This window comes from Strongylocentrotus purpuratus, unplaced genomic scaffold (assembly GCF_000002235.5).
Source record: "Strongylocentrotus purpuratus isolate Spur 01 unplaced genomic scaffold, Spur_5.0 spur5_scaffold_3, whole genome shotgun sequence".
In the NCBI taxonomy this organism is placed as follows: domain Eukaryota; kingdom Metazoa; phylum Echinodermata; class Echinoidea; order Camarodonta; family Strongylocentrotidae; genus Strongylocentrotus; species Strongylocentrotus purpuratus.
In genome coordinates this window covers 11,448,924-11,593,102 of record NW_022145609.1, presented here as the reverse complement: position 1 = coordinate 11,593,102, position 144,179 = coordinate 11,448,924, and the positions used below count along the sequence as shown (strand labels likewise).

General features: G+C 37.4%; 5 protein-coding genes and 1 non-coding gene across 6 annotated transcripts; 5 read left to right on the top strand and 1 right to left on the bottom strand.

The window, feature by feature from the left end:
- The first annotated feature begins 6,408 nt into the window (after nucleotides 1-6,408).
- On the top strand, nucleotides 6,409-10,996 carry LOC100890213. The gene is made up of 3 exons (XM_003725833.3): nucleotides 6,409-6,620; nucleotides 8,795-8,961; nucleotides 10,348-10,996. The coding sequence occupies exons 1-3, from the start codon at nucleotides 6,480-6,482 to the stop codon at nucleotides 10,994-10,996; spliced, it is 957 nt and encodes a 318-aa protein (XP_003725881.1). The 5' UTR covers nucleotides 6,409-6,479.
- Nucleotides 10,997-13,510: 2,514 nt separating this feature from the next.
- On the top strand, nucleotides 13,511-13,582 carry TRNAC-GCA. The gene has a single exon. It is a non-coding gene; the product is annotated as a tRNA-Cys (tRNA).
- A 1,348-nt stretch (nucleotides 13,583-14,930) lies between these two features.
- Nucleotides 14,931-40,991, bottom strand: LOC586819 (monocarboxylate transporter 14). The gene is made up of 6 exons (XM_030996202.1): nucleotides 40,493-40,991; nucleotides 32,443-32,628; nucleotides 28,434-29,161; nucleotides 27,547-27,751; nucleotides 19,299-19,463; nucleotides 14,931-15,754 (listed from the first exon to the last, which is right to left on the bottom strand). The coding sequence occupies exons 1-6, from the start codon at nucleotides 40,749-40,751 to the stop codon at nucleotides 15,570-15,572; spliced, it is 1,728 nt and encodes a 575-aa protein (XP_030852062.1). The 5' UTR covers nucleotides 40,752-40,991; the 3' UTR covers nucleotides 14,931-15,569.
- Nucleotides 40,992-47,603: 6,612 nt separating this feature from the next.
- Nucleotides 47,604-94,027, top strand: LOC105440233. Its single transcript, XM_030995719.1, has 45 exons — nucleotides 47,604-47,712; nucleotides 53,425-53,637; nucleotides 54,389-54,589; nucleotides 56,863-57,015; nucleotides 57,794-57,931; nucleotides 58,842-59,048; nucleotides 59,582-59,782; nucleotides 60,350-60,508; nucleotides 61,800-61,937; nucleotides 62,719-62,925; nucleotides 65,139-65,327; nucleotides 66,491-66,646; nucleotides 67,214-67,351; nucleotides 67,843-68,049; nucleotides 68,752-68,949; nucleotides 69,774-69,929; nucleotides 70,340-70,477; nucleotides 71,583-71,795; nucleotides 72,437-72,640; nucleotides 73,123-73,278; nucleotides 74,122-74,256; nucleotides 75,685-75,891; nucleotides 76,497-76,694; nucleotides 77,186-77,344; nucleotides 77,630-77,767; nucleotides 78,349-78,555; nucleotides 79,308-79,505; nucleotides 80,028-80,186; nucleotides 80,801-80,938; nucleotides 81,459-81,665; nucleotides 82,542-82,739; nucleotides 83,260-83,415; nucleotides 83,806-83,943; nucleotides 84,445-84,651; nucleotides 85,367-85,564; nucleotides 86,069-86,221; nucleotides 87,297-87,431; nucleotides 88,036-88,129; nucleotides 88,768-88,892; nucleotides 89,538-89,741; nucleotides 90,408-90,566; nucleotides 90,695-90,835; nucleotides 91,451-91,657; nucleotides 93,238-93,438; nucleotides 94,020-94,027. The coding sequence occupies exons 1-45, from the start codon at nucleotides 47,649-47,651 to the stop codon at nucleotides 94,025-94,027; spliced, it is 7,506 nt and encodes a 2,501-aa protein (XP_030851579.1). The 5' UTR covers nucleotides 47,604-47,648.
- Nucleotides 94,028-94,376: 349 nt separating this feature from the next.
- On the top strand, nucleotides 94,377-112,095 carry LOC579360 (cubilin). The gene is made up of 14 exons (XM_030996358.1): nucleotides 94,377-94,519; nucleotides 95,232-95,387; nucleotides 96,345-96,472; nucleotides 96,989-97,223; nucleotides 97,754-97,845; nucleotides 101,112-101,373; nucleotides 101,879-102,041; nucleotides 102,724-102,908; nucleotides 104,390-104,460; nucleotides 105,756-105,898; nucleotides 107,126-107,464; nucleotides 107,959-108,028; nucleotides 110,851-110,923; nucleotides 111,394-112,095. The coding sequence occupies exons 1-12, from the start codon at nucleotides 94,387-94,389 to the stop codon at nucleotides 107,999-108,001; spliced, it is 1,950 nt and encodes a 649-aa protein (XP_030852218.1). The 5' UTR covers nucleotides 94,377-94,386; the 3' UTR covers nucleotides 108,002-108,028; nucleotides 110,851-110,923; nucleotides 111,394-112,095.
- Nucleotides 112,096-116,268: 4,173 nt separating this feature from the next.
- Nucleotides 116,269-131,003, top strand: LOC115917892. The gene is made up of 5 exons (XM_030996775.1): nucleotides 116,269-116,564; nucleotides 126,085-126,291; nucleotides 127,112-128,506; nucleotides 129,111-129,298; nucleotides 130,721-131,003. The coding sequence occupies exons 3-5, from the start codon at nucleotides 127,112-127,114 to the stop codon at nucleotides 130,929-130,931; spliced, it is 1,794 nt and encodes a 597-aa protein (XP_030852635.1). The 5' UTR covers nucleotides 116,269-116,564; nucleotides 126,085-126,291; the 3' UTR covers nucleotides 130,932-131,003.
- The last annotated feature ends 13,176 nt before the right edge of the window (nucleotides 131,004-144,179 follow it).

Below are 144,179 nucleotides of genomic sequence, written 5' to 3'. Positions count from 1 at the left end.
GCAGAGGGGGTGATCAAAAACCACAGAGGTTTATCGGGGATCATCCCCTGCTTAAAATTACAATATCAAAATACAATAGTTTTTTTTAATGAAACAATAACACATACATGTACAAAAACATATATAGATATTACATGCAAATCTATGCGTGGGGTGAGTAGTAGTGGGTTGGTGGTACCAAGAAATACAATATAAAGAGGAAATGAATGATATACAGGAAAGAAATATTGAGAACAATAGAAAGAAACACCGTACAAACTATATCTTAAGAGTTGGATACGAGATCGAATATTGTTTCAACTTTGACTTGAAAGAATAAAGTGATGAGCAGCTGACAATATCATTGGGAAGTAAATTCCATAGTGATGGTCCTCTAAAATAAATGTTCCTTTGAAGAAAAGTTGTTTTAACAGAGGGCAAATGAAATTTATTTGAACTTCTTGTTTCATAAGAGTGAATTTCAGCATTAACAATGAACATCTCATTAAAATACATGCTTATGCTTTACAAGTATATATCATGAAAGGATATAACATTCTTACTTATTACCTTTTCCTCTGAACTCATTTAACATTACCCAACCTCCGATGTAGACGCATAAACGCATAAAAGCATAAACATATTACAATTGAACCTGAAACATTGTTTACATTTGCACAAGCACGACGACAGTAATGTCATGATTTGTGTTTGAGCAAACATGAACAATGGTTCAGGGTCACTGCTCTTTCAAGCTAAAACTTAAAAAAAGCATAACGTTATTACCAGTGTATGTCCATACCCTTCTGATCGTGCAAAAATGTTGCTCAGAATGAGAAAAAAATAGACTGATTTGAGAAAATGGTGATAAAGGTGAAGGTAATTCTTTAGGCTTCATTTCAGTTACCAGGTGTAAAAATGTCGGTGGGAGGGAGGGAGAGAGAGCGAGAGAAAGAGAGAGAGAGAGAGAGAGAGAGAGAGAGGAAGAGAAATAGAGAAAGAGAAAGAAAGAGAAAGAGAGAAAAAGAGGGAATGAGAGGAAGAGAGAGAGAGAAAGAGAGAGAGAGAGAGAGATAGTAAGAGAGACAAAAGGAGAGACATGGAAAGAGAGGAAGAGAAATAGAGAAAGAGATAGAAAGGGAGAGAGAGAGGGATGGAGAGAGAAAGAAAGAAGGAGAGGAAGAGAAAGAGAGAGAGATTGAGAGAGAGAGAGATAGAGAGAGAGAGAGAGATTGAGAGAGAGAGAGAGAGAGAGAGAGAGAGGGAGAGAGAGAGAGAGAGAGAGAGAGAGAGAGAGAGAGAGTGGGGGCAAATACAGACAGGAAAAGATAAACACTATACAAAAACCCAGATAGACAGACGGCAGACTAGACAGACAGGTGGGGGGGGGGGGGGGGGGTGTGGTGGGTAACACAGGCTTATCAAAGGTAGAAATATTTCAGAATCTTCTCTTGGAAGGCAGTGTCAATTGTCTTGTTCGCACATACCACGTACATGTCACAGCAATACATCCAAGCAACATGTTATATTAAAGGAAACCAAAACCTTCATACTAAGTTACTTTTATTGTAAAGTTTAAAAGATTTGAATAAAATCAGTGAAAATTTGAACAAAATCGGGCAAGGAATAAGAAAGTGAGAGCTTTTTGAAATGACTATTCACTAGAGGGCGGTATGCAATTTGATGACATCATCTGTGAACAACTCTCTCTGCCTTTTGTACATAAAATTTCACATTTTTTTTGTTTTCTTCGTATTTATTTGTATTCTTGATCTGACTTCATATCATGTGAAGAAGAATATCATTTTGCATTCTATATCTTGCTTCCAGGGGAGTACATTATCTCAATCACAAGAAAGAAGGAAAAACATGAAATTTGATGTACAAAAGGCATGGAGAGTTGTCCACAGATGATGTCATCAAATTGAATACCGCCCTCTAGTGACTAGTAATTTAAGAAAGCTCTTACTTCCTTATTCCTTGCCCGATTTTGTTCAAATTTTCACTGATATTTTTAAAATATCTTAAACTTTACAATAAAAGTAACTTAGTATGAAGGTTTTGGTTTCCTTTAAATTCAGACCTGACCTAGCTGGTTATGCTATTTCCTTTATTGCATAAGGGCCGATCGCAACCCTATAGGAAAAATCTAACCTTAACAGCAAATTGCTCTGGAAGAAAGCAGGAACATTAAAGAACCAGAATGAACAAAATCGGACAATAAGAAAGTTATGATTTTCTTTTAAAAGTTGTTATCACCATACGCGTAAATGAATTTTAAATTGGTCCTTTTGGTAATATTACTGTGATGTTATGGCGGACAACACTCCCATTTGTTCAAATACACAAAATTTACTAGTACAGTGTATGTCAATTTTTCCCCAAATGTATGACTCGGGAGAGTCTGTTCTATTTGGAGGACTTATAATAATATGCTATCCATGATAATGTTTTGGTAGTACCCCAAGGAAGAAGGTGCTTGGCGCACAATAAAAATCAATCATTTGTTTGTACTCAGCACAGAAGATGTATTGAGTTTATATTTCAAACACAGCTTTCTCATTATTGGTCCGATTTATCAAAATTTTTCACCATTTTGTTCACTTATCTTTCTGCTTTCATAGATCTACAAATAAACTCATTATACAGTGCGTATCAAAAGTATCTAACTTTGGTAGCTTCTAATTAAAAATGTATAACCTTTATGACCTTGGACTATATTTCAAGGTAACGTGTAACTAAAACCCTGTCTAATGATACCATATTTATAATTTTGCTGCTACGAAAAATTCCTCTGTAGGGCCATGCATTATGGTTCAAGGCATGCCCACATAGAAGATTCGTTTATGTTGGGGGTCGGGGCAAAATGCAATGAATTATTGAAAATTTATTGCATTTTCTTTGTTTTTTTTTGTTTTTGTGGGGGCGTCGACGTACCCTAGCGCCCGCTGCGTACAGTCATGATTCATTGGCTAAGCAATGGCCTCGCAATACTGTGAGCCCCCAGGATCAAATCCGTGTCGATGTGCTATATTAGTGCCCTTTTATGAGGTATTTATTCCCATTACTGTCAGTTATGACTAAGGACGTAGGCAGGCGCGGATCCACGTAGCGATTTCTCCGGCCCGGCCCCCCTCCCCCAGCCCCCCAAAACGGTTTAAAAAATAGGATAACAACGGTAAGTTTAACCTTTTTTTAAAACCAAAAACAATAGCGGGCTCCCCCACTTTCTTTAAAATACCATTGGTTCCATCAAGTTTATATCGTTAAGCCATTAAAATACTTGTTTAGGGCCTATTGTGTTTGGTCTTCAGGTGTCTATCTACTTACTAAATTTAAAGAATATTTAAAGAGTCCATACCCTCTAAAAATGTATACCCCGGAAATAAATTCTCATTATTACAGGAGGCGTTCTATCAAAATGTTTAAATGGCTGTTTTGGGGGAACCCCCTCCCAATTAGATATGTCGTTCGAATGCAAGGAATATTTGTTGAATCACAGTTCTCTTACAATAGAACAGAAATCCCCTTTGGCAGATGCCTTTATAACGAAATTTCCATCAGATTATTAGATTTGTATGATCATTGGGAAAACTAGATGGCAGCATTCCAAGAGTTATCGCGTAAATTATTGATTTGTCGGTAGTCTGTGTATTGTAGGAGTGTAGTTTTAACTTATTCAGGGGCGGCAGAGCGTCTTGCAAAGTGAGGGCACTAATGCACAAGGGCAATTTATGGAGAAAAAAGGGGCCACCTACAAAGCGAAAAATATATAATTTCCAAACATTGGTATATACATTGTGATTACTTTATCAGGGATAATTTCAATATTTGTTTCTTTCTGTACATGGTCCAAGGTACAAGGTGTGATGGTCTGTATATTCAATTGAGAGCGAGCGAGCAAAATTTTAACATTCATGAGGTCGCAGTGCGAAAAATTACATCTATTAAAGAAGAAAAAATACGAGCCTAATGGAGTTTTAAGCACAATTTAATCAGGAAAGAATAAAAAGACCTTTTAAAAGAAACACAAATTAAATCAACTTTAAATGCAAGCGAGCGCAGTGAGTGAGCTTTGGGTGAAATTAAAGAAAAAATTTGCTTCGAATAAGGAGTACATTTATAGTCAAAGGAAAGGGGGCATACAAAGGAAAAGAGGTACTTGTCAAAATATAAGGGGTACCTCTCATATTTGAAAAGAGGCAATTATAAAAGGTAAATTAGGGGCACTCATCGGAGGTGATAAGAGGCACTTCATGTATCTGAAAAGGGGCACTTGTGAGAACGGAAAGGGGCACTGATTACAAAGGTAAATGGGCACTTGTCAAAGGAAAGGAGCACCTACAGTATCAGATTTTAATAGAGGCATTTTATCAGAGATGTGGGAAGGAGTGGATTTATTAAAAGGCTGCTGTAATGAAGGAGAATTCGAGGAATAATTATCTACCTTTATAATCAGATCATAATTTCTCATGGTTGGGAGGGGTTGGGAGGGGAACCCCTACCCATGAACCCTACATGATATATCTTGAGGAAATACCTGTGGTTGTGATATCATCCAAACATTTTTTCAAAATGACTGAAATTATCTTCCATGGCCAATGTTACAGTTGTCTCCTCTTCCTCTACCACTTCTACTTTCCCACCTCCTTTCTTCATCTCACCATTATCCTTACTTCTCAATCCTCTTCTCCCTCTTTCTCCTTTTGCTTTTGATTCTTATAATGGTTCTCCTTTGTTATAATCTGGTTGAAATGTTATAACCTTTTCCTTAGAGTAGCTATTACCTAGAGTAATTTTTTTTTAATTCGTACAATTTTTCATATAAGTATTTATTTTCTTCATAACTTCGCCTATATCATAAGTAGTTTGTATAATGTGCTTGAATATTGATATCGATACATTATGATAGTGTTACCATTCGCACTGTCTGTCTATCATCTTACTATCCCTACTTGAATCTTCTTCTTCTTCTTCTTCTTCCTCATTCTCCTCTACTTTTCTCTTCTCCTTCCTCTTCATCCTCTTCTTAATCTTACCATCCTATTTTCTTTGCTTTCTTTACTCTACACCACCATCATGTTCTTTTTCACTTCTCTTTACCTCCTTTATATATATAAAATGAGTTAGGGAGATCAAATAATAAGAAATAAGCTTTTTAAAGTTATTTGTATTTTTTTAACAATCTACCATTCAAGTTTAGTTCATTAATTTGAGGTTATTTGATATGAATGTTTTTATATACTGTATTTTACATTTGTAAAACATTGCCCAATTCGGCCTTGTAGGCCGCGATGCATTGTCGTTCTTTTATTCTCAATAAAACCATTATCTATCTATCTTTCTATCTATCAATATAAAGAATAATTCTGTGCGTCACTGAATTATCAAAGGGGTTCAAATTCCAAAATTAACATCCCCACATATCCTTATTAAAGTATCCGATCCATCTAGCAATGAAAAACGTAAAAACACACTGTAAACATACCTTTCGATTCATTGTTTGCTGATAATACACATGTTTAAAGACGTTGAGTTTTGGTAATGTGACTAGTTGCAATGTGAAAAAAACTATTATATTTATTAAAAAATTACATCATAATAATTATGTACTTTAGGGATTTAAAGTTATCAAAATTATCAAGATATTGATTCAATTTTGATTAATATCACATACAGTGAACAGCACCGCTCATATAAGTAGATATGTGGGACCACACACTCATGTGGCGTTAATGTTTGGTCCCAACTTTTAACGTTTTCTTATAATAATATTTGAAGAGCGATCATTTCCCAGTGGCATTTTCAGCAATGAGATTCCCAAAACGAGAGAGGAACTTCATAAAAAGAGTTTTCGCCTTTACCAGACTCATCCTCTTTAAACATTTTCGAGTTAAATTTTTTTTCGAGTCAAATCAAGACGTAAAATACAATTATGACTTGTGGACTATGAGACGATTCGAAGGGTTTGTTTTGTGTGACCTTATCATGAATGCAAATATGAGTAATGTTAAATATGAGTCGTTTCGCAAATGGCGTCATTAGCAAGAAAAGCGATGGGAGAGAAAAGGGGGTGTTTATGTGTGCGTGTATGCGTGTGTGTGTGTGCGTGTGAGAGAGAGAGAGAGAGAGAGAGAGAGAGAGAGAGAGAGAGAAGGGAAGGGAAAATGGAGAGAGAGAGTATAGAGAAGGAGTGAGGGTTTGAGAGAAAGAGGGTGAGGAAAGAGGGAGAATAGGAGGAAGAAGGGAAAAAGAGATTTATAACCAAAAAAAAAAGGACAAGGGGGAGGGTTCGGCAGCCCCCTTCCACTCTATTACATTTTAGCCTGATGCCCTTTGTAGTTACTTTTTGTAAAAACATCTTCATGAAATATCTTCATGATAACTACCAGATCACTTTGAACGTGCATTGTACTTAACACAGTCATAGTTGAAGACCGAAGAAAGTTGCTTGAAATACAGTTTAGAGACCAAACGGGTCGTGAGTAGTTGAAGAGATCATGGCCGATGTCAATGACGTCAGAAAGGATGATGATTCGGTGGATGATGAGGAGAAGCGGGTCAAGGTCTTTCTCTGGTGTAGCCCTCGCACAGTGTCGACAGCGTTCACGAAATGCATGAGTTTCATCGAGGGAATGGAGGTATGCATCGCGGCGTCGCAAGACTTATTTTCGATGTCAATTATGATAGCGTTTATAATGTTGATCGTTATTGGTTTGTGTTTGCGAATCTGATGGTGGCTACAGCTGTATTCATGTTGATGGTGATGGTGGTTGGTGTTAAAGATGTGGTGCGGTGGTGGTGATGATGGTGGTGGTAGTGGTGATGGTGGTAATGGTGGTGATGGTAATGGTGGAGATGATGATGATGATGATGATGATGATGATGATGATGATGATGCTGACGATGAAGATGATGTGATGGTTCTAATGATGGTGGTGGTGGTGGTGATGATGGTAGTGATGATGATGATGATGATGATGATGATGATGAAGATGTGATGGCTAATGATGGTGGTTGGTGGAAGTGAAGGCTTGGGCCCTGTTTCATAAAACTTGTTATCAATAACAATTTACAATAACTGTTACAAGCTACTGAAATCATGGCATCTGATTGGCTGAGAGAAAATTTGTCATAGAAAGTTAGCATTCGTTTATATTGATAACAAGTTTTTATGTAACAGGGCCTTGGTGGTGACATGAACGAGCGATGCGACATATTTTCGATATCAATGTTAATTCCGAAAACACTTTAGTGTAAGCTATTCTTGGGGTGTTTCACAAAGACTAAGATTGACTTTAATTTGGACTTAACTATGGCCGGCCGTTGATGCCACTGTTTTCGCTCACCATTTACTGGCATTGTTCTTTCAAGGGACGTACAAATCATGGTCACATATCTACAGAATTTACATTTTTTGATGGTTCATTATTGAAGGAAAAAAATATTATCTAAAGATCGTAATTTGAGACCAATGGTGAAAGCAACCAGTGGCATGAATGGCTGCCGTAGTAAAGTCCAACTTAAAGTCGATCTTAGTCTTTGTGAAACACCCCTCAGTTCATATTCTCTGAGATCAGGATTTAAAGTTTGTGACACTCTCAAATTGCTAAATCATTTTCACTACAACCACATGCGCACAAATATGATTTTATAAGTCACATGATTTGAAGAGATGACTTGGCTATAAAATATCGAGTCATATAAATATTAGAATACTTGACTTACATTCGCACTAGTTGGCAATGATAAAGGTCATAATTATATATCATGATAACACGCAGGCGCGTACGCAGGGGGGGGGGGGGGTTGAACTCCCCCTTTACCTTTTTTTTTGTGTTTTAAAAAAAATTGTCGTAATGGGTGACCAAAAAAGCTGACCTTACCCCTCCCCCCCCCCCCCCCCCCAACGAAACGAAATATCGATCGGCCAAATTTTCAATACTGTCCTCTTAACTCTTAACCCCCGCTTATTCAGTGGCTGGCTGAGGCGTTGCGAAATTTTCGGCCCGATTGAAAAATTGAAAAATGTTTTGAAAAAACCCTTGAAAAAAACCTGCGTACGCCACTGACGTGCATCATGTGCAACACGTGCATCATGAGTGAACCCTTCAACTTAGAGAGGTGGTTTCGTAACTGGGAGGACACGGGTTCAAAACAAGGTTAATGAGATAGAAGTGCACTTTGTTAAGGTTAATAACTAAATGATATAAATGATACATCATCAAAGTAAAGAACTTACAGAGTAACATTTACATGAAGTAATTATGAGGAAGGATTGCCACATAGGCTAAGCTTGAAGGCGTGGCAGTCCTTTATTAACCTTAATAATTACTATGTAAATAAATATAATTGCTGTTATTTTCATTGTTGTTGTTATTGTTGGAGTTATTCCTGTCATTAATAACTGTACAGTAGTAGTAGTAGTAGTAGTAGTATTAGTGTAAATAGTAGTAGTAGGGTGAAGAGGAGGAGGATGAGGAGTAGTAGTACATGTAGTAATAATAGATGTGGCGGTAATAGTAGTCGTAGGAGTAGTAAAAGTAGTAGTAGTAGTAGTAGTAGTAGTAGTAGTAGTAGTAGAAACAGAAGAAAAAGAAGAAGAAGTGGTAGCAGTAAAAGTATAAAAAACTATATTAGTACGTTAGGAGTAGTAGAAGAAGTAGTAGTAGAAAACGAAGGAGAAGAAGCGGTGGTAGTAGTAGTAGTAGTAGTAGTAGTAGTAGTAGTAGTAGTAGTAGGTAGTAGTGATGTAATAGTAGTACTGTTATCATTACTATATACATCAATATTATTATATCGATCTTTAACTCAGGTCTGGTCAGAGCCATTTGTCTATTGTTATTTGTCGACCAAGGAAGCAAAGGCTCGTCTCAACGTCGACCTCCCTCTCACTCTCGAAGGAAACGAAGAGGTTTTCGCGAAGACCACGGAGCTGATGCATAAATTTACAGGATCTAACGTCATCACCGAACGAATCGTGTACGAATGCATTTGTTTATTTAACAGTCATATAGAATAGATATTCCACTTATAATGCGCCATCGAGCTGGCACTCTATTTTATTTCTGGGATGTCGAGAATCAGAGTAATATTGCTAATCTGATTCTCGACATCGGTTTGTTTACAAAAACAGATTTTTTTAAAATAAATTTTTGATCATTATTGTCAGTAGTACTATAATATTAATAATGAATTTATAGAGCACAGAAACAATGCAAATAATATTTGCATAGTTGCTGTACTTTATGATTTATAATACATATTACATCTACACCTACTGCGCACCTATCGAGCTCCTGATGTGCTTTAAAAAAAAATTATTTAAAGGGACATATTATTAAAAAGCCCCTTCCCAAATAATAAGTGCAGGTATGCAATGCTGAAAGATGATATGTATTCTCGCCATTTGATGTACAAAATTCCTTACGAAAGTAAAAGTAAAGGCATAATGACATGACATGAGCGCAGCCATTTTCCTAATAATGTGACGTATACCAGGCGAAATTCTACATGTATCGACCATGCTTTAATATTGAAAGACTTTTTGATTCAGTTAGAAAACCTTTACTTTTCATAGCTTAGAAGGTATATTTGACGAAAAAATATATAACAGGGGAGCAATTTTAACTCATTTATTTGAAAATACTAAAATGTATCAGTTGATATATTTATTTAATGTATGTAAAACCTTCACCCCAGAAGAACACCAACTTATTTATGCAATTTGTTTTCTGACAATAATTGTAGTACGAATAGCAGGTGAATGAAATCACCGCACACACCTGGGAAGGAAGCATCCATAAATTTGAATAATACTTGATAAACGACTTCGCATAGTGCGTCACAAAAATGGGCATGCTCATGCCGTGCTGAGAAACACTACATTATGCTGATAATATCTTGCTTTAAACATCTCTCCAATACTTTGGTGGAGAATGTTGTAGATTAGTGGACAAGAATACATAAATCTCTCAGAATAACTTTGGGTGAATTTTCCTTTAAACTACTACAGAAAGTGAAATGAAAATATGTGCTTTAAATTTCTGGTGATTTCATATTTTCTAACCCACAGTTTTGTCGTTGCACATGTAAATTTGTAATCAACTAATATTTTTGTTTTATGTGACGAGGTTTGCAATAGCAGAGGACCTTGCAATTGGGAGCTGCGCAGGTAAGGGATATGTTTGCGAGATTTGGGTTTTAACCATTCTTGAATACCTAGGGGCTTGACCTATTATCGCTTTACAGTAACGTACATTGCTAGTGATGCAAGCATGAAAAATCGTTCTTGTACAGTTCTGACCTAAAAACGTCCAAATACATCTAAAGTAACGCGTATTATTATAATATCTTGGACTTAAACAGGTACGATAACATCAAACCCAGACTAGAGGGCGCAAGAGGGCGCCACGTTTTCGTCAAAGACATGTGCCTCGGCATCGGCGAGAAAACGTACCACTGCCTTCCCAGGGGCTTCAGGCATACCTTCCTCATTCGCACGCCAGAGAGAGCGATATATTCCTTCAGAAACTCCTACTTCAAGCACATGAAGTCCCAAGGCCTCCTGGAAGGTGAGGCAGCCGAGGCCGCGACCTTTGACCTCAAGCGTGATGACAAACACGGGGACGGTGGCTACTACATCCAGGCCGTCTATGACTTCTGGAAGTACGTACGCGCGGAGCTCGAAGCGGACCCGATCGTCATTGACGCGGACGACCTCTTGACGCACCCTAAAGAGATAATTGCGAAGTACTGCGAGCTGGTAGGCCTGCCCTTCAGCGAGTCGCTTCTCCAGTGGGACCCGTCCTTGGATACCTTCAAGACGTGGAAGCAATGCGGGGACGACCAGCTGATGCAGATGGTGGATTTCTACGGCAGGGCGATGCACAGCTCGTGTTTCATGCCACCGAGCACGCCTGTGTCACGTGATAAAATGACCCCTGACGTCATCAAAGGAATCGATATGACGATGGCGGGGTACCTTGAAATGTACGAACATCGAATCAAAATTTAGAGGCATTCTTAAGTTCGTCTAATGACAAAGATGATATAGCTATAGAATTTGAGAAGTGTTGAAAATATAAAAAAAAATGAGTCATGCCAAATAATAATATTTGTATCATCAATACACGATCACTACTGAATCCGCAGAGCTTTTAGAAAGTTTCGGAATTACTTTTTTTTTTATATCAGCTCCAAGGAATTAATTTTATTTTTTTGTTAATGCAAAAGAATTGACTATCACTGTGTGCACTGTTGCACTGGTTAGAAGTTGGTCTGCAATTATAAGTAAATGGACCATTTCTTCTCTCTCTAATTCTCTCTTTTACCCCCTTCCGGCCCAGTTTCTTCTCTTTTTCAGTCTCACCTCATCCTTCCTTTGTATCGTTGTTGTGTGTTTGTGGGTGTGTGCATATATGAGATGGACACCTGCTGTAGTTATTAGTCGTTGGCGTAGTAAGATATATTGTTTAAAGACTCAATTAAATATTGTGTGTAAAATGCCCCATTTACAACCACATTTTACCCGTAAAGGATCCTGGTCTTTTATGTATTTTGTATTTATGATTTTCTTTTTTTAATGAATTAAATTGAATTTAATTATTTACTCATCATTAAACCAATCATAACTCGCTAAAGGTGCATTGACTAAATAGCCCAGACATAGTTTTGCATTTGTCAGACCGCTTGTTATACTTAGTATCTTTTGTTTGCTATTTCTGATCTTTCAATTTCTAAATAGTCCTTTAGATATCACTTATTTGTTCTTTTCATCATTAAGTGCGAATTTTATTTTATTACTATACAAGAATCATCCGCCATTGCCAGAAGATTAAATGGCCTTAGCTCGAATAGTATCCCTGGGAACATTTAATTTCTCGAGGAGTATATTCACATATGGAATTTAATTTCTTTAATAATAATAATACTTTTAATGCTATATATATATTACTCATTGCGGATGTAGTATCGAAAATAATATCGCTAGATACACTTCTTTTACCCCAATTTATGGAATTATTTTAAAAATAATTTAAAAATAATAGATCTAGATAATAGTATATATTCTCAGATTTTATTGAATAGGAATTTGACAATGTGTGTTTTGCGTGACTGCTAAAGCATGTGTATGCTACTATGCTTATCAACTAGGGGACCTACGCCCTTCAGTCAAATTTCCCCAAAACTTTGTAATACCTTTAAAGAGTTTGCCATTCTAATGTTTCATAGTTATCGTAATGATGTTATAGCTTTAACAATAAGCAAAACATTCATAAATGACCAGATAAAGCGAAAGAAGATAAAGCCAAATAAAAAAAAAAACGTGAAAATGTATACTCAAGTGTTATCTTGTATCTTTTGTGTCTTACAACCCGATGAAACTTCATTTCATGTCAATTTAAATATCCTATACTATTTCTCATGACAGAGCATTGCTCTCCAAATGCCCTCACATTCGAAATTATATGACAAGAAATAGCTGAAGTGTTTGGAATATTATTTCATTCCACATGTTCGTGTAGTCCTAGTATAGCTGCGACTTCCACCAAGACTGAATCAATATCTTATCACTCTAACAATTCCAAAACCTCACAGTATATACACAAATCGCTTCTAGACAGTTTCTTTTCATCAGGGACCCGTTTCACAATGCCTTTTCTCAATAACAAATGAAGAAAAAAACAGTGAGAAATCTGCTGATAACCAATCAGAAGCAAGGATTTCACTAGCTTATAACAAACACTGTCATTTTGTCACTGATGACACGTTTTGTGAAATGTGGCGCCCAGGACTCAACTTTAACTTTAAGACGCGAAGAGTTGCACGATATGAATGAAGACAACAAGTAGGCAAGTAAGTCCATTTGGAAATTGAAAATTTATAATAATAAATTGCAATATAGTATCGAGTGTAACATTTGTTAATATATGAATTATACGAACAAAAATATATTATCATAATATATTTTTGTTCGTATATTTTTTGTTCATCATTCCAAATCCCTTTTGGTATAAGCTAACTTTTATTAGAAGCTTAATCCTACTGTTCCGTACAAAAACACACCACAAACTATGAAATGACGTAGCCTGCTATAGAACTTCCATTTTATACTCGTCTAAGACCTGCAAAAATATGACAGGGGGCATACCACTATGACAGGGGGCATGCTCTACCACTGAGCTATACCCCCATTTACATACTTATATATATATTGTATCATAATGAAATAAAACTGCAAAGTTTTCTACATATTTTGTTTTACTGTCAAAGTAATTTTTACGTATTTCATTATTGCAATACATTATACAGGTTGTATATCCACTGCATACCTACAGGGGTCTTTTGGAACCTAATTTTGTAAATGACGGTATAGAATTATGATATAGAATTAATCTGTGTTTCACTCCATAACTTGTATGAATTCTGGCTAAAAGCAGACAAATTTACATATATAATCATAGCATGATACTTTTTTGATATGTAATAATATGCCATTATGATACAATATATATATAAGTATGTAAATGGGGGTATAGCTCAGTGGTAGAGCATTCGACTGCAGATCGAGAGGTCCCTGGTTCAAATCCGGGTGCCCCCTGTCATATTTTTGCAGGTCTTAGACGAGTATAAAATGGAAGTTCTATAGCAGGCTACGTCATTTCATAGTTTGTGGTGTGTTTTTGTACGGAACAGTAGGATTAAGCTTCTAATAAAAGTTAGCTTATACCAAAAGGGATTTGGAATGATGAGATTTGTGTTTAAGTGAAATTGGTGTTATATAGGAAAACATAATAACAATATCCATATTTCTCTTAACATACTCAAATTTATGGAAAAGATTTAAAGTTAAGTAAAAGAAATATAGATAAAAGACACCTCTAAATAGTATACAAAAGTTCAAAGCGGTTTAAAATGCAATATACGTAACTTTGAAATCCGAGAAGAAATTTAATTCCTATATATCTTTTCTTCACTTAAACACAATGGTAATTTGCATGCAATCAAAAAAAATATATATACTTTAACTGTGCTTTATCACATATATATATATATATAATATAGAAAGGCTACACCAATTTATTCCTAAAATCTAGTTCCAAAAACAACTTCTGTCAATAGGAACATTATTTTTAATACTATGTATCATTTTTTTTTCTTCGTTTACAATATATAACATATTTAAACATTAGCTCAAGAAAAAAAATACAAATTATGAAAATGTACAAATAGAATACACAAGGTCTGTAACTTTTTCAAATAATATAGAATTTATTCTCTCATTACAAGTATATTTGAGTAATTTCCATCCATTGTGGATCATAACTTTACTATACAAACAAACTCTTAGGATGCTTAGGGTGTGTTCCTTTCATTTTTAGTAAAATATAGTAAGTGTCACACACTGTTTTGTATCATACTTTTGTGAGGTAGAGTAATGTCTGCTCTACGATGAGAGAGAGAGCAGATATACCAGATTAAATTTTGATACATTTCCACGCGAGATTTACACAAATTAAAATACACGTAGTAATCTTTCCTCACAGGATATAATAAAGCTATACAAAAGTTTAGAAAACTATGACAAAAACAAACAGTCTATAAATTAATAGCTACTGTATTACACCCAAAAGCGTTTAGAAGCTGATGCTTATATACATATTATCTGATATATCACCCAGATTCAAGTAGTCTGCATACACACACTTTTATTTAATGTAAAGACATTCATGACTATAGAAATGGAATGATCAGTACTTTGAGCACCATTGTCATTTGAGACGAGGCTCGTCACTATAAGACTAAATCAGTTACAATTTCTCAAAAAGGCAACATTGAAATACATGCAAGACACTTTAACAAAAGCTTACAAAAGCTTATCAAGTCCTTCCATCATTTAACTCAAGATTAAATGAGTGAACTTTCACACACAATACGTCAAAAATGATCGATAAAATAATGCAGTGCTTAAGGCTTAACTCATTGCATGCCACATGAAATATTCTTCAATATATTCCACGTGTAGAGTCTGTACAAAATTTCAGCAATTGCAAAATAAAATAAGGGATAATAACGGAGTTGGTAATATACATACAAGTATACAGTTCCTATTCTAGAAACGTGCTGGTAATAAGACACAGACCAAAAAACCTACAGGTATATAGCACCAAGTTGAACTATTCGAGACTTTGATGGGCTGCCCGACTGATGAAGATGAAATGTTAAGATAATGCCCCTTCTATGACTACTCGGCGATTAACATTGCTACTATTACTATAATACTGTCTCCTCCTTTTTGTATCATTCGATACGTAGTTGACCTAACTCTTAAAGGATTGTCATCTGTAGGCTTCCTGGTTTCCAGTGGCACATTATTGGTCATATTTGTGATTTTCTTTAAAATACTACTTTACCTGAATATCCAACAATTATTGGTCAGTTTGGGGATAACGTTAAGAAAACATTTCATGACAAAAAGGGAAGAGATGAATAATATTGGATTGGTAATTGAAATCATAACCGGTTTGATGTCTTTTTCTTTTATAAAGAAATAAGGAAATAAGGAAATGATGAGAGCGATAAACAGTTTATACTTTTGGGACAAATTCGTCGCCTAAGTACGGGTCGTTATCTTCGATCGGAGTGTGAGCATGTTTCTTTCCTGGCTTGATGGTGCAGCTCAAAGGGAGGTGCGCCACCACCGACGAGAAACAGGCAGCTGCGGCCATGAAGAAAGCTCCCAGGTAATTTCCCTGGAGATCGCGACACAGACCTGGAAGTGAGAGAGAGAGAGAGAGAGAGAGAGAGAGGGAGAGAGAGAGAGAGAGAGAGAGAGATAAGAGAAAGAGAGAGAGAGAGAGAGAGAGAGAGAGAGAGAGAGAGAGAGAGAATGAGTCAGAGAGGTTACATTGTGAAAAAAGGAGAAAAGGAGAAAGGATAGTAATTGATAATCATGACAATAATATATAAATCTTAGCGTTGAAATGTTTTTTACGGAAGCGTTAAAGTGCCATTCTACTTGACGACATGACAAGATATTTCATCTTGTCAAGTCGACTTAATATCCATATCATGTCGACATGTAAAGATATTCAACCTACCATGTCGACTTATCAACTTTTATTAGTCGACATGGCGAAATAAATTATCTTGCCAAGTCGACTTCACAAAAAGTTCATGTCGTCATGGCGACATAAGTTATCTTACCAAGTCGACTTCTAAAAAAAATACATGTCGTCATGGCGACATATATTATCTTACCAAGTCGACTACCCAAAAAGTAGTGTCGACATGGCGAAATAAATTATCTTGCCAAGTCGACTTCACAAAAAGTTCATGTCGTCATGGCGACATAAGTTATCTTGCATGCACCATCAATGGTGATCGTGAGGCGATCGAGGGACCGGGATCAGGACTAAAGTCACCCGGGAAAGTCACTAGACCTAGACTAGTCGACTGTGAATGAACTACACGTACGCGCGCTGCATGAAATAGTCGTCACACTATATATCTCGCCATGACGACATATACTTTTGGGGAAGTCGACTTGGTGAGATAATTTATGTCGCTATTACGAGATGAACTTTTTTGTGAAGTCGACTTGGCAAGATAATACATGTCGCCATGACGACATGAACTTTTTGTGAAGTCGACTTGGCAAGATAATTTATTTCGCCATGTCGACATTACTTTTTGGGTAGTCGACTTGGTAAGATAATATATGTCGCCATGACGACATGTATTTTTTTAGAAGTCGACTTGGTAAGATAACTTATGTCGCCATGACGACATGAACTTTTTGTGAAGTCGACTTGGCAAGATAATTTATTTCGCCATGTCGACTAATAAAAGTCGATAAGTCGACATGGTAGGTTAAATATCTTTACATGTCGACATGATATGGACATTAAGTCGACTTGACAAGATGAAATATCTCGTCATGTCGTCAAGTAGAATGGCACTTTAACGCTTCCGTAGTTTTTAGTAGAATTTTGGAATATCAATTTGAACGATCGTATTTGTTATTTACGTTATAGAATTTGATGAAAACTCTACAAAATTAAAACTAGGCATTGTGGCATCCAGCTAACAATGGAAGTTACATGTACAAACTGATTTGGCCGAGGACGCAGGTTCAAAACTGTGTCACGACTTTCGGATAGTGACGTTTAAAGGTTGGTCCCCAGACGTAATTAATCATATCTGATTGATACACGTCTGTAAAAACCCAATACACACTCGCACAATTATACGGGAGGTGTACCCGTACGTGCAATATTTCGAGTGGTGATGACTATATTACATCGGCTGCACTTAGCGTGTGCTCAGCTGTGTTCGTTGAACTGGTTCTTAATTGGTTATTTATTCAAGTACTTCATACATATCACGTCATGTACATGTACCTCAGTCACACCGCTGGAGCGACTTCACTCCGACTCCAGACCGACTGATTGTTGGCCCTTGAGTGTAATGTAAACTTTTGTCTTGGTCTGTTGTCGGTCTGGAGTCAATCTTTGTAGACAGGTAAGGGGTACAAGTTGCCCCCCCCCCCCCCGACATATTTTTAACCATGACCAAGAAATGAAAGCTGACTTATCAATCATTATGAAGAAGTTATTTCAATTAATTATTATCTTTACTTCTAATAATATGATAGAACATAAGATAAGGTCCTTTAACATGTTGAATCCGATGATATATGCCTTCTGAAATACTATGCTTCCGATGAACGTTGTGTCTACACATAAGGTCATATTAAAGAAGTTGATGATATATTCACGTGTCAGAATGTTTAACACTCGATGACGTATGTCTATCTGCTTAAACTTATATCTGGTAACTGGCCCTGATATTCCCCCTTCCTATTTCACCTCTATACGTGTCTCCTCCCATGTCTCTATATCTGCCATGTCTGTCTCTATGTCTCTCTCTCTCTCTCTCTCTCTCTGCCTGTCTGTCTGTCTGTCTGTCTATCTCTGTCTGTCTGTCTATCTCTCTCTGTCTGTCTCTCTCTCTCTCTTCCTTCATATTTCTGTCTACCTTGCCCCCCCCCCCCCACATTGTATCTCTAACTTTCTCTATCTATCTAAGCCGCTCCCTTCCCGTCTATCACTCCAATTGTCAACACCTTTTTCTTCCCCCTCTCTACCATTCTCCACATTTATCTCTGCCTCTCTCCCCCACATTATTTATCGAACACTTCTCTCTCTCTCTCTCTCTCTCTCTCTCTCTCTCTCTCTCTCACGCTCCCGCTATCCATCTCAACTGCGCTATGATAGGGCTGTTGGAACACCTACGGGCCTGACATGACACTAGACATTCCATCTCCCATAGCTAGCCAGTTGTATAATTATTATAGATCTGATAAGATATGTTTCTCATCTCTGCAATATATCTCTTTCTTCATCCCTTTCCCTCTTCAATCCTCTCTGATTCTTTCTCTAAACTTTTCGCTTCCTCTCCCTCTCCTTTACCCTCACATCCGCGTCTTTATTTTGCCTAATCTCCCATAGACTGTCGTCGTCATCTTTCTTTTACACCCTTCCTCCCAGTTTCTCACTCTCTCCCATTCCATGTTTTACCTTCTCCTTTATAAATGAATAATGCACCTGCTTGGAATTAAGGAAGAAGTCAGAAATCAGGTTCCCCTTCTATCTCTCTCTCTCTCTGTCTCTCTCTCCCTCTTCTCCTTCTCCTCTTTCCCCTGTCCCTCCCCTCTCTCCCCTCTTCCCCCCCTCTCTCTCTCTCTCTCTCTGTCTCTCTCTCCCTCTTCTCCTTCTCCTCTTTCCCCTGTCCCTCCCCTCTCTCCCCTCTCCCCCCTCTCTCTCTCTCTCTCTCTCTCTCTGTCTCTCTGTCTCTCTTCCCCCTCTCCTCTTCTTGTCACTCTCGCATCTCTCTGATATGAATTCTATACCTGCTATAGGTGGACTGGTGAGCATAGCGATCCCCACAGCTAGAATGACACCAGGGTTTGCCTATCTCTTCTTCCCCATGTCCCTCTCCCCCTCCTCTCTCTCTCTCTCCCCTCTTTCCCCTCCCCTCTTCCCCCTCCCCTCTCCCTCCCTCTCCTTTCCTCTTCCCCCTGTCACTCTCTCCGCATCTCTCTGATATGAATGATATACCTGCTATGGGTGGACTGGTGAGCATAGCTATCCCCACAGCTAGAATGACTCCAGGGTATGCCCCTCTCTTCTTTTCCATGTCCCTCTCCCTCCCCTCTCCCTCCCATCTTCCCCCTCCCCTCTCCCTCCCTCCCTCTCCCCCTATCCTCTTCCCCCTGTCACCCCTCACGCATCTCTCTGATATGAATGATATACCTGCTATGGGTGGACTGGTGAGCATAGCGATCCCCACAGCTAGAATGACACCGGGGTATGCATACTTCATCTGACCCGGTCCGAAGAGTGATACACACATCACAGTTTGAAGTGTGGCACAGGCTCCTGTCGTATAGCCTGCCAAGGCACAAAACACTACCTGAGCTGTGGAGACACGAATAGAAAATAGAAATATAAATAGAGAGATAAATAGATAAAGGAATATGTAAATATGTAAGAAAATAATTAAGTACTTAAGTAAGTAATGAAGTAAGCAAGTAGCTAAGTATAAGTAAGTACTCAAGTAAATTAGTATGAATAAATAAGTAAAGAAATAAATACATGAATGAATCAATAAGTAAATGAATAGATAAATGGATGGAAATATAAATTAATAAAAAAGGAATAACCAATAACAAGATTCACTTGAGGAGCATTTAAAGGATATGATTATTTATTCATTAATTTATGTTTTCATCTAATTGTTCATTTATTTATCCATTATATTATTCAATTATTTATTCATTTACTTACTTCCTTAATGATTTATTGATTGATGCATTCATCTTTTAATTAATTAGTTTATTAAGTAACTTATGAATTTATCAACTAATCATTTTATTCATTTATTCATTTGCTCACTCATATATATATATATATATATAGTTTTTTTTTTTTGGGGGGGGGAGGGGGAGGAACTTTCCAATCCACAGGCCTCAATGACGATACCCTTACAGCAACAGAATCATGTGCATTATGGTATAATCTCGGTCTATAAATATATTTTTGTCATTAGCTGAAAGCTTCCCCACGCACATCACGATGATAAAAAACGTAGTTGATTAATATTATTTGCCTTGAAACATCGAAATACGGAGATTTTGTGCTTCAGTCGGATTTTTAAATTAGGTTTACTACGCGATGGCCGCATTGAAAGTCATTCACCTCTACACAACACCTAAGGAATATTACCCACTTGCCCAAATATGCCCATGAATACAAGCTAGATTTAAGAAACTCTCTTATAATGGTCGGTACGCAAAAATATTCCAACAAAATATCATACTCCGTCCATAACCTCCGTAACCTATGTCACCGTCTATTGCAAAAAGAACGGAACGGGCTTAAAACATACGTAGCAGATAACACCCACACCCACACACACTCACACACATAACCATCATCACACACGCGCGCACACGCACCCACCGATCCCACACACACACACACAAACACGCACACACACACCCATGCACACGCACGCACGCACATACTTTTCAAAGTTTTTTTGTGAGAAAAGATATCAGAGAGTTCTTTTCACGCCAAATTTATTATAAATAAAACTGTTAAGCCTAGACACATAAAACACCCAATGTCAACATTATATAACATGTCACTAAGAGGTTAAACAAAAACATTTCAACTTTATTAGAGGTTGTCCTCGACAAATCGTTTTAGATTTTGATTTTTGACTACCCCTTCCACATTTTCTGATTTTTGTTTCTTTTTAAAACATACATTGCTCCATATATATGCTGTACATGTTCTATTATTGTATTGTATGTATGTATTCTATTTTATGTATTTTCCTATGTTCGACATTTGTTGAGAAATAAATTGAATTGAATTGAATTGAATTGGTTGCCGCTGACACACACCAATAGTTGCATGACCTTCTATTCACCCAATCGCTGAGTAACCATCGAGTCATTTGTAAGCTCACGGCGACAGTGTGATCCAAAGGTTTTATTTGAATTTGATTATTAATTCAAATAGATTTTTCCCTTGTCTTCAAAGGATAACGTGTTTGCATTTAAACAATACCATGTGTGCTGCCTGGTACCATTCGATGTACTTGTTATTAATTTTGCCGATTCCTTCTTCACGATTTTTATTCTTTCATTTTCCTCGGTCTTCCATCCTACACCAGTACTGTACATAGCGTTTACGCTCTTACTTCAACATTGATCATAAATGAATACTATAACATATTCTTTGCCACTTACTCTTGTTCCCCATTACATTTTCCTTGTAAATTTCATTTTAATTTTCTTTCTTTTTCACTTCACTTTATCTTCTTCACGAAATTTGTTATTTTTGTCTCCTCCATGCGTGCATTAGATTCAATTGACTGCCAATCCTAGCTTTCACTCTTAAGAAAGAAACTATAGCGTGTTTCACTATTTAATTATAGTGGAGAAAAAGCAAGAGGAAGAACGAAGAAGAAAAAGAAGAAGAAGAAGAAGAAAAAGAAGAAGAAAGAGAAGAAGTAGAAGAAAAAGTATAAGAAGTATAAGAAGAAGGGGTAGAAGAAGTAGAAGAAGGAGAGGAAGAGGAAAAAGAAGAGGAGGAGAAAGAAGAAAGAGGCGGGAACATCAATAAAAACATTTGGATCAGGAAACACAAGAAGAAAAAACAACATCAACAATATGTGACCAAATGGGTTGCTTGAATTCAGGGCGACTCTTGCACCAGACTCAGAACTAATTATTCATAAACATACTCTTTGCTCTCGTTGTCACCTCAACAAACTAAAGCAGTGGCCCATTTATCAGACTGATTGACAATTTAATTGGACCGCGAACTTAATGATCGGGATAAAGGGCAAATTTGCACTCCATTAGGACAAATGAATATTCCATTTATCTTTGGAAAATCAAAGGGCAATAATCGGGCAAAAATCAAGGAAAGTGCAGACACTTTTATCTGTGTATCATAAATATAGATCAGCGTGGTAGATCATGTGTTTTCGAATTGGGATCAAATTCTAAATCTCGTGTCAATACCCGCGATAATTACGAAGCTACTCTAGATCATTCTGTGCTTTCATTTAATGCAACGTATAGCAAAACACTAATATGCTATGATAAAATATACGTGTAGGGCTTAACATTAGTATTTATATTCTACATTGTACATTAAATATATTAGTAACAAAATAATAATGATGATGATGATGATGATAATAATAACAGTAATTGTGATGATGATGACCATATAATACTACTTCTACTACTAATAATAATAATATTAACAATAATGATAAATAAAATGCTGATAATTATCAATATCATAATAGTCACAATAGTTGAGGTTCTATATCGCTCATGTCTGTCATACATATTTACATACATTTTTGCATGAAATCAAAACCCACACATGATTTGAAAGGGGGATTCAAGATGATTTATAAACAAAAATTACAATAAAAAGAAAAAAATTCAAGCAAAATATACGTGTAAATTTTATTTAGCTTTTTTTTTCTGGTGATTTTTTTTACAAAGCTTGATCTCTACATATGATTTAAAGTGCCTTGAACTTATTCATATGTGACAAAATATAGTTTAATGATGACACGAACACCGCCCCTCAAATATTGATCAGACGGCACGTGGTGCGAAGAGCTCTGCTCTGTGGTAAACGTGTGACAGTAGTCAAATTCCTAATTCAATCCTGAACTCAACACTACGCCTATGAAATCTACCTGTTTCATCTTTGTAAAAGTAGAGCCCAAAGACAATGTCAGATCTAGTCAGAATCAACAATGTAGTGTGAACACATTGCATATTTATATTAATAATCAAAAATTACTTTTGTTAACGTCCCTAAAACTCCTAACCCAAAGACAATGCAACCACTAGGCCTACCCTCAAAATTAATGAAGCTTGAACCAGAATAAAAAAAACTCTCGTTATATATAAGTTTAAAGCCAGAATTTTTCGCGCGCAGCAAACATTTTTCATGTCGCGACATAACGGAATCATTTTTTTGCAATTCACGAAAGTTTTCTTGCCGTGAAAATCGCTCTCAATAGTAAATCGTGAGATTCTCTCAACTCTCTGGTTTTATAGTAACCAGACCCTGCTTCAGCCATCAACGTCCGGTACGTGTAATACAGGATTTCCCTATATGCCTTTTAACTGCCATTAGAATGCAATCACAACAGGCATAGTAGAATTTGAGTAGAATAAAAAATAAAGTATAATCTTGTCTGTAAAATCTGGAAGAATGGCAGGAAGTCAGCCGATCAACCCATAGCTGGATAGTTTCGATCGGGATAGTTCAAATAGCTGGATATTTTGCAATCTCGAGATAGTGAGGGAAACAATATCTCGCCTATTTTCCCGAATATCTCGTATTTCGTATGAAAGTGTAAACAAGCTAAATAAATAAGCGTGTAGGGTCATCACACTAAACCACGGTTTGCCAATAGGATTGGCCAAAGCATGCAGATGCGACAGCTCACAACCGACACATTTATCATATTTAGTGCTTTTGTGCATTGTTTTACTCTGTTTTCCTTTGTTTTGCTTTTTTTTAAAATTCATGTCACTATCATGTCAAGGTCATATTAATAAATGATGAAATAGACCCCCCCCCCCCTACCCCGATAACTTAACTATAACCAATATTCGGGAATATGTATGGACGCTCGTAATGTCGAAGTTAGTGTATGACTTTAACATATCGGTGTATGATGCGGGGGGAGGGGCTGCAGCCTCTCCAGCCCCACCCCCTCGAGATTTTTCAATAACCAATATTCGGCGGTCTGGTAATATAGCTCGACGGCCATAATGTGGATGTTGGCACATGAATCGTGTTGTGTTATTTTCGAACAGAGCTTCCATGTCCAGTTTACAAGTTCACTCTCATTCCACGTGTAAGTGTACTTAACCTTAGCCTCAATCACTTTCACACGCTTAGAGAGGAGGAAAATTAAAAAAGAGGGCAATGTTCTTCCGTTTCCCTCTTCTATTTTGTCAATCCTTTTTTAAAAGGCCCTTTATGTGCTCCAATTTTAATAAGACTCAGATCTGTTCACAACATGCCGTTACATGAAACAAATAAAGAAGAGGTATTGAGATTGAGATGAAATGGGAACTGAATGTAAAGGTCCTGGGTTCGAGCCCCCACACAGCCCGAACGTCCAAACACTGGATATTAACCTACATTTGCAACTCTTTACCCAGGTGTTGGCCTTTGTTTTGTTGGTATGGCTTAGTCTGTGGCTACGAATCCCCAGTGTAGTCTATAGTGTAGTCTATAGAGTAGGCCTATGTGTTTCGTTGTGGTTTGTATTATAATGAGTAAATATGCTCTTTAGTACGTATTCTACTTAAATCCACGCCCGATACTGGGTGTGCCGGGGCTTTTGTTCGAAATCTGGGTTAACGAAGGAAGTTCGTCTGATACGTCTCAAGTTTGTTTTCGTTAAACGAGATTTTAGATCTAAGATTGTCGAGTTTAAATAAATTATTATAATTCTTGGACCGAATCCACTTACTCTCATTCCTCAAGGGCATATTTTTGGGGTATAATTATGTCATAGATTTGATTTTCTACATTTTCCGCCTTGTCCTCGCCTTGTCCCCTTTTATAGTCGATTTCTTATAATGGTAGTATCTCATCTCTGTTTCAGTCGATTATAGGTCTATCATTGTATTCCCTTTACTACCGACTTTTGTAAGCCCTCAGAAATGTAGAAATTTGAAGGGCAACTTAACAATGTTGCGAAAAATTCCAACAGACGGACAAGGACTAGGCCTGAAGTCGTCAAGCCCACTTGATCCCCCAAAACAAATCCAATATTTATTTTGTTCTGGTAATCTGGTGGGAAAAGTTAAATTCCAGTCCGTAAGTTACATATCAAACAGGATAACCTGTATTAGATGTATCGATATATCGGTCACACTAGACTTTAAACACAGGTGCAGGAAATAGGCTTTAATAACAGAAACGACAAATTCTATTGATACAATTAACTTCTCACAGTACAATGCACGTGACAAAAACAAGAGTTTACGATTCAGAATATTGATCTAATACTCTCTGTTTTCTGTCAAATAGAGGTTATACTTGTTTAAAGCCTGATCTATAGAAAAATGTTGGGATTATACAGTTTCACTTCTTTTATAGCCATATAAACTTTTGTTGGGGATGATTGCTATTTTGTCAACACCGTTTTGGGGAGACCTATAAAACTGTTAATAAAATATTGCACATTCTTGTTTCAAAACAAAAATCAATAATTGGCAAGCTTTGATTTTTCAATTTTGCCGGGATATTTTAAATAAGGTCAACTTATTTTATATGACAAAGTACTTTTTTATAGTAAGAGAGAGGTTTTATCGGGTTTTCAGGTTAAGAGATAAAGTTCGTTGAAAACGGTCTGACACTGACCTGAATTATACCGGTACTAGGACTGCGTTATAGTTACAACTATCGGTGATGAAGCAAATCTTATTAAAGTTCACTGTTATGCCGAGTTGAGATGGGAGGGGATAATTAGAGAAGAGAGGGGCCATGCAAATTCATTTCATTCCATCTATTTCCCATAATCACATCATCATAATATTTATTCTACATAACTTTATTTGTAACAGGTCACTATCTCCTTTATTATATAACTCTTATCCAGCTAGCTTCTGACGAATTCAAATAATCATTTATAGCTATCAGGTGATAAATTGTTCGGTTTACGTAATACTGATTGTAATGTTTCGGACAAGGCTATTGCTATGGCCATGTGTTGATTTCAGACACATCCACGCTAACTTTGTGATGACAAAAGCGTATTGCGTGTGGAAAGACTTATCTATTTTGTTTAAGTTTAGCTTTAAATGTTACCAGGGTTTGGCTATAGCTACACGTATTAAAAATTAAAAATCGTGTTCACTGTTCTTTCAATGCTTTTGCTAAAGATGTAATAAGTTACCCCAAATAATACAAACCATGCAATGAGTTACACCAATCGCACGGACTAATGAATATATATCCCTCGAGAACATGTCACCATCTTCGGCCTAACCAGCTCAGGGGGACGTTTCACAAAACTTGTCATCAGTGACAAATGAGAGTTTTTGTTATAAGCTACTGAAATCCTTGCTTCTAATTGGTTATCAGCAGATTTATCACTGGTTTTTGTCATTGTCATTGAAAAAAGGCTCAGTGAAACGGGTCCATGGTGTAGTGGGCGCAGGATTGTCTGATAGATAAGTCTCAGACCCTGGACCACATGCAGGAAACAGAGTTCGAATTCCTGCCGGAGTACTAACCTCATTTAATAAGACATTGAGCTACATTTGCCACACTCAACCCAGGTGAAGTAAGTAGGATTTATTCCTTGAATGCACTGAGCCCTATGGTAGCCTGAGCTAGAGCCTGGGTTATAGAAAGTCCTTTTGGAAGCCCTCGATCAGAGACGTTATATCATTATATTATATCCGCTATTATATACCTCACTTAAGTAATCCAGCCATCTGATTGGTCGAAATTGCATTCATAAACTTCAACTGTTCCTGTAAAATTCCCGGTAACCATGCTTAAAACATTTAATATTTTTAATAACCATGGTTATTAAAAAAATAGGTCAGTCTCCATGGTTACCCCATAGGTTTACATGTTAAAAAATGGTTTGAGCGATGGAGGATACCGTATGTGTGCGAATAATTGGTCGGTAATTTCAATACAATTGAATCTCGATCGATCTTACCGACAATTTTATCTTGCATTGTTGACATGAAGACGAAAATAAACTTCCAAAAAAAAAAACAACATCTGCCGATAGATCTTGATCTAAGTTCGTGCAAATATGCATTGCAAAAGTAAAATAAGAGTCCGTATATGGAGCTTTTGCGAAGCATTCATCACACGCAAAGCCGGTTTCAATCCATTTTAATGTATATATAGTACAAAACTGCCAAGCATGTTAATAACGCGCGATGGCCGAGAGGTCTGAGGCGCTGACTTTAGATACATCACCTTTTGTACGCAAGAGTTCGAATCTCATCTTGGACCAAAAAAAAAGGTATTTTTTATTTTTTATTTTTTAGTCTATTTTTTTTCGGCATATAAAAGTATTAATGACTGCTTTAATATTCGAGAAATAGTTGTTTTTATACGCTCTCGGGAAGGTTACCATTGGGCTATTCCCCTCGGCACGCCTCGGGTAATAGCACAATTCTAACCTTCCCTTGAGCGTATAAAAACAACTATTTCTCTCAAAGCAGTCATTAATACTATACTATAATACAAGTCTAAGAACAGAATTAAAACTATTAAATCCTGTCTACACTAATTTGGCCTGGGGGATTAGACCTCCCTGCAGGTAGTGATCTCATCAAATCAGCCTTCAATTAACATAAGAAAAAGGGGATCATGGGGGACCAACAGGGACCGATTAGGCATTGTTTGCAGAGGGGCTTTAATATTATGATTATGATGGTGAAGGTGTTGATGAAAAACCTACCTGAGAATGATTTGAGGTAGATACTAAAGATGATGGAGACCCCGCATAAGGCAGCCATGGACTGGTAGAGACGGAGAGGGTTAAGGCGACATCGGTCTACCAGAGGACCGGACACGATACGACCCACTGCTTGACTTAGACCTAACACTGCCACCAGCAATGTGCTGTACATGTCTTTTATACCATACTCAAGGGCCCGCTTCGCCTGTACATCACACAGACACAAGAAAATGAACAAAATTGTAGGTTTTTCTGGAAAACGGCCAGAGCATATTATAGTACTGATCGAAACGTCGAGAACAAAAGAGTACATCAGCCCTTTTCAGGGCTCTTATTCCTTTGACATAATTACATGGTGTAACCTTACAAACTGATGTGTACCACTGTTAATAAAAAAATATATAAACAAAAATTGAAAGAGACGATGTACAAAGACAAAATATATTTGGATGGAAAGGGCACTGAATTATGTTTAAATGCATAAAACTGCAGTAAGCCAGTCAGTAGCCACTCCATCTAGAGTCAGATGAGCCCTTGCGTAGTTCTCTAATATTGATTTGCCACTTAAATTTCTAAACGATATACGAAAGAAAAGTGTCCACATCTCTATACAGGTCATTTGCCTGTTGTGGTCACCATTAATTATTGTCTTCCTCTATAAAGAAATGTGTGTTGTAGAACCTAGTTAGAAAGGTCTTCAGTAGCCAATCTCCAGTTTGTCTCGAGTCGCCTTGATAACGTAACTTGACATTATCTAACCCTAACGTAACTTGACATTATCTAACCCTAACGTAACTTGACATTATCTAACCCTAACGTAAATGACCAATAATGTAACGATTATATTTTTTGCCAAAGCGGGAAGTTTTCTTAAGCTACGATCTTACCACATGAGCAGAAACTACAGTCATCCCAAAGAATGATAGGTTGATGCCCATCAGAAAAGACAGGTACATAGGGTTCTTCCAAAGTACAAAACCGTACACGGAGTCCAGGAACGACACAATGTTGGACCATACCCTGCAACATGCAGAAGGCGATGTTTTACCATTTGCATCAGCCTCCTTTGCCTTCTTGTGAACTATTTCAATAGTCTCGAATGTTCCGTTTTGTGTGGATCCATTGTATTTAAGGTTTACATCCATCTTGACATATTTTGTAGTTAGTGAGTTGGAGTTTCTGTCCCCAACTACCAATGTGTTAGTCCTGAAAACAGCGCCCTCTGTTCCGTTAGGTTCATGTACAGGGTTAGCTGTGATGCTAATGCCTTTTGCCGCAGGGTCCTCCTGTGGCAATTCTTTGTAGGTGATGCCTCTTACTTCTTTGGTCTTTGCTTTTAGTTTATCCTCCTCTGCGGGGGTCATGCGTCGCAAACCCAGTTTGACCGGACGCATCACCGCTGCGGCCACGCATAGGTGGGCGTTGATGGCACTCAAGATCATCATGGTCCCACGCCAGCCGAACTCATCGACCAGGTACTGAGTGACGATCGACATGAAGATGGTCCCGAGTCCTGTTCCAGACATCGCCAGTCCCGTAGCCGTGCCGATTTTGGTGTCGAAGTAGCGGCTGAGCATCACAATTGCAGGCATGTGACTCAGTCCAAATCCAATGCCTGGAATAAGAAAGTGACGGAAAACATGATAATGCTGAGACACAAATGACAGTAGGCCTATCTTTGGTGCAGTGGAGTGCTCGATTTGAATTAGTTAGATAATAATTATCATTAATGTCAGTTAATTGCACGGATGTTCCTTTTATCTGAATTGTATCATAAAATTGTACGGATAAAGCAATGAGCATATAAAAATAATCCAAAATCTGACATTTCTTGCACCATCCAAAACTTCCACCATTTTATGTAACCGCTGCAATCGGAACGGGGGGGGGGGGGTAGGTTACGTAAACCTGTTGGCACATTTGTAAATGTTATCTTTAAACTTCTTATGAGCCATTGGTACAGATATGTTTTTATTTTGTTGCATTTTGTTTTAATAACTGAAGAAGATAAATCATCGTGAATCTCGAAGCTGAATTCCACGATGGGGTTTCACATCACTTGAAAGAAACTACCCCCAAATATGCTGTAGCCATCATGCAGACGGCGGTAGCCTAATCACGGTGAAAAGAGTAAAAGGTCAACAATTTTTCTCTTACAGCAATCGAGCAAAATATAATCAGATAAAAAATGAAACGTGCTGCAATGCTTGGACATACGACATCATCAGGGATAATAATTAGACCGGTCAAGGACGTTAACTGTGTACTGTAAGCACTGGTGCTTTATCTGCGGGCAGCTGCTTGTAATGGTGTCCCGGGCGACATAATAAGCAATTGGATAATTATATCAATACAGCCTTAGAGTGCACACCAGAACATTTTCTAAATTGCAAACTGTTTTTTCGCTTCATTGGAAATCAAATTCAACCATTCAATTCAAGTATTTAGCGGCATGAAACTTTCATGAATCCGATTCAGTATAGCTCGCCTTAGTTTAAGGTTTAACATTACTACTTCTGTATTACATCTCGAATCGAGAAAGCGAGACGTATGCTATAACTGACGCCCACATGCTCATGTAAAGCCCGATGTACATGGTGCGTCATTCTGGTTTCTGATTGCGTTATTTCCTACGCTAATAGAGTCATTTAAAGGGCATGCGATGATCCTCATCGCTCATAATATGTAACTGATATGGGTGTGCAGGTGTTGTACCGTTCACGATGAGTTTTCATATCGTGCTCTTTAAATATCGCGGGACATAAATAATTGTCCTACCTATAAGGGACGGGTCGTCTTACTCATCAGAGACCTAATTACCTGCAGCGACTATGTCAGGAAATTCGGTGATCAATCAATCAAAAATATTGGTTGGTTATGTGAAAGAGGGCTTAACGATTTCAATGCTATTTACCAGTCCATAAACTTGCACAAATTATCTAGTTGTTAGTATCGGCTTTAATGACGGTGATCAAACGATCCTTGTTTACTGGGTTATTTCGTCGAAGATATTAATGAGGGATCGGGCTTTAGTTATGTTTAAAATACAGCGTTAGGTTTCGAAATGAGGGATTCGGTCAGTGCAAAGGTGACATCCGAGACAAACATTCTTTCGTTTACCTGTCGCATTAAAGGAAGTTCATGTTCACGCTCGCAGAGGATGAAATACAGACTTCTTCCAATAAAAAAAAAAGGCAACAGTCGTCGAGAAGTTCGAAAGGGCACCGTTTGGTTTACTTCACACGTGTTATCATGATGACGAATCCGGGCTCAGATTCCACTTATAGTATTGACATTGTCATCAAGTATTTATACACATAATGTATAATGACGATCAATAGTCATTATAAAACCATAAAAGTTTGATTAAACATTGAGAGGCATGCAATGGTTGCACTTGATATACGTGTTTGGGCTTTGTGTAGGATTATCATGACGTTATTGTCTTGTCCATGGGCCGGTGACAGACAAGAAAATAGGAGCGATATTTTTGGAAGTACGAACCGGTTTAAGGACAAATGATAATCCGTATTTCTCTCAAAACATAATCCGAATGGTCCTAATATCAAATTTGATTTCCATTAAGGATTACAAACACTAAAATGTCAATTACGGAGTTAGGAAAAGTAGTTAAAGTACTATATCACCCATTACAGGCGCGTACGCAGGGGGGGGGGGGGGAGGGTGTTTGGGGGGTTAATCCCCCCTTTAGTATTTTTATGTTTATAAACCCCCCTAATAAAAAAAAATTAAAAAAAACCCTTTGGGTTTTTTTTTTCTCTTTTTTTTTTTTTTTAATAATAATAATAATTAAAAAAAAATATTCCCATGGCTGACCTAAAAAAGGTGACCTTACCCCCCCCCCCAAGGGAGCAAAATGTCAAATTTTCAAATTTCAAAAAAAAAGAAAAAAGTGTCCTCTTACCACCCCCCCCCCCCCCAAGGGAGCAAAATGTCAAATTTTCAAATTTCAAAAAAAAAAAAAAGTGTCCTCTTACCCCCCCCCCCCCCCCCCCCCCCCCCCCCCTTGAAAAAATCCTGCGTACGCGCCTGACCCATTACGATCCAATTGTTCTATTGACATAAACATGGAAAATGGGCAGCGCACTGTCCGGCCTTACCCCTCGACCACTTGGGGGTATGGTTGTACGTAGGGCGGCGGGAGATAGGGATAGCGGATTCATAATGGTGATGATAACAATATTAAAACTAATATTGGACATATCCACCACCCAAGTTGCTCAAGGTGATCCAATATTACCCCCGATCTCAGTGATCACAGAATTCAATGAATTCCTTCCTGCCGGTGCCCATTTAGACCTATTTAAAACCTGGATGTAGATTAAAGATAAACTTTAGTACTGGTAATGCGATTGCGTTGTGAAAGAAAATGTGTGGAAAGGATCAGAAACAGTTGATCATGTAGCATGTAAGTATTGGTGTGCACTGCAAGGTTATGGAGTCATCAAAATCATAATAAATTTGACCGAGTCTTGGTAAAGTAGCAAGCACTGTACACAGAAAGCTATATATGGGACAACACACATGGTGTCGGGGCTAGTACTACCTTGATTTCCTCGTCTTTCTATGCTCATTACTCAGCCAGTATACATTTTCTTCCAAAATTGTTTGGCACATGTCATTTATTTGTAATCTTGAACATTCAGTGTAAGTTTCGTTTGATTCTGTGAGAATTCATTTTCTTTTTTTTTACCAGAACTGGAGTTTATCTTTAATGTCTTGACAAACACTAGTGCCGCGCCGCCTGGACTACTGAAGAATGTATGGAAAGACCGTTTATCACTTGTAATTGATAGCTTTTTTTGTGGAAAATTCAGTTCTCTTTTACAGAAATGGGTGTGTTTTATTATAAAATAGAGCCCATGTTTTACTGACCTCCCACCAAACCATACGTGATGGTGAGCATGGTGAAATCTGTCGCGAAAGAGCTTGCTAAGATTGCGAGCGACGAAATGACTCCACCCACGAAGATGACTTGACGATGACCGTACTTGTCGGCCAGGAGTCCGGCATAAGGGTTGGTTACCACCATCGTCATGAAGATGAGGGACCCCGGAACGGCTGAAGGGAGATAAAAAGAACAAAAAAAAAACGGATTTAATTGAAGACTTCCATCGTAAACATCATAGTGATGATCGTCATCGTCATTATCAGCATCATCATCGTTAGCATCATTATCGTCGTCATCAACAACATCATCGTCATCCATTAATTATTATTTAGTCGTCATCATAATTAACATTCTTTTTATTCATAAATGTCTTAATAAGTTCCTTCTTTATCTCCATTCGTATCCTCCTAAATCCAATTAATCATTACCATTATCGTCATCATAATGCGCATCATCATTATCATCATCAATTACCCTAGGATTTGATCCATATGCCTATCCCTCTCCTCACCACCACCACCGTCATCATCATCATCATCATCATCATCAACCTCATCATCATCATCCTCATCATCATCCTCATCATCATCCTCATCATCATCATCATCATCACCACCACCACCATCATCATCCTCATCATCATCATCATCATCATCATCATCATCGTTGTCATCATCATCATCACCACCATCATCATCATCATCATCATCGTTGTCATCATCATCATCATCATCATCATCATCATCGTTATCATAATTTCCTTCAATTTCACTCGGATATCCCTTATTTCACCGCACGTACAATACACATCTACAATGACAGACAACTCCATGGACAGATGAACTATATTCTTTACTAGATAAAAACAAAGTATCTATTGCATACTTTGGGAGTTACAAACGATAGGTATAACCAGTGGCGTACGCAGGATTTTTTCAAAGAGGGGGGGGGGGGGGGGGGGTTAACATTTTGAAATCGGGCCAAAAATTTCGCAACGACTCAGCCCGCCGCTGAATAAGCGGGGGAGGGGGGAGGGGGGTCTCGGGTTAAACCCCCCCCCCCCCCCTGCGTACGCGCCTGGGTATAACACCATCCAATACGTATCAGTTTCATCTTTCACATCCAGATATTTTATTACATGAATGTGCATATGGAGGTATAAAAGTGCATATGGAAGTATAAAAGTGAATACAAGCTACGTCGTGATATTATAAACACTTTATACAATCCGATTCATCAATATGGTCGTGTTCTCACCGTTGCTATATCATATCAGCTGGTAAAACTTTACACCATTTTTGCTAACAGCAATTCGATGGAAATCATTTAGACAAAATAATATGGAGAGTATGGGTATGATGTGTTTTTTTACAGCAGCTCCGACATCATGAACATTGTACTATTTTTAAATGACTTATTTAAGTAAAGAGCGTTGGAATTTCTACCCCTTTACATTCCAATCTTCACCAAAATCCAAAGGCACATTCGATGAATTTCTAGTCTAAGCAATCTGGTGTTTATAATCTTGGTTTAGTGTTATATAGGCTATTGTTGTGATGGCTGCACTGTAATCTGCTTCAATTTTTATTTTTGTCCCAGACAGAGGCGTATTCACGGCATGTTCGCACGCAGAGTTCGCAGGAAGCAGAGTCCGAGAGGGAGGGTGCCCCCCCCCCCCCCCCTCCGAAGATTGATCGACGCCAATAATATTGCTGTCGTCTAAATTTACATGGAGCCTTTGACATGGTGATCAATCCTACTCTTATGCAATAAATCGAGGATCCCGACCAGGCCGTGGACGGTTCTTCTTCTTCTTCTTCTTCTTCTTCTTCTTCGATTACATCCATTTCTTTTCTTCTTCTTCTTCTTCCTCTTCTTCTTCTTCTTCTTCTTTTCTTCTTTTCTTCTCCTTCTTCTATACTTCTTCTCCTTCTTCTTCTTCCGCGATTTATGCAAGGGTCACTCTGTGGCCTGGACCCACCCTCCTCAGAGGTCGCCAAATATCGACGTCGACTCGACGCCTAAGCCTGACCCTGACCTATTTGTTGTTGTAGTGAAGTCCTAACGTTCGTTTTTCTTCATTGGGTGAAGCTTTACTATACAAATTGATGAAATGTGTGAAGCTTTGACGAGTAATTTGTTTTTTCTGGTGATGTGACATCGAATCCAATCGGTCGCCTTGTTTGTTCAGGTGATGTGACATCGAAGCCACTACCGGTCGCGTCGAAAATATGTCGAAATCGTGCGTTTCAAAACAACTATTTAATGTTTATTCCGGTCACTCATGCACTCGCATGATTCATCAAAACCGTTTAGCATTTCTCGCTCCGGTTAACCGTTATTTGCATACATTTTGGAATGTGCTAATAGCCGATGATAAAGATAATCAAAGAAACCGCAGTGTAATATTACACCCTGGCCGCTGCGCGCTAGCTTTCTGGCAGCAGTTATCCCCATGAATGAATTTGTAAACAATAAAACAACCAGCCCCCTTCTCTCTTTTCTCACCCTCTTTATTCCCTTCTCTCTGCAATGTGTCCATCGCTCATGTACCTTTTCTTATTACTGCACTCTCAGCTCACAACTTTCTAAATGTTTACACATTCGATCGTCAGTTCCTCTCACATCCCTTCTCCCCCGAGTCTCTCTCTCTCTCTTTCAATATTAATATCCATCCCTTGCCGACTCGCCCCCTAAAATAATGTTCATATATAAATAAAATACAAAAATATTGATAACAATAATAATTGAAGTTTTAGAAATATCAATCAACAAAGTCTTGGATATTATTTGTGAGTAATTTAAGTTTTTGATCATTCTTCAATTCAGCCGATTAACACAGCCACCCTTTCTTACTTCGATCTTCACTCATGTCCCTGCCTCGTCCATGCTAGGGACATGCAGGGACATGCTAGCCCATATGCATGCTCTCTCAGTCACACACACATGTACACACAAACCTCCGGCGCCCAAATACACTGTACATACACACAGATGGAGAGCTCATGCTTGTCACATGCACACATGTGGGCGTGGCTTCTTGACCTCCCACTGAACTGGGTACGGTGAAAGCACGCGCGGTCACCAACCTGTAATTTATGCTGGTATCAAACTCCACCCACATAGCTAGAGAACCTTCCTGATTGGTCACTAACTTGGATCAGCTCATTGCAGGGTGTGTCTTGGGTGTGTGTGATACACACTTCCACATAATTTCATATGGCAATGATACATGCAGGGAGCTCTCTCCCTGACCATGTGCAAACATTGCATTGCAAAGGCATATATAAACACGTCACAGATCAGCTATCTTCACAGAGTAACTTTGCAAGGTTAATCATGATATCAAATTCAGATGAGGAATAATAAGACATGTTTTATCTTGTTTATTACTGGTCTCTGTTTATCAGGATGACCCAATTTGTGCCATAGTCCGGGGCTGGGAATGCTCAGCCCGACAGTCTGAAGACCAGCAGGGTTCCGAGCTACAGCACTATTAAAAATACTGTATTTTCACTTTTTCAGATTATTATTAAACGGTTAAACGAAACCGCCAGTATACTTTTAACGGTTAACCGTTTAGCACAAAAACCGTAATGACTCAGGCTTAGGTGAAACAGTGGTGAAGCTTGAACTATGCAAATGGCCAGTATGGTGAAACAGTGGTGAAGCTTCAGACCGGCCGAAAACTTACAAAAGTGAAGCCTCACCTATGGAAAACTGACACAAGTGAAGCCTCACCTATGTAAAACTGACAAAAGTGAAGCATCACCTATGCAAATAATTCAAAGGGTGAAGCCTGGACTAACACATTTGCTGATAAGAGTGATGCTTTGCCTTTGTTTTTTGTAAAGCACATGAAGTGATGGTGAAACCCTGAGGTTACAAATAATTGGCTCAGGTGAAGAAAGGTGATGACCTGAGGAGGGTGGGTCCAGGCCACAGAGTGACCCTTGCATTAATCCACACTTCCTTCCATTGTGAGTGTGTGTCTTGTCGGAGATATGGAAGGTGATTTTGTTGTTTGCATGAAAGAACAGCTTTGAGTAAATACTCACCGGAAAAGTGCACAAATAAAATACACCATCCGAAAGCACATACACGTAATACGTGGTCATTGGTCATTGTATACTATACAATGACCACGCAGAATATACTGCCCTGATTGGAGAGGGAAACATGCGTCCAAAATCTGAACACACAAGGAATATATATGCAATGGACCTAATTAATATGCAATCACGTCGAATTCTACGGGTCGGTTGGATACGATACATACTTTTCCTACCCTGCGATCAATATCCGAACACACTAACTGAATTCCTCACTTAATTAATCAACACTGGACTAAACAATGTATACCTATCCCTAACCCGAATCTAAATCTAATTTCAACCCTACAAACCATGACCTATACCTTTGGCAAAGTATGGTCTGGCGGGGTCAAACGTCAGTGCACAGACACTAATCAGTTTGGTAATAAAGCAGGGTGCGTCGATATCTTTTATTACTGTACATAACATGTAGTGGTATTTGCAGAGGTCTTAATTAAAAAGACAGTTGTGGTTTGAATAATTATCTCCGATAGAGCATAGACGTAATAGGATAGAGCGCTGGTATACTTGAAATTACATTCGCCGTTTTAGCATGATGACAGTACGTAGCTCTGACAACTGTGGTGTCAAAGTCTCAAACTGAGGTTGAAAGATACTAAACATGACTTATGTAGACCTATACATTGGGCTAGGAGCATGCCTTTGATACATCGTTTGTTTAAGAATTACACAACGTTGCCAAAAACGGATAAATATTATCAGCAAATTATTGAAGGGGACTTTAGAGAATTGAAGCAAACACAAAACGTTTGCTAAATATCAAAATATTGTATTTGCTCACAGAGTACAAAGTATAAGATTTTTCTTATAATTACAGCTTTTATTGAACTGAATTGTTAAGAAAAATGCTTTGTCGGCTTTGAAAGACCGTCAACACTACTGGGCCAGAAGGGATTAGACCACACAGCGAGGTCACTGACAGGTGGCTATCTCATTGACTCAACTCTCAACTAACATAAGAAAAAGGTTGGGGTAGTTTTCTATATAGAGGGAGCAAGTAGCTACAAGTAGGACAGTGGGGCTTTAAATGTCTAAAATAACTTGCCAAATGATAATAATGACGTGGTGGAATTCGAACCGCGAACCATGCATGTGATTCACGTCCAGCGACATATCTACTAGACCATAACATGCACCTATCTGGGTTAGGGCTTGGTTGAATATTTAGGAATTTCGTTATCCCTATACAAAATCATACGCCGCAGAGAAATTGTCGAAGGAGCGAGTACCGTTTACCATCGTTTTCATGTAAGGTAATAATTTGCGAGTCAAGAGCAGGAAATGTTCTTGCCAATAATGTATTGGGGTGGGGCGGGGGTCCTGGGGGAGGGGCTCATGTTTTTTCATGCATATTTTACATCATATTCTACATGTGCCACGCGATTTTATTTATTTATTTTTGGGGGGCGGGCGGGGGCGAAGAAAGGTGGCTAGAAGAAATTTTGGAGGAGCTTTGCGCCCCAACCCCCTCACCCCTAAAAGTACCACTGGTCTAGGATCATCCTAAATTTAACTACTGGCTTACTTGGGCCAAGGTACGAACTCTTTGGCCCGAATTCACAAAGGAGGTTTGTCGACAAACCGAGGTTTATGTACGTCATAATATTATGACGCGTTTTGACGCGTTTTTTACAAACCTGGTTTGTAAAAAACAAAAGGAGGTTTGTCGACAAACCTCCTTTGTGAATTCGGGCCTTTAGGTTCACCCGACGACCTTGAAATATAACTTTTCGCAAGAGAACAATAGACCTAACGAAAATTAAAGTTTTCTACTTTCGTGTTGAACGTGGCCCCAAATACAATTAGCCTACTTTTCTCTGGCACTTCACCCTAATTTCTGCAAACATAACAGTGAGGATTTCTTCATTAAACCCTTAAAGATACCCGAAGTACAGATCTGAGTTCCGATGTGAATTATTATTAGGAAGAGAAGACTTGTGCACCCTCCACTTGAACGAGTAAGATATTCTAAAAGTTCACGAAGGGCGGCACAAGGATATTTCCTTAGGGGAACAAAGGTCTCCAAAAAGCTGAAGAGATTAATTTGATTTTTCAAAACAGCTCGCCAGCCTATATTCTTACACTTTTATAAAATACAAACATTAAAGTTGAGGGATTTTGAATCACTTCTTCCATTATTCTCATCTGCATTCAAGCTATTCGAAATTTATTATTTATCTATAAAATGGTAAATCTCCTGTCGTTTTTTCTATTCGGATCAATCAAAATTGTGCGCTTCATATTGTTAAACATTGCACCAATAGTAGGACAAAACGTCTAATGTTCCTCATTAGAATTCTCCAGACAATATTGCAACGGATAATATATGAGCATACCCACAAATGTGCCCAATTTTTTTTCTAAGTGCGCTGGGGGGGGGGGGGGGGGGGGGGGGGTTGGGGGTTGAACGCCCCCCTTAACTTTTTGTATGTGTGTGTTTTTGGAGGAACCCCCCCCCCCCCCCTTTGTTTTTTTTTAAATGATAAAACAACCAATAACAACAATGGTGGTAATGGCCTTCCCCCCCCCCCCCCCCAACGAAACGAAATATCGATCGGCCAAATTTGCAAATTTTGGGACACAAACACACAAACAAATGTACTCTTACCCCCTCCCTCCCCCCTGCTTATTCAGCGGCTGGCTGAGTCGTTGCGAAATTTTCGGCGTGATTTTCAAATTTTAACCCCCCTCGAAAAAATACTGCATACGTGCCTGGTCAGGACTATATACCTCCAGTCCTCCAGTGCAAATTCGGTCGTATGCTCCACATGCAGGATGTAGCACAATCTTGCGTGTTGAGCGATTTCTTGAATTAGATCAATCTCCTGTCATAATCTTAGTACTTTAGTAGGAACTATTCTCTCCTGAGCTGGTTCTGACGTCGACGACTCAGCGAGTATCCAACTTCCTAATCAGGTTTAGTGATAGATAAACTAATCAGCTCTAGATACGATGAATGATAACCCTGTGTGAAAAGGCTGAATGTGCACCGTCGGAACATCTTCATGTATAGCAGTTCCCAAGATACTCTTTACTTTATACAAACACCAGAACATTAAACAAAACAGACAAATAATAGTAAATATAGGAAATCGAACATTTTCATGCGACGCTGAAAACTGTGAAATAACTAAATTAAGAAAGTACCATCTTGAAACTATTTTAATTTTGTTTTTCCTTGAACTGTTCATAGTAGTGTCAAACACATCAGCTTTTGCAGCAAAAAATATGTTTGCATGTAATTGTATGAACCACCTGAGCGTTGTAGATTTGTATTACTCTAAAGTTGATATTATCATCAATCACATAGACTATTTATGAATTTATCCCTTATCTAAAATTGAAATCGACAGATTAACAGTTTCCTTTATCTTGCCAAGGTCGATTATACTTCACGAATATAAGATCATATGAAATGAAATATCTGTTTTCATTTAGAATCACATTTTGTTATCAGGCGGAAGATAAGAACGACAAGGTCGAGAAGAGAATTGGACGTGCAAAGTCTAGGTACAGATACATGCTGGTTGAAAGTATAATGTGATATTTACGTCATGGAAGATAATCTAAAGAAAGAAAATTGTTAAGAACCGTCAATGCATGAACTTAGCCTTGGGAGTTGTATTAGGTCTATTGTGATGCAGTAAAACGTTACTAAGTCTTGGAATGCACAAGTACAGAACTCCTTGTCTCATAACACAAATACAATCAACAGCCACTGAGTCTCATTATTATACCCCGCTCTGCTGACAAGCAGACTTCAACCTTCCTGCTCCAACGTTACCCGTAAAATACAGTTACCAGCTACCAGCCACTGAGTCTCAGGTATCCCCGCGCTGCGCTCTTAGGTATAGCCATATACATGTACTTGACTTTATATCCTGCACGATTTTACAAGCAGTCTACATCGTATGCTTACCCGTAATGGCTTTACTCTGGTCGAAAGCATCCAGAAAGGCGATGTACAATATTCCGAACGCCCAGCTCGACCCCGTCGTGATGACGAAGACAAGGAAAGTACCAAAGGTGATCATCCAACCCCATCCTCCATCTGGCTTACAATCTCGGACATAGCGATGCCTCGACGTCGCAATCGAACCCTCTTCGTTGACGTCGGGCCCGCGGAGGCCTACCCCATCATTGGGGCTCGCCTCAACCCCAGGCGCCGCAGCCATCATCTCTACTCGGTACCTAACAGCTGACTGCTAGCTAACTCTGCGTGTCTGTCAGCTCCCACACCCGTATTTACCTAGATATTATGTAATCTTCCTCACGCGATAGTCTGTGAACAAGACATTACAGCCCCGTTGTAGTACTGTCTAGACCGACCTATATCCATGGCATTGTAGAGCAGAATTCTCTAGAATTATATTATCCCGGACAAAGTTCAAATTCGGATCAAGAAATCTTCATCAAATACTCATCAGGACGTATTTGATCAATGAGTTCAAACAAGTTGCGTAAACATCATTTCACCGTTTGTAAAGTATTTATTTATACGACAGATTTTTTTTTACCTTAACGTTACCTTTCTTTGTTATCCAGTTGAATGAGCACGTCCCATGAGAGAATTTTTTCCCTTTTCTTCACAGAATAAATGTTTTTGTTATTTAGACCACGAACGTTCCCCTCTATATTCAATCAAAATCGTCATGGTACCTTTTCTCTCCTTCCGTTTTTCGTTCGATCCTCTTATTTTCCATCGAATTTCTAAATTTATTCTCAATATTGTGTCCTGCTTTTTTATTTGGGATCTTTCCATATTGAATGATACATCCCTCTCCCCCTTTATCTATCTATCTATATAATTATATCGATCTATCTGTCTATCTATATAGTTTATATTTTTCTACAACTCTCCCTATCTCTCTCTCTCTCTCTCTCTCTCTCCCTTTCCCTTCTCACTCTTTATTTCTCTCCCTCTTTTTATTTATCTTTTCTCTCTCTCTCTATCTCTCTCTATCTCTCTCTCTCTCTCTTTCTCTCTCTCTCTCTCTCCTTAATAAATAAAAAACAATAAAATAGTAATAATAATTATAAATATATTTTTTTAAATAAAAAAAAATCTGGAGTTGCCATGTATTACATTCGTCTCCCTGACTCTTCCTTTCTTTTCTTCTCTATCCTCAGATTAGCTTAAAAATTGGCCTCTCCTTGAATAAATTACATGGTCAAGATTCCACTTTCGATTGTTCTTATTCCTAGCCTGTTTCCTGATAGTCACCCGGTATATCAACTCACTTCCTTGTCCTGTTTGTTCTTCTCCTTCATCAGGGGATTTATTTCACCTTCGAATCTTCCAAATCAATAGAACATTAATCATACATAAATAACACAAAGTGTAACTACAGCCTCACATTTAACTTACACACTCAAATTGTCATGAACGGCAACAATTCATTTGGTAATAAAGTTATCTTGTCGTCTGTTTGTATTCTTTCCTTTCTGCTACATTTCCTTTCTATTCTTTTTCTGCTTTGACTTTAAACACATTTTTCAATTCAGAATCTATTTTTATCTTTTCCAGTCTTGTCGCGTTCCAAATTACTTTACGTACATCCCAGAATGCTATATAAAAATAGAATTAGACTGTAATAACTTTCTTTTTTTCAGTAAGTGAAAAAAGCTAATCTTGGTCTTGGTTCTTCGTCATCCTCGTTGTTGCTTGAAATGAGAGTCTGATTTTAAATGTTTAATTATTATGCAAAAATATAATGATAATGATAATAACAAAACAATACAAATAACATTGTAGGAAGTCTTATAATACGAACACATAATACTCTTGATATAAAATGAACTATTTCAACATTCTTATATTCTGTTCCACTTATTAAAGTGAGTGTGATGGTGTTTGTTTAGTATATACCACTAATGAAAATATATTCCGTTTTGGCATTTTTAAATATTCGATATTTGAATCATCTACTTGTAGTACTTATATTCAAGGCCACATCAACATTCAAGCAGGGAAAGGGACATGGTGTATTTAAGCACTATTTTGAAAGATGTTGATTTATAATCCTTATCAATACAGTAAAGATAGAAAATTGTGCTAAATCAACCAGAATACCAACTCCTTTATAATAATTTGAAAGTGTACAACAGGTCTGCAACATCAGACTATCCGAGTGGATCAGCTGTGTTGACATGATTGTGCGGGTGCGGGCAGGCGAAAAAGATTGAAATTATTGCTTCGTCATTTTATTTTTTCACACTATTATAATGACTATGTATCCTTCATAACAAGACTGTGTCGACCTATGGGAATATCACTTTCTTGTTCATTGCGATGCAATTTGTAAACCGGTCGTGCTGATAAGTAGGCCTACATTTCATCACGATTACGTTTAGTTATTTGGATCACTGTGATCTAAATATAGAATATTGCAGTGTCAAATCAGGAAGTGCTTGGTCGAATCGACGGGCATGGAGTGGTTTTTGCTCAATGTTAGACCTATCTATATACCATTTCACCAATGTGTATTCATGTTTTTGAACGGCTCTACTCCTCAGAGCTTACCTGTACGAGTTATTATATGTCTGAAAACAGGCTGCATAATTATATCAGTTGTTTATACGAATTATTAGCAGACAAGCCTCTAAATATAGCAGGCTTCAGGGTCGCCTTTAGATTTGCGTTTAATAGAGCCATGCATAATATTTGAATTCACTTCTTTTGGCGAACTGGTCAAGTAGGCGATCGTTATTTACTGGGCGCGGCCAGCCGAAATTTCTTTACAAATTGGTCTATTTTTGTTTGCAACCTTGTGTGAAATCGAGCAAAACGAAAACTGAGACAAGAGTCCATGTTATGCCCTTTGGATTGTTGATTTAATAAGCGAAGCGAGGCCATCCCCTTGCATGGACAAAGAATTCTGACAATTAAGGAACAAAAGACGTAGGACAAGCACCATTAATTTTTTTTAGTCAGAGCTTATAGTTCAGTTTTAATTTGAAGCCGAGGAAGGCGAGTCGATCACTGTTTTCTGTTCTGAAAATGAAACGCAATCAATATAGTACTGTAAATACAGATGAATGTATTGCCGTCCGTACGAATCCATATGCAAAATCTAATGATTTTGTTCTCATTTTCATAATCGTGACATCTGCCATTTTTTACACAATCATTGTTCAGTAGGAGCGATAAATTAAGGACGTGTAATAAGTGTATTGAAAGAGGTACGTGCAAGCAAAGTAAGGAGAATGGATGGCACAGTGACTAGAGCAATGGCCTCGTAATCGGAAGGTCCTGGGTTCAAAACCAAGTCGAAGCGCCAGTGCCCTTTGGTAAAGCATTAATCCTCATTACCATGTCCCTCGGAGAGGACTTAAAGCCGTTGGTTCCCTGGTTGCTCGCTTACAAGCTTACACAGGCTCACAATCTACCAAACCATAATGTTTGTGTTTCTAGCACCTGTCTGGTATATAATACACCAGTATACACGGTTCACAATAATTCCGAATAAGATGCTTCTACCCAATGGCCTGAGAAGCGAAATATTGCATTCATCTCCTACCAGCTACAATGCATGACTATAATGTATTATATCTCTATAGAAAGAATGCAGCTTGTTGTTGCTGTGTCAGTTATTAAGTACATCATCATCAACACTTCGGAAGGGTCGATTTGTGTAATACAATGGCCTTGCAAATTACCTCTATCTGGTGTTGATTAGCTCCATGACAACCCCTTGACACCATTATTGATTAATCTTGCTCTTGAAACGGTTAAATAATCTTGAAGCACTCGATAAGGCTATAACATGACAAATTAATACACTACAAAACAGGAAGATCATATTTGTGTGACATGAAGAATTAAACTGATTGGCGCTTTTAAAATACTGAAACGGGTGCATGATTTATGCATTTAGTCATACCATTTGATATAGGCTATCCGCAGATGGGTAAAGCATTTAAACCTTCGTTGCTATTTGCTAATGGGAGAGAATGAATAGGCCGCGGAACGTGATTTCATGATAATGAGCCTAGGGGCGGAAGAATTCGATCAGCTATCAAATGTCGATCATGGATTTTGTTGTTTTTACATCTCTAAATATAGATGCAGATGATAAGTGTAAGTGGCGAAAGGAGTAATTTCTTGACTTTACCCCCACCCCCCCCCCCCCCCCCCCCTCTCCGGAGTAAATCTTAAACATACCTTATTTAAAAGGACTTTTTCTAAGTTTCTGAAAATGGGTCATTAATCTTGTAGCATCACCATGGAAAACAGCCTTGCATATAATTATAGACCAACCCCATTTTCATGACAAATCGCATAGACGTTACAAAGAAAATGTATGTTTATTTTCCATATGTTTTTATTTTGTTATCTTTTGTTACTGGATTTTTTTTTTTTGTATTACGCAATTAATTTGTACACCGTTTATTTTGATCCACAAACTCTCTGAAAATAGTTTAGAACGAAGCAAGTGACCGCGATTAGATAAATAAATAAAGTGAAATTTTCTGGTTAATTGAATTCATTTACATATTTTACTCTCCATTAAAATCATCTATGTTATAATATTGGTGTATGGTGGAAATGAACGCAGCATCGTATTGAATCTCTCTTTGCTATCGTTGCCATGTCATGGTAGTCAATAATGAGATATCTCCTTCCTCTTTTGCTTTATTTATTTTTCTCTTTCCTAACCCGTGTTTTTCTCCCAATATTCCGAGGCATTATACAAACGAATCTCCTTCCTCCATTTTTACAACAACATCTACCGTAATACTGGATACCTTTGTCTCCGGGGTATGTTCGTCAATCTCGTTCCATTCGCGCTTTCTCCGTTTCTATGGCAACCAGTTGACCGTTGCTATGGCAGCGCTCGTTTGGGTGTTAAATACGCTTCACTGGTGCATCTACTCGCTTTAATTTATGTCTCTATGTCCCCCACCCCCTCCTCTATCTCTTTCTCATTATCATGATTTTCCCTATTTACTTGACCATTTTCTCTTCTCCCGAAGCCAAATCCCTCACCCTCTCTCCTTGTCTCTGTATACTTTATATATGTCGATCAATCTCTGTCTCTAACTCTCTCTCTCTCTCTCTCTCTCTCTCTCTCTCTCTCTCTCTCTCTCTCTCTCTCTCTCCCCCACCTCTCTCTCTCTCTCTCTCTCTCTCTCTCTCTCTCTCTCTCCATCTCCCGATGTAACACTCGCGTAAAATCTTATTCAAGGGATAGTTGAGTTAAGTTACAGAGGGCGCTACACAGAATAACTTTTTCGTATGGTAATGATAAACCGAGTGTTAAATTCTAAATAACATACAATTTAGATAACAACATCATCTTTGTTTGATCAAAATCGTTTGAGAGACGGCTGAAATATCCATAAATCTAACGATTTCTAATATTTGGATGGTTATGGTGCCCCACAAATATTCGATAATTTGAACCAGCCGTTGAAAAAATATTCCAGCCAATGCCAATTTTGGTTTTTATTGACTATAGGGATGTCAGTCAGTCAGGGACAGACATACAAAGAGACAGAGAGACATGCATAGAATCAGAAAATGAGATTGACAGGTAGCCACACAGAGAAAGAGAGAGAGAGGGAGAGAGAGAGAGAGAGAGAGAGAGAGAGAGAGAGAGAGAGAGAGAGAGAGAGAGAGAGAGAGGGGGGATAAATGAGTGAGGTGAAAGTTAGAGGGGTGGAGTTTACGAATAATTTTATTTCAATAGTCAGAATGCGAAATGCATAGATCGATTGTTGCACGGTAGGACGAACATTATGGCGTACTCTAACTTACAACACGTAATGCATGCAATCGCATTTTGACTTTTGAAATAAAATTCATAACAGGTGAATGAATTTTATGAAACGAGACATTAAAAAAAAAATTGTCCATTAAATTTAATTTCATTACGAAAAAGGGTCTTTTGAGTTGATGCCTCTTTGTGCCCTTTCGTCGTAATCGAAAGAGCGCCATCTGATCACCTAACGCCAAAGTGGTCTGCGAACTGGACTGCGATCATCGAATGCATTTAGTTGGACCAATTTAGTTAGTCATTGCTCGCTTTATTGATCTTTAAGATGTGAGCATGTTTGCCCTATATTGGTTCACCCAGCGTTTCAAATTGTGTTTTTGAAATGTGAAAGAATACTTAAATTTGGAATCTAACTTTTTGCATCCTCTAGTGTTTTATACGATTGATAATTACAGTGACAGTTCATAATTGTCATTTACAATTTTAATCCAAAAATATTGGATTCTTAAAAAAAAAGGAGGCATAGCATTTGGACCTTCTAATAAATAGTAGTAGAATGATTTATCGGAACACGATTTAAAGCAAAATCTTAAATTGTATGTCTCTGGCGCCGACTCTGGTTAAAAACTTTGGTTTGTTAAAATAGTCTAGAGATAGAGATCTGCGTGTTAATGACAAGATTGGGATCAGTACAGCCTAAACGCCAATACACTGTTATTATCTTTAAAAAAAATGGACGTAAATAATTTAGATGAACATGCACATCATAATTGAGATGAAAATTTATTATTGAAATAAGTAACAATAATTCACATGCATTAACATTTACCAATTGAATTTCTATAATTCAATAAAAGATTAATGACGTATTACAAACCGAAATATTTGTAGAAAGAGAAATAAATGAAGTAATGTTTTTTGTTTTTATTCAAGCTGTTTCTATTGATGTGTTTATATAGTAAGGCTCCTCCTAATATGGGTTAATGATTTTTTTTAATTGTTTTATTTTGCCAATTTTTTTGCCAATGGCTGGGGTCTTTACCTTTAAACTAAGCATCATTAATCCCTAATGTCACCCGGAGTAATTAGGGTTGCTATCAGCAAAGTATATGTACAATCTACGATGACCTTTGAGCTCATATATACCTTCAAAGCATAAAATCTTGCTTTTCATTACCTAAATCAGACAAGTCATCGTTACAGGTGGATTGATTCATCATTCACCTTCCTTTGTATTTGATCTAGTGACACATACTCGCGGATAATTAGCCTGCAGACGTTTTCATTTTTAAGACATATGTTCATGTTTTTTCATGTATGTATAGTTTGAAATTTCCAATTGGATCATGAGACATCATGGATAGATTTGTTCAATTTGTATGCGTTTTATTTGTGAGCGTTTTGGCATTATCTCGAGGCGGTGAGTAAATATTTTGTTGTTATCAATTTCAATTCAAGTTTATTCCTCAAATTTTGGTTAATAACAAAGAAATAAAATCAACATTTATATATATATATATATATATATATATATATATATATATATATATATACATATATTCAAAAGAAACATGTACTACTCATAATGCGGAGGGAATAAAAAAAGGCCAACGGGCCTATCAAAGTAATTCCTAGACTAAATAAAATTACATAAAGTATTTGTTAATCTTGCTTATCATTGTATCATTCTTCAGTGGATCATGGTTTGGGCGTTTCAATATGTGAAATCATGTTGATTTTATCATGATTTTATTGGTATTAAGGAATTCCCTTGTATAGCCCTGAAGGTATCTAATTTATCAACAACAACAAACAAAATATGTACAAAAATCATAATAATAATAATAAACGCGTATTACTAATCTTCTCATTATACTAATAATGACACCACTACTACTACTACTACTACTACTACTACTACTACTACTACTACTACTAAACTACTACTACTACTACTACTACTACTACTGCTACTACTACTACTACTTCTACTACTACTACTACTACTACTACTACTACTAAACTACTACTACTACTACTACTACTACTACTACTTCTACTACTACTACTACTACTACTTCTACTACTGCTACTACTACTACTACTACTACTACTACTACTACAACTACTACTACTATTACTACTACTACTACTACTACAACTTTTACTAGTACTACTATTACTACCACTACTACTACTACTACTACTACTACTACTACTACTACTACTACTACTACTAGTAGTACTACTACTACTAATATTAATAATAATAATTATAATGATGGTAGTGATAAATGACAATAATATAACTAATACTAATAATTGCAGTAATGATAATGATAATAGTAATAACAATACAACTATATTAATAATATCACCAATAATCATAATAGTGAAAATTATCAAACAATATTAACTTACTTATTGCACTTACCAAATTGCAAAGGAAAAACTTTCCATTGATCTCGAACCGAAGCACATTGACCGGAGTCATCAGGCTGGCAGGCAAAGAGAACCCGCAAAATCAGCGGGACCTGTGCCACCGAGACCAATCATAGTTAAGTTGACGAGCTACAAATACCGACAGCTACTAATTAATATTCAACAGGAAATCCCTCAAGCATACCGGAATCGGAATTCAGGAAGATCTAACTGATTTCAATAGTAAACTGCTGGCTGATGCTAGACACCATGTGAAGGTAGATGCAGCATGGTCTTCCGATGACCGTATTTTTGTTATCCCGCGATCTAGCTCAGCGAAGAACCAGAAGAAGATTATAAGATGTAAGGAAGATCTTGACCTTCTTCTTTGATTTGATACGTATGTACTTTCTCTGCCTCACCATGAAAACTATTCCTCGAAATCTCTAGTATTTTTAGTGAAACACCAATCTTTTGTGCTTTGAAAGTATATATATTGAAATATAATTCATTATCTGTTATATATTATATCAAATAATTAATTCAAAATAGATCTATACCCGAATGTGTCTCTTTTTAATTTATCCCGTGTGTATGGGTGACAAGTAAAAAAGAAGAATCAACTTGTTTATCTCTTGTATGCAATTTATAAGTAATGTTATGAATATACTTTATGCTGTGACCCTGATTAGAGTGCAGAGTAAAAACAATATAGTTGTGAATTGAAAATAATGTTTTTTTCATGTTCACCAGTTTACGTCTATATTAAAAAATATTATCAGTGTCATCAATAATGGCATACTGCTCCATGTTTTCTGTTGTTCACAGATATCACAGTTTTGTTGATATTTGATGATGTACTTCTTCTGTTTTCAGATTTTCATAGTTCTGGTTGATACTATTATTATTGTTGTTGTTTTGACCTAAATACTTTAAGAATACATAGTTTTCACCATTTTTTCTGAATATGGTAATCCATCGTAACTTCTACTAGCTCATAACTTTCCATAAATACTATCCAAAAAAAGTATATATTTTATAACTTTGTTGGAAAGTGTGATATACTTGACTTCTCTCGATCATCCCAATCTTCCATCTTATCGCATATACATTTACAGGTGTGAATATACATTTTTTTTTAATTAAAAAAAAAAAAAATTGTTGTTGTTGTTGTTTCTTAAATTACATTTTGTTGTTGTTTTAATTTGTTTATATTGTAATATTGTATTACTGTTGTACTCATGGTACTGACGTGTGACCCATTAGAAGATGTCGATCCTGACTTGTATATATATATATAATTCTTCTGAGTCTTCATATTATCTACCTTCAAATTTTAATGCAAAATTCTCATATGATTCATCTTTAAGTCTTATCCACTTTAATGCCTGAAGTTTACCAAAGAATTTTGATCATATTTCTCAATTCATGTCAATGATTAATCATTCCTTTTCTTTTATAGCAATTTCTGAGACTTGGATAAACGAGACAACCTTAAATAATTTCAATCTAGATGATTATAATTTGTTGAATGTTAACCGGTTATATGGGCGTGGTGGTGGTGTTGCACTATTTGTGAAAAAAATATATAATGTATACTGTAAGGACAGACATTGTTTATAATCAAGAAACAAACTTAACATGTGAATATTTGTTTATTGATTTTTTAGATAAAAAATGTAAGAGGTCTACTGTTGGTGTCATTTATAGAAAGCCGGGATCGAATCATGAAATATTCCTTGAATTTTACAACAATGTTATTAACAAATTAAGTGAAGAACATAGGCATATTTATATAACTGGAGATTTTAATATTGACTTACTTAAAGATGATGATACTGTTAATGAATTCCTTCGGCTTAACTCTGTCCTTGGTATATTCCCGATTATAAAAACCCCAACTCGTATTACACCAAGCAGTGCTACGCTTATTGATAATGTATTCACCAATGTATTTGACTCAGATTTTGATTCAGGTAGTCTATGTTCAGATGTTAGTGACCACTTACCCATTTTTCTAGTCTCTAAAAGCTCTAATAATAATAATACTTATCAGCCTAGCTCATTTCGCTTTACTGGGAAATACTCAGATGATAATATAAGAAATTTTCAATATGATCTTTATCATGAAGATTGGACTAATCTCTATAATATGTCAAATGCTAATGATGCATATTCCTTTTTTATTAACCGTTTTACTCAATTGTTTGATAAGAATTTTCCTCGGTCAAAAACTAAACAAACTAAAAGACGCATGAAAAAACCTTGGATTACAAAGTATTTATTAAGATGCATAAAGAAGAAAAATCTTTATCATAAACACTTTCTGCAAAACAATATATTGGATAATGAAAGAAAATACAAAAAATATAGAAATAAATTGAATAATCTGTTAAAGCACGCAAAAAAAAATCATACTTTTCTAACAATTTAAAGTTATATAAAAAATAATACTAAACAGGCTTGGTCAGTTATAAAATCATTACTAAATAAGCCTTAAAAAATCTTTACCTGAATACTTTTTTAATGGAACTGAGAAAGTTTGTGATCCAAAACATATAGCAACTGAATTTAATCAACATTTTATAAACTGTTGTAGACAGATAACCACATCAATGGTCAGTTCTTCTAACAATACTTCTTTTAAGGATCATCTGACTGGTTCTATCAACAATTCTATTTTTTTAAATCCTATAACAGAAAATGAAGTTCTACATATTAGTAAATCACTACAAAACAGTAATTCAGTTGGATTTGATAATCTTAGTACTAACTTAATGAAAAAAATTATATTTTACATTGTACAGCCAGTAGAATTTATATTTAATCTCTCTCTTTCTACAGGCTTAGTCCCAGATAAACTAAAAATAGCTAAAATAACCCCCGTATTTAAAAAAGATGATCCTCATAAATTTGATAATTATAGGCCAATATCTATTCTGCCGTCTATATCAAAGTTGTTAGAAAAATGTATTTATAACCGGTTATATTCATTTTGTTTAAACAATAAAATTCTCACAGATTCACAATATGGCTTTAGGAAAAATCCCTCTACTACACATGCTTTGATAGAATTACAAGATAAAGTTTTGTCAGCAATTCATACCGATAAAAAGCCTTTGATATTGTTAATCATAGAATACTTGTATCCAAATTAGAACACTATGGGATTAGGGGCTTACCACTATCTTGGTTTGAAATTTATCTTTCTAATAGATCTCAATATGTCGTTTATAATAACAGTTCCTCAAATTTTTCTTCTATTACACACGGCGTACCACAAGGTTCTATCCTAGGTCCTCTACTGTTTTTAATTTACATTAATGATCTTACACATTCTTCTGACAAATTTAATTACATTATGTACGCTGACGATACTACTTTAATTTACACCCAACCTAACACTCATAACTTACAAAATAATATCAATACTGAATTAGACAAAGTAACAAAATGGTTCAAATCAAATAGATTGTTGATAAATCCTAGTAAAACAAATTACATAACTTTCTTCCATAGGCAGTCAAATTACACTAATTTGCTTGATAATTTGTTTATAAAAATAGATGAGGTTCCATTAAATAAGGTAAATAGTGTTAATTTTCTTGGTGTTTGTATTGATTTTAATATGCAATGGGACAGTCATGTCAATAAAGTCACTCAAAAGGTATCTAAATGTATTGGTATATTATACAGATTAAAGGACTCGCTTCCACCTTCAGCATTATTACTACTTTATAATTCATTCATGCTCTCATATTTAAATTATTGTGTTACTGTTTGGGGTAATTGTAGTCGAACTAAATTAGATAAATTATTTAAATTGCACAAAAAAGCCCTTCGCATATGCCTTGGATGTCATTATCGTGCCCATTCTGCCCCACTGTTTAGAAAATTGAAATCTCTTAATATTTTTGATTTGTACTATTACTCCATTGCCCTCCTTGGCTTCTTCTACTTTCAAAATAAATTACCTGTTAATATTTTTCAGATGTTCACTCTTAATTACCAGATACATAACCACAATACCCGTTTTAAAGATTCTTTTCACTTAAGGCCAGTAAAAACAAATCAGTACGTCATAATTTCCCTGTAATTTGGAACTCCATCCCTAAATATATTTCTGATTGCAAGTCAATTCATTCCTTCAAAAAAAAGTTGAAGCAGTTTCTTTATCTCAAATATGTATAGTTACTTATCTTATGTTTATATTTGTGTTATATATTTTTTGTTTTTTGTTTCTTTTTATTTAATGTTCGTTTTTTTCTTATTTTAAATCTTTGCTTTACATTATGCTATGAATGCTTTGGGAACTAGGCGTGTACAAGGCCTAAGGGCTTTATTTATGTAGTTCCCCATTTCATTTCTAAATTTGTTCATGAATAATTTGGTATCTTTTGTATCAATGTAATTTTTAATCGAGAATGAAATAAATGCGAATTCAATTCAATTCAATTGGACTTATGCTTCACCGTTATTAGTTTACTGTATATACGACACTAAATGTGTATTACTGATCTTTTAATTATACTAATATAGTTATGTTGATTTCGCTATTTTTGTTGTTGTTGTATGTTCTAATAATACCCACCAAATCTTTTTCTTTTCAATGGTCACTCTGTTAAACAACAAATTCCTGAGTTCACTTTTTGAGAGTTAGGTCTAGCAAAATGTTCTCTCACCTCCTTCCCCCTTTTCCCGTTTCTCTCAGAGTGCCCTGATAATTACCTCGAAGGACCGAATGGGCATTGCTATTCATACCAATACTCCTCGCCATCATCATCGGCCAAAGACTGGGCCCGTGCTCGCGGTTATTGTGCCGTCACAAACGATTCTGACCTCGTCGTTCTTAACGACGAAACCGAGTACGAGTGGTTCGTCAATCTGACATCGACAGTCGCTCCAAACTCGTCATGGTGGTTAGGTAGGGGATTTATGCTTTACTTGTGATAAATATTACCATTCTAGTGATAATGATGATGATGATAATAATTAACCATTATTGTAGTAATATACACTGTTGGCCATAAAGTAGGAATACTATTTCTTACATATTTTGATGCATTGATTGTGACAATATATACTTATATATAAATATATACATTTGATGTTTTCTCAGAACTTTATGGATCAAGCTCCTTTGATCAGTAAACTTTCAAGAAGATATAAATGTTATCCATAAAAAATAAACTATATTATCACAATCATTTCCTGAAAAGAGTTAAGATTAAATTATTCCAACATTATGGTATTTATGAAGCTGATTAAAATATTTAATATAAATAATAATTATAGTGATATCGTAACGAATCATCAATTGCAATACGTCTATTGCTTTCGATGCATTTTTTTTTATGTGTACTTGATAATAGACCTATTTATTAATTGCATGCATATATTTTTGAACAATAGTTTCTTTTGACAACTTAAAAGCTTGCCAGAGGCTTGCCAGAAGTAGCAACATATAATGTATGCCAAGTGCATTCCATCTATAGAGATGCCATTATTTATAGCAGGTGAATGACATGGTTGGAAACAAGGGTTTCGGGAGAGAAACATGCCTAAATTGAAATACATTAGTAAACATGTCTATATTATCCATTCAACAAGAATTATTATGGGGGGAAAACAGATAAATTCATAAAACTGGTTCATTATTCTTCGTATGACATCAGGTTATCATGATAACTCAGTTGAAGGAGATTGGAGATGGATTGACTGCGGAGGAACCACTGATTGGCAGCGTAACCTGTGGTCTCCCGGTTACCCTGGCAACGAAAGAGATGATTGTGGTGTCGTCTTGCCTACCGGAGAGATTGATGACGTCGTATGTGACCTTCCAATCAACTATTTCTTATGCGAAGTCAGCCCAAAAGGTAATCTATTACATGTAAAAATGCTATTTAGTTATTTATCCACTAATATCCTAACATCAATTAATCAACTAAGTCGTATTGCAAAGTTAGCCTGAAAGTTGTTGTGGTCTAGTGGATATATCACCGGGCTGTAGATCACATGGTTCGTGGTTCGAGTCCCACCAAAGGGCAAGACAATAGAGCCCCGTAATGGCAGCCATGCTGAAGCCGGTCTATTATTGTGGAGCTTCGGGAGAATTAAATCTGACAGACATGAACCCACTATTATTATTTATCATTAACAATCATCAACTAAATCTGTAACATCAATGATAACCAAAAACTAGTCCGAAATTCGAGCACTACTTTCATTTTTGTGTATTTAAAGGTAAAGACCAGTATTGGAAACGCCCCAATTTCAAAAAATGGAATGGAAGCTCTCATTACCAATCATGTGAAAGAATATGTTTTGACTAATACATGATGATAAAAAATTTGCCGGGAAACCGCCTACTAATTCATATATTTGGTAAATTTGTTTCTCTCATGGTCTGTGAGAGATATAGGGTAGTCCCATATAAATCTTTCTGTGTATAGTGCTTGTAACTTTACGAAGAATGGGCCAAATTTCTTATCATTTTTATGATTTCAGAACCTTGCAGATGCTAGATGCTAGATGATCAACCTTTTCTGATCGATTCCACAACGTTTCTTTCTCAATGCAATCGCATGACCATAACTGGTCTTTACCTTTAATGATTTATCCACGTTTTACAGATTGCATTTCAAACAGGGTTTAATAATAAATAGGACTAATTCATCGTAATTTTAATATTAATGTACTTTTTGATATTTGTGATTGATGTTACATACTGTTTATACAAAAAAATGCACGGGTGTAAGTGTGATTTTCGCCGTACCACAACATTAGTTATATATGAACTATATGAACAGAACATATTTAGAATCCTTATTTAAACTTTGATGATTAAAGTATACCATAATGAATGAGACTGCATTACATAATGTGTATTGATGTGACCAACGGAATAAGAATACCCAAATCCCTTTTTTCTTATCTGAAATAAATCCGTTTTGAAAACACCGTCAGTTGCCATCAAATTGTGAGAGAATAAATACTTTACATGCAATGACTAATCGTTATCTCAATTAAGGGATCGGTAACGATGTTTCAAGATCATTCGTGATCACTCTACGCCCATCATCAAATAAATCTGTGCTTTTCAAACAACATTGATAAGAATGGCATTATAACTTCATATTCAAATACGTTTAAACGTTCAAAGTGTACTTAATGTTAGATTGAATCACTGTGGAAGAGATAAGACAATTAAGAAAAGTTACCACTCCTCTGCTGCTTACAAGTTACAACTTGTTGAACTTTTTTGTTTGATTTTTCCATTTAAATATTCAAATGTTTGCATTGACACATATTTTATTAATGAATACGTAATAAAATGTCATGGTTTGTATATGCACACATCCAGGCAATCAAGCTGGATTCTTGTCACATTTTATAGGATTATGCAATCATGTTCGCTGTTAATTTAGTGCATGATTCGATGTAATCAATTTAAAGTTTTTTTGATGCTAAAGTGTAAATTATGGTTATATTTCATGCAATACGTGTAGATACATCTTGATAAATTTACCACCATATATGTACACATGTGCAAGATGCGTGAACTGTTCAAATAAAACCTCTATTGAATTGAATTATGTTCAGGTGTTCAAATACAAACACGGATCCGATGTGAAAAAACACAATAGAAATAGGGAGGGGGAGGGGTCTACTGATCATGAAGATAACTGCGCAAGAGAAATGCTCGATGTTTGTGATTATCTTTAAAGGCCAACTACACTACTGGTAGCTACTTGCGCCCTCTATATAACAAACCATGCCTAATCGGTGACCATTGGTCCCCCATGATCCTCTTTTTCTTATGTTAACTGAGAGCTGAGTTGATGAGATAACCACCTGTCCAGTGACCTTGCAGGGCACTCTAATCCCTCCTGTAAACTACGGCAGATAAGCTTTAAAGGACGTCATTTGAGAGAATCGAGTTTTACTGGTTTTAATAAACACTTCACTTTTCATTCAATCATAGTTTACATTAGTATCGATCTATTGATATAAAAATCACCTGTTTCACTTTTATTTTATCAACTTATATACGATTATGATTCATAGTTCTCCTTCCATATCATGTAAATTGCGCCTGCTTGCATATCTAATTGTAATTAGTCGTTTATTTGTATTTTTATTCTTTCAGGTTTTACACCAGACGAAGCCAGACCAACCAATCTAATTGCTGAAGTAACATCCACCCTCACTGTTACTCTGAAGTGGGATGTTTCCCCTTTTTACTGCGATGTGTTTGGATATCGAATCCAAGTTACCAATGAACACATGGAAACCACTCACGGTAAACATGTTGCTGTTTTTGTGGGTGTGATGGTGGTGTTGGTGGTGGTGGTGATGTTACGTTAATTTTACCTTTTTGGGGGGAGATGGGCCCTCTCCCCTGACGCTCAAGGGGAGGGGTGCGATTGTTCAGGTGAACAAAAAATAAATAAGTGCTCACCACCCCCCCCCTCTCTTATCTTAGCTTGGTGACCCGACACTTTTGCAATGTACTGAACATGTAAATTATTTTAGTTTTGTTCATAATGATGTAATAGTTATCTAATTCATTTGAGAAGAATTATCGCAGATTATTTGCTATCTCTCAAATTGATTTAAATAACATGTGCCATTTTGATAAAACGTTTGGCATTGGCAGGCGCGTACGCAAGGGGGGGGGGGGGTGGAGATTCTGGATGTTGAACCCCCTCCCGGCCCCTCCTTTAACTTTTTTAATGTGTGTGTTTTGGAGAAAATTCCCCCCCCCCCCTTTGTTTTTTATAAATAGTTTGTTTAATAATAAATAATAATAAAAAATAATAAAAGATTGTGGTAATGGATGACATCAAAAGCTGACCTTACCCCCCCCCCCCAACGAAACGAACTATCGATCGGCCAAATTTTGAGACACACACACAAAAAAGGTCCTCTTACCCCCCCCCCCCCCCCCCATGAATTATGTCTTCGTCATTCGTAACATGATTATCATCAGTAAAAACTATACATATTTTAGCTTATTGTTTTTTTTTGTTATTGATTAATAATACCAAAACATAATGCTTGTTTTGTTGTTGAAATAGAGGTGGTCTATGGAGGTAAAACAAGTGAGGTAGAGATATCTTTGGACCGTGTCAGGACAGAGTATTCCTTCACTGTGGCTGCGTGGACGATCTTGGATGAGGAACTGGCTGTGATTGGTCCAGTTGTTGCTACGACAGGTAGGTACACTGTCTCAGAGTTCAGTCCGGCATGGTCACAATTCTGAATGTCATGTACAACAAAATGTAATTGTGTAGTTTTATCAGACATCATCCTATCATTCATATCACTACCATCCCAGTATAGCTTCCTGAGTGGGCTGCTAAACTTGATGAAATAGATCTACTCCATCAAGTATCAGCAATATTATATTTTTGCCTCGATTTGAGCGCGTGCACGTGCATGAATGGCATTCCATAGTTTGACTCGGTGCAGAAACGAAAGTTGCTCGCGCTCTGTTGGCGGACGGATCCATTCAAAGCTCGGTAATCTTTCACTATTTATTACCATTACCTGTATACGTCAACATATTTTAAGGGTAACTCAATGAGCTCATCATGTTTAGTCATGTTATGGCACAAGATACGGAATCAGTGGCCAAATCGTACGTCTTGACAAGAATATACAGTAAACCTGACGTAGAACTGCGCACATGGGACCGAAGACGGAATTTCTTGGGGAAACGCGCAATAGTCTATCCATCGCATAGACTGTCATGCGCATGTGCAGGAACTCGCTACCTGATTTGTCAAAAGTTCTCGAGACTTGAAAAAGTTTGATTGTTGGAAGACAGTACTAATTTTGTTGGATTTTAAAATGTTTGGACTCTAAAAACTTAAAAGATTTAGAAGAAGGCCATCATCAGATTCACATTTATTGATTTAAAACTTTGAAGTTTGAGTCAAGTCAAGAAAATTATACGTGTATCTGATCGTCTCATGATCACACTGACTGGTGTTGGTGTTCTCACAACACCAACACCGGCTTTTGATACAGAACTTGAAATCAGTTATTGAGTCATTCGATTATAAGACGGGCTTAAATGTCTTGAATCTGAATATTTCATTAATCTTCGCTTCTTTTTTTCAGGTTCTTGTCCGGACAGTTATGAGGAGAGCCCCGGTGGACGATGTTATCTGTTCAGAAATCTGACCAATGGGGAGTGGTGGCCGGCAGGGAGGAGGTCATGTGACAACACAGTGGACAGTGACCTTGTGATCATCAATGATGAGGAGGAATTGAACTATATCATGAACAGGACCTCTGAAATTGATCCAGATGGAAAATGGTGGATTGGTAGGTGTTTTATGACTCATAGGGAATGTATTGATTTATAAACATTACCTCCTCTTTATTTGACTGTTTTTTTTTGTAATGCTAATTTATATTAACATTTGTTATCATAAATGTATATGAAATGGAAACAAATGGAGCTCTATATTGTGAATTGTACCTTAATTTATACAGATGAAATGTGGTTGATTGTCTTATTAATGTATCTTCATCTTTGTAGATATGTTATAATTTTTGATAGAAATTGTATTTAGTATGGGTTAGAGTAAGGACTCTTTTGCATCCTCAATATTTTGTAAGAAGTGGTATTTTCTAACAACTTTTGCAACAGAATGTTCCTTGCTATTCATTTTTTGATAGTACTGGAAAAATTCCAATGATAATTAGCCAGCAGACTTAGATAAAAATCTATAAGATTTGTCATCAAGACGGAATATTGGATTTTTACATTTTGGCCTCTGCCTTCCCCCAGCCAAGGGACATCATTCAATTGTACACTCCTCTGATTTTCATTTTCTTCTCTTAATTTCAACCAGGACTATCTGATCTCACTGCTGATGATTACTGGCAATGGGTGGATTGTACAGAGTCTAACGACTGGCAGAACCGTCTCTGGGCACCGGGTTACCCCACCTGCGATGATACACACGACTGTGCAGTCTTGAACCCCGATGGCACCATCCAAGATGACGCTTGTGATCTACGCATCAACTCAATCTGTGAGATATCTCCTAAAGGTAATATAAAAGTTCACCGCACCAACAATACAAACCTTGGCTTTTAAGTGAGGTTTGTTGTTGCACCACATTTTTTTCTCAACAGAGATAGTTGGCCCTTAAAAAAGGGGTAGAGTTGAGATTAGTTATTTTGTATTTTTCCAGGATAAAAGTTAAGAATGTGATTTATGTAGGAAATTTACCTCAGCACATATGTCATATACAGTGTAACCTAAAAGGAACATCATTGATTATTTCAAAGAGTATATTGTGCAGCCCCAAATCTCTGGAATAACTTGCCATTAAAAGTCAGGAAATCACCATCTGTGAATATCTTTAATCAAAACTTAAAGCACATCTTTTCAATTAACTGTAAATCTAAGCATACCAGGAGCTCTTGTAGCGCAGTGAATAATGTTGGATGTTTCTGCAGTCTATTATTATTATGATTATTATTATTGTATTGATTAAACATTTGCATGTGTAGGGAATATTTCTACATGGGGTGTTTCTCCATTTATTCCTATCATAACAGCATGTTTACTATCAAGAATCAAAATCTTGCATCTAATATTCTTAACACTAAAGAGTTTGATGAACAAGCTGTGATGGTTGGAAACCTGATGGTCTCTGCATCCTTACCCACCAGTCTAGAGGTTTCATGGTCTCTGCCTGTGTATGGCTGCAGTGCAGTCGGGTACCGCATCTATTATTCCATGGCAGATAGCATGGACGACAAGGAATCCAGTGAGTTTTCTTTTTTCTTTATTCAATGCATGGACTTGGTGGAAGAGAGTGCATGGTATAAGAAGAGCATTGAATGTTTTGACAGCTGTAAAATAGCCATCAAAAGCTTAAAGAGAGTTGTGAATAATAGACAAAATCATATTGCTCTTTGGGAATCTCACTATTCTATTTTTTCAGTCTTTTCAGTCAGAGTCTCAAAGAAGCACTTAAAAAATAAAGATTTTCTTACATTACAGAACTTTCTGTTGAGGTAATTACAAAGCTTACATAACATGCTTTTCAGTAAGCCCCTTGTTTTATACGTGTATGTTGTATCTGAACTGTCCTTAAATACCTTTCATCATATTCAAGTTACAAGTTTTCCCCAGTTTTGAACATCTTTAAAGGTACTATGTCCCATTTGCAGGCCCAAAAAATGAAAAGGTAAAATTCCAACAGCATTTGAAAGATAATACTAATTTAAAAGTTCCCTAAAAAAAAGGGGGGGGGGGGCTTGAAAATGTATTTAAGTGGGAAAATAACGACTATTAGTTGTCGAATCGAATTAAGAGCTATAGAGCCAGTAAGTAATAGTCTGATTTGCAGACCATTGTACCGAATGGTCGTACGTTTTATGTTGCGCAAAGATTCAATCAGTTTAATTTTGGCCATTACAAGAAGTGGGTTATTGATGTAGACAAATGCTCATGTACCCTTTACAGCTCATTTTATGGATGTTATTACCAAAGAAGAAAAAAAGCCAGTCAGTCACTCAATAGTGTCTAACAAGTAAACGGGTTTCCTTGCATAATTTGAATATTAGGACACTGCTGACGTTTAAATTTCAAAGATAGGACATACACGACATATTCATAATTCCTGCAAAGTTCTACAGAATATGATGTTGGCTGCAAAAGGGACATAGTATCTTTTCATTTGTTTCAAATAGCAATACTTTGTATAATTTGAAATTGTTGGTGCATATAAGAACAAATAGTCATGTTCGAATTAAAAAAAGTGCAAAAAGGTAATAAGATTTAAACAAGAACCAGGTAATGTCAGATGAATAGAGGATTGGATTGATACAAGGCGTAATAGGCAGAGGAAAATAATAAATAAATAATAGTTCACAAACATGCCCAACTTTATATAAAAAGCATTAAGCATTTCAATGTAGAATACATCGTAAAATGAATTAATGTAAATAAGACAAAATAACGGGCCTTAATTAAAGGCTATTTAGACTTGACAGGTTGATCAATCATTCACTTTAGTGATACCAGCTTTTTTCTCTCTTTCTTTTGGGGGATAGTGTTTGTACAAGGAGGCGATGCCACGCACGCAGTCGTACAAGATCTACGTGCCAATACGACATATAATGTGACAGTAGCTATCTATAACAACAAGGACGATGAACTGGAGGAATCTCAAGCTGTTGAGGGAATAACAAGTAAGATTATTCTTTCTACTGCATGTATTATTCTTTTTACTATGGTTCAAATTGAGTCACTTAAAGTCCCTCTGCACTACTTATAGCTACTTGCGCCCTCTATATAGCAAACAATGCCTAATTGGTGCTTCTTGGTCTCCCATGATCCTCTTTTTCTTATTTTAATTTGAGAGCTGACTTGATGAGATAACCACCTGTTAGTGACCGTGCAGGAAGGTCTAATCCCCCTGGCCAAACAAGTACAGACAGGCTTTAAATATTAAGATTAATAGTTTGTTATATGTTCTTGAAAGTTGTTGATTTGTTCTCCATTGTTTTCTCAACATTTCTGGTAGAATAATCCCTGCCATGCCATCCATGTTATGTTTACATTAAAAAAGAAAAGACATCATTTATTGAGAGGAATAATATTAATAAATTCTACACCCAAACTCACCAATCATGTAGTCTTTCTTTCCATGACATTTTTGATTAACCTTGCAAACATATACTTCAATTGTGTCTTCAAATGAAGATGACAGCTAAGGCACTGGTTAATTGGCCAATAATTCAATCAAGAAGTCAATAAGCAGATAATAATGATAATTATCAAACTACTCTAATGATCGATGATGGATAATTAGCAACTTTAATATGTGATATGTGAAATAAGTGGGTGATAGAAAAAAGATCCTTTATGATGAAACTATTTGCATATGAATGTATATAATCTTAACTTTAATAACTTGGAGCGGTAGCCAGAGTTCTTTCAAGATCCCATCATTCTGTTGTCTTCATTCAGTGCCCTGCCCGGCTGATTACGAGGAGGGCCCAAACGGTCACTGCTACTGGTTTGCTGTGACCACGTATGGTTATATGTGGCATTGGGGCCGGCAGGACTGCTCTGAAGAACCTGATTCTGACCTGGTCATCATCAATGATGAGGAGGAGCTCGACTTCCTTCGTAACCGTACAGCTGAGCTCTCTGTAGATAGGGACTGGTGGATTGGTGAGTGTTAGTTTAATATAATTTAATGTGATTTGATTTCATTTGACTGTTTGATAATTTGATTTGATTTGATGTGATTTGATTTGATGTGATGTGATTTGATTTGATGTGATTTGATTTGATGTGATTTGATTTCGTGTGATTTGATTTGAATTGGTTTGATTTGATTTGATTTTATGTGACTGATTTTATTTTATTTTATTTTATTTGACATGACTGATTTTATTTTTTTGATGTGACTGGTTTGATTTGATTTGATTTGATGTGATGTGATTTGATTTGATTTGATTTGATTTGATGTGACATATTTGATTTGATGTGACTGATTTGATTTGATATGATTTGATTTGATTTGATTTAAGTTTGTTTAAAAATTGTATTACATAACCCAATGAATGCAACCTTAAAGTAGGATCATCCAAATACAATAGAACATTTCACAAGAAATATATAGGATTTGGTGGCAGTTCCTCATGTATTGCAGTATAAGATAGGTAATTAATCATGTAAGAATATTACCAACTAAGAAGGCATGTGATATATATGAACAGGGAGTAAGGGACCTATAGTTTCTGCTATGCTAGGCAATTGTATAAAGTTTAGTTGGTCATATGAAGAGAACCATTTGTGAAAGAAGTATAAAATTGTACAATTGAATGAAAAATGCTTGAAGTCTGAATAAGCAATAGAGCTGTAGAGAAGTACGCTATATGGCTTTGATGAGCAAGTGTGGAAAGCAAAACGAAAGGTTTTGACATCATATGGAAGAATGTGTATATGTTCTCAAAATAGCTTTAAAAAGGGTGAGGTGCCTATCATGTTTACCTTATCAAAGATTACATGCTCCACCAGTGACCCACTTAAAAGCTACATGTACTTCGGTGATGCAGAGTACATATATATATGGTAAAGATAAACAGAATTTGATAATCATAACCTAAAGTAATATATACTGTATGTCAACAAGCTTTACAACGGTTAAAATCACCTCAATACAGAGCCAGCCGGTGGAAGACTTCGTCTAGAGTCCAAAGATCTATACTCATTTTAGTTTTATTTGTTTGTACAATAGTAATTGCGTACTGCACCAATAGATTCATTATCTGCACAGGGGCTTTGCTACTGACAAGGCTTCGAGTCAAATTTTACAATTCTTAAATATCCAGCATTGCACTTAAAAGTTAGTTTATTAAGCTATGGTCATGTGTCTTTCTTTCTATCCATATTACGCTATTAATTTTTTAATAGTTTTTTTGCCATAAATGTTTTTTTACTTTTCTTTCGGTTGGCCCGTTTCCTATTTAATTGTTTGGAACAAGCAAACATGACCTTTCACCTCTCACTGTTTGCAAATGGTTATGACTGCCCAAACTTTGATACTTCGTATTTCAGTTTCTGTGCAGGCCTTTGCATGAAATTACCATTTTGCCTTTATTCAGTTTTATCCTTTGAATGTTTCATATTGATTTTATAGGCCTTATTTATATCTCGGTCTCGTGATTGGTCCCTTTTAAAATTACCGTCCAGATGATGCAAGTTGGATTTGAACCAAGGACATGTGATATGAAGATCCAAAAGAAGACCACTAGACCAAAGCATATCTCCAATGTGTTACCTTTACCATGTTTCCTTGTAAAACAAGAGATTCCTGGGCCCTGTATGTCTTATACATATTTGCTTTTGATCCAGATTGATCGCAAATTCTCCAGTCAATCACAAATTCAAACATTTCCATCTGTTATTAAAGTATGTTGATATCAAGTTGTGTTCAAATTAATGATTTTTAGAAGATGGGGCCCTAGAATTTCTCTTTCCACCTTTGCTATATTTTTTTGAGCAAGGTCAGCTTTCATTCACCTGTTATGACGTCCACGATTATATTCTTTAATTTTCATTCTTGGCTGTGCAGTGTGTTTGTATTTTGTATGCAGAGATATTCAGAAGGGTACTATCCTTGTGGTGTCAACAGTAGAAGACCAGCCTGTAGGTCCTGTGACCAAACTCTGGGAACAAAGGTTTGAAAGTGTTTTTGTGTTCCCTCATGAATACCAAACAATTTTGACTTGGGCTGTCCCCTTGAAAATGCTAGGCATTTTTGGTAGGGGTCAACAAAGGTCAAACAGGGCTCTTGGTCAACACCCATCTCCCTCACAGCAGACAAATGTGCCATAATTATCTTACAAGATAAACTATCCTTGCCTTCTGGCCTGCAGGACTGTCCAGCTCTCCTGCTTGGTCCTGGACTGACTGCGAGGAACTCAACCCTTGGCAGGACACCCTATGGGCACCTGGTAACCCTCAGCCCGAAGGCTACGGCTGTGCTGCCCTTGATGATTCCGGAGAGGTCGTAGACAAGGGCTGTGATATCAAGCATCATTTCATCTGTGAGATATCTCCCAGAGGTAAAGACACCTTACGGTCACCGTATACAGTCAAACCTGCTTTAGTGACCACCTGTCTTCACAGACCACATTTTTGTTTCCCTTGAAAATGGTTTCTCATTAAAACATGTACTAAAGGAACCTGTCTATAAAGACCACCTGTCTTCAAAGACTACTTTTTGTGTTTCCCTTGGGCGGTCGCTATACACAGGTTTGTCTGTATATCTGAACTCTTGTAGCAATTCCAAAATCGAAATAGATTTTCCACAGAAGCCTAGAAATTTGCTTTCAGTATTTTGTTGTTCCAATTGAATTTAGCTTTTTTATTAGGAGTAGAATTTCATTTAGCAGTGGAACAGTACTCATGTTAAAGGTGGGGTGAAATCCAAATATAAGTTGATTTCACCAGAGCTGACCACCTGTTTACTGTAGACCATACGTGCTGTAGCATCACCAGGAAAAGAAAGGTAATGTGGAGGTATTGTATTGTGAGCATATGCTGAGCTGGGGGAAGTTATATACCAACAGGAATCAAATTATATTTGGATTTCACCTGACCTTTAAAGTTATTTTCAAACTATTCATCCACCATTGAAAGGATGTATTGGAAACTTAAAAACGGAGCCAATAAATATATTAATTAGATAGTTTGTTGTTGCAACTTAAATTTTTGTTGCATTATCGATACAAAACAATTACATAATGACAAGTTATAAGAATGAGGGGTCACTAATGCAAATCACCTTATAGTACATTGACCAAAATATTAACTAATACATACATAACTATAATAAAGTAAACAAAACAACAAACAAACAAACACAGTAAGAAAACTAAACATGCAAGTAACATGTTACATTTCCAATTCTGGATACAAACTTATAACAAAATATATTTTAAAAAAGAAAATTGTTGTTTAAAGTCATCTAAGCTAATTTTAGTGAGGGAGTGAGATTATTCCATAGCGTAGGGCCCTTAAAAATATTGAATTTTGGAAAATCATTGTGCTGACTTGAGATAAATGCTTTAACAAATTCCCGAAATTCAAGCGCAAAAAAATACAAAATGCTCGAGGCCTGGAAACTACATGAAAAATATATAACAAATTCAGTGTTGTTTAATAGAAAGTACATGGAAGAAATGGTGTTATACAAATGATTACTGTATCATCATTACTCATTCAGGTTTTTCAGACGAGGAGGAAAATGTTGAGGGCATCAAGGCCAGTCCGTTGATGTATGGCATGGAGGTTAGCTGGACCCTAGCTCCAAAGCATTGCAACGTCGAGGCTTACCAGATCATTTACAAGGAAGACATGGAGGAAGCCAGGGAATTCTTTGGTAAGCAAAAGCTGTGTCCGAGTGGGTTTGTTGACAGTGATGAGTGGTGTCAGTTACTGCTTTCTTTCCTCTTAGAAGAAGAATGAGCAGAAGTAACAGGGAGAGTGTACATCAAAGAGAGGGAGAGAGAGAGAGAGAGAGAGAGAGAAAAAGGGGGGGGGGTGGAGAAGGGAGAGACAGGGAAAATGGGGAAAAGAGACAATGATTTAAATAAGGATTAAAGGCAAAAGTGTTGTCTAATCTTTTATTTCTGCACATCGTTGTAAACCTGTCCCAGATGCTACATGTAAATAGCCACGAAAGGATACCCTGAACCGATCTTTCGAAAAAAGGCACTTTTAATTCAGTGTACAGATAGGATCAATAAATTAAGATTTTAACCAAGCAGCTTTTGTTAGAGTTTGGCACTTCTGGGAAAACAATGCAAAAGTTAATTTAAACAGTTTGAGGGAATTTTAGGATGCTGGGTTTTTGTTTTAATTTAAAACTCCAAACATTTCAAATGGGCTTTTATCATGGCCACAAAAATTATAAAAACTAGTACCTTTGACCCATTTTTCTTTCCAGATCTTCAGTACGGAGAAGATTCTTCATCTACAACAGTGACTGGCCTTAACCCTAATAGAACGTACAACGTATCGGTAGCAGCTTTCCTCAACACGGAAGTGCTATTGAGCCCTGTAGGACCAGTACAAATAACTACACGTAAGTTACTCAATGAGTAGAAATCTCTGCAAAGAAGCATAGTTTTTATTTTTTCTTCTCTTCTTTAATGTTTCATCCCATTCTATCATGCTTGGAATAGAGCCTGTCTTTCAAATTCAGTATCTGTATTTGTTATGAACTTATAAGTTAATGAGAGATAAAAATGGAAATTTGATTTAACTGTAGATTTGTGATCAAAGTGATATTCATGTGCCTGCATTTTTATGAAGTCATTCAGTGATAATTTTTGACGACATAACGGTTAGATTTAGAGGGTATATGGAGAGGAGGGAAATAAACCAGGGATTTTATCGATCAATGCAATTACAAATTGATTGGATTGGTTTATTGCAAAAACACATCAAACAAGCAGCTCGCAGGCTGAAAATGTTCAATTTACAAACAAATTTAAAATATAGAGAGATATAAACATATACAGAACTAAAATACATATTGTAAGTCAACTTAAATTGATGTTTTCTTTGAAACAGCTGCATGCCCTGATGACTACGAAGAGGGACCTAACGGTCACTGCTACCGCTTCAGGATTCTAGACAATGGAACGCGGTGGATGAGAGGCAGGCAGACCTGCGATAACGTGGATGATTCCGACTATGTCATCATCAACGATGAGGAAGAACTCAACTTTCTTCTGAATCGAAGTGCAGAGGTGGATCCTGAAATGAACTGGTGGATAGGTAATTCATTTGATTTGTGTAAAGTTATCAGGGGTTCCTATTTTCAGGGGTGCAGGATTTTAGGCCCCTCTCTGTTTCAGGCCCATGGGATCAAATATTTCTGGGTCTATTTTCAGGCAAGATAAGTAAACTAACTGGTATCCCTGAGTTACATTTTTGAGATTTTTCAAGACCATAATATTCCCATATATGATTATGATGATGAGGATAATGAGGAAAAGGAGGAGGAATGAAGACGATCGTTTACATGGTGATGGCAATGATGAAGATGAAGAGGATGAAGTTGATGATGATTGGGATTGTGACACTTATGTTTTTGTTGATGATGATACATGATAATAAAAAATGATGATGATCAGATACATGATAATCTTGAAAATGATAAAAATAGTAATTAGCAGTAATAGTGATTGTACATGCTGTCATGTCTTTTTCACCAGTTACAAGAACTTATTAGATGCCATCCATATGTCAGTATTAAACAGTGTAAACAGTACCTGGACATAATGATAAACAAAACCTTTCAAAGCTTATCTATGAAGAGCATTTATAAACTCTTTTGATTGCCTTTAGTACATGTATAATCAGATATTTTGCATTTATCCTGCATCTTATTCTTTTATGTGCAAATTCATCAAGGAACACATGAATGTATACCTTATAAAACTGATTGTGAATGTCATCATCATCATCATTATCCAGGTCTGTCTGATTTGTCCATGCCTGGATCCTGGGGATGGGTGGATTGTAGCACCCCTACAGCAGGGCAGGAAGGGCTATGGGCACCAGACTACCCCACCGGTCAGCCGTCCCGCTGTGCGGCCCTCCGGCCTGATGGACGGGTAATTGACCTCCCCTGTGAGACCAGGCTGAGCTACCTCTGTGAACTCCTTCCTAAAGGTGATAACAATTATCAGTATTTTTATGGGCAGGAATTTGTTTACCCTTGGAGCACTTTGAGAAATATGGACTTGAGGAACCCTTTTACCATTATCCTACATAGTTCAAGTTCAAGTTCAAGTTTTATTTCCACATCTGATAAAAAAAATAACACAAGTACAATTTATATGCATAAATACAATAATAAACATTAAAATGAAACATCTTCAATTGAAATTATAATGTGGTGGGAAAAACAAAGGCCAATGGCCTATCAAGGTTATTCCCAAAGATAATAACATTTACATAAAAAGTTTCTTAAATATACTCAACACAAGATAGAAATACAAAGATTAAAATCACACAAAACACCATCAAATAGAATTAAACCAGACAAATTCCTTACAAAAACAGAAAGGGCATTGATGTAAAAATAATCCTAGTTATACATATTAACTTACAAGATATTTCTTAAATATGTACATGTAAATGATGCAAATACATGCATGTAAATGGTGAAAAATGGTAAGAATACTCCCTACCGAGTAGAGATGGTACACATTTGTATGCAGGCTTAAAATCCTCGGACCAAGGATAATAATTACATGTGTGGCACTGTAAAGCGCATTGAAATATCGATGAAATGCACTATATCAGTGTGAAATATTATAGATATTGAAATTATTACTATGCATTGACACATCTATAACTACCTTGTTTAGCACCTATTTTTTTCTTCTTCTGATTACAAAATTCACGGTGGCAGTATTGGGATCACTGTGTCTCTTATATCTCCTTCTAGCACCAACCATTGTCTCACATATTCTCCCCTTCTACACCCATAGGTTTTGATTCTGATGCACTCATGGTTTACAATGTCACCACCCAGGGGTACTCTAACTATATTGCTGTTAGCTGGGAGCTTCCTGAGAATAACTGTGATGCTATTGGCTATGTCATCTACTTCCAGTTGTCAGATGGAACAGGGGACAGAAAATCTGGTAAATACATGTCGACAGTTCTTTTTGTACTTAGTTTGTAAAATAATACTTTAAAATTTATCTATGTTACTTAGTTTGTTAAAATACTTTTAATTTTTTTTGTGTGAGTATAAACCAAGGGCAAACTTCTTTTTAGGTTCAGATAATTGTAAATGATTATGTTACTGGCACTGAGTTACATTGTGTGTAGCTTTAAAATATCAGATGTCATCATTATTTCATGATTCATTAAAAACATTTGACAAACATATTGATTCGCTCATCTTAAAACAGAAAATCTACTGTATGTTATCTGAAGGATTGACGTTTCCTGAACATGCAGTATGCGCAAAAGTTATTATCCATTTGTGTTTTTCTAACCATTAAGAGATGAAATGACGTATGTTGGGATTGCATCTTCATTTCCACAGTGTATGTGAGTGGTGGAGAGTCTACCAGCGGTGCAATTAGAGCGTTACCACTTGGCGCTTCATACTCCATGACTGTGGCAGTGAGCACCAGCAAAGAGATGGAACTCCAAGAAACAGCACCCATCAATGCATCTACAGGTAGGTTATCTTTTCTGTTGGTAAAGTGAGATCAATCAGGTATTTCTCACCACCTGTGAAACAGTAAGGTTACATTTGTTAATTTAGGTAATATATGTTTAGATTTTGGTTTGGCATGCTTGAGCTGAGTTTGGGCTTGGAATAGGGTTTTATAAGTTTGAGTTCACTGCAGATTTCAGATTTTAGAACACTGCTTACAAGGTAAAATGATGCTTTGATTTCAAGGTAAGCTGTGTTGACATAAACAAAAAGTGAGTACATCAAATCAGTTTTGTTTACACGCTGTTCAATGGAATGAAGATTGACTTTATATGATAGTGCATTATACAGGAGCCGAAAGTAAATGGGTGAGTTTTAAGTTCCAAAGGGTTAATCATCAGGACTTGAATATCATGATAATTGTGATGGAATTATCAATACTACATAATTGTATTAAGTTAGGTCTGTATAGGCTTTCGTGGCCAGGACAAAGAAGTTGGTACTAAGCACTTCATAAATCAGTGTACCAAGGGTGCGTTCAAGCAATTTTTTAAAGCTAGAATTACAAACATGAATCACAAATCATAATGCCACTACAAAACAACACAGTTACTGCGGGAGATCGTTCAAGCAATTTTTCATCAACGCTGATTGTTGCTCATTTCAAGCTCAACCGCTGGGCATCGCATGGGGGAATTTGACCAAGAAAGTATCAACTTAAGCGCGCACTTTCTTAATTTGTTTACGGTCGACTGTCAGATGAACCGGAAACAGGACACGATAATGACGTAATAGAATCATGATTGAGATCTCTGTTTCGTTCAAGCAATTTTTAGCGACCTTCATTCTGCAGAATCACATTACAAAATGCATCTTTTTCAGTGTTTCAATGTTTGCATTTTTTAAACATGTTAAGTAATTGTTACATCCGACGAAAAATTTCGTGAAATTGCTTGAGCGCAACCGTATTTTAAACTAAACAACTTTGAAAAACGTGTTTGTAGGGTGAAAAGTGTCGCTTAGAACGCTCCCCTACTCTACCCATAAAGTTTGTGTTTATACACCTGGGCTGAAGTTTATCTGTCTGTAACATTACCAACCATAATTCATTATGTACATTACTCAGTTTCATCTTGCCCGGATAACTACGAGGAGGGTCCCAACGGAGGATGCTATCGCTTCCTGCTCGAGGACGTCGGTACCTGGTGGACGTACAGGAGACAGGCTTGCATCTTTGATGTCTCCTACTCGGATCTCCTCGTGATCAACGACCAGGAAGAGTTTGACTTTGTGATGAACAGGACAGCAGAGATGAGCGCTAATGCTAGCTGGTGGATTGGTGAGATATCTTGCTATTATTATGTGTGAAAACTGTTAACATATGGACTACTGATCGAAACACCTGTTTCCATAATAGATAATAGATTATCTTGCACTGGAAACAGTTAATAATATTAATCCAATCCAATCCAATCCAAAAGATATTTGATATAGCGCCTTTTCCTTGCAGTTACAAAGCGCTGCACACACGCTCCACAATGTTTGGGCCACTTAAAAACAAAAGTTAGACACATCTCAGAGATCATTAAAGCCTTTTAGTTTATCTATACCTAATAAAGACGATGTGGCACTCAGAGAATGTGTGTGTGTCATGTTAAGAGTTTAATGTTCATTGCTAATTAAAGACGCTTAGTACTGGGCTATCATGGGGAAAACCCAATAACAGGTGTTGTCAATCACCATGATCAGCCTTCAGTTTCATGACCAACAGGGTTATTATTTATATGCTCTAAATTGTCTGCCCATTCCCCCATATTGTAAAATCGATACTAGACTAGGGGGTATTTCTTAATGGGACCACGTGTTAGCTGTGTGGAGACTTGTACACCCAATAATGGTATTTCAACCAAATCTGGTGTCAGCGAATTATGACATACTACACACCAAAACTGATGATGACCCTCTCCCTTAAATTGTCAGGTTACACTGATCAGTCCGTAGAGGGAGACTGGAAGTGGATGGACACTTGCGAGGAATCTACTGCTTTCCAGGGTTCCCTCTGGGCTTCTGGTTCACCCAGCATCGGAGCTCATGACTGCGCTGCTCTCCAGGCTACAGGTGACATCATGGACCTCGTCTGTGATGCACTCATACGTGGCTTTGTATGCGAGGTGGCATCTAGAGGTAAGAATGGAGAGAGAGAGTTTGTCTTTCTTTTTATTAAATCAGAAAATTCAGAAAGAAAGAAATCAGGAGAGAACATTAATTATTTTTATATCTCATGAAATTCTTTAGTGTTCAAAACAGATAATGAATTTGTCCAAGTACTGCAACAATATATATATTTCAATGTAGGATATTCAAAATTATGCTGCTTTTAAATTTACTATGTTATCTTTATAGCATATTTACCTGAAATTCAAAGCCATGAGCGAGGTAGCTTGCTACCCCATTGATAACTATGGCTGAGAATTGTTTGGTCCAATTTACATTATACTTGTAGATATGGAAAGGAAACTTATGTTATAATCCAACTTTAATAAAGAGGTCAGAATGCGAGCTGTTGACTCAATAAGCCCTATCGGACATTCTCTACAGAATGACTTTTGCCTATTGAAGGCTTATCCAATTCTGATCCAGATTTTACATTCCCATTTCCCATACAGAGTTTGATTGGGGAGATGCTAACGTCCAGGATCTGATGGCCACAGGAATCAGGGTTGGTCTTGAGGTGACCTGGACTGTGTCTTCAACAAGCTGCGATGTGGTCGGATACAAGATCACTTACCAGCTCGATGAACCCGGTTCACAGACAGAGTTTAGTAAGTCCATCTAGGATAACTCTCGTACTATAGGTAACAATGTCTTCAACAAGCTGTGATGTGATCGGATACAAGATCACTTATCAGCTTGATGAACCCGATTCACAGACAGAGTTTAGTAAGTCCATTCTAGAATAACTCTCGCACTATAGGTGACTGTGTCTACAACAAGCTGTGATGTGATCGGATACAAGATCACTTACCATCTTGATGAACCCGGTTCACAGACAGAGTTTAGTAAGTCCATCCCTGGATAAATCAGATTCTATAGATCGATGTACAGTGTCTTTAAGAAGTTTCGATGTGATGGGGTACGGTACAGGGTTACCTATCAACTATCATTCAATCATGAGGATTTTGTTATCTTTTGTAATCTTGTGGTCATACTGGGCTTTGGAGAGAGGGAAGTTTCTTTTAGAGAGAGCAAGGGAAATGGATTGATTGTTCATATTACCCAATTGCTATTAAAGATATAGTTGTCGGCAACCCCATGGAATCTATATCTTTGCTTCCTATCTGACGGACTGAGCTATATGAGGATAAATGCCTTCCTCGTAAGGGCACTAGGGCGTTCACTCAGCCTGTATCCAGTGTCTTCTCATTTCCAAGACTTTTGCTTCTTCAACTGATCTATATCATCATTTTGACTCTTTGCCTGCAGGAACCTAGTGGTACCTGCACAGAGCCTATAGAAATGTAAGAATTCAGGAATTAACAAGCTAATAATATACCTCACGCATTGCAGTGAAACTTGCAGTGACACTGTAATTTCTTGATGGAAAGTCAATTTCAGACTAGGTCAATTGAAGAAAGATATGGATTGCTTTCCCCTCATTACTGCAGTGCTTGTGTATGGCGGAGACGTTGATAGTGTTACCATCTCTGGGCTGCTACCTGAAAGGAGGTACACCGTGGGTGTAGGAGTGATTCTCAACCTGGACACTGAGCTCACTCCTGTCACTACTGTTGGAACCACACGTAAGTACTGGGTAGTGTTTCACAAAGACTGAGATCGACTTTAAGTTGGACTTAACTATGGCAGGCTGTTCATGCCACCGTTTGCTCTCACCATTTACTGGTTTCGGTCTCTCAAGGGACGTACAAATCATTGTCACAAATCTACAGAATTTTGGATAGTTCATTATTGAAGGAAAAATATTATCTAAATATCATAATAGAGAGAACAGTAGTGAGAGCAGCAAGTAGCATGAATGGCCTGCCATAGTTAAGTCCAACTTAAAGTCGATCTTATTCTTTGTGAAACACCCCCCAGGACCAGGTACACTGAACATGATCGCAAAGGCTTTCAAGAAATCAGTTCTAGGGGAATAATTCAGTACCCTGTTGTACTGCCTATAAAAAATTATGTTCAGGTTATTTAATATGTCATAATTTGATGTCCACATATTTAAAATGACTATCAACATTCCCTACAGTTAAAGGTAAAGACCAGTTTTGGAAACGCCCCAATTTCAAAAAAATTAAATGGAAGCTCTTATTACCAATCATGTGAAAGAATATGTTTTGACTAATACATGATGATAAAAAATTTGCCAGGAAACCTCCTACTAATTGATATTTTTGCTAAATTAGTTTATCTATTGGCCTGTGATAGATAAAACGCATGTAGTCCCATATACATCTTTCTGTGTACGGTGCTTGTAACTTTACCAAGACTGGGCCAAATTTCTTATCATTTTGATGATTCCAGAACCTTGCAGTACACACCAATACTTATATGCTAGAACATCAACCTTTTCTGATCGATTCCACAACGTTTCTTTCACAATGCAATCGCATGACCAGAACTGATCTTTATCTTTACCCTTTAAAGTACATTGATGTGTGTTTATGGTATTCAAGATCATGATCAGTTTGAAACTAGCATTTAAAGGGATCGTAGTCCACCCTGATATTAAAATTGTTTTTTCTCAAGCTTTGACTGACCTGTTCCACTCATTTTTCTGCTTCTATTAAAACCAACTTAATATCAGGGTGGACTTGCCCTTTACGATTTAGAATAGGAGTCATGAAAGTAAGAGGTTCACTTGTGAAAAGTTTGTAGTTCTTTAATTCACAGAGAGATTTTAAATTAGAATTTATTGATATGAAACAAAATTAGTAGATGTATTTTCACCAACCCTCCAATTTTTCCCTCAGAACTATTGATGAAGATTGTTTCTCTCTGATCCAGCTAGTGCCCTGTCTAAACAATTATGAGGAAGGATTAAACAGCAGCAGTGACTGCGACTTCAAGTTTATCCATATCAACAGACTGTTTGTAAAGCTATGCGGCATGAATGTCCTCTCTGTTTGCACAGTTTAATTTTTAGAATTATTGGTAAAGGTTTTTTTCTTGCTCTCTTACTCTCTCTCTCTCTCTCCCTCTCTTTCTCTCTGATTCAGTAACCTGCCCAAACAATTACGAGGAAGGACCCAACGGTCACTGCTACCGCTTCAGGATCCTAGACGATGGTACCCATTGGCCGACTGGTCGAAGGACGTGTGACAACGTGGAAGACTCTGATCTAGCCGTCATCAACGACCCAGAGGAACTGGCTTTTCTTGTCAACAGAAGTGCAGAAGTGAACCCAGATATGACCTGGTGGATTGGTAAGAGAAATGTCACTTTATTTGTAATGTTAATAATGGACTAATGAGATACACAAAGAGTTGGTTTAAAATGTGGTTAAAATTTCTAGCAATCTAAAGATAAATTGGTAAGCTCCATCTTAAGATGTGACAGATATGACGTGGTGGATTGGTAAGAGAAATTTCACTTTCTGTTGAATGTTGATAATGGGCTAATAAAGTACACAAATGAGTTACGGGTATGTTAAAAAAAAGGGGTTAAAACTTCTACCAATTGGTAGGATTGGTAGGAGCTAAATTGGTAAGCTCCATCTTAATATTGAGAGATTTAGCTGGTAGGAATTTATTCACTCCTCATATTCCTTGCCAAATCAGAAAATGCACAATCAAAACAAATCATGTTTTACAACAGAACACTACATTGTAACCCTTAAGAACTAAGATATAGCAATTATATTTTGTTTAGGTTGATTTGTGTGAAGACCCAAATTCAGCCACTACCTCATTAATAATAAAAAGATAAACCAGAGAGAATTTATCTGTTTTATTGCACCTATGGATTGTATTCCTCTATTGTATTCTGTTAATATACAGACATTTGATCATATATTGTTCTTTCCGTCTAGGTTTATCCGATTTGTACATTGAGGGTGAGTGGAGGTGGGTTGACTGTTCTACCACCACCGGATACCAAGACACCCTATGGGCTCCTGATTACCCCTCTGATGTTGGTCTGTCCTGTGCTGCTCTTCAGCCCGGCGGAGACATCATCAACCTTCCTTGTGATAGACGATTCAGCTACCTCTGTGAACTCAATCCTAAAGGTATTCCATGATGATGATGATGATGAGGAGGAGGAGGAGGAGGAGGAGGAGGAGGAGGAGGAGGAGGAGGAGGAGGAGGAGGAGGAGGAGGAGGAGGAGGAGGAGGATTGATGATGATGAAGATGAAGGTGATGATGATGATGATGATGATGATGATGATGATGACAATGACGATGAGAAGAAGGAGGAGAAAATAAGAAGAAGAGAAGGAAAGAAAGAAGAATAATGATATTAAATGATAAAAATAATGATACTAATGATAATGATAATAATGATGATCATGATGATGATGATGATCATCATCATCATCATGAGGATAATCATTAGGACGAGGATGATGAGAAGGAGGATAATGAAGATACATTGTTTATCAAGATTATTGTCTTTAGTCTTGCTGTGTGCTGGGACGAGTTTGATTTGATTCTGTAATAATTAATTTTGTTGTCTTTACCAAAACTCTTTTAAATGGTTAACCTTTATGTGATTTGCAGGTTTTGATCTCAACTCTCAAGTTGTTGAGAATGTAAGAGCATCAGGAGGGATGTATACCATTAACGTCACTTGGGATCTACCAGAGAATGGATGTAATGCTGTGGGATACAAGATCTATTATGAATTAACAGGAGTGGAGAGTGATGTATTGAGATCAGGTTTGCAACCGATATTCATGTTTTCTTTCTTTTTTTCATTTTTAACCACTCTTAGTGAAAGCTATCAGTCAGAAAACTTGGAGAATGTATTATTTTTAAGATACCATATATCAAATGCACAATGGTTTATGTATTCTTCCTTTTACATCTTCACTGGAAAGTCCTTTTTAATTTCAAATGACAATTAAATCTTGCTATTTTGAATCATACTTTTATTGCTTTTGTTGCTCGAGGAGGTTTTTTCAGTGCTTCATTACAATTCTATCATTCATCAATTGCCTGCAGTATTTGTCAGTGGTGGTGATTCTGTGAGTGGCTCCGTCACCGGTCTCCTCGCCAACGCATCCTATGACATCAAGGTTGCCATTTTGACGAGCAAAGATATTGAGCTTGGTGATACAGAACCGGTCACTGTTTCAACAGGTTAGTTGCAATTTGTTTAAAAAATAGCCAGAATGTTTTTCTTTATCTCATAAAGTCTTCTTTTTTTCCCAGTTCAATCCATTAAGAAACTTGTTTTATTTGGTGCCTTTTTTTCCTGGCACTGAACAGATTGCTCCACTTGTTTCTGCCATTTCTGGAATTGTCTTGCCACTGTAAATCTTGGTACAAGCAATATTCCATGGTATAAAACTCTCAATTCATTAGCCAGTTTGAAATTCAAGAAGAAAAAAATATGTTTGATTTATGTTTGATAACTTGATAAAGTCAGAATCATTCAATTGATGTTAACCAAACTTGCATGCAAGGATGAAATCAATTTAGGTGTAATATAGGTCAAAGGCCACATCAGGGTCATAAAAATGATTTTCAAAATACCAGAAAATATCTTGTTACCACGATAACTTGAAAAGCATTGAAGCAATTTAAACAAAACATGGATGAAGTTTGTTTCAAGAATTTTGGTTAATAAATTTCATGATTGATTACATGATTCATGATTTAACGATTTTTCCAAATGATTTTGTGTTAAACATCATTCATTTTTGAATAATCCTTTCCAGTGCCATGCCCAGATGGCTATGAGGAGGGGCCCAACGGCCGCTGCTATCGCTTCAGAATCCTTGACTTAGGTTCCTGGTGGCCCACGGGACGAAGGACCTGCGACAACGAGCCTGACTCTGACCTGGCTATCATCAATGATCAAGTGGAGCTGGATTTCTTGATCAATAGGACAGTGGAGATCGATCCTAACATCACGTGGTGGATAGGTGATTAGCATTTAAAGGATAATGTTACATTTCTAAGAATAGTTTCAAAGAATATATAATTGTATTATGATTATGCATTAAGCAACAAAAAAAACAACGACATATCAATGTGATGGTTATTTTACCTGACTGCTAAGAAAGCATAAATGCTTGTAAGTAAGCAACCAGACGGCTTTAGGTCCTCTCCGAGGGACCTGTTAATGACGATTAATGCCTTACCAAAGGGCACTAGCGCATCGCCTTGGTTTCAAACCCGGGTCACCGGAGTACGATCGAGACCACTGCTCTACCGACTGCATAATTGCAAAGAATTGCAAATACCAAACAATGAGGAATTTTTTAAAGTTTGAATTGATCTTTTTTATTTCTCTCAAATTGATAATGGACAGCAATTATCATTTTCTCTGAAAATCCATAAAATATTTTTGTATTAATGATATTGTTAGATTGATTACACTAATCACCTCTTCTAATTGGTGTCAGGTTTTGTTCTCCCTTTTACTTGTACCATTCTTTAATACCACAGGAGGTGGTGTAGGAGGCATTATTTTTCTAACAAATGTTGTACTTGGGAAGAATATTCATGGAGAGAACTATGTCAAAAATTGTAATATTGCTAAATTTGATCCCATGTTGCCATGAGTTTGCATTTTACTGTTTTATTTAGTTAAAATGATTTTTTTCAGGCAGTTGAATGCGTATTATCTGAATGGAGATTTAGAAGTTAACAATTATCTTGACTTATTTTTCAGGCTACTCTGACCAGTCTGTGGAGGGTGACTGGCGTTGGGTCGATTGCACCGAGTCAACTACCTGGCAGGATGCATTGTGGGTACCTGATCACCCTGGAAACGGTCGTCTGGACTGTGCAGCCTTGCAGCCTGACGGTCAGGTCGTGGACTTGGTTTGTGATACACCGCTCAGTTATCTGTGTGAGATTTCACCGAGAGGTGAGGATCGTCTTCGTCTTTCGCATTCCTTCAAGAGTTTTCCATCACAATACCCCGTGACTTTTTACTTGGTATGGTCCAAAATCTGAGACGGTCACATTGTTTAGATTGTGTTGTATATTGTACATGAGCAATACACATTGAAAAGTCAAATGTGCATGACAATGTATGTCCCATTAGTTGACCTGCAACGGAATCAGCATGGAGCATTTCCAATTTTAAACATAAATTTGCATTATCCTGAGGCGAATCATCATTCACCTGTTGAATTATCACCTTAATCATTTCAAATGTACTTTGTTAAATATTTTTTTCTTTAAAGATTCTTGAAAATCTTTGGTATTTCTATGCATTATTTAGGTAAGAACCCCAATGGAAGAACAGTGGTCCAGTTGAAATGGGCCATCAGTTTTGTTTGTATATAAAAAATTGTATTATTGATTTATGTTGATGATTACAGAAATAGTATCAAACGATCAGTCAATACCGGTAATTTCTTTATGCTATGTTTACTATCTTTAGGATTCAGTCAGGAAGATGCCAATCCTGATAACCTTGCTGCCATGGCGGGAACGACCTATGGCCTGGAGGTCACATGGACCGTATCTCAGACCAGCTGTGATGTGATTGGCTATCGTATCTCCTACTACTTGACTGGAGATATATCAACTAGGTCATCAAGTAGGTTTAATTGTGATATAACTGGAACTGTAAGTCATTTTGTAATAACGACTCTATTGTCGATTTACATAGTGCCTAATCAATTTTCGATGTCTCAATTATTAAAAAAGCGCTTAACAGATATATTATTACCCCATTCATCAGATTCTGGATTGCTCACACACAATATTTGCCCCTTATATCCAGTCCCGAGGAGCATTCCAGCTATGCAGGCGCTGTTTTAGAGACATACAGAATGCTGAACAAATCACAATGACCTTTACATCCTACTGCATGGGTACCCATTCAAATCCCCAGTGGATACAAGCAATGTAGACAAAATTTCTTGTTAAGGACAGAATTGCTGAGCCAGGGATTGAACCTATAACCTTTACATCTCTGGCAAAGTGCATCTTAAAATGTATGTGTCCAAGTTCGGTCTATTTATAATGTGTGTGTTAAAATTCTCATTATAATATTTTCAGTCGGTATGCATCTGACAATATGGGGATGTTTCATGTAATGCAATTAACTTATTCATTCGCCAAAAAATTATCAAAGTTAATGTATTAAAAGGAGCATGTTTTCTCTTAATTAGTATTCTATATTTACTACTATTCTTTCTTTCCCATCAGTTATGGTCTATGGTGGGGATACGTCTAGTGCATTAGTAAGTGGCTTAGCAACCAACACAACCTATGATGTCACAGTAGCAGCGTATATTAGCAAAGATGAAGAGCTGAGTCCTGTAGGCCCAGTCACAGCTACAACAGGTGAGGAGCTAGTGATAGGGATAATGATTTGATTTGATTTAAAAAAAGAATTGTTGTGCCATTGTAAACCTTGGTACAAGCAATATTCAAAGCTATAAAACTCTCAATTCATTAGCCCATTTGAAATTCAAGAAGAAAGAAAATTCTTATTTTATGCCTCTGCACCAAAGGTGGTGCCTGGTCTTGATTGAGGCATTATATTTTCAGGTTGTCTGACGGCCTGTCTCTCCATCTGTGTGTTAACTCCATGAAGTCAGAACCATTCAACACACTTTGATCAAACTTGGATCAAGTATGCATGAGCATGCAAGGATGAATTAGATTGTCAGTATTAAAGGTCAACTGTCAAAGGACACAGGGTCACAAAAGTGTTTAAAAAATACCAGAAAATATCTCGTTACCACAATAACTTAACAAGCATTGAAGCAATTTAAACAAAACATGAATGAAGTTTGTTTTAAGAATTTGGGTCATTTCAACTAACTTTGATAAACATTCCTTTTGCTGAAATCCTTTCCAGTGCCATGCCCAGATGGCTATGAGGAGGGACCCAACAGCCGCTGCTATCGATTCAGGATCCTTGACTTAGGTTCCTGGTGGCCCACGGGACGAGGGACCTGCGACAACGAGCCTGACTCTGACCTGGCCATCATCAACGATCAAGTGGAGCTGGATTTCTTGATCAATAGGACTGCCGAGATCGATCCTAACATCATGTGGTGGATAGGTGATTAGCACTTAAAGGGATCCGGTAACTTTGTCTTAGATCCTTTAAAAAATCCTTGATTTAGCTCATGCTGCAATGATAATTATAAACCTTTAGGTCAGTCAGGAACCCCATGACTTTTACAAGCCGATTTCCTGTCTGATTATCAAGATATTTAATATTGATAATCAAAATTAAATTTTGCGTTTGCCAAACGGTTTTCATAACACTACAATCTATTGGGGAAAACGAGTATGTAAAACCGGTCACTCAAAGGTTTTTACTTTTTTGAGGCACTTTTTGATCAATTTGAAGCGCAATTTTTTTAGGGCTTCAATATAACATCATATTACAGACACTGATGACACTTAGGGCCGTGCATCTTAGATTTAACATTGTTAGACGATCCCTTTAATGGATAATGTTACATTTATAAGAATATAGTTTCAAAGAATATATCATTGTATTATGATTAGGAATTATGATATGATAATTGCAAAGAGTTGCAAGGACCATACAATGAGTACAGGAAGATTTTAAGGGCGTATTGATCTTTTTTCTCTCCTCTCAAATTGGTACCGTTTTTTATAACTGAAACTGATAGATTGATTACATTAATCACCTTTACTTGTTTTTCTTCAAATTGGCGTCAGGATTTGCTTTAATCCCGTTTACTTTTACCATCCTTTAAGGAGGTGGTGTCGAAGGCATTATTTTTGAACAAATGTTGTACTTGGAAAGAATATTCATGGAGAGAACTATGTCAAACTATTTTACCCCATTTTACCATTAGTTGGCATTCTACTGTTTTATTCAGCTACAATGTCTTTTTTAGGTTGTTGCAATGAGTGCGTATTAACTGAATGGGGTTAACAATATCTTGAACTAATTTTTCAGGCTACTCTGACCAGTCTGTGGAGGGTGACTGGCGTTGGGTCGATTGCACCGAGTCAACTACCTGGCAGAATGCATTGTGGGTACCTGATCACCCTGGTAACGGTCGTCTGGACTGTGCAGCCTTGCAGCCTGACGGTCAGGTCGTGGACTTGGTTTGTGATACACCGCTCAGTTATCTGTGTGAGATTTCACCGAGAGGTAAGGATCGTCTTCGTCTTTTGCATTCCTTCAAGAGTTTTCCATCACAATACCCTGTGACTCTGTACTTGCTATGATCCAAAACCTGAGATGTTCGCATTGTTTGGAGTATGTTGTATATTGAACATGAGCAATATACACAGAAGTCAAATGTGCATGGCAATTTATGTTCCACTAGTTCACCAGCAACGGGATCAGCATGGAGCATACCCAGTTGAAATGATCAATTTGCATTAATTATCCTGAGGCGAATCATCAATTGCTGTTGCCGCATTCTGATATCACCTAACTCATTTCAAATATCATTTTGTTCAATATTACTTTTTTTAAAGTTCCTTGAAAATCTCTGATATTACTATGAATTATTTATGAAAGAACAGTGGTCCAGTTAAAATGGGCCATCAGTTTTATTATTTTGTATTAAAACAAAATTGTATTATTGATTTATGTTGCTGATTACAGAAGTAATTACAAAAAAAACGAATCACATTTTTCTTTTTACTTTGTTTACTACCTTTAGGATTCAGTCAGGAAGATGCCAATCCTCATAACCTTGCTGCCATGGGAACGACCTATGGCCTGGAGGTCACATGGACTGTATCTCCGACCAGCTGTGATGTGATTGGCTATCGTATCTCCTATTACTTGACTGGAGATATATCTACCAGTGGATCAAGTAAGTTTAATTGTGGTATACCTAGAACAATAGGTCACATCAGTATTATCCATAATTTCTTTGCTACATATTTTTTTATTGATTGATAATTTTCTAAGTATACTTTGTTCAAGATATATTTGTAAAACAACATCTGAGGAACTAACACTTCAACAAGCTCTGCTTCTAGTTAGTTCCTCTTTTCTTGTGCTTTTTCCTTTATCTTTGTCACTTCATTGTATATTTTTTTGTAATATACTTATTCATTGTATTATGTTTTGCATGAGAATTGCAGAGATTTTAATCCTGTACCTTGTGGTTCACAGTGGAGACTTATCCACTAGACGACAACATGTCAACACATTTAATTCATATTCTTATTATTATTATTCTATATTTCTTTAAAATCAGGTTTTGTCTATGGTGGTGATACGTCTAGTGCAGTAGTACGTGGCTTAGCAACCAACTCAACCTATGATGTCACAGTAGCAGCGTATATTAGCAAAGATGTAGAGCTGAGTCCTGTAGACCCAGTCACAGCTACAACAGGTGAGGAGTAGTGATAGGGAAAATGATTTGAATTGAGTTGATTTGATTTGATATGATATGACATGATTTGATTTTGATTTGACTTGATTTGATTTGATTTTGATTTAATATGATTTTGATTTGTCTGGCTTGATCTGTTTAACTTGATTTGAGTTGAGTTGAGTTGACTTGATGGAATTGATTTGATTTGATTCCATTTGATTCAGTTTGATCTGATTTGATTGGATTTAATTTGATTTGAGTATACTTTGCTTTGCTTTGATTTAGTTTGATTTGACATGATTTGTTTGGGTTTTATATGATATGATTTTATTTTATTTGAGTTATTTTATTTTGATTTGTTTTGATTTGTTTTCTGTCTGTTTAATTTTATATGGTTTAGTTTGATTTGATATGATATGAATATTTTATTTATGTTTGATTCTCTTTATACATGTACAAATCTTTATTATTATGATCATCATGACATTACCAATTTTCTTCCAACCTTAATTCATACAGACCCATGTCCGGACGACTACAGCCTCGCTCCCAATGGAAGATGTTACCTCTTCGTCCAGAGCAGCCTTGGGTCCTTCTGGCACTACAGCAGGGAAACCTGTTGGGCGCAGAAGGACTCTGACCTAGCTATCATCAACGACCAGGAGGAGCTGGACTTTATTGTGCAACAGATAGCTGCGATTGGGGATACCAATAACTGGTGGTTAGGTACGTTATGTGAAGGTCTCAAGTGGGTTATAGGACACATGCATGCTCTATTAACCATCGGTCAATTTCCTACTGTAACCAAATTCCTAACTTTAACCTTTGACCCGAAGACATGTACTATACCACACACCAGGGGTGTTTCACAAAACTTGTCATCAGTGACAAATGACAGATTTTGTTATAAGCTACTGAAATCCTTGCTTCTGATCTTTGTCATTTGTCATTGAAAAAAGGCTTTGTGAAACGTGCCCCAGCTGTATAAGCTTAACACTTTGCTCGCTTTCTCCGCCTCTCTGCGCAGTCGCTGATTTGCTACACATACATTTTTTAACAAAACAATAACCACCAATGGAGGGAAGGATTGCTTGTTCAATACAATGGCTTTGCAAAATTACCAATTTCTGATCTTGAATAGCTCCAAGACAAGTCTTTCATCACTGGTATAGATGAATTATTTAAACATATTTGTGGCTCACACCCAGTAAATAAGATCGATTGATCCATCTGTATTGAAAAACAAGTCAGAATACTGGGTGTAAGCCACAAATATGTTTAAATAATTGAAATTTTTCCCAGGAAGCATTGTATTTATAAAAGTTATTAATCTTGCATTAGAAACAGTTAAAGAATATTGTAGGCTTTGGTATATGATTAAAAAAACGCTAAACTATGACACCTCTGAAGACCAAACAACTGTTACTTTATTTCTTCAAAGGTTATTCTGATAACTCTGTGGAGGGTGAATGGAGGTGGGTGGACTGCACGGAATCAAACGACTGGCAGATGACCCTCTGGGCTCCTGGTTCCCCTGGCAACGAGATGCCAGACTGCGGGTCTTTGTCATCGTCAGGAGAAGTAGAAGCTCAAGTCTGCGATGTGCCGCTCAATTATGTCTGTGAGGTATCACCTAAAGGTAACATGACCATTCACTTTCTAAATTCAAGTTTTGAAAATGTAATTGGGAGTTAGTTTTTGTTCAATGGGAGGTCCAGAGTAGGAAATGTGGCAAGTGAAGGTGTTTGTCAGAGATTTTTTGAGACGTGTATTTTGAACACAAACATACATGAATATGTACTCCCCAAACCACAGTCAAATAGTCTTGAATCCTTCCTTGTTTTTATTAAAAACAATTATTGGATAATGAATAGCATTGGATGATGTCATGATTTTGATTATACTTTGTTTTTCTATTTCCTCCTACAGAAAGACATCAAGAATTTGACTCGCATCTCTTTGTAAAAAGTACTTGTTTTTAACATGTAATCTGTTCAATTTGATGAAAAGCTTAATTTTTCCCCCCTTAAACCATGACCACTTTACTTTCGCTAAAAAAAGTTGCATTTTGTCAACAACGTTTGATCATGCATAAAAATACAATTGTCTCTTTAATTTGAATGAATATTTATATTCATGTCAGGTTTTGATCCTATGGAACTAAAGGTTGAGAATCTGGAGACGAGTGGAGCTTCATACGGAGTTGATGTGTCATGGACACTTCCAGAGAATAAATGTGACGCTTTTGGCTACAAGATATACTATCAGGAGATGAACAGTGACATGGAAGAATTTAGTAAGTACAGCATCATAGATGTTTAGTCTATCTGGAAGGCAAAAAAAAAGAAGAAGATGTTGTATTGCCCTTTAGGTGCCAAAACATGGGTCGGTAGGTCGGAAATATTTTTTTAATAATTTTTTTCTCCCTCTTTGGGCTAATATTTTTCAGTTTTGAATGCTTTATTACATTTTTTCTCTCCAAAAAACGGTTTTAAAAAATTTAAAAATTTAAAAAGCCGACCGTAGATTTCAAGATTTTTTGGTCGATTCGCAATGGACAGTACAACATCTTTTTTTTTAAGGCCTAATGGGTATTCCATTTTGATTTTGCCTCTTTTTTTCATCTTGAAGATCCACAACAAATCAAAATTTATTATTTTACAAAATCTGTTAATCTTTTAAATGTTTAAACAAAAAATGTCATGTTTTTGGTTGTATTTTTCAAAGTATATTCCTATAGTAACACAAAGTGTGAGTTTGGGTGCAAGGTATTCTTTTCCCAATAATTGTTTAAGGGTCATGGGAAAATATGATTACATGTATATAAAAATCAAAGGGTATCCAAGAAAAATTTAGATTGTGGCAAACTATGTCCATCTCTTAGAAGTGCCATGTCAGATCGGCACAAGGAGAGGAAAAATTTCATAAAAACAGAGATAATGGATACTACAAAATCAAAGAATAGCAACAAAATGCAGAGAGAGTAAAGCTTTTCGTCTTGATTTCAGAAGAGTTAATCGCAAGAATGAACAGAAAATTTAAATCGGACAATATAAACAGAAGCTAAAGGAGCAAACTTCATAAATCTTTGTTAGCAAAGAAGTGCCAAATGAATACTTGCACATTAAAGCCCCCACTGCACAAGTTTGGCCAGGAGGGATTAGACCTCCATGTATGGTCACTGACAGGTGGTTATCTCATCAAATCAGCTATCAATTAACATAAGAAAAACAGGATCATGGGAGACCAATCATCACCGATTAGGCATTGTTTGCTATATAGAAGGCGCAAGTACCTATATGTAGTGCGGTCGGGCTTTAAAGCAGTGCCCTTTTCTTAGACTTTTGATTTATCATCCATTCAATCTACAGAGATCATCTACGGTGGAGACTCCATTGGTGCTCGTGTAGCAGGCCTTCTACCCAATACCACACTGAATGTGAGTGTAGCTGTCTTGATCGTTGACGATGAGCTGGAGAGAGTTGGGCCTGTTGTCGGCATATCTGGTAAGTCTGAGGACCCCATTTCACAAAACTTGTCATCAGTGAAAAATTACAGTTTTTGTTATTAGCTAGTTAAATCCTTGCTTCTGATTGGTTATCAGCAGATTTGTCACTGATTTTTGTCATTTGTCATTTGTCATTGATGACAAGTTTTGTGAAAACTGGTCCTAGGGGTGCTTTATCCTAACGGTGTTCCAAATTCTCAAACACATGTTATGTGTATAGCAAGCATGATACCTTGCAACAAATTTTTGATTTTTGAGCCCAATTTTAATGTTCATTGAGGTACAAACTTAATTCATTATGTGTTTAAAACACGTACTTCACATTTCAGGAACCTGTTTCTAATTTCAAGAAAAAACACCACTTTTGTTTACTTTGTCCTAAATTATTAGAGACAGCATAACTATTAGAGACAAGCCTTTATTATTACAAAATACTTTTAGATATACATATAATTATTGATTTGGGTGATGATTACCTATGGAAGTTAAAGGGTTATATAACAACCTGAAGGCTAGAATTTCTTCACCTTTTTTCTACTCATAAATATTGATTGACGAAACCAAGATAGTACTTGATTCTAATTTTGCTGTACCCCCTTTAGACCCATGTCCCACTGGCTATGAGGAAGCAGCAAATGGGCGGTGCTACTGGTTCCAAGACTCTGATCGCTATGTTAAAGACTGGTTAAATGCAAGGTGAGCATCATGAGAGGATAAATTCAAAAGTAAAGCTTAGCAAAATTTAGTTGTACTTATCAGAGCCTTTTTTATCACGTTGGATGTGATTTGATTTGGTATGTACGTATTCTCCATAGAACACAGCCCAAGTTGTGTAAGGCATAGTTCTCAACATTTTAATAATAGATTGCATATTTCCAGTCAAGCGACATTCCTCTTTCCCTTATCTTTAGATCTTCTACCCCCCCCCCCCCTCCTAGAAGGCAACAGCATCTAATTTTCAAGACAGTTGGCCAGATAATTATAATCTATGGTTTCGAGTTCCTGTTCATTTCGCTAATTAAGCTGCAATACTCAAGCCAATGTTTTTTCACACTGATTTCTTTTCTTCAGATTTCTGTCTGTTATACTTATAGGCGTACAGGGTTAGGGATGATGGATTGGGTTGGAATGTTTATATAATGTACCCAATACCATTTGAGGAACATGTAGATGTTGAATTCATGGAGAAAGACAAGTACTTCTTAGTCCCAAAGTGTACTGTATTAGATAAAAAATTAAAGACAGAACTTCCTACAGCACTGTAAGCTGGGGTCTAATGTAACTCATTGCAATGTTCGGAGAGTAGTACCTTTTCAATGTCTCGCTTTCCATAGATACTATTGTGGTGAAGCAGCAGGGAATTTTGATCATGACCTGATGATTATCGATGATGAATGGGAATTGGAATACATCACAAACAGGACCAGAGAGTTTAATGACAGTAAAGATTGGAGAATAGGTGAGTTCCAAGTTATACTCTGATGGACCTTAATTGTGTTAGGGTTATTTGTTAGGTGTTAGAAATAGAAGTAGAATACATGACAAGCAAGGCCTGATAAATGATTTTCACAAAAATTCAATTTGATAATGCATTTTTGATTATTTTAAGGGATTCTGTGCAAACAGACAAACAGTTTGAAGGTGGTTTGATAGTGGATACTTAAGTGCACTTCAAGAAAGAAATAGATAATCTAGAAGTGCAAGATATCAGTTTGGCTTTATACAGTACTCAAATGTTTGAAGACTGTGCAAAGAGGTGTGATAATAAATAGCCCTCAGTAACCCTTCAAACATGAACATACTTGTGCAAGAAAAAAATTGAACTAAAATAGAATAGTTAGCGGAAAAAGAGAGAGAGAGAGAGAGAGAGAGAGAGAAAGAAAGAGATTGAGCTAGGGGAGAGAAAGGGAGAGGTTAAAAGGAAATGAGAGATTAAGAGGAGAGAAATGAGAAAGAGAGAGAAAGCAAAGAAGGGTATAGATAAGGTTGAGGAATGGGAGTAAAGATGGAGAGAGACCAACACACTAAAAAGCGAAGAAAATTGAACTTTGTATGTATCCTAACCAGTAATCATTCACAACTATTTCTGTACATGATCTTAAAGGCTACTCTGACCTGGCCGAGGAGGGAGTGTGGAAGTGGGTCACATGTGAGTCACCTGATGCATGGCAACTGAGTCTGTGGGCACCGGGCTACCCACAGAACGGTTTAGATGACTGCGGAGTATTTGATCCCGATAACATGACCGTCTATGATCAGGTCTGTGACGTGGGTGACATCAATTTTATCTGCGAAGTCACACCAAAAGGTGAGATAATTGACATTTTCATAGACAAGTCTATAATTTCATATACTAGTAGTGCCCACATTGTGTCTGAATTTACCATTTGCCCTCATGATGACCATTTATGTAATGTGATAGATATCAACTACATCTGTGTGGACACTCCACAACATAGGATAGTTGGAAATGTGAAAAAAGGGTTATTGATGATACAATTTTTTAATTTAATTCCACATAGTGCCCCCATTGTGTTTGAATTTGCCATTTGTCCCTATAATGGCCGTCTACTCTTTTTCCCATAAAGTTGGAATAAAGTTTTCTTTAAGTAAAATGATTTTGACAATATAATTCATTCATGATAGATAAAACTTAAAGCCCCACTGTCCTACTTGTAGCTACTTGCTCCCTCTATATAGAAAACTTCCCCAATCAGTGCCTGTTGGTCCCCCATGATCCTCTTTTTCTTATGTTAGTTGAGAGCTGAGTTAATGAGATAGCCACCTGTCAGTGACCTTGCTGTGTGGTCTAATCCCTTCTGGCCCAGTAGTATTGACGGTCTTTAAGTCTTCTAAGGACTTTACTGCTTAATAAAGTTGTAATAACTACTGCAAGGCTCAGGCTTTCCAGTATTTTTATTTCTTCTTTCTTTTTAGACGACAATTTACTCTGTTTGCATTTTTATTCGTACAGATTTTCGTGTAGGAGATGACAACGTCTTTAATCTCAATGCCACTGCCATTGGGTGGGACACCATACGAGTCACGTGGAACGTGTCTGAATACAACTGTGATGTCATCGCTTACAACATCTACTATCTGGATACCTTCTTGGGAGGCCAGCCGGAGTGGGGTAAGTCTCTCTCATACTTATTTATTTTTAGGGCTTAATTGATCATATACTGGTCTCCAAATTTGCAACAATAATATTAAAATAAAATGTGATGTCTCTGAAAACAATATATACATTTTTTTTTTCAGCTCTGGTGTATGGTGGTGAAGTAGATAGCTACGACATCACCATGGTACAGCCTAGCACCCGTTACAGCATCAGTGTCTCCGCTGAGCGACAGGAAGTAGAGCTCCCTCAAGTGGGACCGGTCTACGTCACAACACCTGAAGGTGACTATCACATTATATATCAAGATAAGATCAGGGACCCGTTTCACAAAGCCTTTTTTCAATGACAAATGACAAAAATCAGTGACAAATCTGCTGATAAACAATCAGAAGCAAGGATTTCAATAGCTTATAACAAAAACTGTCATTTGTAACTGATGGCCAGTTTTGTGAAACACCCCCCCCCCCCCCCAGGTTAAGGCCGCTCAAGGAAGCATTGGCAATGGTCTCTGTATATATATAGACTGGAGGGACAATCAGCCCCCTCTGGTACATACATGTACCTTTGCAAAATTTTGTTCTTTGATGAAGTTTTATCCAAAATCTGCTACAACGACTGTATAGCTTCAAGCCTTATAGGCACTACTAAATTGAACCATCAATTCCTGGGCAATTTTTTCCACAGATTATGTACTTTCCATATAAAAAAACACAATGTGAAGATATAAATACTTTAATTACCAATGATTCAAATTTAGATTTTAGTTTGAATACAAATTGACCGATTCGTCACCAGCCAATATGCTTTTTTAGAAGAGTCCTTCAAATGATGCTATTTGTATTTCTTATTGTTTTGATTATTTCTTCCTCCCTCCAATCCACTATCCTTCCACTCAGGACCATGTCCCGCTTACTATGAGAGTGGCCCTGATGGTGGCTGCTATCGATTCATCACAAGCGAGTATGGCTCTATATGGACTAGCGGAAGGGGAGGGTGTTCATCGGTCGAAGACTCTGACCTGGTGGTCATCGACAACCAGATGGAGTTTGATTTTATCGTCAATCGCACAAAGGATTTTGATCCAATTAGGGATTGGTGGATAGGTGAGTCTACAAAGTTGATGTGGGTTTCATCCCCAACATGCCACTATAGCTAGTTCCTTAGGCCACATTTGCCACTCCATACCCAGGAGAGAAATGGGGACCTGGTAGGATGACAAAAGCTTTGTGATGGTAATTGCCATATATGCCCTCAACATGACGTTATGGTAGGAATACTTCCAGGGAGTGGAGATGGTGCACACTGTGTGCATGAATGAATCCAATGACATAGTTAATAGTGATATCTGTTGAGTGCTTTAATTGAGACAGCATTCTGTATTTAAGCGCTATATGAATCCGGATTCATTATTTTATTACAAGAAGTGGTTCATCTATCCCTGCATGTGGTTGATTAAAGCATAACCCTATAGTCCTAAACAAATGGCACCAGCACATCAGTTTTGTATTGTACCCAATTTGCATTGATTACAAGATCTTTGCTCACCTCCCCATGTGAACATGCATGTACAGATTTATACCGGGTAGGTGAAACTAAACACCAGGAGCAGTGTAAAACCTATTAGTGGGACTAGCTAACAGAGGGCATAAATTTATACTCAAAGACACTAGCCCTCTGAATTGGTGTCTGAGTCTTGGAAATTTCTAATAAATTATAAGTTTGAAAGGTTTGTTTTGTTCATCCACTTTAGATGTGGACTTGTTAGCCATAAGTAAGACCTACATGTATAAGTGGGACTAGCTAACAGATCTAGAGGGCATGAATTTATACTCAAACACACTAGACCTCTAAACTGGTGTCTGAATCATGGAAATTTCAAATACAATCCAAGTTTGAAAAACTTGTTCTGTTCATCTTCTTTAGATGTGGACTTGTTAGCCATGCTCATTAGCAATTTTTAAAGCAACTTTTTGAGTATGTTGTACTACACATGTTCCAGTGATGACTGCTTTGTGGTCAATTTCTAACACTAAACAAAGTCGTCGCTACAGCCCTGGACCAAACACTATACCTATATGTACACCTAGCTCTATACCTTCTCCAAATTGACAGTTTTTTTGGCCATTCGGGTTATGCAATTATTTGTTTTGTCTGCTGTTAGTATTGTGTTGTGCAGGGTAAGACTGACTGGAGTATTAAAGGGATTTGGTATCTTTGTTTCAGCTTCTGAAAAAAAATCCAGGATTTAGCTCATGCTGCAATGATAATTATAAACCTTTAGGTCAGTCAGGAACCCCATGACTTTTACAAGTTGATCGCATGTTTGATTATTAAGATATTCATGATTGGAAATCGAAACCAAATGTTGCGTTTTCCTAACGGTTTTTATAACACTACAGTCTATTGGGGAAAATGAGTATTGTAAAACTGTTCACACAAAGATTTTTACTGTTTTTAGGCACTTCATGATCATTTTGAAGCGCAATTTTTGTTACGGCTTCAATATTATGCCATTTCACAAACACTGATAACACGTAGGGCCATGCATCTCAGATTTAACATTGTTAAACAATGCCTTTAGAGTACATACAGTGTTAATAAATCAAACTTACACACATGGGAAACATTGATTATTGTACATATGAAATCAAGGCATGAAATATTTATTGTCTCTTTCTTGCAGGATTTTCTGATTTCTCTGTGGAGTCTGACTGGCGATGGGTGACGTGCGACGCCCCTACTGACTGGCAGAACACCATCTGGGAGACTGGTTACCCTAGAAATGGTCTCCATGACTGCGGGGCTCTCAGTTCAAGCAGCCGTCAAGTAGTTGATGCTGTCTGTGACACACCCAATTATTATATCTGCGAGATTACACCAAAAGGCAAGTTTTATAATAAAGTGTTTGTAGTGTATTATTGTTGACGTCCTGTACATTGCTGGTGTTTCAAACCTGTAGTTAATATAATAAATCCTCTACGAAAAATGGTGGACGCTTGGTTACAGTTGAAATGCTGTGGTAGTGATGCATTCTCTGTAGATCCTCAAAAACAAGTGGATGGTGTTAACTTATGTGGAGGTGACTTGTGAAGTCTGATTTTTGAAATTTTTAGAAGCATAAAAAAACCTTGTTCAGTAACTAATTACTATAAAGGCACTGTGTAAAAGACTGTTATTGTAATCATAATCATTAGATCATAAGACTGATTCGTTAGTGACTCTCATTTGTGACTTGTCAATGATGAAATTGTACTTTTAAACTTAGTTTAAGTTCTGTTGCTGGAGAAAATGTATGAGTTAAAAGAATACTTGTTTGAGTTTCCTTCCTTGTTTAGACAAAGGCTTGATTGCGATTCAGTAATATTTTTAATTTCAAGTGTCAACCGCTGGGATATTTCAATCTATAGGTAATGATATCTATAGGTAATGATATGAAAATTCTCTTCTAATTGATTTCAACCAAAGTACCATAGTACACCCTATTACAATCAAACAGGTTCAGTGTGTAGAAATAAGAAAAATTAACTCACTTGCAATGTTTAAGACTACTGTCAAAACTTATCTATTTTCAAAGTAATTATTATTTGTTATAGTGGAATATCATTTGATGACATTTAATTTTTAATTTGTATGTAATAATGCAATTATCTATAATTTGTATATAATAATGTAGGCCTAATATGTAAATTGTAAGAATGTAATAATGTAAAGCGCATAGCAGATTGTCTTCGACGATTATTATGCGATATATAAATCACAATTATTATCATTATTAGTTAAAAATGAATTCATTCATTTAAACTTTGATGTTGCAGGTTTTACCGATGCTGACATGAACGTACGTGACGTGACGGCATCCCCCATATCTAGTACTGAGGTACAAGTCACATGGATGCTTTCCAACATCACATGCAACGTCTATGGATACAAGATCTATTACGGCATCCAAGGAGAACCGTTTGATAGTAAGAAGTTTATTTGATTGTTTCATTAGCTCCTTCAAGGTTCATTCATCTGTGGGTCTTGAAATCTGAGGATTGTGACCAAATAAAACATACTTTTTTTTCTCTTCTGTCATTCCAACTTTTTTTGTGTGTTTGCTGGCCATCTGTATTTCAATTCAATTCAATTCATTTTAATTATTTTCATTTTCAACAAAAACAAAACAAAGATATATACAATGATAAGCATTTGCAATATATAAGAAAGTGTAAATAGGGAATTAAAATATGGCCTTGTGGAGGCATAGTTCCCCGAACAGTAGTTAAGAGATTTACATATACAAACAAAACTAAAAAAGAAACATACATGACAAAACATGATTTGATTTGATTGCTTATCATATATACTCGTTCATTTATTCTTCTCCTGGTATTCTTAGATAAGTACAACTTCTTTAACATCTGTTTCTATGTATAGGCATAAGTGTGATTCATTGAAGAACAAGTATAAATCAGTAGTTGTTAAATGCATCTTTTTTTTTGCATTTCATTTGTTCTTAAAGTCTGATATTAAAATTTTATTCACAATGGTGCATAGTTTACCACATGACAAAGAGAGGTATATAGTATTCAGCATATGTTTTGCTCCAGTTTTGATAGCAGTTATTCCAAACCATCTCAATGCAATTGTTGGTTTTATTCTCTCTCTCGTTTTTGTGCTTATTTCTTCTTTTAGTTACACAGTTCCATCTGGTCTACGGTGGTAACATCACATCTTTGACTGTATCCTCACTAACCCCTTCGATGCCCTATGAGTTCCATGTCGCTGCTCTAATCCCAGACAGACTCGAGCTACCAAAGATAGGACCAGCCAATGCAACCACATATTCAGGTACATCACAGAAGGCCTGTTTTCATCAGCTCGAGATTGCCAAAAAGCCCGCTCTTTCTGATTTGGGAAATAATCCTGAAGTTACAAATGGCTTCTTCATCAGCTCAAGACCAGAAACTCGAGCTCGTAAAATTAGCTCAAGATATTTGCTCAGTGTTCATTCATAGTGGGGATCTTTGGGCTAGTGAAGACGCACCCGACAAATAGCGGGATATTTTGCAAACTAGCTCAAGATATCTTGGGGTGATTATCTTGACCAAATATCTGACTAATTGCAACTTCGGGCTGATGAGGACGCTAGATAATTTGCAATCAGGATAGTTCAATTAGCGGCAATATCGAGCTGATGAAGACAGGCCTAATGTGAACCCGATGACTTCTAAATTCTCTAATGTCCATAGGCATAATACATGGATCACCGGGTCCCAGTAGGCAGAGGGTTAAATATCCTTTTTTCGATGTACTTGTCATTTTTTAATCAGTAATGGAATCCAGTAAATTCAAGGAGGGTATACTACTTTGTATGCCTGATATTATGTGAACAATATTTCGAGGAAAATGCATTCTAAAATTGACCATAATTTTACCATAATTACAAAACTAATGTCAATAACTCATCACTTCAGTGATCAACACTTTAAATGTATAAATGTATATGAAAATTTGACAAAAAATTACACTGGGCTCCATCTACAGGCGCACAACAATTTGCAGATACTTGTAGTTAGAAGATGCTTTGGACAAGAGTAAGGCATGCTTATGGGACCATAGATGATTTACATGTAGGTACCATGCAGTCATATGATGGTACTTGTTCATAGTGTTAGCTTACTATTTGATTTGATTTCATATCATACCACAAAATCAATCTAAATTTACATTAAAGCGACATCATCGTACACTTTACTTGAAATTAGCCATATTGAAATGCTGTGACTAGTTTCCTTTGTAACACAGAATGTGGACGGATCGTCGTAGACAAGGATGGTATGATAATGAATGCTGACTACCCCAATGGATACGCTGGTCCTGAGACATGTGAATGGCTCATCAGTGCTCCCTCGGACCAGTACGTCCTTCTGCAGGTAATACATTAGCAGTTCTAGACTCTAAACCCCTCACAGATACACAGTAGAGTGGTGTTAACTCCTCCTGTGCAGTGGAGGCAAAACATGCTCAAATATTTTCAAAGTTGTTGATTTTGTATTATGTTCATTATGCAGAGAGAGAGAGAGAGATAAAGAGAGAGTAATAGAGTAGTATGGTTATAGAGATACTGCCTATGGGTTTACTGTATACATGTCTTTAAAGAACTTAGCTTTAAATGCCAAGGAAGTTTAAACCACTAAAAATTGGGTAAAGTATCATTATTACCTTAAAAGAGCAGCTTGTCTTCATCTTAAAATTGAAACTGCATGTAAGTTCATGAAATTTGAAGTTCAATACAATGGAACAATGTTTGTATGTAGATGAACAATGAAAGAAGGTAATACAGATGGAAACTGTCTCAAAAACTTGGGTTATTGATACACATCTGTAAACTTGTTGACATTGGGTAATTTGATGAAAACTGACACTTTGTGTTTATTTGTTTAATTTAGATACTTGACTTTGACACCCGTGCCGGAGCTGACTTTGTGGTGATCGGTAGCGGCCTTGACTTTTCTACGGAGACCACCCTCTATGTTCTCTCCGGGTCCAGGGCCAACGCTGGGACCTCACCCATCCCTGCCAAGGTACTCAGTCCTGGTCAACACCTGTGGATATCCTTCAAGACATCAGAAGCAACCCTTGATCATGCCGGCTTCCAGATGGCTGTTACAATGGTCACTCAAGGTGAGATTATGTTTTATTATTGTACAATGAGAATAAAAGTCCTTATTCTCAGAAGCAGCATTTACATACGTAGACTTTAGAGGTTTAGCAACAGTGATGATATTTTTAACTGGCAAAAAGCTATATTGAAAAAGTGAAAGGCCTTAAAAATACATCTTTTTTTTTAGTTTGTAGTTGTAAGACTTATGTAATTTCTTATTTTCTTATGTAATTTTGATTTTCATTCACTGTAAGTGCTTTGCGCCTTATGGGAAAAGCGTGTATCAGTAATAATAATAATAATAATAATAATAATGATTTTCATTATCATTATCATTTCTTAGTATTACCTGGACAAACCAAGTGTATGATATCTTACGGAGGAATAGTAGTAATAGTGATGGTGTATACTATATTAATATTTCCTATGAATAAATGGTATCATATGTAATGATTTACAGTACTAAGGGTAGAAAGCTCTTCTTTACACAAAACATGAAGGAAAAAAAATCACACAAGACCTCTTTGCTTTCCTCACGTTTTCCCTGAAGGTCCTGGTACACCTGAAAGACAATATGAAGAGATCACAGAGGAAGGAACCTTCACATCGCCGGGATGGCCAGATAACCACCCAAATCTTGTGGTAACATATTTCATATATTCTCTATCCAGTGTATATAATTATAATAATGACATTGGCTACTTGTATAGCGCACAGGTCCACCTTTCGGTGCTCATGGCGCTTAGAGAAAAATACATGTAGCAAAAATAAGAAAGAAAAAACAAAAAAGGAAGTTTGAAATTCTCCTCGACATAGTAAATTAGAATATTGCAATAATTACAACAAAAAAAACAAATAAGTTTACAGTTGTGATTCAAATGTTTCTGTTGACGACAGTTGACATATTTGTAGAGGGATCGGAGTTCATTCCAGAGTTTGGGACCCATGGCTGAGAAAGCCTGATTGCCCCAAGCATGTTTTATTCCAGGTGTATGAAAATTGTGTACTATAAGATGTTGAATAAAAAGCCCAAGGTAAATGTGTCTCAGGCAAGAACCCATGGAAAATAAATCTGCAAGGAAAAATGTTATCATCAAAAATATTTATATCAGATACAGTACACGCCGAAAATCTCTGCAACACGATTACACGATTTATTTTTAGGATTACACGGTTTACACGATTCACCTGAATCGTGTAACTGTGTAATCGTGTAAATTTACACGATTGAAGAATGTCGCTCTGAATCGTGTAATCGTGTAAATAGTTAAGTGCATTGGTCGGATGATTCGACCAGATGCAACAATCGTGTAACTGTGTAATCGTGTAAATTTACACGATTGAAGAAAGTCGCTCTGAATCGTGTAATCGTGTAAATAGTTATTAGGGTTATAAGGGCATTGGTAGAACGATGCGACAAGCTGCAACAATCGTTAAATCGCATCCTGCTTACACCAATTGCTTTATACACAACTTACCTTCAGTGTACATCAGTTAATTACTGTACTTTATATTCGTGTATAAACCTCAGCACTTTCCACTAACATGTATCGTATACTAATCCGTGAGACAAGGTAGGAAAACGTCAGAAACAGATAGACATGATAGATGAAATAGAAAAGGAAAAAAGATAGCTACGAGGAGAAGGGAACATATAAAAGGAAAACGAGGGTTGAAAGGCACGATATAAAGATAAACAGAAAAAATTATGCAAGAGAGAAAAAAGGGAAAACTAAAAAGTTGACCGGAAGAAAAGAAAGAGTGAAATAGAGTGATAAAAAAAGAAGGGCGAAACATAGTAAAATTAACAGAAATGAGAAGGCTATGAAACGGAGAGGAAAAGAGACAAATAAATAAGGTAAGAGGGGAACATAATGAGGGAAAGAGAGGCGAGAAAGATATGGGGGAATGGAAAGATATTGAAAGAAAGAGAGAGAGTGAGAGAGAGAGAGAGAGATAAAAAAAAAACCTTTAGTTGAAAGGAAAGGGGCACCGATCAGATTTTTATAGGGGCATTTATCGGAGTTGATGGGGGCATTTATCAAAAGTGAAGAGGGGCACTTCTCGTACTTAAAGAGGGATACTTACTAGAGATTAAAAGGACACTAATGAGAATGGAAAATGGACACTTATTTCAAAGGAAAATAGGAACTCGTCGATGGAAAAGGGGCATGTGTCAAAAGAAAAGGAGCACTTATCAGAGTTGAAAAGGGGAAGGGGCACTTTTACAAATTAATAGGGACACTTGTCAAAGTAAAATAGGTACTTTTCCTACATTCAAAGGGGCACTTTGGGGGAACTTGAAAAAGTGGGGGGACACTATGCCGCTAGCTAAATGTAACTCAAAGACAGTTGGCCATTTACTTATTCTATTCATTCTCGGCTTGCAACTGTTCCCTACACTCTGTAAGCCAGTGGCTTACATACTTACGTACATGTAATACCTATTGTTCAGGGGGATCCTATGTTCAAGGGGAACCCCCTGAACAATAGGTATTATGTAAGGATCTCTGCCTGTAGCTAGGGCAACGGCCTTTGTCCCCGGCGAGGGTCAATGGCAGGGCACATTTAGAGTAAGCTTCTTTTGTATGTGACAGGAAGTGTGCCCTTAAGCCTTGACCGTAGCTCTTTATACATATAGCTGAATAATGCAATGTTGTAAAAGGTAATTTACGAAAATGAGGAACGCTAAAAAAGCAATAAGTGATCAAAGTCTAAGGCCCGAATTCACAAAGGAGGTTTGTCGACAAACCTTGGTTTTCGTGCGTCATATGACGCGTTTTGACGCGTTTTTACAAACCAGGTTTGTAAAATGGATAATGATTGAATAAAAAAAGTATAACGATATTCATAGTAACGAATGAGCTGGTGAACATAATTCTAATTGGTACAGCCTTGTAATGTAAGAGTATCACGACATACTTAATTATGTTAGCCCTCCTTTACATTTTGTTATCATTTTTACTTATTTACAACTTAGGAATAACAAAATTCCCCCTTCCTTCGTCGTTCATCGCTTTTTTCTTTTTTCTCACCGAGGATTAAATCCGAGAGTGCTTTTCGGGAAGTGGACTGATTTTTTAAAACTTTAAAACAGTCTATAATAAAACTAGAGACAAGACACTGCAATTAAAAATACATACAAGAGAAAGAAAGCGTAATCTTCGCTATCCCCTCGTATCGTCTACGTTGTCCTCGTTCAACCAAGAAGTAAGTTCTTGCTTTTACTGAACTAGACGTCCTTAACCTGCTCACCATCACCACTGAAAATAAATTGTAACACAATTCCAGCGAGCAATCGAATCGTGTAAATTTTGAATCGTGTAATCGTGTTGCGGAGATTTTCGGCGGGCAGATTACACGATTACACGATTCGACCTGAATTGAGGAATCGTGTAATTTTACACGATTACACATTTACACGATTCAAATTTCGCTTCATTGGCAAAAAACGAATCGTGTAAAAATAAATGGTTACACGATTCCCGCGAGCAGTCGAATCGTGTAAATTTTGAATCGTGTAAATCGTGTTGCGGAGATTTTCGGCGTGTACTGTACATTGTTATTTGCGATGCTTGTGCAGTTGATAGCACATTGATGTTAAGACAATAATCCAACCGGTGCTATAGCTCTCCTAAGAACTATAAGCTAAGAAAGATAACCAACAGTCTTTTTTCAAGATTCCCAACAGTCCTTTTCAGGACTACACTCACATCCTCAAGAAAGATTACAGAGAGTCCTTTCCGGGTCTCCTAAATCCTCCCCCTTCTCTCACATGGTGCAACCGCAAGCCTACTGTCTATCTACATTACCATGCAAGCCAATACTTATAAGCAGCATCTGACAATAATCCTATTTTCACTAACAAAATTGCTCTCACCTTTCTCATCTCACCTCACCTCACCCAGGACTTAACCTGGACCCTGATGGCTCCCAAGACAGGCCGAGTCCGAATCACCTCCCTGGAAGGCATCCTTGAAAGCGACTACGACACGCTCACCATCGGGTACGGAAACCCGGATTCCTCTGTCCTCGGCTTCTACACAGGGGACTTCAAACTCGACGAGACCCTGGAGTCACCCACGTATAACTTCTGGGTGCGGTTCCAAGCAGATGAGACGGTATCCAGTAAGGGTTTTACCCTGTACTGGGAGTCGTTTGATGATCAAGGTACTGTAACAAATGTTTTTTCTCTGCTTTTAACTAATCTAGATTATGATTTTCTCTTAATTTCTGTCTGGCACCCTTCATTCTAAAATATTTCACAGTAGAATGTAAAATATACTTCTTTTTTTATAGTAGAATGTAAAATATACTTCTTTTTTTAAAGTAGAATCTAAATCATTTGTCCAGTTTTCTCAAAAAAAAAGCTATCCAATTTGGTTAAGATAAATAGATAATTACATTTACAGTATGTCATCAGCTAAGAGCCAGAAGATTGTTTGATCCAGACATTTTTTTCATTAAGTTAACCCCTTTCTTGCTCTCTGGAAACGATGTTGCTTTTATCATCCAATTCATGTTATTATGATTACAATGAATTCACAGAACTGTTGTTAAGTGCACAATTTTTATCATGGTAAGGCAAGTCCAATACAATACAATGCTAATAAACTAAGTCAGTGCGGTGATTTGATCGTATTAAATTCTGGTATCCAATTCTATTTACTTGTAGAATCTTGTGGGACCCAAGAGTTGCTGGAAGGTTCTGGGACTGTGATGTCTCCCAACTATCCTCAACCCTACCCTGACAACCAAGAATGTACTTGGTACATCAGACTACCCAGTATGAATCATCTAGTCAGGATAGAGTTCACTGCATTCTCACTTGAAGAGAAGTAAGTTCCTGTAGTTTTGTATACTTTGGTATTTATTTGGTTATCAGGCATATGCTCCAGCAGAAATTGCTCAATGGTCAGTTTCTTTAAAGCCCCACTGCACTACTTATAGCTAGCTACATGCGCCCTCTTTATAACAAACAATGCCTAAGCGGTGACTGTTGGTTCCCCATGGTCCCCTTTTTCTTATGTTAATTGAGAGCTGATTTGATGAGATAACCACCTGTCAGTGACCATACAGGGAGGTCTTATCCCTCATGGCCAAACTAGTGCAGATGGGCTTTAATACTCCTATCATTTGAATTCCTCATTGCTAACCTGGACCCAGAATGTAACCTTTAACCTAATCAACCCTGACCCTAACCTTATGTGTTTTAACCCATTACATATGGTAACTAAGTGGCCCCTATATTAAACCTGTGGGAATGAGATACCTCAGTAGTTAATGGGTAAAGAAATAAAGCCTTGAGCAAATGTTGCCATCCAAAGCAAAATGTCAGATGTACGTCTCCTTTTTATTTGTAATTCACAGTATATTGTTTCTATTAGTGAGGATATCACCTGCTGGTAATGGGTTTCATATTATAACAGTTTCATATGTCTCATGTGTAGACGTTTCATTCTATTCCCCAATGGGTCAAAAGTTTCCTACCATTTGTATCATTTTTTTCTCGCCAAACAGCCATGATTTCTTAGTGGTCGGTACAGGAAAGACAGTCAACGAGGAAGTGATAGCCATACTGACTGGAGGCTCTCTACCTGCTCCCATAGACAGTGCTAGTTACCGTATGTGGCTACAGTTCAAGACTGACGAGTCCTTCTCAGCTACAGGATTCTCTCTGGAGTATTCTAGCATTGACAACCCAGGTAAAGATAATGATGATTGGGAGGTATAGACAAGAAAAGTGATATTTAAAATTAGGTGGTCTTTACATTCTTTACTCTATTGTAAACACTGATCTTTGGTAACACATACCCCCCCCCCCCCAAGAAAGTCATTTTAGACAGTCTGTCTTTCTATAGACATGGTCACTGTAAGTATACCGAGTGAGTCAAAAAAAAGTTTACACCTAGAAAATTGCTAATTATTTTAAAAATCATCTATGAATAGTAAATTAATATACATCTTATGAAAGTGTGTTTTATCCCAAATCATTTGGAACCATTTTTGTGTGGTATGTGTTCACGCTTGGATGAACAGGTGGCATTGTTTGCGAGAGTGCAAAAATCGACTTGCGCCAAAGTGATGCCTACAGTATGTATTATGTTGGGATTAGCGGAGTAAGAGAATGGATTAAATGTATCAAATGAAATGCATTGCATATGTTTTTTTGCAAAGGGCAAAGACACACACACCCACATACGCGCGCACAAAATGTTGGCTGATATTTGATATTCGATATTTGATATGTGTGGCATGATTAATTTTGTTAGGGATGTTATTTGGATCTGCAAAGACCGAATTAATACCCAAATCCCAATTGTTTTATTCAAACATCACATAGGCAACTTTGGCGCAAGTCGATGTTTGCACTCTCGTAAACAATGTCTCCTGTTCATCCAAGCGTAAACACATATCACACAAAAATGGTACCAAATGATTTGGGATAAAACACTCTTTCAAGACATATAACAATTTAATGTTCATCAATGATTTTTTTAAAAATAATTAGCAATTTTCTAGGTGTAAACTTTTTTTTTACTCACACTGTATAGCAGACCTGCCAACCAGTAGGATTTAGTCATATTTTGTACGATCTTTAGAAGCAAATACAATTTTCCTCAAAAAAATATGATTTTCGAATAAATAAATAATTTTTCATGTGTATGTGCTATTTTCTATGTTAAAATGCACATTCTGTTCTGTAAAGTATCCTACAAGCATCTCACATCGGCAATTTGGGGATGTTCATTGGTTCATCGAACACGACAGTTGTGACGAAATCATGCATATATCGTCGCTGTTTTCACGAAGTGACGGTAGTGAAAAAAAATTGCATTCACTTTGCGTTATGATTTTCCTCACTACCGTCACTTCGTGAAAACAAGGACGATATTCAACCAATGATCCATTAAAAAATTTCTTCCTGTAGGAACGGTAAGAGGCATTGGTCTGCGTAACAGTCCGTGTTTATTTTTAAGAATACAACTTTTGTTAGTAAAATACAACTTTGGGGATTGAAGAATACAGTTTTTGAACTCCAGAGGTTGGCAGGTCTGATATAGTTTGGTACAGTGTTATATTCACATTTCCATCATTACGTACAACAATCAATGCCCAGCCTTCCATGTAGGTTTCTCCATTGATGCAGGGATCCTAACACGCTGCATACCTTCTCTTAATACAGAACCACCCACACCGTACAATGAGATTACTGATTCTGTCATCTTCATTGTAGAGGATGAACCTGTAGGTTGGGTAAGTCTCCATGGCTATCACATTCAACTCAAATTAATCCTGTCTGTTCCATTTTTTAATTAGTTTATAAAAACAACTATTGGATTAGAATTCCCAAAGTGAGATGTTACTGTAATTTGTTTGTTTTATCATGAATTGAATTGAATTGAATTGATTTATTGTCCATACAAAAATAGAAATTTGTTGTTCACTGGTACAGGTGTGTTACAAACAATGTACACAATTATACAGATTATAAAACATAATAACAACAACAATGAGTCATCTTCCATGGGAAAAATATCTACACGATTATCTGTTTATGATTCACAAAGAAATAGAAACTTTCCTGTCAAAGTTCCCACAGATACATGTAGACTAAACATCTACATTTCTGAAAGGGTTATTGACGAATATTCAAAAGTTCACTCATTACAATATTTGTGCATATATCTTATTGTTTTCAATGCAGAAGAAGAGAAGATATACTTGATATTCAAGTTCATTCTTTATTCGTTCTTCAGTTTAAAAAAACTTGCAAAACATTCAAAAACATTTCAAGTTAAAATACAAGGTACATGGAATGAATTCATATATTAAAATTAAGAAAAATAAAAGGGCCATCATTCAAAGCCAACTGAGGCTTGACAGGTTGATGTTCCCAAGAACTATCAAGTTATAAGATTAATATTTTGGTGCAGAATAACAAAATTTAGGTAAAACAAAGGTGTTGGGATATAGATTGAATGTCATTTAATAAAAATGGGTGGTATATTTTTCTATTATATGCTTGTTAAAGTTTTAAAGGCATTGTTTAACAATGTTAAATCTGAGATGCACGGCCCTATGTGTTATCAGTGTCTGTGATATGGTGTAATATTGAAGCCCTAAAAAAAATTGCGCTTCAAAATGATCAAGAAGTGCCTCAGTGTAGTGGTATGAAAACGTTAGGAAAATCCAAAATTTGGTTTTGATTTCCAATCATAAATATCTTGATAATCAGACAGGCGATCGGCTTGTAAAAGTCATGAGGTTCCTGACTGACCTAAAGGTTTATAATTATGATTGCAGAATGAGCTAAATCCAGGATTTTTTTTTTGAATCCGAGGCAAAGTTACCCAATCCCTTTCAGTATTTGTGTCTTCACGCAGGACTTTGTTGGAGTGCATGTTAGGGTCTTATGGGGAGGGAGCAAGTGGTAAACTTAACACCTATCTTTTTTTTGGAGTTAACTTTAATTTTGTATGTACAGCATAACTTTATAGTTATTGATCATAATCCATTTATCATATTCAAACAAACATTCTCTCTTGCAGTTCACCCCTACACGGCAGCAAGACTTGGCCACCGGTATAGCTACGTCGATGACTGATTACTGCATGGATAGATCAGATACATGTGAGGAGATGGCATCAGTAAGAAGGAGAAGAGATGCAGGCATCCTACAGCTCACATTCAGGTACCTGTGGTATAACATCTTCTTCATGTTTCACAAAACTTGTCATCAGTGGCAAATGGCAGTTTTTGTTATAAGCTACTGAAATCCTTGCTTCTGATTGGTTATCTGCAGATTTGTCACTGATTTTTGTCATTTGTCACTGATGACAAGTTTTGTGAAATGGGCCCCAGGGGAGTGTTTCACAAAGGCTAAGATCGACTTTAAGTTAGACTTAACTATGGCAGGCCATTCTTGCCACTGGTTGTTCTCACCATGGGTCTCTCAATTATGATCTTTAGATAATATTTTCCCTTCATAATGAACTATCAAAATAGGTAAATTCTGTAGATTTGTGACCATGATTTGTACGTCCCTTGAGAAACCAAAGCCAGTGAAAGGGGAGAGCAAACAGTGGCATGAATGGCCTGCCATACTTAATTCCAACTGAAAGTCGATCTTAGTCTTTGTGAAACACTCCCCAGTCATTGTATGTGACTTTGAGAAATCTGGGATGTGATGGAATTAATAATAATGCATATTACTCATAGTTATATGGTCAATGTAGAAATGTCTGAAGGTGATTATGCAAAGCGGAATTTTGAACTTACACAGCGTGGTATTCAGGGCTGCCACATGTCAGGCAAAAGCCTGAATCAGGCCCTGGCAATTTAGTTTGAAGCCATAGTTTAGGCTTAAAATAGCTCATTCTGGGTGATTTTCAGGCCCTCTGATCAATTCTAACTGGTATCCCTGGGTATTTCATCTATACTTCGGTACTAACTAGGACCTATTTATTAATTGTCTTTAAAGAAGCTTAGCATACTGTAGTAGCACAAAAAGACGCGTCCGGAACGCAAGGCACAATTGTTAATGATAGCATTGAATTTATATGTATACAGTAGTGTGACATTTCCAATCTAATTACAGTTTTTGTGGTAATATTGAGCTTAGTCAAGGTAGGAGGGGTAATAACCAGTTTTATGTCTTAATATGGTTCTTCCTCTTTGCAGTAAAGTATGATTTCCAACCAGTTTGCAAATTTTTTTTGCCACTTTATGTGCCACAAACTTCGCTTTAGCTAACTTATAAAATGTAAACATGTGGGTCGTTATTTATAAATGAGCAAATATGACCTAACCAAATTACAGGATTTTTTTATTTTGAAACTGTTTACTATTCAGAGTTGTGTCAGTTCCAAATAGGTTTCAGTCTGTCAGTTCTAAAAGCCTTTTGTTTCTCTGATCACAGCGCGGAGGATGTCGAGTTCCTTGACACCGTCGCCGTAGAGGACGACCTCCACATCACCATGTGGGTGGGCAACCCCAGCATGGTCGACGAGGACATCGTCCTGGGGATCGAACCGGAGATTGTGCAAACCTCTCTCATGGAAGAGACCTCGCAGGCGACTCTCGAGGAGATCATGGGGGAGGGGTTTGCTTACAGCGTGACCCCCAATGCGCTGACTCCGACCAACGGACCCGGGGGAACTGAACCCCCTTCCCAGGGTCTTGAACCTTGGGCCATCTCGTTGATCGTGGTGGCAAGCTTTGCTGTGGTTTTGGCAGCAGTAGTTGGACTAGAGGTCAGGTATGGAGAATGTCACAGTCTAAACCATGATTTTTTTCTTCCCTGGAGCCAAAAAAACCTCTGAAGACCCCCCCCCCCCCCCCCCCCCCAGATCCGCCCCTGGTAGTACATGAGTTAACACGTTTCTGTCTCCAAACAGACAATTATACTTAGCCTTTGTATACTGCTATTAATGCTTCTTTCACTTCTACAACTACTGCTTCAAGTAATACTATATCAACTGTTATGGCTGCTACTACCATGGACATACTACAAATGGACATTCTACGGGGTGAGAGCAGTAAAACTAATGATAGCTACCACCTGTTTTCATGTCTTACTTTCCTCTTTGTTTTAAATCTGAACGCACGCTTCAGGCATGTTTTGATAAGCTCTGATAAGGGACTTTTGGTCCTATGAGATCCGCCATGATTTTGCCGCCCTCTATCAGCGAAGTCGCTTCACACTAATCAATGTTTGCACTTTTCATTTTATGAATTTTTTTCTTTCTCCAGACATCGAAGAAAAAAGGGAAACTGCAGACAGCTGATGGGTTAATGGGATCACAGGAGCTCCACACAAAGAGTAAGCATCAAAGTGGCATCATTTTCTCAATTAGTTTGTGTTTAAGTTGAATTCAACATTGATTACATAAAAGCAAGTCAGGCCCAGTCCATCCCTATATTGGTGGTTATTAAAAGAATTGTGGAAATTGGCCAATAAGAGTGTAGATAGGAAACCGAAATTGCCATTATACCCCTCTAGAAAGGGGAAGGGTCCTTCAAAAGTAATAAACTTGTTTTTGTAAGATTTTCACTCATCTCCTTTTCCTCTTCTTTGTAAAAGGACTTGAAGACATATATCTATCAATTCTTATCTTTATCGCATGATGTTGCATGTACACTGTACAGGGGAACTTTAATATACTGAGCTCTGATATAAGGAGGCATCTATTAACAATGCATACCTGCCAACCACCCCGATTTAGGCGGAGTCCTCCGCATTTTTCATACCAACTCCGAATTCCGAGTGCATGCCTCAAAACTCCGATTTTTTAAAATTTTAAAATATTTTTAAAACAAACGACTGTTGCATAAGACTAAAGCATTAACACAGCACTGATAACCAGATCACGCCAACATCCGCGCTCGCGCTCATAGAGGATATACACAGCGCAGCCCGAATTGCATAGTAAATGCATGCGTATAGCCCACGTGTATTTATATTACATGTGCAGTAGTTGATACACCGTGCATAAACACTGTATACATTGGCGTGTTTTCTTCAATGCTTGTGCGATGACTGCGATCGTGGAAGCTTGTTATTTACCGGACTTCCTCGGATTTATTTTGGATTACTACTACTATATTCTTCTTCTTCATTGATTTCTCCATTTTTGAAGGACAAAATGGGTAAGACTCGTGCTGTTCATAATCAGAAGTATAAGAAAGAATACGGGAAACAATTTCCAGTTGCAGAATCAGCACTCGGACTTCAACACGCATTTTGCATTGTGTGTTCGGCCGACTTCAGTACCAACCATGGGGGAATGAATGACATTCAGAAACACATCGTCGCCGTTTTCACGAACCGGCACAGCCCAACGCGCAACGAAATAAGTACATTCTGAGAAAAACGTGTTTTACGTTTAGCCCGTTTTGAATTCGCCAGAAACATGCCTTATGTCAAATTTTATATCACAAAATACATATCAATGAAAGAAAAATATTCTGTATTTTCTATACATTCCATTTGTTAAGCATAATGACAATTACTATTAATATTACGAAGCTTTGGACTCTCGTGCCGGTTCGTGAAAATATTATTTTGCTGTTTACGTAGCAAAAATATTTTCACGAACCGGCACAAGCCACTGTGTCGTTTTTCCTATGTAACTTTACGCGCAAGACAAAAGCGCTCGCGCTATCTTAGCGCGTATTTTATTTTCACGAACCGGCACAACCGCCTGTGTCGCGTCGTCTAGGTCTTGTAAGCGCAAAGATATTTTCACGAACAGGCACAGCCCATTGACTTATAACGGCGCGTGCCGGTTCGTGAAAATATGAATCGTGCTTTTTGGCTCGTGTGTCGTTTTAGTCATTTGTGTAACCATGGATATCTCAAAAACTAAAGCGTTTTGGATGCTGAAATTTGGTGAGATGAAAGATTGTTGATAACTTATGCTAAAAATGCAAAAAAAATAAAAACTACATTTTGAAGGGATTTCGGTGGCTTGTGCCGGTTCGTGAAAGCGGCGACGACATGAACTCGAAGAAACATAAAGCTTTCAGCGAAATTAAAGGGGAAGTCCACCCTGAAATTAAGTTAGTTTTAATAGGAGTAGAAAAATGAGAGAAACAAGTCAGTGAAAGTTTGAGCAAATTCTGATTAAAAATAAGGAAGTTAGGAATTTTGAAGTTGTGATCAATCAAACACAAATTGGCAACTCTATGACGTATCATGCGAGCTCAACTTTCATTTGCTCAGTACTAAAAAAATCTAAAATTTTCATTTTCCCTCAAGAAAAATTTCAACCATACATGCACCCTAAATATAATAATTGCAAATATGTTTCTATACTCCCCCTGCAAGGAACAAATATATATTCCGTCATCAATAACAAAGAAAACATGATTTTATGGAATATTATGCACAAAGCAAATGAAGGAGAGCTCGTATAATAAGTCACAGAGTTGCCAATTTGTATTTGATTGATCACAACTTCAATAATTCATAACTTTCTTATTTTCATTCAGAATTTGCTCAAACTTTCACTCACCTGATTTTCTTATTATTCTGCCTCTATCGAAACAAACTTATTTTGGGGGTGGACTTTCCCTTTAAGGACAAGGCTCGTCCAATTTCAACCTTGTACATCAGCTGGATTGGTTGGTTCCAGTAGCCAGTAATTCTGAATCTTTCTACCTTTGCAAAATAGGGCTCCTAACTGAGGTGGGTAATGAAACATGTAGTTTTGTGAGTGTTCACATTTTGATATTTCAAAAATTGTTTATGTGTGGGGCGAAAAGGTTGAAGGAAAAGGCCCATTTGCACCATTAAAATGGAGAGGAAAAAAAATAGACCCTAAAGTCCTGTGTACCCCCCCCCCCCCCCCCCCCCCAATCTACGGGCTACTACCCCAATCCTTCGGTGGTTCGCGACCTCGTAGTCCATCCAGAAAAATTTACTCCTAATTTCTCTTGTCTCAGGTTGGCAGGTATGACAATGTGATTTTTCTGGTCCGAGCTCTTTATATTATAATTGTTTGTTTACCCTGATATAACAAGGTTATTTCTATGTACTTGAGTACCATTCTAGTAATACCCAATTAAAGCAAAATAGAGATACAACTGTCATCATACATGTATGTCACACACATCTCATTGTTTTGCTCTTTTGAATGGCAGGTTACGAAGAGCCAGATTATGCAGTGCCTTTAAGCCGATCAGACAGATCTGCTGCTGATTCTAGTGGCCAAGAGTAAGCCATGTTTTAAATAGTGTTTATATGATATCTGTTTTCAATATTTGATATGCTGGTAATTGCCGGGGGGGGGGGGGGGGGGGGGGGGGGGGAAAGTGATGAAATAGGAGAAGCAGAGAAAGAACAAGAATAGCGAGGAGAGAGAAGAGAAAGAGGGGGGGGGGGGAGACAAGGGGTGACAAAAGAAGAATGCAGACAGAAATAAGAAAAAGAGAGAAGAAAAGAAGAAGATGAAGATGAAGAAGAAGAAAGATTAGAAGAAGAAGAAGAGGAAGAGGAAGCAAAAGAGGAGAATAAGAAGAAGAAAAATATCAATAGGGAAGAGGAGAAAATGAAGAAAGAGGATAAGAAAAAGAAAAATAAGAAAAATATGTTATTAAAATATATAGAATGCTGTTTAATATCTGAAATTATTATTCTTTGATGACTAATCTTCAATACTTTATTTCTTCCTTTAATATTCACAGGAATGATGGATTTGAAAATGGAGAAAGCACACGATTTTGATTGAGAAGATGCTGACATGTCCTTGTAATAAAATATCCACCTGTAAAGCGTTTGTCCAGTGTTTACCCCCTCATTACTCTATGCATGTTTGGTGTTTGTAAGTGTTGTCCGGTGTTCACCCTCTCATTACTCTATGCATGTTTGGTGTTTGTAAGTGTAAGTGTTAGTGTTAGAAGAGTAAGGATTATTATTAGTGTTAGAAGAAGCCCTAACTAATATTTACCTGTACTATGTCTCCACTTGTAAAGTGTTTTATTCAATGTTTATCGCTGCCATTACTCTATGCAGGTTGTTTAATGTTGGTGTTTGTTAGTAAGGGGCAATTTAATGGTTAGGCGATCACTTTTGAAATATCAACAGCTCATTTCCAAAGTTTAGTACATGTTCGGTGTTATACTATTTTCTTATTCCTAGCAATTTTTTTTTTGAAAGAACAGATTTAAAGAATATGATATACGTGTATATGTTTAAGACATATGAAGTGTAGGGTGAAGATAGTGGTAAAATGGTTTTCAATTACTTTTTACCAGAAACTTGACATTTTGTGATAAAATTTTGTTCAGTTTTCTACAAGCTTTTGTATGAATCAGCCAGACAAATAAACACATTTCTCCTATTCTTTATTTCTTTTTTTTGTCTTCATGGTTTTCACCAGACTTAAATCCTTCTTTTCTCTTCCTCTTCCTGTTATCTTCTTCTTCTTCTTCTTCTTCTTCTTCTTCTTCTTCTTCTTCTTCTTCTTCTTCTTCTTCTTCTCCTTCTCCTCCTCCTCCTCCTCCTCCTTCTCCTTCTTCTTCTTCTTCTTCTTCTTCTTCTTCTTCTTCTTCTTCTTCTTCTCCTTCTCCTCCTCCTCCTCCTCCTCCTCCTCCTCCTCCTCCTCCTCCTCCTTCTCCTTCTTCTTCTTCTCTTTCCCTTTCTTTTCTCCTTCTGTACTGCTTTTTTGTATTACGGGGGGGGGGGGGGGGGGGGGGGGGGGGGGGGGGGAGGGGGGGGGGGGGGGGGGGGGAGGGGGGGGGGGGGGGGAGGGGGGGGAGGGGGGGGGGGAGGGGGGGAGGGGGGGGAGGGGGGGGGGGGGGGGGGGGGGGGGGGAGGGGGGGTCCCTTTGTAGTTTTTTTCCTCAATCTTCAATATAAGATGGTATACTGTACTAATATTTTACACATTACAGAAAATAGCAAATACAATATTATGTTTCATATTCATACTAATAATAATAATAATATTTAATTTTTATATAGCGCTTAATACAAATGTCTCTAAGTGCTTTACAAATATACTATTACCATATTGCAATTACATGTATTTGTTTAAAAAACAAAGTTTAATCACAAACTCTATTAAAACACAAATTCTATTAAAACAAGAATTCTTTTTGAAATAACACCTGTCATTACTTCCATTCCTTCCGAGTACTGCAAAACACAAAACGAAGAAACATAATTCTACATTGATTTGTTTTCTTCTCTGTTAGTAAAAGAAAATGTATTCAATCATCTCAACGGATCATGATTAACATTCTTGTTTCATGATCATTATTAAATATGTCAATCTTTTCTTTAGAGTTTTTCTGCACTTTTTCAGAATACTTTCTTATATATCTGTAAATGTATTGTTACTGAAAAGAAACACTTTTCTGCCATTGGCCAATGAATAAAGAGAAATTTATGAATTTAAACTATGATGTACAGTGTTCTTTTTCCCCGTCTCTCTCTCTCTCTCTCTCTCTCTCTCTCTCTCTCTCTCTCTCTCTCTCTTGTGTCTGTATATTTCACCAAGCCTTTAAGTTAAGGCCTTTTGAACAAAGAGGTAGGTAATGTATTTATTTCTATTTGCCAACCTAGATAATAATTAAAACTGGCTCGTAATAGAAAGTTAGATACATCACAATTATTCGTCATCACATTGTGAAAGATAGATATTTAAACTAAAAAAGTGATGAGCCTAGGACACTGAATCTACTCGGACAATGCCTATAGATAAAGGTAAAGTTGGTTGTAACCAAAAATTGATCCCAAATTCAAAACGTATAACTTTAATTGTGGAGTGGAATGACATTGCAAGAGTGTGATAGAATATCAGAGGCTGGAGATGTGTGGAGAAATGTTGCAATCAACCTTGGAAGTGGGAGAAGATCGAGAAGATGCCTTGATAGATGGAATGCACACTACAGTTGTATATATTTAAGGATCAACAACAGGTCTTGACGAATAATTGTCACATTCACAACAAGGAAATACTCAAATAAGACATTATCTGCCCTTAAAACATTGACACTTCCCTTAAGATTAAAAAAACATTCTATGTGCTTGTAGGGACCAAAGCCAAAAGCCCATTTTGATGCTGGGTTTATGCTTCTGTCCGAAATCGGTTTTAACAAAGGAAGCTAGTTAGAGCTCCAAGTTTACTTTTGTTAAACGTGATTTTTTAGGCACAGGGACCCCTTAAACAAATTAGTAGAATACAGACCGATGTGCTTAATGATGCCTTTGTTATATTGTTAAAACTCGAATCAAACCAGCTTCCGAAAATCGGAGCGACCTCTTGAAAAGCGTCGCTGTTGTCTTAATAATGGGGCTTCAACCCCTCGACACTTGCTAAATGTTGACATGCTATTCACAGTTCGTTAAAGCACCATTCATATTTCGATCTCTATTTTGTGGGTCATCTGAAGTTCTTCTCTCGACTTTTTATCCGATTAAATCGTATGAAGTGGAGCGTGGAAGCCCACTTAACGCTTTTATACACAACTCCTCCTTTAAGTCGCCCCTTTAAGGTCTCCTCACCCTTGAAAGCGGAACGCCTCTTCAGACTGTTTGACTAAAATTATATTGGTCTGGTCCCCGTCTTATAAAGAGTTGCGATCGCAACTATGTATATAAGAGATAGGAGACTGCAAACTTGCGATTGATTATAGGAATTGCGATTGATTAGGATCAATCGCAACTCTTTATAAGACGTGGCCAATATTTCTTTTAGAACAAGTTAGTGATGTTCTCCCGTAGAGCAAAAAAAAACTGAGCTTTTTATATACTCGACGGTCAATGGAGATGTGGAATTAAACTCCATATGAAAGGCCATCGCCCAAATGGCTTCTTAGTTCGATCATCGTACACTATAAGATATTGAAGTATATTAATTAAATAAAATGGCCTAAGATGGACACCATTTCATCCATTTGGTTGTATTCAGCAATATTAAAAAAGAGAGAAGCAGCATGTTGAACACTCAACGTTGATAAAACTGTTCCGTGTTGCAAGAGAGAGAGAAAGCAAATTATCTTTATGGGATTTTTTTTTTACACAGATCAACACTGAACTTGATTTTGAACAGCGGTGTAATAAGCATTTTTCCTTTAGTTCACATTCATTGAATACGTCATGATATAAGAGCATACATAATATTATTTATTACTTGAACTTTCTTTTCAAATGTAATGAAATAAGTATATTACGGAGGAGTTCTCAAGTTCTTTAATGAATAACTAAAAGCTATATTCTTCACATGTGCTTCTATCATAATACGGTTTATTGGTCCCATAAATAAAAGACTTATTTGTCACCCCTCCACTCGCACCGAGGTCCATGATTATCCATCAATTACAAATGTTTTCCTTTGGGTAGCCCGAACGGGCAACGGACAAAAGAGCGCGCACTCCAATCCTCCTTGTTAAACAGTGATGCGAGTGATGAAAGAAGAGATGCGGTTTTAACATCAAACGAAGCCCCAGAAAGGAGGGGGATTGAGAAGTGGAAGGGGGGTATTGACAATAACTTCTTCAAACGGCGTGTCATTAGATCAACATTATTCAAATCCGTGTGTCAATATGATTTTTGTCTAGCGCTTCTCCCATAGTTGTCGCCTGTGATATTGTGATGCAAAAATACCTGTCCTCGCCAAGTCGATGGAGAAGCGTTCAGAGACAATTACATTAAAATGGCCTGCGAAGCAATGGATGGCGGCATGTTGATAAGAAACGCGTCCTTGTGAAGTTATTCATTTTACCTCACATGAGAGCTTTTGATAAACATTTCGACTCCCATCATATAGATTTAAACCCGAATAAAACGTTAAAACATTAATGTGCTAAAATGAATAATATATGTTAACATATGATATTCCCTACCTCTCTAACGGGTTCCTGCTCTTTCTTTGCCACTCTGTTTCTTCACCTAAGCTTCCACCACTCCAAATAATGTTCATTCGACTATACCCCCCCCCCCTATTTCTCTCCCTCTCTCTCTCTCTCTCTCTCTCTCTCTTTCTCTCTCTCTCTCTCTCTCTCTCTCTCTCCCTCCCTCTCTCTATCTCGATCTCTTCATCCCTCTCTCTATCTCGATCTCTTCATCCCCATCACGTTTAGGCTAACTGGTTGAACTCGAGCCTGAACCCGAACTCTCCCTCATATTTCTAAATATACAAAATCTTTATAAAACTAAACACTGGTTGCACGAATGTTTCAATAAACATATCCCCATGACCTAAACTTTATCCGGAACGTACTTGCACATGTACAGGTCCAAGGTGATCTAAGCGCAGAAATCAGGGAGGGGGGAGGGGTATAGGCACAATAAGATACAGTATCATTTCTAGGAATGATGTAGAGCATTTTTTTTTTTGTTAGTAGTATAGATTATTATTAACAATGAATAAAAGGTATAAGGCCTAGACTGAAAATGGTCTGCATCATTCCTGCAGAAAATATTAATTATTCTAAAAAAAAATCTTTTCCAAATCGAGGTTAAAATCATGTTCCTCTACACCCCGACTTTTCTGAATCACCGAATGTTACACCCCCCCCCCCCCCCCACCACCACCACCACCACCACCACCACCAATACCACTACTACCATCTTAGGAGCGAGACGGTATTTCCAATCAGGACACCTTTTCCTCCTCAAAAACAATTTGCCATGGAACTCCGTTTACCATAGGGAGTCGATCTTCGTCGTGTACTGTTGCATGTCTCGCAAGGGCGATCAACTCTCATTCAACAACCCAAAACTGATTCAAGTCAGACGGGTTTTTCTATTTTTTTAAACAAACATTTATTGTCACAGTGTCGCAGAAGAGGGGTATTCAACACCGGCACAGCGAGACGGATACTTCATATTCAATTTGTCTTGAAGAAAAGGTAAGTCATTCATTTACAATATTTGAATAAGTGACATGCATGATATGCCATTTCTCAAACTTCAAAGACATGTGTATACGCACTATAATTACCAGCAGAGCGAAAATTGGAGGTCCATTTAGATGACAGTCTACAGGCACAGACACCTAGGGCCCACCTACATACCTATATTTTTCAATAAGCTCTTGTTTACATTCATTCGTCGAGTACATAATATGCATCCGACCAGGCTTGGTGCAATCGGGGTTTCTTTTCATAAAACTGAATAGAAAGATTTATTCCAAGTCATGCGAAATAGATAGATCTATTGTACAAAAAGATATTCACTGCACCTGTTTAGTATTTTCGAAGCAAAAAAATGTATTTGAAGAAAGAAAAAAAAATCGATTATTGTGCCAGAAGTGTAGCATGATTCCCATGTGTTCTGTGTTCTGGGTACTTGAGATATTTCTTCATGTGTAAAATTGAGGCAGGATCATGTATGCATTGAGTTAGAATAGAGATTTTATCAAACCTAGGCCGGACAGGAAGCGATATTGCATTTTTTCATCTCATTTTATCAATTTTGTAACCCATCAAAAGGCAAAACTATTGGAAACAAGGGAACTTCGAGAAGCGCTGTTTTTGTTTTGTTTTGTTTTGTTTCTCTTCAGATCATTAAGTCATAGGTCCATGGTTGGGTCAAACTCGAGAAGCTTTGGTATCAATACGAAAAACATTCACGTATATGAAAATAAGTTTAGGCTATAATTATACGTCAATCCTGAACTGTACAGGTCTCGATTCATCATACATGTAGTTAGTATAGACAGGGATATCTGATATCCCTTGTATAGGCCTATACTCTTAATCATGCCTTCTATTGAGACATGCAGAGTCTAATGTTTCGTCACGCGTCGCGCATTTCTTCAAAGAGTTTACTCTCTTTTTTGTCTATACTTCATCAGTAGACAATCGTCCTTTTTCTTCTTCAGTTTAATCGTGGTATCATGCAGACGACAGATTACCAAACTAGGACAAAAGACGTTTCCCTCCTAAACTCAAAGTTCATGTTGACCATACTGTTCAGTGAGTCACCTTGTGTCTCTGCTCTCTGGTATTAAACACCTCAGTCACACTGGCAAACTGACTCCAAACCGACTAATTATTTTCCATTCGGGGTAATGTAATTATTTTGTTCACTTTGTTGTCGGTTTCATCGTTGAGACTAGTGTCACACCGTTAAACAGACTCCAAAAACCGACCGATTCATTTCCATTCGGGAAAATGTAATTATTTTGTTCACTTTGTTGTCGGTTTCATCGTTGTGACTAGTGCATGTCACACCGTTAAACCGACTCCAAAACCGACCGATTCAGGATAATGTAATTAATTGGTTCGCTATGTTGTCGGTTTCATCGTTGTGACTATAGTGTCACACCATCAAACCGACTCCAAAACTGACCGTTTCGATTCCATCCGGGGTAATGTAATTATTTTGTTCACTTTGTTGTCGGTTTCATCGTTGTGACTAGTGTCACACCGTTAAACCAACCCCAAAACCGACCGATTCATTTCCATTCGGGATAATGCAATTAAATGGTTCGGTCTGGTGTCGGTGTCGTTGGTATGACTCGGGTATATCGAGGACAAACATAGAATCCCAACCCGTCACACATGGTTGGCCTAAATGTACACATGCTGTGAGGACTTTCTTCCTTGCTGTGTAGCATTTCCTTTTTTAAACCCGAGTTTATTAATCATCTCTTATTTTAGTCTTGAAGACTCACTCCAAAACATTCTTTATCATTTTGGTAATGGTTATTTGGGGTTGCGGTTAAAGTGCTTGATTTATTTGAATTTGAATAAAGAGAGTGCTGGTTCTAGTATGTGCCCGATGCCCGTGTATCCACAGACTAGGCAGTAATTTACAGTTACCTCTCTCTACCCATGTGTAGGGAATGGGAAACTGGTAGGAAGGTAACATATCATCAGAGCTACGTTCTCAAAACTCTGGCTTACTTGTTACTCCTATAGGGTTAAACAAATTGGGGGAGGGGGAAGCAAACCTTCGCTCATGCTGGGCCTTCATTATGGAATACTCTCCCTCAATGTATTAAGAATAGGAGTTCTGCTGAAGTGTTGAAAACAATCTTAAGAAATATCTGTTTAATTTAGCTTATAATTGATTACCATTACCGTTCATGTCTTTCCCTTTCCTATTGCACTTTATATGTATCGTGTATTTCATTTTTAGCACAAGCTTCGCCTTGAGCATTTGACTGTCAAGTGGATTTGGCGCCTTATAAATCTTATGTATTATTATTATTAAGCAACAACCTTAACATTTAGTAGGCAAGCTTCCATCCATCCACTACTGTGGTCTTGGTTGGTAGAAGCCTAAAGTACAAGTTATGATTACCTCAACCAATGAAAGTTCTATATATCATTGATAGGTGCTCCCAGAATGGTGATAGTCGAGACTAAAACGGTGTTAATGATGCTTTCATTTGGGCGCCATTTTGGGGGAGATGTGTACAAGATGCACATATATTTCTGCTTTAAGAAAAGAGGAGTATACCAGGAGATATAGAACTGGAGATTCACTGCTGTAATTCCTATCAACTAACAGTTTTGAAAAGATTATTGCACATCGACTCAGCTTAGAACCCTGGACCGTCGATGTCTCTTCTCTTAACAGTGAAGCTTTAAACTTCCTGGTGATATAGTGTTATTGCACAACACCTAATGAAAAGGGGAAGGGTATATTTGGCGGTTCCACTTGAGGGGATAGAAGAAATGGTTCTGCCTATAGATACAGTTAGGGAAATGGATCTAATGTAATACAGAAATATATCTTTAGAAGGCACTTATAAAAGAAACGATTGCAGTTTATTGCGTTCAATTATTGTAAATAGTGCTTATTGTCTCCCTTGAAATCTGTTTTTCAGCTTTGATTTATAGAACCACTCCTGAAGGTATTGTGCTAAATGGGATGTAATTTAATTGTTAAACCCTCCCCACATTTTTCCTTTTCAAATCTATGAATATTCAAGATTGCTAAGCCACATATAGCTGGTGTCCCGATTATGATCACAGCGTTGTGATTGATGAAATAGTAGCACAAAACTATTTAATCGCACTCCCTAAAATTGAGAGGAGATCAATCATATCATTTATGAATACAAGCGACCTTGGTCATTTCCAACATGCATATAAACACGCCCATCGTGAAAAGAAATACGAATGCATTCCCATTATTCAAATATGAAAATAGCTTATCGGGGCAAACACAATATATGAGTTTTCGCATGTTCCCACGAACAAAGTCCACCGTGCTCTGAGCATCCTGCCGATTAGTGAGGGGGCATGGGGGCACTGGAGCCCATACCCCCTCCAATTAAATGACAAAAATCGAAAGCAGGGGCAAAACGGAGTGGGGAGATGGGTGAAACGGAAGAAGGGATGAAACTAGAAAGATATCACGAACCGCTCTCCCAGACGCGCGCTCACCGACTTGGTCGCTTCCCTTTTATCCGACCAGACCAATGACCCCGTAGCTTCCCAACCCCCACCCCACCCCCCCCCCCCATGACTGAACCCACGCTACTCCACTGATTACACAATGAATGGATGTGGTTCATACTTCATAAAAATGTACCCAGTAACATAACATGCCTATCTAGAATGGGGACTTTATTACGCATAAGCATATTGGCATGTAGCCTTAAAGGTGAAATCCTACCTGATATTGAGTTGGTTTGAATAGAAGAAAAACAAAATGAGAGGAACGGATCAGTGAAATTTTGAGTAAATTCCGATTAAAAATATGTAAATTATTTGTTTTAAAGTTGCAATTAATCAAACTCAAATTGGTAAATCTGTGACGTATTTTGTGAGCTCCCCCCCCCCCCCCCCTCCCATTTGCTTTATACATGTACATACAATTTCATTAACTTTCATCCTCTTCATTATTGATAACGGAATACTTTTTATTCTTACCTGGGTTTTATAGAAACATATCTGCAATAATTATATTTAGGGCGCAAGTATAATTGCCAGTTTTCTTGAGGGAAAATGTAAATTTCTGTTTGTTTGTTATTTAGTACAGAGGAAATGAGAGGGGAGCTTACAAGATACGTCACAGAGCTGCCAATTTGTGTTCGATTGAAGGCAACTTCAAAAACTCATAAGTTTCTTATCTTAGTTCAGTTTTTGTTCAAATTTTCATTGACCCGTTTCTCTCATGTTTCTGTTCAATTCAAACAAACTTAATATCAGGGTGGACTTCCCCTTTAAAAGCGTATATCTTGCATACAGGTTTATATCCTCTCTAAAGTGTTGAAAGCCCCCAAAATTTGATGTTAATGTGAAAGGAATGTCATTTAAGACACACTTTCACAAAGATTCCCCCCATCCAAAAAAAAATACGACATCCTCTTTCACCTTATGATACAATTTAAGTAAACTTTTGCCATCAATTTTTTTTGGCGAATTTGGGGATCCCAAAACTTTAAAGGGGCTTTAATACCAGACCCCCCCCCTCTTTCTCTCTCTCTCTCTCTCTCTCTCTCTCTCTCTCTCTCTCTCTTTCTCTCTCTATCTTCATCTTTCCCTCTCTCTCTGCTGCCCTACTTTCCTTTCTTTCAAACGTCAATCGACCAACATCCAAAGTTATTGGCAGTTCCCTTTTCTCAATCTGCTCGCAGACTTTTGGCCTACTGTACAACCCTCAACCCTGCAGCTTTCTTTCTTCATCTTTTTACAGCTGTATTGTACTCCAAACCTACACAAGTCCAGACCAGCATGTGCCCAATATTTCCCCTATCAATTTTCATTATTATTCTCATCTTTCCCGTGTCCCGATCGGAGAGGAAATCAGAGACTCATTTTTTTTTAACAAATAGGAAACACGTGCACGGAAATCAAAGCAGACAGACTCGAAGTCCTGCTGTTTGATTAGTTTGTTATGATCCAGTTAAGGATGTCTAAAGTAGGGAAATTAATCTTACCAAGAAAGAATTATCAAGAAAGTATTAGATGTTCAATTTCATGTTGTAAGATTGTGTGATATACCTGTTTCAAATAATATTGCTAGACAATGGTCCCCCCCCCCTCCCCCCGTTGTCCGGATATGAGGTAGGCTAACGATTGCTGAATTATTGGGGGGGGGGGGCTGCAGCACCTTGCCTCCTCCCGCCCGCTCACACATTTATACTTTGTATTATTAGTTTGACGCCATATCGCATACTACCCCCACTGTCCCCTGGCCACTCAATCATGTAAACAGGTAAGCTTAAACCTTGTCAAAAATGACTTGCACATGGCGAAGAGGTTTCCTATAAACAGGGGGGGGGGATCGAACCGAATCCTCAATTCAGGAATTTGAGGGGGTTAGGGGAGGGGTGAGAGGGGGGGGGGGGCTCAAAACATAAAGCTATGTGGCTAGACAGGTTCAATGTACCTCCTTAAGAAGAAAAACCCGATCCTGCAATAAATCTAACTTAATGTCTGGGATCAGACGAGCAAAACATGTATTCATGTTCAACTTTATCCAACATATAATGTTCGGGTCGAAAGTCATGATCGTTCGTGGTAATTTGCGAAATGAGAAAAATGAAACGGTCGATTTCGCACCGGTATATAGCAAGTAGAATATGTTCGAATTATCCTCACGTTTCCGAGCTTCTGAATATTGAATTTTCTCTCATAATTATTGTAAACTTTTGTTTTCTTTTGTTTTGGGGGGAAGGGGACTTCAAAAACGTAGTTTCAAATTGGAATCACAGATTTCTAGTAATATAGTGCAAACTTAAGAGAAAAAAAATATGCGCCAGTTCATTACATTTTCCCTTCTCTTTGCACCTTGCTTGGGAAGTAATTCGTCTTTTTTTCACCTGTGCAATGAAATGAGTACAGTATAGGCCCTACTAGTATATCATATAGTTTTAGCTTTTTTTTTTTCATTGGGGGAGGGATTGTTTGTTTGTTTCGTTTTATTTTCATCCTACCGGTAAAATTAAAAAAGAAGATATCAGGAGCGTACTTTCAGTTGTGTGAAGACGTACTAGATTTTGAAATAACTTATGGAATGCATTATCGGTAGACATGTTTATGGTTTATCGCTAACCTTTGACATACATAGTCATTTAGGGAACACATTTTTGCCGAAAATGTGATGTTTACCGAATTACCGACATGAAAAGCTTGAACCCAACTGTAATAGAAAATTGTATGTCTATATCAAATTGGCAAGGCAACATTTGTGCGCTTGTCATACGATACCTTTTCGTATGGTAATGGGTTTTTGTTATGGCAGAAAATGTTTATAAATTGGGTATTCATGTTTCCCTCCATGGGGGCGTAACGATGTAAGGAGATTCTCTGATCGATTGAAGAACGGACTTGACAGCTATAACGGTTACCATGGTTACCAGGTCGTTGTATTCCCCTTTCTCCATCATCTTGTTCATATCTTCTTCTACTTACTCTTTTTTTTGTCTTATCCTCCTCCTTCTTGTTTTGTTTTCTTATTCCTTTTTCTTTTTCTAGTTCATCTCCTTCTTCATCCTTCTTCTATTTGTTTTGGTATCTTTGTATTCCTAGCTTCTTCCTTCTCTGTTTATTCTCCTCTGTAATCTTACTTTTTGCCATGTATTTCTCCGTGAACGTTATGACTTGGTATTGAGCAAGTCTACCAATGAGGAAGTATTATTTTGTTTAGTTCGCTTGAAAGTACATTTTATTTCGACCTATATTGTGTAGTACCACTCGCCCCCGAATTCGAAGAAAAATTGTTTTCGGTTTATTTTAGATGTATCATTACCCTATTGACGCCATGCATTAATGACACAAGCTGCTTGCGATTCTTTAACATTACATCCGTCGCACACGAAACGTCATTAATTTTGTCTGACGTAAGAGCTCCTTAGGGACCGGTGCCATCATCGAATGAGGGTTAAATTGCAGAACAAATTATTATTAAATGAACAACCACACCTTTGCCTATAACAGCTAGCGTTGATTGTATTCATAGCTCCTGGAGTAATTAGCGCAGGTAATCGCGTAATCGAAATGACGCCTCGTGCACAAAGGTTCTTAGACAGCTGCGATATATTCACCATCAAGCTTGACTTTAAGACATAATTATTACCTCAATGCCTCACGAGGTGAATTTTAGCGGCTGAATGCAACCCTGTCCTTTGACATATTATCCTACGGAATTCTGTGATGTCCCACAAAACATTGGGATATTCTACGATCTACTAAATATTGCGAAATCCTACGAAATTATACGATATCCTACGAAATATTACGATATCTTACAACCTTGCGATATCTGTCAACACTTTTTTCATTCAGAAAAAATATGTAAATAATATCGTATGCTATCGCATGTTATGCCAGCAAATCTTAAGGAATGGTAAGCATTTACACATCTTCTAAAGGGGCCTTTAGAACAGACTCGCTTCTCGTCCTCGGCTTGTGAATGAACAGAGGAGCCCCCGCCTTGGCCATGCCCCTCTTCCTACCCCCTTCCCTTAGCTCCATGGCTTCAATCAGACTTTGGTCTACATGCCCGGGTCATCTCAGCACGATTTCTTTCTCAACTTGTTCCAGCTGTGTGCATACGTCATAATAGGTTGATTTGGCCGAGGCGGGGAGTGCGGTGTAGAAACTCGGCCAATGTGGATTGAGGGAGATTGGAGACTGACACTTCACATCCCTTCACGTACTTAGGTCGTCGTGAAGGGAGGTAACTTTGTGAAATCGTGGAAGACAAACGATGCAAAATTTGAATATTTTACAGGTCTTGGGAACCGGATTGTCCGTGTGCAAAGAGCAAGAATTATGTTAACGCACATACTCCAACACAAAGTTAACGCTCTTCTATAACTCTCAATAATCATTTTTAACACGCTAAATCTCACACTCTGAATGAGAGGTCTGCATGGTGGACCAGTAAAGGGGTTCACTGCCTCTCTTTAATCTAAATACATAGTCAATTAACATAATTCAGTATAACAAGTTATTAATATCAACCGACACCTGTATATGACACAGTAAACACAAATACTATTATATCCAGGAATTATATTTTATATTTTACATAATCGTTTTATATTGCATATCGATCAATGTCCACTTAGTGGTGTCTATTGAGGAACCCAAGTAAAAGCCACCGTGCAATGTATCATAAATTTGCAGTACATTACACAATGTCTTTCTTGCATTATAAAGCATTGTTGCTTTCTGGGATTCCCCGCCTCCTTTATCACATAGCAATATAAATATCTGAAAAGGATGTTAATGCTCTTTTAATTTGACTTTATTGGACTTGAACAACGGATACAGTTCAATGAAAGTTCAAGTTCGGTGTGATTATCCTATTCCTGCGTGTTTGTCATTATATATGGCTACGGTACAATTAAAGGAAATGGGCCTTGTCCTTGTGGAGTTATAAATCATGACAATGCATGCAGTGATATTGCTACTAGTAATCAGTGTTATGCCGATAATTTTAATGCAACGAGGCATAAATGACAATGCCAAATTGGAGTCAGATTCATAAAAACGCATAACCATCACGATATGAAATAATTGTGTTGAGTTAAACGACGCGGCTTCACCCTTCCCGCTTTTCACAGGGCGCTCTTTCATAATGGCAAACATTTGGGTCTGTATATTATTCCATTCATACGTGACTGACTGCCATTATGGCGGGCTTCCTTTGCTCAGCTAATGTTGTGTGGAGTTGATGACAGACTGCACATTCCTCTGTGATCGATAATCATGTACATGCAATCGTTATATCTGATCAGACGGCCGGCTTCAGGCGGAAGGAAATGTTGTATCTTTAGAAGTTCAGACGCAGCCAACATTTAATGTGGCGTAAATCATTGGACATTTTATGGAAAGAGACTTCATTATATAATAAAGGTAATACTCGGAGAAAGGGCCTTTGCCGTGCGCCAGAGATGTATTCATACCCAGCTGAATGTTTTTGATAACGTGATTTTAAATTCGCTACGTTGAAAGGAATCCTTTACCAACACGATAGCAGCTACTTTTGAAATATCAACCTCCGGCAATTTCAATTTCATTTACGTATCTGGAGGCGCGATAGCTCAGTCGGTATAGCAGTGGTCTCGTTTTCCGGTGACCCGGGTTCGATACCATGCGCTAGTTCCCTTTGGTAAGGCATTAATCCTCATTACGAGAAGACCTAAAGCCGTCGGCCGTCTGGTTGCTTACTTACAAGCATTTATGCTTTCTTAGCAGTCAGGTAAAATAACCACCACAACCACCACCATCTACAGCTCACGATGTCCCTATGTGTCGACAGCCATGTCCCACAATGCATCACGGGCGTGTGATCATGCTTAGGTACAATAACAGGAAATCGGTGAAAACTTGAAAATACATTACAGCAGAGGTAGCGATCTCGATAAAATACACCGCCTTTAATATTAATGATGAGTTTGAAATATTTGCTTCATCATAAAAATAAGTTTTATTTCTTCCTATTCTCCTTCGCCAGGTGATGCGATTCGACCCTCTAAACAACGGAGATGCTGTGCGTGTTTGAGATCAGAAGAGGAACGAAACGGTTGTCATGGCAACACGCCAAGGGGACCCAGCAATCGGAAATAGAATCTTTGTAGCTGGTTCCTGGATCAAATCATAGCCATCACAATGTTCTCTATCAATCAGTAATTTGGGACCACCGGACCGAGAGTGATCAAATGTGAGTTCGTGATTTTAGTCTCTCTCCCTCTCTCTCTCTCTCTCTTTCCATCTTTCTCCTATCCTACCTCTTTCTCTTTGCACGTGCATTAACATTTTAACTGTGCTCAAGTTGCATGATAATTTTCTCTTGAGAAATCGCTTGATTTATGCCTTTAGCTGATCACTTTTAAGTAATAAACTTGCTTTGGTTTTTATAAAAGTTCAAGGAGCATAACAATCACGTATCATTTGCAGCTGTTAGGAAAATGATATCTTTTCATATTTTTCTGTTGTCTATGTACCATATCATTGGTACCAAGGGACATATCTTTTAAACGCAACCTGGGAAAGGATTTAGAAGAGAAAAAAAACACAGATAAATGTTGAAACTCCGTAGACGAATATTCATATTTTTTTGAATAGCATCTGCGTGTGTCCATAAATATTTCTGCCATGAAACAAGAATGTTGTATAAATTATGTAATCTTGTGGTATTTTATCATTGTGATTTTGTTATGATATAAAAATTATAAAGTTTAAAGAGAGCTGGTGAAAGCAAAACAGAATATCTTTTCATATTCATAATAGAGACAGATTAGTTCACGGGAATATGTTATAACATTTTGCCCCTAGGATGCCGAATTTCTAACTCTTCGCGGTTGACGAAAGTGTTTGAATTAACTTTCTGAAGCTCAAATTAAACATTCTAATCTTAATTTTTTGGGGCAACTATTTTGCGCGTGTTTGAAATTAATGTGTCTTAATGCTGTTGGTTAGTGTAAAGTAGGCCTATCCTATTTAATTTCTCAAACTTCCTTTAATTTCTTTTGCAACAACAGATGTGTCGACTCGTGCTTCGACTCATTGACGTCCATCACTGCTCATGGCGACGATGCGTAACCGTCTTCAGTGTCCTTCTCGTCGTCAACACTGCCTTTCATTGGACCCTGGTCGATGACGTACACTCGCGATCGGGACAGCCCGGCAAACGGAGCGCGATCTCGATGTCGAGGGACGGAGGCGGGTTGCCGTTTCGTGATCGGGTGATCAGCATTAATAAATGGTATGATGACCTGAAGGGCGGAAAACTGGACAGTAAGGGAATCGACTTTGATGATGACCACGAGACCAAAGATGATGCGAATAGGAAAGGAGATGATATGGATACTCTGATTACTTACATAACGAGGAAACCTTCAAACAGACGCCCTCTAGGGGACGTACATTTATACACGAATACAAATTTTGCTGAGTCACACCCGACGCAGACGAAACTTCAAAGGATTCGCGAAGATAAACTCGGGAATCGTCGATTGGTGTCGGCGTCGATCGACAACACTCGGAATGAGAGTGAAATCGTTCGGAAAGTTGAAATAAGTCGAAAGGAAATTGATAGCATGAGGGAAAGAGTTCAGACAAGAAGAAGAGAGATCAGAAACAAGAGCATGACAGAAAGTGTCGAGAATAAGCTTCTCTTTTTGCGGAATTCTAAGATTAAACTAAGGACGGCGCCAACAAAAAGTAGCAACTCAAATAAAGATCGGGTTGTAAAGTTGATACAAACGATTGAGGCTTCAACGGATCGCAAAGTTATAGAAGTTTACTCAAACGAAAAGATTCGTTTCTACAGCCAACCTAGTTGGCTTTATTCAAGTGACTTAGATGCGATGAACTTTTTGGCGGGCTCTTGGGTATTGGGCAGACGACTGGCTCGACACTTCGAGGTACATGTACCTCTATCGGTTAATCGTCTCGTACTCGTCTCGAATGATGAAATTGAACGTCTGGTGGATAATTACGAGCGAAAAGGAGAGAAAGCTGACACTGAAATGGAATGCCATCAATCGCTGCGTACATTGGCTTGTCAAGCGGCATGGTGCTCGATTGATTTAAGCCTGGTGGTGGCATTTCATTTGGACCGGGTAATTGGTTTGAACGTTACTCCCCCGACAGTTGGCCGGGAGCTGCCGCTTGGGACACGGCACCCTCCCGCGTTGCAACATGTCAGCCGATCGAACGAGACGCAGGGCTCCAAATTTGTACTCGACGTTGACCTTCCTGTACGGGTTGTCGCACTCATTGTGACGTCATCAAGGAAGTTACATTCGGGACCTGCTGCTGGGCGAGGGGCCGGCGAACATTACCGCTTTATGACGAGAAAGGCGACGGAAGGCCAATTGGAAGTTTCGTCGGATCTCTCGGAGAAGCTGTTCATCTTTTGTTACCTCTTAAAGGTATTTGCCATTTTGATGGGAAGAAGAGTGGAGCCAAAATTGAAATAGTAGTCAACTAGAAATTATCGTAATTGCTGTTGCTGAAAAATAAAATTCCAAAATGATCATACCCCGTTTCGCCCCCCCCCCGGCCCCTCATTCTCTCTTTTTTCCTATGCCCTTTTATTTCATAACAGGGACTATTTCGTTCTGGAGATATTAAACGTGAACAGGCGGAACGTTAGATTCAAGCAATAAGCCTAATGCATTCCATGCTTGCCATTTTATTCAGGAAGAGATTAATCCGTAAATCATACAACATAAGACCCCCCCTCTCTCTCTCTCTCTCTCTCTCTCTCCCTCCCCCTCTCTCTCCCTCTTCTCTTTCTCTATGGTGATCTTCGCTCAGAGGAAAATGGATACAATTTGAGAGGAAACTTGATTTTGATAATGATGCAGTACTAAATGCTGGAGGGTGGGGGATTCAATAAAAACTCTATTTGTACATGAAAGAAAAAGAGACCTTAACTTAAAGTGCAACTTTTCATGGAAAAAGAAGTCACAATATTAACCACGTAGCTATTTCTAATTTGACTTTTTTTTCCACTTGTTAATTTCTATTTAGATATCAAACTGCAGCACGGATATATGGACAGGATATTTCAACTCTTTGCTTCTCCCTCATCGTTCAAACCACTTGAATGAATCATTAACCGGTTACTGCGATACCAATATAACGTCACCCATCAAAGTCTTCCAATCTTCCATAATCCCCGATCGAATAGACAGTGTTATGCTAAAGAAATTTAAAAGGTAAATGATTTCCTTTTGTTTGTTTTTGATAATGTTTTTCTGTCTTTCTTTGTATTTGATGTAGTAGTACAAGAAGTATTTTTGCCGTGAAAAAGCAAAGACATGAAACATACAAAGCGAAATGTATATAATAAATATACATACGGATGGGTATAGCCCTGCTAGGGGGGGGGGGGGTCCAAAGATTGGCCCTGCGTATCAAAATATTCAATTCCACTCTTACTCTCAAATACAAACTTCGTTTTTATTTTACATTGTTTTACTTCAAGAACAGTTCGCAATTTACAGATCAAACTTTAGTCAAATCTATGTGATATTCAGGCCCTATTTGAAATATGTTTAATCATTCTAAGACAACTACCTTTCTGCAAAACTACCTGTTAAGACATCTTCACCGGACATCTCCACCACACAACTAACGTGGATATCCATCCAAGTCGGGTAGTATTAAAGGAAACCAAAACCTTCATACTAAGTTACTTTTATTGTAAAGTTTAAAAGATTTGAATAAAATCAGTGAAAATTTGAACAAAATCGGGCAAGGAATAAGGAAGTAAGAGCTTTTTGAAATGACTAGTCACTAGAGGGCGGTATTCAATTTGATGACATCATCTGTGAACAACTCTCCATGCCTTTTGTACATAAAATTTCACAATTTTTTTTGTTTTCTTCATATTTATTTGTTTTCTTGATCCGACTTCATAACATGTGAAGTAGAATATCATTTTGCATGCTATATCTTGCTTTCGGGGGAGTACATTATCTCAATCACAAGAAAGAAGGAAACACATGAAATTTGGTGTACAAAAGGCATGGAGAGTTGTCCACAGATGATGTCATCAAATTGAATACCGCCCTCTAGTGACTAGTCATTTCAAAAAGCTCTTACTTCCTTATTCCTTGCCCGATTTTGTTCAATTTTTCCCTGATATTTTTCAAATATCTTAAACTTTACAATAAAAGTAACTTAGTATGAAGGTTTTGGTTTACTTTAAAGATGGAGGTAATTCCTTTGGGGAGTTTCCCGGAAGTGAGAATGGTTCTTGGGTATAGTTGTCTAGGATTAATAATCATTATGGGTAGTTGTCCAGGGGTAGGTGTCCTTGGAATAATGTAGATGTCCGGGGGTATTTTTCCTAGAAATAATGATCCTTATTGGTAGTTGTCCGGGGGTATATTTTTCCTAGGAATAATGATCTTCGTAGGTATTTGTCTGGGGATAATTGTCCTAGGAAAAATTATCCTTTTTGGTAGTTGTCCGAGGGTACTTATCACACGGTCCAGAGATGTCTTTTATTAAGGAATAAGCTAAAACTAAAAATGAACATAGATCTGTAAAGCATATGCTGAATACAATCTATGTGCAAACCGTTGATTTATCATGAATCAACCATTTTCTGCATTTTTATATTCTCTGTCCAGGATATCGAGCGAAAATATGGATCTCCTTCAAGCTGGTCGAATCCGACAGCGACTCCTCCAATCCATCTTCCTGGATCGCATCTTCTGGGCTGAGGCTGGTGGTCGTCACGGCATCGAGATCATTCTCGACATCATTGATGGCCGCGTCAAGGAACTCTTCGAATGGCTCTCACGGTTTTCTAACGCGAGAAAGAAACGACGAAAAATATGATAATGGGACTTTTCCATGGCTTCATCATTATTACCGGTTCTTTTCTGAAATTACAACCAACAAAACATTTCATCTCCCCCTGTAATATCTGATTATTGTTTCAAGAAGTGTAGCTTAAGTTTGTTCTTATTTATTTTTGACAAAGAGTGCTGTGCTGAGGTGTTTTAGTTATTTAAAAATCTAGATTGGCTGAAGGAATATCTCATTGCTGCAATAATATCGCTACACAACTTAGTAAGTAATATTGTATGTTATTTATTTACCATGAAATAGATACTTATGGGCCTGTACAATTGGAATTTCTAATGACAGGTTCATGCATTAGCACTACTGTCTTTTGTAGCTAAGTGTGTATTTATAATTCAACAAGTCATTAGCTGTATGATCGAAATATACATTATCAGCTGCGGATCCGAGATTTTCGAAAAAGGGGGAAGGCTGTAGCTAGCAGGGCCGTAGCCAGAGTTTGGGGGGGGGGGGGGCACGGGGGGGGGGGGGGGGCACATACATGTAATCGATCGACGTCCTGGGGAGGGGTCTAAAAAAAATCAACTAATCTTGGAAGAAAAAAAAATCGGGTGCACGTGCCCCCCCCCCCACCCCGTGCCCTCCCATGCCCCCCCCCCCCCCGTGGCTACGTGCCTGGTAGCTATAGGGGTCCGCCTTAAGTTTCTTAGTGGGGCAAGGCGGCTATCTTGAAGGTTCTGAATTCAGAACCTTCAAGAAAGTCGCCATGAGATAGAAACACCTACTCTCATAGGAAAAATTGTATACAACAAAGAGTTGTCTTGGTAACCACTTTTATCTTTACGAATGGGGTCAAGGGGCCACCTTAAGGCCCCTGATGCGAAAGTTCTAAGTTTTTAACAATTTAGAACCTTTAAGATAGCCGTCACGATCAACAGAAATTGTTATTATCTCCTGGAAATTCACATAGCCCTTATCATTCCTTTTTTTACTAATCATGTTTCTTTCTTTCGTAAAGACAATTTTATAATAGAACTCTTTTGTGGTGTTGTTTTACTTTCCTTTCGAGGTTTTCGTAGGCACATGTCTAGCCAGTCTATATTTGTTTATGATGACATACGTCCAAATCCGTGTCCAAGTTATGAAGTTTCCCAAAAGGTATTCCAATACTCCGCCGTAGACAAGCTGAAATGTGTCCTATTTAATGCTAGCAGATTAGGTAACAAATAAAGCTTGACAAGCTCTACACAATAATGGTCGCTACTCTATGAAAATAATAAATATATCATCAAACGATTATGTCCTAAAAAGTACAAAATATAAAAAAAAAAACCTCTGTCCGATATAAAGCTCATTAAAGAAAAAGAGTATCTCAACAATAAATTGTTTGATATACGGGTTGCCGGGGTTAGTGCAATGTATCCCGTGAAATCTGACTTATAAATTGAACCATCGTTATAAAATTCAAACACGACAAATACTAAGGATTGCGAAATGATTCAAAGATTTAATCGGAAGCACAGTGATACCGGATCTAATAATCAAATATTAGAATAATTATCATCTAGATATCCTATGTATTTATTTCTTCGTGCGCGTCTGACAATGCAGTAGTGTTCAGTGATACAAACTGGAAAAAGAGTTTGTTTCTTCGTATATTTAATCATATTTTGTTTAATATCTGTATTATCGTGTGAAGGTGGTTGTATACTTTGCAACAAGCGTATCGAACTTGATCGCAAAGACTTTCGAAAAAAAATCATCTGAAGGTAATTTCAAAAGCCTTGTACATCTCCTATTGACATTTGCGAACATTACAACGACGTATTACGTAATCTAAACGTGATTTCCACGGGACATACGAAATGGTAGGCCTATTAGAATTGTCCTTGGGTTCGTTTTTCGAAAGTCTTTGTGATCGTGTTAATTAGGAACAATGGCCTCGGAGTGGGTTTTTGAAATTTGAAATAATTCTGAATTTGTTCAATTACAAGGAAGCAAGTAGTATAATCACACCAACATCACCAATCTTCTTGAAGAGCAGTTTCTGAATTGCTTTTCCGCGCGTACATTATGATAGAGATTCTTATCTTGTTATATGTCAGAACGATGTTATAACGATTCAGCATTGCCCATGTTTTATGCATAGTTAGGAGTTGATGTGAATATTAACGATCATGGCATTTCACATTTGAATTTATTTATCACATAGGTCCTTTTTATGTGAATTAATTTCATGTCATATGTTCATACAACAGACAATTTTATGTGTCACTCGTAAAGAGTTTGAAAGGTCCATTTATAAATGTTGCTGCTAATGTATTAATTTCGTTGATTCATTAAAACAAAGTATGACTTTCAGCGTAACTTCATGTTTCTCTAGTTTTTTTCTTATCATACTTTTAGCCAGCATGAACAAAAATGTATATTTATGTTTTACAAATAGAATATTGACATATTAACAAAAATCCTCTTTTTGCAAAGGCATTTAGATTATAAAATTGTTTTTACTCGAGTAATTTCTTTGATCTAATAGATAAGTTAACTTTGTTCGATTGAGTAAGTTAGTGTTTTGCCCAACTTAATCTGTCCTGAAAAACATATCAGCGATCTATAAATGAAATTTCTATCGTGAAATTAACTTGTCACTTCATTGTTGAAATACATTAGATTACTTGAGAAGCTAACGGAGATGGCGCACTGTAATATGTCAGTCGTTTTTACATCCACTACTACTACAGTCGCACATACTTTCAGATTTATTTCAGTTTTAAAGTGGGAATGGGGAGCAATTCATTATGTCATGGTCCTGATATTATGAACGTTATAATTATTATTATAAACATATTTGAGTATGAAAATAAATCTTTGGGAAGGGGCGACCAATCTCCGAGAGATAGAGAGAGAGAGAAAGAGAGAGAGAGAGAGAGGGGAGGGGAGGAGAGAGAGAGGGGAGGAGAGAGAGAGAGAGAGAGGGGAGGGGGAGGAGAAAGAGAGAGGGGAGAGAGAGAGAGAGGGAGGGAGAGAGAGAGAGATAGAGAAAGAGGAGGGGGAGGAGAGAGAGAGAGAGAGGGAGGGGGGGGGGGTCAGTGATAGGAAGGATACGGAATAATAGTACACGTAAAAAGCCTCTTGCATAAGAAGTTAGGTTCATACGCAACTTAACTTTTAACCAAATCGACTTGCGTTTGGTCGCATCTTGTCGTGCGAGAGGGCACGTGACACATAAATACTGACACTGTTCATTATTTTTTTAAATGCCTACAGGTTGAGTGCAACATTGCCCCTGCCATAGCAATACAATTTGCAATGCGTTGTATGGTAATAATAATTATAATTATATGACATTTGTAAGGCGCCGAATCCATTTGAAAGCAAACGTTCAAGGGGTACTACTGTCTTGTGAAAAAAGGGGGAGATCACATTAAAGCATCTGCATAAAAGAACAGATATATTAGAAAACACACAAGTGAAAGAACAAATACTTATACTCCTAATTAAACATTTGTATGTTTAAGATCATGTTCAAACGCTTCAACTGAACTGCTATAACGTATCTCTTAAGGGAGAGCATTCCACAGCGAAGGCACTGTATGAGAGTGTGGGGCGCTGTCTTCGTCAACCTCGGGACACTCCGCCCCCTGTTGAAAAATGGCTTGATACGCCATGACATAGAGAGAAAGCGTGTATATCTACGTCTGCAGTCGAATGTACTTAACTATATTTGCTTGCACTGCCTTCAATGTTAACCCAAGAAAACAATGGCCGGCATTACCAGACGACTGTCTTGTTTCGTTTTGAGTTACATGTCAAATATTGACACTTGACTGTGTGTACAGCTTCATTTTCATTCACTGACAACTTTACCTCTCTCGCATAAATTTACATGACGGTTATGTAAACTCAGAACAATCGGTTCGACTGCTTGGAACCAGAAGAGCATTAACTCTTTGTCATTTATTAACTCAGGGTTAACGTCCTTCTGGCGCTTTAACAGACGTCTCCTTTGGTAGCATTGCCCGGGAAATATGAAGTTTTGAAGGTCATCTTCCAGAATTTAAAATTGATTAAAAGACGACCTACAAAACATCACATATTTGGGCAACTTTCCTTACTTGGAATATTTGTGAACAAGCATTTTATATTGAATGCATATTTTGACTTACAAGGCGATAATATTCAGATATACATGTCCTGCTCATGGTGAGCCTAGAACAATACTTAAGACCGTAGCAACAAATAGTATGCAAGGTTGATTCTAAACGAAATATTATATCGTTTATAGATGGATTGAACAGTTTATCACCATGGTTGCTAACTATATTGGCATGTTAATCAATTTAATCCGAGATTTTATGAAACAAAGTGCTATACATAATGGTCAAGTATACTGCATTCGATCGTGAGATAGCACAAACTGAGAATGGACATTTTGTAAATGATGAGTTTAAATTGGGGGCACTGATGTTTCTCTTATTAGCTCATTGAATTACGAAATGGAACAAAATTCCCGACCGAAACTGCGGTCTACATTAAAGTTTCTCGCAGGTGTAACTTCGTAAATCTCTTCAGCGTTCCATTTTGTTGCCCCCGATTCGGCTAGTTGTTATGTTATTCCCTTTAAGTCGCTCCTATTTGGAGCCACAATATTCCACTAATGACCCCCCCCCCCCCCCCAGCCCTTCTACCCCCTGCCCGTCTTATCTGTTCGCTCTTTTTTTTGTTCATCTTCTTTTTATTTCTTTTTCTTTCTTTCTTTCTTTCTTTCTTTCTTCCTTTCCCTCCACGTAAAGCGGATTGATTACACATGCTAATCAGTCGATCAACAGTATTACCAACACAAGAACAGTCCACGGGTCTCATATAAAGATCATACACACATGGGATTGCAGGATCTATGGTGACTCACATCCGATATGCTCCAGTACTGCCCTTAATCCCTAGAAATTCGGAGGAAAGGTCGGATCTTAGATCGCTTGCACGCGCCCCTGAAGGATACGTTTCCATATGAAAGGCTTTAGAATCAGATTTTAAATATTAAATTCTTTTATCATTATGTTGTTGCTTGTTTCCATGGTAACTGGGTGTTTCAGGGTCTTGGTACAAGTAACTCTGTCGGTGGCGGATCCAGGTAGCAAGGGACAAGAGTCCTAACCCTTGGAAAGAAATATGTTATGATATCTTGAGTATACCGTAAGAAGAATAAAAATGTGCGACTACAGTCATGTGCCCCCAACATCAATGGAATTAGACCTGCAATGCAAATGAAATATGCACTAACATTTGTTGTGTTTTTATTTAGGTAGTTATTTGGCTTGTCAAGAACTAACAAGAAATCACTAAAAAAAGAAGTTTTTTCAGACTTCAGGCCGCCCCCCCAATTCTCCTCACCGGCCAGAGGATCCTGTTGTTCTCTATATAAGACTTTCCGTTTTCATGGGTACTTGGAGCTCGAGTAGGCAGTGCCCGCTCGAGCATCACTGATGCAAAACCTCCTCTTCCTCTACACGCAAACACAAATGCATCCACCTGTCAGGTATGTTCTACGTACACAAATATTTATGACAGGGTCATAAAGTGATCGTATACATTGTATAAAGGCCTATATTGTATACCAACTAATGCCCGATTCTTAAAGAAGTCTTTGACCCCCCCCCCCCTAAAAAAAGGGGGGGGGGTAAATGTTATATCGTGATGTGACAGGTATTTAATGTTATATCAAGACGCAACGGGAAATATTACAATATTGTTCACATATGTGTAGGTAGCATCTTTCCATTAAAAGAAAAATCGTTCTATGTACCTATATTAAAGAACATATCTGCCACTACTGATCCAGCGTTCAAGTCAATAATATTTCTGGAAAGAGCTCGTATAGCTTTGAGTGGAATACTCCCAACGCGTTTATTTTGATGTATTAATCGGTGAAGCTAGGAAACTCTTGAATAATGAAAGGACATCAATAAAATGTCACTGACCAGTGGTACGGGATTAAAGTTCTGAAACTGTTAGGGTTATATATAAAAAAAATCTTCTGATTTTAATGGTAGAAATGTCAGTTTTTGGAACTTTAAAAATAAAACTGAATTGACAAAATAGTGATTACACCTGATATGGTGACCGACTTTCCATCTCCTCACCCCTTCACCTCCTTCATCCCCTTTGAATTGTTTTATAAGAACTTCTAATCCTGAGGAAATACCAAAACAATGAGCATCAGACAGTGACTCATACTCGGGCAATAGTGATAGCCCAATTCTTGTCTGTCTTTCTGTCCTCAAATAATCTATCCAACTTTCATATATAGGTTAACATTGTGAGAACAGGTATGAGAGGCACGAATAGCATCGGTCTCACCGGGAGAAGACAACTAACCCTACCTTTTGTTATTTTTTTTCTTTCAATAAACGATCATGCATCTTTTTTCCCTCTTAAAGGTAAAGACCAGTATTGGAAACGCCCCAATTTCAAAAAATGAAATGGAAGTTCTCATTACCAATCATGTGAAAGAATATGTTTTGACTAATACATGATGATAACAAATTTGCCGGGAAACCGCCTACTAATTCACATATTTGGTAAATTTGTTTCTCTCATGGTCTGTGAGAGATATAGGGTAGTCCCATATACATCTTTCTGTGTATAGTGCTTGTAACTTTACGAAGAATGGGCCAAATTTCTTATCATTTTGATGATTCCAGAACCTTGCAGATGCTAGATGCTAGATGATCAACCTTTTCTGATCGATTCCACAACGTTTCTTTCACAATGCAATCGCATGACCATAACTGGTCTTTACCTTTAAAATATTTAAAAAACGATTTAATGTATATACTTCGGGTAGCGATTACATGAACAACAGGCTTTTGAGAAATTACTTTCAGTGATTATGAGGAAATTGCATGAACTGTGTCACCATCTTGGCCCGCATGTAATGGGGGCAATTTGCCAATTTGCATAGTTTACCTATAAGGCCCACCCTGTCCGTGTTTCTTAGTGCCTCGCCTTCTCTGCATATGCAAACAAATATATAAACAGTTCGTTTCCTGAGTATATACATATGCCAATTCCTATCACATTGACGTAATTATTCATATCTAAGTTTCCAATTAGAAAATGAATGAGTCTACAACAAATTATATATCATCATAGCACAGGCCTGTCATAGCATTACAAGAGTGATCAAAGAACGAATCGTCTTTTGTTTGTTTCTTAAATTAAAATTATTATCATTCTAGCATGCAGCCGAGAATCGCCTTTTTTAGATGACACAAAATAATATGAAAGTTTGTTGAGCCCTCTGACAAATGACCTTGGTCTACTTGTTTAAGTAGGCCGGGTCAGTCCCAAGAACGAGTGACAGGAACAGAAAGGAAAGTATCTTCTTCAATAACAGGTAGAAACAGGTAGTATATTTTCTATTTCCTTCATATCCACCGTCAAGAATATTGGCCTCTCTCTCTTTAACTATCCGACTAAAAGTTCGTCGGTCTGTGTGTCAGTGGCTTCAGAAGAAAAAAATGATGTCAAATATTTTCAGTCAGAATTTTTCTTCAAGATACATTAAAATACAAGATACATGTGTAATAACATGACAAGATAAGACAACATGACAAAAACAATCGTAATCATATATGTGAACTTCAGTGGAAGTTTAATTACACAGAGCGAATAAAAAGAAAGGGGAACCGCCCCCCTCCCTCCCCTTGTCTTGTCCTCTTGAAAAGGTTTTCAATATCTTTATAAGAAAAACCATAATTGTCTTTTATCCTATAAGAACAATTGTTATCGGTTAATATTGTCATCAACATATCTACGACAGAATAACTACTCGATTAATTTACATACGTAAATCTGAACACTGGGCTCTACGATGTCTACAAATGTTGATTATCTTTCAACAATTCTAGTGGGAAATATGCTCATAAATTGCTGATATATATTACCATACATAATCATGCGTGTTCTAAGTTTAACACAGATGTAAATTTGGGATTGATTACCCCTCCCCCCCCCCCCTGCTGATTAGGGCAAACTTACATCCTTTGCAGTCATTTATGTTATGTTGAATTAGTAGGCCTATCTATACTGCAAATCTTTTATAGTAGTGATACTGCAATATGAATATATTTAAAGGATCAAGGTTGCAGAATAAATAGATTTCCGACCCGGCCATGGGGTGATATATACTGCTGCCAAACCCAAGGAAGCGGTCCCATCCCAAAGGAAATAACATCCACATTGTAGGACTCCCAAATGTGATGACAGCCAAATGTTATTGTCAGGTTTCGGTTGAAGTTTCAGAAACTTTGGATTTTCAGTGAAATATTATAAACAAAAGTAACGAAGTCAAAGGTTTGGTTGGGTTCATTAAATTATTGGCGTTGTTATGATGTACGACAGACGCAATATTTCAGTACTCTGATTCTGAGTCTTCAATTGTCTTGCACCGTTCAATGGACAACACTAATGCTGCTGATGTAAATCGTTTTCCAATGCTTCTAAGCTATGCAAAGTGTCAAAGAACACTGGTCCGTCATTAAAATTAATCATCAAAGGTTTCAGAAACTTCTTTTGTACAGAACCTCGTAGCTTCTACTCGCTCTAATACCCTGCAGTCAATAACAAAGTACAGATTCGTGTGGGGGCAATTTCGCCGACAATTTATTATTTCCATACTAAGGAATCCGGGACGGCCCCCCTATCCTCTTATAACCTTTTTTCTATAACACCATCCAAGGCATATGAAATATTTGGCTTTTAAAATGTCAATCATATCTAAAGAATTTGGCATGCCACTTGTCATCATCGTTGCAAGAAAGATTTCTTGGAGGTCACGACTATCCAAAACGCGTCAACTTATGGGACAGGATTTCCGTTGACCGTTGTGTCTTGTCAGCATTTCAAGACATTTGGTTTCAGAAACAGTCTTCCTGGAGATCCAATATCCCCAATTGAACTGAATCAACTACTCCAATAGCATTCTTGTTTCATTCACGCATCTCCTATATATCCAATGTATGCACAACTCGGACAGACCATGCATTTGGTAGAATGTCCACCAAACTGAGAGTCCACTCAATCAAGAACTCTATCACAAGAAAATTCTCACTTGTTTTTGAAGGTCCACGAGACCGACCGTCTACTCAATCAAGAAATTCGGTATTGTAAACATTCTGACTAGTTTTGAAAAGGTCAACGAGACCGACCGTCCACATTTTAAAAAATTCGGAACGGTGAACATTCCGACTATATGTAGTTTTCGAGGCCGATACCTTTGGCCTTGTGAACTTGTGATCTCGACGGTCTCCTGTCATTTTGATGAGCTGGGAAACACCCGCTTTAAAAGTATGTTATTCTCCTCTTTTTTTATGTGTGTTCATACAATTATGTCAGTACGACCATGAAGAATTAAAAAAAAAATCAAAGATGTATGTAAGCTATTTAAGCAAGCGAACATACATGTAACATTGACATAATTATTACGTAATCTAATCTGAGAATTCTATATATAGAGCATTGAAACTACTCTTATTGATTTCTTGAAAGTCTTTGCGATCATACATGTATGTCATTTACGTACCAACTTTTTAAAGAAACTCTATTTAATCTGAATGTTGGTGGACAATAATAATAGCATGCGTCACACTTGGCAATGGTAGTTTCTTTTGGCGAAACTATTATCATTGTACTTTTTTAAACGGCTTTAACAGATAAATTTAGGAAATTGAAAATGAAGATACCAGTTTCTTCACCAACTGGATTTGAGTGATAAAACCGTTACGGTCGATTAGCAGCAGTAGTCGTCCAACTTTATTCAACGTTTATAGGAAACAGATTGAACCCTAGGAAATGATATATACAAGTAAGGTGTCAATAGTGTTTGTTATGAATGATAGTATTATGAGTGAAGTTCATCAAAGGACAGGGTAAATAACCATATGCAAATAATTGTTTGAACAAAAGACGGGAACTATCAAATGTAGGTGATATATAGCAACGTGTAAAGAATGAAAACAAAGCGAAGGTGATTGTTGTCAAAAGTTGCAAAAATAATTGGTGGACGAACATTTATCCATGAAATATAATGTGCTTTTGACGAAAACAATGAATGGTGAATGTTTGATTTCAGCGACTTTTCTACAATCGGGGGCATACTGATACCCAATGCTTAGTTGATAGTCTTTAAGTTGTTTTTTTCTTCAAATCTCTTAGTTTTTTCTGAACTATAGGGGCATTTATCTCTGCGAGACAAAGTCATTCACAAAGTCATACGACAGAAAACAAAGGTTAAAGACATCATGGAGAAAGTCAGAGAATTAAGGTGGAGATGGGCTTGGCATGTAGCAAGACTTCAGGACAATAGATGGACAAATCGTTTAACAGAATGGCAACCAAGGATGGGAAAGAGAAGAAGAGGAAGGCAGAAGAGAAGATGGAGAGATGACCTAACATCATACATGGGAACTGCCGCTTGGACTAGGATAGCTAGAGACAGAAGAGAATGGAAATGTTATGAGGAGGGCTTTGTCCAACGTCTGGATGAACTATAATAGCCTGATAGATAGATAGATAGGGGCGTACTCTGACTCTGGTATAGACTGGATACGCCACATTTCTGGGACCCGTTTCACAAAGCCTATTTTCAATGACAAATTACAAAAATCAGTGACAAATCTGCTGATAACCAATCAGAAGCAAGGATTTCAGTAGCTTATAACAATATCCGTCATTTGTCACTGATGACGAGTTTTGTGAAACGCCCCCCCCCCCCCCCCTTGGATTTTCACCCATAATCACCAATACCACACCTAACATATTCAAATGTAAGGATGTTTCTTTCATGGGGACCTAGTAAAAAGTTATTCCATTAACCTGTTATTAATGACTTAACTACGATACTTGGAATCTAGTCTGCATATATTACATGTTGCTATGTTAGGTAAGCCTCATGCAAGCTTTCAGGCTTTCAAGAACAACTTTTGTTTAAGAAGTATGGATACAATTTGAATAGGTTAGTAAATCGGTCTATTTACATCTTACAGAATCATGACCGCTTTGACATCCCTAAAAAAAGTTCTAAAGTCATAGCTCGTGAAGAAGACAAACCTTCATTATAGTCAAACAGACGCTCAAAACCAAGACACACCAAAGAGGATGTAAGAGTGCATCTTCTCCACTTATCTGACTCGTGCTCAATCGGTACAATTTTGTGAACGTAGGTTGTCATGACTTTGTAATTGCACATCGCAAAATGATATGGATTTATATAATTTTCACCTCATCTTTTCACGTGATGTAAGGACAGGAAACCGTATACCTAGGAAGAGGAAATGGATGAATCCTGGATCTAATCTGGTTTTGACATTGCGCAAAAATATTTGACGGAGTTCAGTTGCCTCGAATAAATCTTTGAGTGGTGCATCTTTTACAAGAACATATTACTTGGTTCATGTGTTTCTGAGGTGGAGGGTCGTTTTCGTTCTCTCTCTATATCTCTCTCTCTCTCAGAATTAAAATCTGTTGTTCCCTCGTTCTGTTCATGTTTTTATTCGTGCTATGTTACCAAGCCTTTTTACGTCCATTTTTTTTTCATCCCTATTAATAATTTGAGCATTAATATTAATGATAATGATATCAATGATAATGATAATAACTATATTAATAATCCTCGTTTATATAGCGCTTAATACATCGGCGATGTCTCTGAGCGCTTTGCAGATTTAGTAATACCCCGGTCATCAGATCCAGGTTTGCCTGCACACAATGTATGTACATTCTCCACTCCCTGGGGAGAATTCCAGCCAGGCGCCATTTTACAGACGCTCACAATGCTGAGAAAACTACATTAACGTTCACATCCTGCCGGGTACCAAACTGGGTGAAGAGTGGCAAATGTAGATTAACGTCTTGCCATAGGACGTTATTGGCGGGCTGGGATTTGAACCCCGTACCTTGTGGTCTACACTCTGGTCACTTATCCACTAGACCACAACACTTCTTGAAGAATCAACCGTAGAGCCAACGAAACGAAATTTGTTTAATTTAGGTCTTTACTTATCAATAATGAATTAGAGTTTAAAAAAACATTATTTACATTTCCCATGGTCCTGATTATAAGGTGATCAGGGGTGATTGCAGAAGATATCTCTTCCGAGTCTTTTTTTTGGTGCGTGCGTGTATATTGTGTGTGTTATGAAAGAACACATCTTAGGATCGTGTATAAAACTGGTTATATATACGGGAAATTTAATGGGTTTTCCTCAAAATCTTCCATGTGTCTGTATATCGATGACGCTAAGTTTTAGCTTCTTTCCGGTATCCACAAACCTGCTTTGTTTTGAATACAAGGAAGCCAGGTTGAGATCATTGAGCCTGGTTGTTGCTTCATGACCTTTCACCATCCAATGACTATTGGCTCGGTTGCATTGACGAACTTTTTTCATTAGTATGGTGTTTTTCTATATTACTGCTGGAGTTTTGTCAACCGACCAGAGCAACATCAAATCGTTCTACCGGTGGGACCATCTTTTAGTATCCTTCTGTTGTCAACATTTGACGATACAAAGTGCTCTTAAAAAACATCAACAATTCAGTTGTGGAATACTGTTTATAGTGGTGAACTTTAGCTTATTCTTCATTTGGGATATGTCTGGAAGTTAGACAAATTTGTGTTGAGGCAAACTTCTGCTATTGTCAAGAAATTGCACAACCATTGTTGTTTTATTCGTGTGAAAACCTGAAACCTCAGAAGTACATGTCAATATCTACGCTTGTCATCGACACGGAAAAAGAGGAAAAAAACATTTGGAAACAATTTGCAAATGGATGCAGAAACTTTTTTCAACACTTGAAGTGTATTTTGACTTTCAAATGCTTGAAACTTCGTGGTTATATGATCAACAATCGTAAATTGCAACTGTTAAGACATTTTCAGTACTGGAGATGATTCACGTTTAGTGAATGGTTTGTTTTTATGATAAGCTTCGTGAACTGTACACCAACAACCATGAATACCAACACCCGAAACATGTGGTACATACACATTTTATCACTTTTCATCTGCGTTTTTATTTCTAAAGCTACATGTCTAAACGTACCCAGTTCAGAGGCCATCGTCGTGGATGGTCCTACCGTTAGCGAAGGTGATGACATCATGTTGTCATGCGCCATCTTCAATGTCTCTGGAGAACGCGCAAAGACGTTTCGTATGGAATGGCGACGCGATGGCATCGTCTTGACGCGCGGGAAACGCGTTATGTCGCCTGATCCCCGCTACAG

Coding starts and splice junctions, on each gene's coding strand:
- LOC100890213 (XM_003725833.3), top strand. CDS start 6,480: ATGGCCGATGTCAATGACGTCAGAAAGGATGATGATTCGGTGGATGAT. Junction 6,621..8,794: donor GTTTCATCGAGGGAATGGAG/GTATGCATCGCG, acceptor TCTTTAACTCAG/GTCTGGTCAGAGCCATTTGT. Junction 8,962..10,347: donor GTCATCACCGAACGAATCGT/GTACGAATGCAT, acceptor GGACTTAAACAG/GTACGATAACATCAAACCCA.
- LOC586819 (XM_030996202.1), bottom strand. CDS start 40,751: ATGATGGCTGCGGCGCCTGGGGTTGAGGCGAGCCCCAATGATGGGGTA. Junction 29,162..32,442: donor CACGTATGGTTTGGTGGGAG/GTCAGTAAAACA, acceptor TTCTTATTCCAG/GCATTGGATTTGGACTGAGT. Junction 27,752..28,433: donor CTGTAGTTTCTGCTCATGTG/GTAAGATCGTAG, acceptor TGTGATGTACAG/GCGAAGCGGGCCCTTGAGTA.
- LOC105440233 (XM_030995719.1), top strand. CDS start 47,649: ATGGATAGATTTGTTCAATTTGTATGCGTTTTATTTGTGAGCGTTTTG. Junction 68,050..68,751: donor TGAAATGAACTGGTGGATAG/GTAATTCATTTG, acceptor ATCATTATCCAG/GTCTGTCTGATTTGTCCATG. Junction 68,950..69,773: donor CTGTGAACTCCTTCCTAAAG/GTGATAACAATT, acceptor CTACACCCATAG/GTTTTGATTCTGATGCACTC.
- LOC579360 (XM_030996358.1), top strand. CDS start 94,387: ATGAACGTACGTGACGTGACGGCATCCCCCATATCTAGTACTGAGGTA. Junction 95,388..96,344: donor CAATGCAACCACATATTCAG/GTACATCACAGA, acceptor TTTGTAACACAG/AATGTGGACGGATCGTCGTA. Junction 102,042..102,723: donor GCATTCTCACTTGAAGAGAA/GTAAGTTCCTGT, acceptor CTCGCCAAACAG/CCATGATTTCTTAGTGGTCG.
- LOC115917892 (XM_030996775.1), top strand. CDS start 127,112: ATGTGTCGACTCGTGCTTCGACTCATTGACGTCCATCACTGCTCATGG. Junction 128,507..129,110: donor TCTTTTGTTACCTCTTAAAG/GTATTTGCCATT, acceptor ATTTCTATTTAG/ATATCAAACTGCAGCACGGA. Junction 129,299..130,720: donor ATGCTAAAGAAATTTAAAAG/GTAAATGATTTC, acceptor TTCTCTGTCCAG/GATATCGAGCGAAAATATGG.